The sequence below is a fragment of the Manis pentadactyla genome, chromosome 5 (genome assembly GCF_030020395.1).
Source record: "Manis pentadactyla isolate mManPen7 chromosome 5, mManPen7.hap1, whole genome shotgun sequence".
NCBI lineage: Eukaryota > Metazoa > Chordata > Mammalia > Pholidota > Manidae > Manis > Manis pentadactyla.
Window position 1 is genome coordinate 72,407,300 of NC_080023.1, and position 144,179 is coordinate 72,551,478.

Genomic DNA, 144,179 nt, shown 5'->3' on the forward strand with positions numbered 1-144,179 from the left:
CTCATTTGAAAGGATGTGGTAGGTTTAAGTCAAAACTGTCCCAGGGCTTTTCCTCCCCTTCTTCATAGGCATGAGCCACTCCACAGGTGTAAACCCTGACCCCAGAAGATCTGAGTACATAAAATAGATGAGATCTGAAGCACAAAAGCTAAGTTCTGAGTATAATGCACTTCCAGGGATTAAGTAAAAGCCACAGCTAGCCAGCGTCTGAGGATTATTAATAGTGGTAATGAGGAAAACATTTTGAACGTGGCATCAAAGTGCACTCAGTGTGCAAAACAGTGCAGGCACAACATGAATATAAATTTTAACAAGTTTTAGTTTGAAGCTTCCCATTAGCGACCCTTTTCCAAGTGTAATGTGCAGAGTGTACCACTAGAGAGCAACCATTTCCTGTAGGAAAAAAATGATGTTGATTTAACCCCATTGAGCTACCACTTTACACTCAGTACAATGTACTGGCATTTTATTTGATTACAGCTAGTGTTAGGATGAGGAGAAACCGGAAACCCCATACTGTGCTGATAGGAATATGATACAGTATAGCCACTGTGGATAACAGTTTGGGAACTTAAAAAGTTAAGAATCATTGCTACACAACCCTACAATTCCACTTGTATGAACCTGCGCAAGATAAATGAAAGCATGGTCACAAACATTTATGGCAGTGTTCCCTCATGGAGACCAGCCCTGAAAATCCCCTGGGCAAACGAGTTTGGTCATACAAACAAAGCTTCATTTAGCTTATTTAATTTGACCTGGTCATTTCTTGCTTATGCCTCTGAAAATCACGAGCAAACCTTGAACTGTCTCCCAAGGTCGGTAACAGGGTAACCACAAACCAAATCCCTATCATTTAAGAAAATTCTAATTACAACCAATCACTGTCAAGAATAAACTACTTTCTTGCTCTATAAGCTGCTTTAAAACAATGAACCCCTGAGACTTATTTGGTGTTTTAGTTGGAGTGCTCCCAGTTTACCAACTTGTTTTTTTTGGTATGTGCGTACACTCATTTTTACCAATTACTATTATTTGGTTTTACTTGTTATATTTGAACTTTTGACATTTCATGACATCAGGAGTGGGATCCAAAGAAACAAACCCGTAACACCTGAGGCCAGTCAAAACCCAGGCGCTGGCACCCACCAAGCCCACCGCTTTCTCACCAGTCCTGGGGCTTGAGTAAGTCTCTCTTGGATCCAAGCTCTGCTCTCTTTGCATTTTGAGCTCTCTTACTTCATTGTGCATACCTGTATTTTGCTTGTTGAAGCTTCTTGGTAAGTCACCTAATTCTGATTACCTGTGTCCTGAAATAGTTGTGGGAAAGCAGGCCCTTCATACTTAAGATGTTTGGGGGAATGTAAAGGCAAAGATGGGTTCCACCCGGTCTATGGACCAGGCACTCTTGTGCCTTTTATGAAAAGGGTGAACTTTTGGAATTGTAGTGGCCATCTTGGGGAACCTTAAACTCATGTAAGTCCATCTTCCAGGGTACCCTTAGAAGGATTCCAAAGCTCTCAGACAGTGGAGTACATTCTTTGGTATGCAGAAGCTTCTAAAAGACAAATGACTCCAAAATGACCTCTGAAAGGATCCTTATGGCATGTAAATAAAAAAATCTTTAGCAAAAAGCTTTTGGCCACCTGAGCAGGTAACCATAACTTTGCATCTGTCAGAAACAGTTTAGATCCAACTATTAGAGTTTTGTACCTGAGACATGGCTCAAGAATTTTAAAACAAAAGCTGTTAGGAACTATGTCTATGTTTCTATTTATGTATTCATGTTACAGATGACTTTTTTTTTCTTGATGGCATTGCCAAAATTGACTTGTAAAGAGCTCTATTTAATTGGCTTAAAGTTAAGCATTTATATACATCAAGTATACTCAGAAATATAAATCCAAGTATTTTTCAATTTTACATAAATTGTGATCTTCAGTAAAAACTAATTTGTTGGTTCAATAAAAGCAGACATGTCTTTAAAATGTCAACAAGTAAAAGATTGTTAGCTGTCTAATCAAGCATAATTGTCTAAAGCAAGTAATTACAAATACATAAAAGTTTATACTAAGTTGAATGAAATGGATATTCATTGAATATCTAGATCATTTCTAAATAAGATAAACTGGCATTTTACCTACTTTTGGCTTTTTAACTTAACAGAGAGACAAAAGATATTTGGGTCTATTAATAAACATGTTTTGTGCCACACTGAATTTTACTATAAGGATGTATTTCTAGAAATTATGAAATGTATTTACATATTTGTCAGTCCACAAACTTCTAGTTTTCCCCAGGAAATAAGGACTCTAGAGGTTAAGAATTCTACTTAATATATGTAATTGAGACTACTAGATAACAAGGGTGAAAGACAATACATATGAAAAGCAGGTACAAAAAACCGAATGGATAAGGAAAAGTATGAAGGACCGGGGGTGGGGGGGTGGGGGGGGTGGTTTCTTGTTTTTTTTTGCTAAGGGAAAAAAATAGTTTTGTCCTAAAGTAAAATGATTATTCCAGAACAAGGAAAAAGATAAGACAAAACCTGATCAGAAGCAAAGTTGCAGCAGGTTCTGGAAAAGGAATTTTATATGTTCTCAAACCAAGACTGGAATGGATTTATATTTAAGTTTAAAGAAGAATTCTGGTATCAAAAATACATTGATGGAAAATTAGAATTTGGTTACAAGGACAAAATTTTTTCTACCTTTAATGTAATCTGCCTAGGAAATAAAGATTCTGTGTCTTATGAACATGTTTCCTGGGCTCCACATTGTGTTTATCAAGTCTTTGAATACTAAGAAAAATAATGGAAACTTTCTGTATTTGCCTTTGAAATCTTTTGTCACTTTGGTTGAAGAGTTAACTAAGTATTATTTCACAGTGGCCTATGATCCTATTTGATCAAATGTTTTGACAAACTTCCCCAAAGCAAATTCTGAATGAAGTAAAAACAGAATGTGAATTAGGTTTATTTTATATATTAAATTGCACAGGCAACATTGTAAAAAAAATAGTATAACTGTATCATTTATACCTAGGAAGGTTATACAAACCAGAAACTACATGTATAATGTTACTAGTCATAATTAATTCCACCTATTAATTTAAAATAATCTTTGTCAGTTGCATAATTTTGGGGGTATATATATATGAACTCTTATCTGATCTTTGTAAATGACAAAAGACTTAAAAATAGCTATAGTTATTGTTTCATTCTGATGCTTTTACAAAAATGCTTCATCTTCAAAGACCCTGACAAGCATTCGAAAATTCAGGTTTCTGATAACTTTCAGATCCTAACATTGGCCTGAGTAAGAATTTCTAAACTTCTATTGGAAAATTTTTTGATGCATCAAGCAGTTTTCCAACTGAAGATGAAGCAAATCAAAAATCAGTTACATAAGACAGAATAAACAATGAAGATAATTTTTGTGACTTCATTTAAAACACTGTTTAATGTTTTATTTTCCAGATATAAAGGACCCCCTGCTTTTCTCTTTTAAACTAGCTATAACTTCATGTGGTAAAGTTTGCCTGCAACAAAGGTTGAAATACTTATCTCTTTCTCCCTACTTGATCCTTCCAGAATTTGGTAACTCTTACTTTTCATGACAATATATGTATGTGTGTAAGTTCAGTAAGAGTCTGTTCTCCTTGTAACGGAATACAGTTGGACAAGTCCTTGGCCTGGTTTCTTAGCCTCAAGAAGCTTTTAAAAGTCCAGTCTGAACCTCAAGAAAACTTGGGAGCAAAACAGATTTAAAAGAACCAATATAGCCAAGTCACTATTCTTGCTGCACTTACGTAAATAATCAGGCCCAATGTAGTGAAACTAGATTTAATTGCAGACAAAGAAATGGGGATGCTTTCTATAGAGAGAAAAAAATCATTTCAGTGACACACCTTCGTGGATATCACATTCTAGCACTGTTGTCTTTGTGAGGTTTTGTTTTCTATCTATTGACTAGATACTGAGTTCTTGTTTCCTCCAGTAATTGGTGAGAACTCCACAAATCAACAGTCCCAATTTTCTCCCACTTGCTTGACTTGGAATCACTATGAAACTGAAACTGGTCAAGCTGATAAGAGAGAGCTGCTGTGATGACTTCTTCGAATTTTCTATCTTGTACTTGTTGCGATGTGACCATTCAGGATCCCCAGAGGCATTCACACTGCAAACCAGGAAAATGTCAGGTCGCCCCTGCTTGCCCTCACTCCATCTGGAGATGATCTGAACTCGACATCTAGAAATCTCAACTGGTTGTTCCCCAAACTCACAAATTGAGTTTTTAATTTGCTGGAACTCAACCTCTGTGTTTCCATAGGAATGGCTTACTAAATTACCTGATTGCCCACATATGGTGAGCTAAGTTAGAGGAAAAGTTCACCTATAACAACCCTCTTCATCTTCACTGTCCTAAGCAAGCACGGGCCTGTGTAAGTGCGTGTTCGTAAAGACTGAAACGCATTTGGTTAATTTGTTAAATCTTAGCCTCTGGGGACCTTGACTATTCTTACAACTGTGTTATTGACCCTCATAGTGTGTTGTGTACTCTCGAGGGTTTTAAATGTCTGTCTGTAGTTATTCATATGAGGAGACAAGTGGATGAAATGAACAACTACATAAATCAAAAACAGACCACCCTTGAAAATTCCCAAAGTCAGTTTAGTCATACAAAGCTTGATTTAGTTTATTCTGTACATACAACTAACTTGACTCCGGCTATTTCTTGTAACTATGAAAACCAAAAGCAAAACTTGAACTCATCTCCCAAGGTTGATAAGGGGTGACCACAAACCAATTCCCTATCATTAAAAAAATTCTATTATAAACAATTGCTGTGAAGAAGAAACAGTCACTGCTTTCTCACTGTGTAAGCTGCTTTATAACAATGTACTCCTGAGCCTCACTGAATGTTTTGGTTTTACTGCTCACACACTGTCTTTTTGGTGTGTGCACAAATTTCTACTGTGATTTCTGAACTTCTGACAGCAGCATTATGCATAATGGCAAACAGTCCAAATGACTACCTGCTGAATAAACAAAAGGTGGTATTTGCATAAGATGGAATACTACTCAGCAATAAAAATACTAGACTATGGATGAGATGAATCTTAAAAACATCATGCTAAATGACAGAAGGGAAACACTATATACAATATATAATTTTAGTTATACGAAATACCCAGAAAAGGCAACTTTATCATCAGTGGTTGCCTAGGGCAAGTGGAGACTGACTGCAAGAAGAGCTCATGAGAATCTGTGGGGGCGGGCTGGGGGTGGGGTGATGAAAATGTTTAAATGCAGTTATGGTGAATTTCATCTAAGTTTTAACCCAATAAAGCTGATTCCCAAAACACCACACTGATTAGCACTGTATTAGAATAGGTTTCAACAAATGAAACAAGAGGAAAACTAGAGCCCTCTGTGTTAGAATAAAATACAAACAGCCACTGTGTCATTTAGTTTTGAGCTCTGGTTTCCAGATAGGAACAAAGATCATTGTTTGCAGAGGAATAGGGGGAAACCAGGGAATTTATGGTTCAGGTATAAATGTTAATTACTTTTGGCTAAAGGCCAAAAGAAACACTTCCTGAAAGTTTCAGGCAGAATAGAGTTATTTTTGTGGAATTTACATCAGCACTTTGGAGTCTGGGATTTATAACTCATTAATGCTTAGAGGGTCTGGTGTATATAAAAAGTAATAGGCATCTCTATGCCAAGTAATCTTATATTTTATGAATTTTCCTTTTATAAACTAGTTTAAACTCAAAATTTTTACTTGAATGGGACTGAAAAAGCTCAGTCTGTTAAGGTCTCAGCTCTTTCAACAAATTTTACAGGAGGGTCCAGTAGTTACCAAAACTATGCCCTTCCTATTAGCTGTGGAATGGTGGTGGCAACGCTCTCCAGGGGGTTATGAGAGACTGGCTCACCTGACGGGCGCTCTCACTACTAGACCTTGGCTACGTTATAAACAATATACTTTTAAATGCCTTATTGGGTTCTTAGGAAAGCAGCATCACGTCGAAGCCAAATGTATAAGCTGGACCCTGAGGAACCAATAAGGGGGCTAAGATGTCCCAAGGGCAGTTACTGGCCTAGAGATGCAAATGCAAAACCTTTCATGAGAGAAAATGCCCAATTTAGAACCTCTGGATTCTCACAGGCTCAGCTACATACATGTTTACATTTACAAAATGAAATCACCACAAGAATGGCACCATAAGGAAAAATTCCAGATACTAAGCCACAGGGCATAAAAGTCTATGCATAAAATGCACAAAAAGAAACAAAAGGAAAAGCAGCATTAAGACTTTTGGAAATGAAAAGAAGTACACAGAGCTGAAGTGAAAATTAGGAAGATTAGAAGTCCCAGAATAAGAGAAGTAATACCCAGAGTCCATGGCTGAGATTTTTAGAGCAGACAGACACCATAATCATAGTGTATACTGGCAGGATCATTACAAAGACCCACATCTAGACTCACTATAGTGAAGCTACAGAACGGATGAAAAGATCTTAAAAGGAGGTCCCATAGGAAGGAAAGAATAGCAGTTGACAAGCTAAACGAAACCTGATGACACTAGAATAACTTCAAATTTCTGGGAGAAAACTATCAAGTAGAAATGTAGTTAAATGATCGAGAGTATCAGTAAGTGTGGAATTGAAGTTAACTGAGAGTAGACCCTGATAGCTCCTCACCACAAACACACAAAGGAAAATGAGTGATGGATGTGATAATCATTTCACAAAGTATACATGTGTCAACTCATGTACTTTAAATATATAATTTTGTCGATTATACTTCAAAGCTTAAAAAGTAAATTTAAGAAAATATAAAAAGGATGGCAGTGAAATAATACATTTTCAGAGGAACAAAAATATTCCTTGAACAGAACTTCCCTAACTTCTAAAAATACATCTTTAGGGGGAAAAAATTTTTCTCAAAGGAATGTCTGAGATACACAAAAGTAAACCAAAGTGAACCCAAATATTTAATAATGTTTAAATATAGGTTGGTAAACTAAAATACCAGATAAAGGTGATGAATTTTATTGTTCTAAGGCCCTCATTGTTCAGGAAGGCATTTAACTATGTTAATAGGTTCTTAAATATGCACTGCAAATTTCAAGGTTAACCACTAAAAACTGGCAGGGGGTATGCAAACAAAAAACCTTCATTTAAGAAAAAAAGTTTCTTGGGAAATAGTGGAGGTGCTAGTAAAATTTATGACCACTTAATCCTATTCCAAATAAAACAGGTCAAGTTGGATCCAGCAAAATAAAAAAAAATCTATGTACAGCATTCTAGTCAAACAAGGTGTTTCAGGAGACCCAAAATTTGAACAGGTATATAAGACCAGTGCAGTATTAGCAATTGAGCAGGGGGAAAGCAACACAGCAACGCTTGCCTTCCCCAATAGCAAGAGGGAGTAAAAAGGGTGTAAGTATTCCTGGCCCCACAAACAAGTAACCAGTGAGAGCTCCCTTCCAGGACAAAATCAGATACATGTCTGAAAACACACGTTTGAAATGCTCAACTCTTTGAAATTAGCATACATCTAAACCAAAAACCTCAACATATCTCATTGTTGAAAACAATATGGAATGTTAGCCAAAAGAAAAAATGGCAATATATTCAAGATTGAACAGCCCAATTCCCTAGTTTGATATATTGTACAAAAAATTGCACCAAAATGAGTCAGGCTTTTCAATAATACATAAAATTTACCTTCATAATAGGCCATTGTAACAAGTCTCAGTACATTTCCATGAAGTGGAATCATACAGATCATGACCACTAACCAAATGAAACTTAATCTGGTAATTTAAAAATATTGGTATTCTAAAATATAAATTCATGAGTCAAACAACATTTAAAAAATATTTGGAAATGAGCATAAATGAAAATAGTACATATAAAATGTGAGATCCACCAAATGATGGTATTTTAAAATATGAGACTTAACAAAATTGACTTAAAAATCCTACTGAGGCAGGGCAGGGACATGGGACAAGCATTATGATTAACTTTTCCTGCCTATGATAAAAAATGCCAAGATGTAAACCATACAGTAAGAACAGGAGGGACTCCATCTTGAGGCTGAGATTCCATTTTTTAAAACCAGGGAGTTAGGAGGTAAGATTCCTAACATTATATGGTAATATGATAATGGACCCTATCTTAAGGCAGGGCAAATAGTCCTAAATGATATGTTCCCACTGCTTGAGGGTAACGACTAACTTGGAGAATAGGATCAAGAAATTTCTTGTGTGAAGTTTATCCTAACAGGATAGAAGACTATCGGTTGTGACATGTCTCTCCAGAGACCACATGACAAGCCTATGTCCTCCTCCACCCCCCTTTGCCCCTTTCTTGAAAGCCTTAAAAGATTTCCAAGCTCTTAACCACACCTCCTCTCTGAGGTTGCCCGCACTCCCCTTTCAACTGTGTACTTTTTGCCTTAAATCAAGACATCTCACTTTCAACTTAACTGCAGTTTGTTTCTGTGCTCTCCCAGTGGTGCCTTTGCTATTTTGCTATTTTATTCTATTTTCTAGACTTAAGCACAAGTCCTTACCCTGTCTCTGTTCTACTCTAGACAAGTAGGGAAGGGCTACTCAGATCACTGATTTGGCCTTGCAAGTCCCCATCAGCTGGGTGACCTGGACAAGAGTGCAGCTGTATGATCATGCTCTTTAGTAGCCTGCCTGAAAATCTTCTTTGCCTTTGGGAAGTTGTCAGAAAACACTCACTCCACCCAGTGCTCTGAGGCTCCCCCAAGTCCTGGGGTAGGAGGGGCTTAGTTCCCATGCCATGCAGACTCAGGCAGATACTGGACGCCAGGTGACCCTGGCTTCAGGAGTTGGCAAAGGATCTGCCCTATGTCGAGCAGGGGTTCAATGAGCTCCCCTTTCCTCCCTCTGCTCTTCCTTGCTCTTTGCTGCTTGCACAGCTGCTGCCATACACTGCCACTCTCACTTTAATGAATTCCTTCCTTACCTACACTTGTCTGATCTGTACTAGAATTCTTTCTCATTCAGAGTCAAGAACCCTCCCCCACCCAGGCTGAGGTTTCACCTGGTGTGCAGGGAGACACCTCCCCCTGCACAGCTGCCTGACAACACTATAACCAGTAAGATACTGAATTGGTAATTTTTCTGCAAAAGTGAACTGTAGACCAGGTGGTTTTACAAGTAAATTCTATCAAATGTGTTAAAAAAACTGGTGATTTCAGTGTTAAAATGTTAAATAATTCAGAAAATAGAAAAGAGAATACTCTGTAACTCCCTCTCTGATACCAAAAACTATGAAAACAGACAAGGTCACTAAAAGGAAAAACTACAGATCAAGCTCGCTTCTGAGCATAGATGGAAAAGTCCTAAGCAAAACATAAGCAATTAAAGATTGAAATTCTACCAACCAACTTTTCAGATCACAAAGGTATAAAAGTGGAAATAAATTGTACAAAGAAAGCAAAAAGGCTAACAAACACATGGAGGCTTAACAACATGCTCCTAAATAATCAATGGATAAACGAACAAATTAAAATAGAGATCAAGGAATATATGGAAACAAATGATAACAACAACACAAAGCCCCAACTTCTGTGGGACGCAGCGAAAGCAGTCTTAAGAGGAAAGTATATAGCAATCCAGGCATCTTAAAGAACAATCCCAAATGAATAGTCTAAAGTCAAAATAATCGAAATTGGAAAAAGAACAACAAATGAGGCCTAAAGTCAGCAGAAGGAGGGACATAATAAAGATCAGAGAAGAAATAAATAAAATTGAGAAGAATAAAACAATAGAAAAAATCAATGAAACCAAGAGCTGGTTCTTTGAGAAAATAAACAAAATAGATAAGCCTCTGGCCAGACTTCTTAAGAGAAAAAGAGAATCAACACACATCAACAGAATCAGAAACGAGAAAAGAAAAAATCATGACGGTCCCCACAGAAATACAAAGAATTGCTAGAGAATACTATGAAAACCTATATGCTAACAAGCTGGAAAACCTAGAAGAAATGGACAACTTCCTAGAAAAATACAAGCTTCCAAGACTGACCAAAGATGAAACAAAAAATCTAAACACACCAATTACCAGCAACAAAATTGAAGTGGTAATCAAAAAACTACCCAAGAACAAAACCCCCAGGTCAGATGGATTTACTTTGGTCAGACATACAGAGAAGACATAATACCCATTCTCCTTAAAGTTTTCCAAAAAAATAGAAGAGGAGGGAATACTCCCAAACTCATTCTATGAAGCCAACATCACCCTAATACCAAAACCAGGCAAAGACCCCACTAAAAAAGAAAATTACAGACCAATATCCCTGATGAACATAGATGCAAAAATACTCAACAAAATTTTAGCAAACCGAATTCAAAAATACATCAAAAGGATCATACACCATGACCAAGGGGGGATTCATCCCAGGGATGCAAGGATAGTACAACATTAGGAAATCCATCATGATCCACCACACTAACAAAAAGAAGGACAAAAACCACATGATCATCTCCATAGATGCTGAAAAAGCATTCAACAAAATTCAACATCCATTCATGATAAAAACTCTAAACAAAATGGGTATAGAGGGCAAGTACCTCAACATAATAAAGGCCATATATGATAAACTCACAGCCAACATCATACTGAACAGCGAGAAGCTGAAAGCTTTTCCTCTGAGGTAGGAAACAAGACAGAGATGCCCACTCTCCCCACTGTTATTCAACATAGTACTGGAGGTCCTAGCCACGGCAGTTAGACAAAACAAAGAAATACAAGGAATCCAGATTGATAAAGAAGAAGTTAACTGTCACTATTTGCAGATGACATGATATTGTACATAAAAAACCCTAAAGATTCCACTCCAAAACTACTAGAACTAATATCGGAGTTCAGCAAAGTTGCCGGATACAAAATCATTACACAGAAATCTGTGGCTTTCCTGTACACTAACAATGAACTAATAGAAAGAGAAATCAGGAAAACAATTCCATTCACAATGGCATCAAAAAGAATAAAATACCTAGGAGTAAACCTAACCAAAGAAGTGAAAGACCTATACCCTGAAAACTACAGGACACTCTTAAGAGAAATTAAAGAGGACACTAACAAATGGAAACTCATCCCATGCTCTTGGCTAGGAAGAATTAATATAGTCAAAATGGCCATCCTGCCCAAAGCAATCTACAGATTCAATGCAATCCCTATCAAATTACCAACAGCATTCTTCAACAAACTGGAACAAATAGTTCAAAAATTCATATGGAAACACCAAAGACCCCGAATAGCCAAAGCAATCCTGAGAAGGAAGAATAAAGTGGGGCGGGGGGCGGGTGTTGGGGTTCTCGCTCCCTATCTTCAAGCTCTACTACAAAGCCACAGTAATCATAACAATTTGGTACTGGCACAAGAACAGACCCTCAGACCAGTGGAACAGAATAGAGACTCCAGTCATTAACCCAAACATATATGGTCAATTAATATATGATAAAGGAGCCATGGACATACAATGGGGAAATGACAACCTCTTCAAAAGGTGGTGCTGGCAAAACTGGACAGCTACATGTAAGAGAATGAAACTGGATCATTTTCTAACCCCATACACAAAAGTAAATTCAAAATGGATCAAAGACCCTGAATGTAAGTCATAAAACCATGAAACTCTTAGAAAAAAACATAGGCAAAAATCTCTTGGACATAAACACGAGCGACTTCTTCATGAACATATCTCCCCGGGCAAGGGAAACAAAAGCAAAAATGAACAAGTGGGACTATATCAAGCTGAAAAGCTTCTGTACAGCAAAGGACACCATCAATAGAACAAAAAGGCATCCTACAGTATGGGAGAATATATTCGTAAATGACACATCCGATAAAGGGTTGACATCCAAAATATACAAAGAGCTCATGCACCTCAACAAACAAAAAGCAAATAATCCAATTAAAAAATGGACAGAGGAGCTGAACTGACAGTTCTCCAAAGAAGAAATTCAGATGGTCAACAGACACATGAAAAGATGCTCCACATCGCTTGTCATCAGAGAAATGCAAATTAAAACCACAATGAGATATCACCTCACACCAGTAAGGATGGCCACCATCCAAAAGACAAACAACAACAAATGTTGGCGAGGTTGTGGAGAAAGGGGAACCCTCCTACACTGCTGGTGGGAATGTAAATTCGTTCAACCATTGTGGAAAGCAATATGGAGGTTCCTCAAAGAACTCAAAATAGAAATACCATTTGGAATTCCACTTCTAGGAATTTACCCTAAGAATGCAGCAGCCCAGTTTGAAAAATAAAGATGCACCCCTATGTTTATCGCAGCACTATTTACAATAGCCAAGAAATGGAAGCAACCTAAGTGTCCATCAGTAGATGAATGGATAAAGAAGATGTGGTACATATACACAATGGAATATTATTCAGCCATAAGAAGAAAACAAATCCTACCATTTGCAACAACATGGATGGAGCTAGAGGATTATGCTCAGTGAAATAAGCCAGGCGTAGAAAGACAAGTACCAAATGATTTCACTCATTTGTGGAGTATAAGAACAAAGAAAAACTGAAGGAACAAAACAGCAGCAGAAGCACAGAACCCAAGAATGGACTAATAGTTACCAAAGGGAAAGGGACTGGGGAGGATGGGTGGGAAGGGAGGGATAAGGGCAGGAAAAAAGAAAGGGGGCATTACGATTAGCATGTATAGTGTGTGGGGGGCATGGGGAGGGCTGTGCAACACAGAGAAGACAAGTAGTAGTGATTTTACAGCATCTTACTACGCTGATGGACAGTGACTGTAATGGGGTTTGTGGGGGGGACTTGGTGAAGGGGGGAGCCTAGTAAATATAATGTTCTTCATGTAACTGTAGATTAATGGTACCAAAAAAAACCAAAAAACATAAGCAATTAAAGTTCAGAAGTATATTTTTAAAAATGAACATTAATGATCAAGTTGAGTTTATCCCAAGAATAAAGATAGCTCAATATTTTAAAAATATTTAAATGTAATTTATATTACCAGATTATAACCTTATAGTAAACACGTTTATGAGATGAAATAAGTTCCATAAAATTCAACCCCCCTAATAAAAGCTTAGCAAACTGGAAATAAAAGGAAATTTCCTTGCTCTGATAAAGAATAGCAAATCTAGGAAGAGTCAATATAATGGAATTAAAAAAAGAAGAAAACCTGGAGCCTTTTTCCTCCAACGAATTTGACAGATGAATTCTAATATTTAATGAAAGAGCAAAAGCTCAAGAACACTCCAAAATAAGGAGTGGAGACTTGCTCTATAAGGTATTAAGATTTTTAATCAAGTTATAGTGATTAAAACAATGTGCCATTTAACCTTGATTAGACAGACCAAGGGAATAGAAAGAAAGTTCCAAAATAGATGGTTACTTACATGAAAATTGGCCATGTAATAAAGTCCCTGAGAAAAGGATGAATTAGTCAATAAACAATATGAAAAAAATTGGTTATTCACATAGTACAACAATGAAATTACTTCATTCACACATACACAAATTCCAGGTGGACTAAATACTTAGACTTTCTGATTTTTACAAAAGACTGTTAAGAAATAATCTTAAAACACAAAAAGAACATTTAAATATGTTAAAATGAAGTTTACCAAGAAAAATAGTGAAAAGATAAGCCAGAAACTGGGAGAAGATATGTGCAATTAAAAAAATATTAGTATTCTATTAAGAACTCTAGTAAAAATAGAAAAATGGACATGACATCAAAAAGTGTTTCACAGAACACTAAGACTAATAATCATGGAAACATGTTCAACTCATTAACAATCAGAAAAAATGCAAACTTAAGCCACAATAAAGTGCCATTTTACAACCATATTGGCAAGGATTAGGTCTTAAAATATCAAGTACCAATAAAAAGAAAAAAAAATTCACTATGAAAAAAAAATCAAGTAAATGATAAACCATACTGTAAGCTGGCATAACCATTCTTGGAAAGTAACTCCATTATTTTATAAAACTTAAAAAGCTGTTATGGCACATACAACCAACTCCGCTTCTAGATACATGCTCTAAAGAAACTCTCACATATATACCGAGAAACTACATGAATGTTCATTTTACCACTGTAAAATTAAAAACTATACCCACCATAAGTTCTGAAAATGAACCTGTTGAATGAAAAGACTAAATTATGTAAGACTACATACAGTACAATACTACTATATAAAATGTGGGATATATATACATAAAATCCAAAGGAAAAAACACAAAGGAATGATTGATCCAGGAAGTAGTTACCTCTGGAGAGGGTTATGCTGCCTATTGGAATTCACAAGGAACACAATGGTAGAATCAACACTACCAAGTTCTTAATTAGGGAGTGGGTACATAGGTGTTTTATGAGTTTAATAAACTTCCACGTTGCATATACCTTTATGTATGTATCAAGTATTGCTAAAGAATATAGTGACTAAGTGGGTGTGTGCAAAATGGGTGATGGTGGTTTAAAGGTAAAAATTTATTTATAAAATGTCCTGGAATGCAATGTATAGCACAGTGATTATAGTTAATGATAAGTGTTTATTTGAAAGTTGCTGAAAGCTGAAAAGTTCTCATCACAAGAAAAAGATCTGTAACCGTGTGGTATGGGTGTTAAGCAGACTTATTGTGATCATTTTATAATATATACATACTATCAAATCATGCACACTGAGAATGTTATATGTTGATTATATCTCAATAAAAAAGGAAAGAAATGACCCCTTCCTCCATACCCGATAAAGAAATAGGGACCAGAAATATTTTTATAATGCCAAGAGACTATGAAAAATAAATGGTCTTTCTTTAAATGTATTTCTACTGTCTTGTGAAAGCAGAGTATATAGCTGGTTAAGTGGAACAGTGGAAAAGGAAACAAAATTCTCAAGTTTACCATTTTTAAGAACAGCTTATCTCCTATCAAGGCATGTTTACCATTATATGTTTAAAATTCACTTGGGAATTAAGAGAATAAACAATACCTCTTACAGGGTATATACAAAGTTTATTCAAACATTTAAAATAATCAATTAGTTACACAGAATACAGTGAAATTTGTCAAAAACAATATTAAGCAATTTGTTTTTAAAGTGGTAGTACAGTACAGGAAAGTAGTGGCTTTAATGATACAAAAGCACCTAGAAATATTTCTTGAAGAAATACTATGCAAATTCTCACATTTTTTTTTCCACTTACAATTTCAACATTTAGCTCTATATTGTATCACTTTTTGGTATTCCTATTAACATCTGAGAGTAAAGTGACAGGCCTCACAATTAAGTAAGCAACCATCTTTGATTATTTCATCTTTATTCCTATGAATATCTGTCATCTTTCAATTGCCTGATTCCCATTTCATATCTCAAAGAATGTGTTTTTAATAGAGACTGTGCATATTGATTCCACTATTTATCTTTTCATACCACTGCCAGGTCCTTCAAGGCTATGCTGACTATCCATACAAAATATAACAGCCAAGTGTTCCCTTTACCTCACTTTACTTCCCTCTTGAGTAGTTCTATTTTACAGGTAAGCAGGGTACCAACTTAGTATGTTAGATGACTATTGTATAGTAAAAAACAGAAATGGAAATACCTTGATACTCCTTAACTCTCTACATACAACAAAGGCAGTAATAAGTTAAAGAAAAAACATTTAAATAATCTTAGACCTGAGATCACATCCACTCCCTGACAAAAATAAATACAACAAACATACTGGCAGTCATAGCCGGACAAGCATTATAATACAAGAACTCCATTAGCCATGAGAAATAAACAGTTCATGCCAGGTTCTGAGACTTATTTTCCATATGAAGCCAGTTGTTTACAGTCAGTCCAGTGGATGCTGCAGTTAAATGCTTTGGGGATTGACTGAAATATAAAGTTACACCAGAGAACACGGATTCAGGTTCAGCAGTGACTTACAAACTTGCCCATAAGCTGACAGTAACAAATGGCATAATTAAGATACTTTTAAGTCTGCTTCATGAAAGACCTTTATCTGCTGGCCTGGACCCCCTTACACAATTTTTTCCTCTTCTTTTGGTCTGCTATACCAATAGACACCAGCATCTGTAATGTGGCTTTTGCCCTATTGTACTGACAAGCCAGGTTGACTTGAATGAGGACCATCAGAGGTTTTTAGGCAATGGACTTCCGGGCTGGGTGGCAGGGGGCAGTGTGAACCAGATGACTGACCAGCAAGGAGCACTAAATTCTAAAGCATGACTAAAGGAACATGTAGGAAGGCCTACAAGAGAAGTACCAAACTGCATTCCAAATACAAAACAGAGTATTTTAATACTCTTCATAAATGTTTATAAAAATATTTACATATAATGAATTGGCCATTTTATAATGCTGGTTAAAACCATGAAGAACTGTGAAATCAGTAGGTGTATCATTATCATGGCTCCAAATGAACGTGTAGAAATAGTTTCAGTTAAAGTCAATGAACATACTGGAGAGCACTAACTATAAGAGGAAAAACAGTCATTTCAATCTTCTTGGTGTTTTTTTTTACCAACAGTATCTTTTACTGGTAACGACGGGCTTGAACTAATCAGTAAAGTATATAAAGGATTTTTGTAAATGGATTCATTTTCTGAAAATAAATAAACCCATATTCTGTACAGTTAGAAAAACCAGGATGGTGGCAAACAGCAAAATAAAAAGATAATAAATCTTGGGTTCAAAATCAAATAATTAAAGAAGAGAAACATCTTTTCAGACTCCTCTCAATAGGGAGTCATGTAATCACCGTTGCTTCTCAAGGGCACTCAACTGGGCGCTAGAATAACATCAGTTCTAAAGCCTTCTCTTCTAATATTTCCTCTGGTTCAGTTTTTGCTTATTATGAAACAAATCCATTTTTACATGAGATGAAAGAATAAAGGTATAGATTTATTCAGATGGAATTAGTTCAGCTAGATCTTTTGGCATCCTAACAATTCAAATTGACACTAAGGGCTGCTTCCAGCACTCCTATAAGCTTCCAGAAATGCAGCCAAGTGGCTCTCAGAAAGATAAAGCAGTTTTCTACTTCCGTAAATATCCAAGAAATTGAAAAATCAACCCCTAGATAAAAAAGCAAGGCATAAATTCATCAGCACCAAGTAGAAACCATATTCAAAAGGAGCAGCTCTCTCATGTGTCCTGATATCCCTGTGTTGATGAATGGATTCTAATCTCTAGAAAAAACCTACCACCCAGGGTTAACACCTTTAGGCAAAAAAAAGGTAAAAGCTCAGCAAAGAACTCCATTTTACATTTTGATTCATTCAAATTTTCTTAAAAGGGGGATTTCATGGTTTTGGCACTACCTTAAACATTTTTTGGAGAAGGTATGGTTTCAGGTCAGACTGTTTTCCTTCCCTAGTCCATTATTTGCTGAAGTAGGAAGTATAATTAACTTTATTACTAATAATTTTTTACCTATCATTCCAGTGTTGCACTTAGTCACAATACAACAGTTTATATTTAAGACTCTAGTAGTAGTTAAACTCTTCATAAGTGATCTTAGGAAATTCTGTTTGTCTTTCTTGCCCATCACATACAACTAAATTGTTGGTGGTTGGCTGGAACTCAGGTCACATACAGTCAACTACATTACTGGATCCATGACCTACATCTCGAATTTGGCTAGTTAAACAGGCACATACAGCTACTCCTGCTCCAGCTCTGCAGTGAGACACAGATCCAACAAGCTCCCACCTGGAAAGAGAGGTAAGGAAGTATGTTACCTTAATACAGGCATGGCTTACTTTACTCAAAGTACCAACCAAAGACAAAAACTTCCCATCACGGGAAAACAGCAAGCTTCCTGATGGATAAATATATCCTAATGTTTTATATTAACTGCATCTAGCAGTATTTTAGCATTAGCCCTCTGGAGTAACCCGTTACTGGAAAATCCCTTAAAGCATAGAGAAAACATGAAAATTACCTATTCAGCACTGGATCAAATGCTTCTACTGTATTTAAATATGCATTGCCGTTATGACCACCAACTGCAAAGATCTTGCCCATGACTGCTGCGATCCCCACTCCACCCCGGGGAGTGGTAAGTGCTGCCACATAATCCCATTTGTTGCTTCGAGGGTCATATCGCTCAACTGAACTCAGAGGAGAATTATCATCAAAACCACCTATATTTAGAAAGATTTTTAAAGTCGCATTATATTTTACAGAAATCATGTACTAAATCTCAATTCAAAAGCTACAACTCAATCTTTTAAACACATTTTAGAAAAAGAGAAAATCAGGAAAAAAATTGGCCCTAATAACCTATTTATTACCACTACCAACTCCTATTATACATTTTCTATGATTCAAGATAATTTGAGTATTTTACCTCAATACTGGGATTAAAAACCTAAAAGTGGAAAAAACTGGAGTCTCATATTTAAGAAGCTAATTTAAGGGAAAACAGAAAACAAAAAAACCCACACAAACATTCTTAATTTGTCATTAGCCTTCTAGGGGTAAGCGAGATCACACTGAGATTTCTTCTCTGTGGAGACTGCATACTTTAAACAGTAGGAGGGCTTGAGAAATGAATAAACTACACTAAAGCATTTGACTCATTTATATATGGTAAAGTTTTGTTTCCCTTAATATGGTAACTGCCCATTACAGAGATGGTAGACTATGAATTCCCACCAATTTTTTGCTAAAACTGCATCTTCATGTTACATATTCTAGATGATGACGGTCTTCTTTACAGATCATTCTAACACTGTACATTCCTGAGGGTTAAAATATATAGACAGTTATTTTAACAGTGCTCTTTCCTTTAAAAATAAATGTGTCTCTTCTTAGGCTTCATAGCTTTCTTTCATGACTAAGCCAAGTTTCCTGAGGACAGAAAATGCTGATAACTACCATCATTTTAGAAACAAGATCAGTAAGAAAAAAAACTGACAGTCAACTTCTCCAATAGGTTTAAATTTATTAAGTCAACTTAACTGAGATAAAATTCACCAATTTCATGTGCATAATCGATTAATTTTGAGAAATGTATACAGTAGTGTCATTTCCACAACAAAGATAAAAAACATTTTCTCACTATAATAAAGGGTTTAGTTTGAATTACTGCTCATGCTAATGTAGAAGATTAATTTTTTAACAGTTATATTTTTCATAGCCTTCTTTCTTACTGGCTTCCTATCATTTCCCTATACATTTATAATAAAGAATTCAAAGCAGAGGAATAGAAAAGGCAGGATGCAATTAGCTACATATAGTTACCTTCAAAGTTTTCTTATTCAAATCAGTTGTATCTTCTTAAAGTAGGACTTGAATGACCTAGAGATGTTTTTTTTTTAATGTTCAACAAAAGTCCATTTTGTTTTCACCATTTGTTCTAACTATAAGGGCCTAGAAGATTTAACAAGGAACAGCAACAATGATACTCCTATTCATATATAATACATGTCAATTCCTATGCTATGTAGGTAGCTGCAAGAGGTGGCAGTGATGTAAGACCTTTGGTTCTCACAGACCCAAGTTCAAATTCCAGCTGTATCACTTGTAGGCATGTGGCAATTAGTATATTATTCACTGTGAGTCTCTACCTCACAGAGCTGTGAAAATCAGGCAAGATCTAAAGGTAAATGATGTTAGTTTCTTCTTTAATACACATAAGCAGTGGAGGATTCAGCACTGCTTCTATTTCTCGCAAATATTTAAATGCTAACAAGGCAACATTCAATCCCACTCTCTTATCAAGAACTAAGTTATATAACACCAGACAACTTACATCAACGGAAGTGTGACATGCTAGTGTCCACCTCTCTGAACTTATTTCCTCCTCTGTAAAGGATTGCTAATCACAATATACTGACCTATCTTTGGGGTAACTACAAAGTAGTGGATTAAGTTTGAGATTCTTAATGTATAGTATCTCTAATCTTAAAACAATTCTAAAAAATAAGCATTATTATTTCCATTTCATAGTCCTTTAAAGCCTTACTACTGGAAGTGTGTTGAGAGGACATGAAGTAGCATCCATTATCACCTGGAAGCCATAGAAATACAAAATCTAGGTCCCTCCCTTGAAGTTTAACAATGTTTCCAGATTATTCATATGAATATTAAAGTTTTCAGAAAGCATTACCCTGTGGTTCCTTCCAAGTCTGCAATTCATTAAGTCAAAAGCAATATACAGATGCCAATGGCCATTATGCCTATGAAATATATACACATTTGTTTAACATAGTCAACATTTCCCTTGAAATAAAGATGAAAAAACATGTCTTAGATCTTTAAAGATTTATTTTATTGTACCAAAACACATTCAAATTGTGTGCTTATATTTAAAATATACATATCTTATTTAAATGTGATCCCCTTATATATACCCAATTGCATAAATTGGGCCTCCTGGTAAACTTGCTACTACTAGTAAAATTATGGAGGTAGAAGTTTTAAACATGAAAGATGAAGAAGTAAACAAAAAAGCATGAATATGAACCTTAAGAATTCAAAGCAAATTTTAGGACTCATTCCAGTTGAGCCTAAATGCAATATAATTTGTATAATTATACTGTTTTATTACAATGTCATTGTATATCCTGTAATAAATTAGAGAAATACTATCCACTCACCAACAACATATAAGCAACCATGGAGCTCACTAACTCCATTGCCTGCTCTTCGTTGACCCATTTCTTTAACTTCTATCCACTTATCCAGATGTGGATCATACCTCTCCACACTAGATAAAGAAGCTACTCCATCATTGCCACCTACTGCATAAACATGGTTCTAGATAAAGAAAAAATAAAAACATGGCATTAGATTTTGAATTGATTTATATGCTGTTCTAAGAGTAGACCAGAATGTACAACAAACCAGTCATTAACTGCATATTAGTGATATGAATATACCAGACTTTATTTGGTTAGGGATATGATGTAATGCAATCCAATGAACAAGGTGCCACATAAACTTACCGCTAGGGCCACAGAGCCAACTCCTCCACGGGGAGTATTCATTGGTGCCACTGTACTCCACTGATCAGATTCTATGTCATATCTCTCCACATCATTGAAGCAAGTGTTGTCATCTAACCCTCCAATTGCATAAATTGGGCCTCCTAAGGAGGCCAAGGCAATTCCTCGCCTGCAAAGACAACAGAACACACTTTAACATCTAGGTCTGTTTCCAGAAAAAAGGTTGCAAAACAATTGTGCCAGACTAAGTCATTCATCATATTAAACTTTAATGTGGTCTTGATCCCATTATTTTTATATTTATCAAAGCTTCTGAATAGAGGGCTACAGGTTTGCCAAACTGCAACTCCACATGATCGATCAGTGGCCTCTGGAGTTTTATAATGCACAGCTTAATCTCTTTGAAAATAAATCAATGACTTACAAAATACTGCAATTATAAAAATTTTGAGTGTGTACTCTCTAAAACATAAAGGTGTTATTTCACTGCAGGAGTAAATGTGCCTAGTATTTCTCCCTCCCCTCCACATTCCAAACAGAGGTTACTCTAAACTCAAATGAAATAAAGTAAAACCCAATAAAATACTATTAATGGAGTCTAAAAGTTCAATTAGTAGAATATACATTCCATAACTGAGAGATTAATGAATTGACAGAGATGGTTTGCTACAGAGGGCAGAAGTCAATCTCATTTCTGAAGTCATATAATTGCAGAGCACATTTTGATGCAGGGTTTCATTTTACCACACAAAGGAACATAAATTTTTATATTACAAGCTTTACATTACATTGCTTTACTACTGAATGGCATTTATTTCTCTTTATGAAAAGGAGACTTAGCCCATGTTAAAAGCTAATTAACTCACTATAATGGTGACAATAAAAAATGTCTATCAGTACCTTAAAAAACATTGCGAGCAATCAAAAGTTGAACTATTTTAAAACTATTATGTCACTGACTTGGTATGTACTCTGAATAAAGTGTATTTTATAAACCTACTTCCTTGCTTCTTCATCTGTAACTCATTTGAGAAAGTACATATAGCTGATATATTAATGAGTTAACACAGGCAAAGCATTTAGAACAGTGACTAGCGCATATTTAATGCTATGTATTAGCTATTGCTATTATGGAGAGAGCAGCTGCTTTACTCAGATTCTTACTATAAGTCTACCAAAGAGTATCCTAGGAAAGAATTCTTAAGGGTAATGTCATTCATTTTCAGTCCCCTTAATCTCTTTTGAGAATAAAGCAATGACTTACAAAATACTATGGTTATAAAAATATTGAGTGTGCATTTGTGGAGTATAATGAAGCAAAACTGAGGGAACAAAACAACAGCAGACTCACAAACTCCAAGAAGGGACTAGTAGTTACAAAAGGGTAGGGTAGGTGAGGAGGGAGAAGGGGATTGAGGGGTATTATGATTAATACACATGGTATGGGGGGGATCATGGGGAAGACAGTGTAGCACAGAGAAGACAAGTAGTGATGCTGTGGCATCTTACTACACTGATGGGCAGTGACTGCAATGGGGTATGAGGGGGACTTGATAATATGGGGAAATGTAGTAACCACATTGTTTTTCATGAGAAACCTTCATAAGAGTGTATATCAATGATTCCTTAATAAAAAATAAAAATAAAAAATACTGAGCATGAAAAAGAGCCTCAGTAAATTCAGAAAGATTGAAATTTTATCAATCAGCTTCTCAGACCACAAAGATATGAAACCAGAAGTGAATTATGCAAAGAAAACAAAAAAAGCCCACAAATGCATGGAGGCCCATGGTCCTAAATAATCAATGGATCAAATAAAAAAGATGGACCAAATAAAAATAATCAATGGACCAAATAAAAAAGAGATCAAGCAATAAATAGAGATGAATGAAAACAACAACTCAACACCCCAACTTCTGTGAGTAACAGTGAAGGCAATTCTAAGAGATAAGTATATAGCAATACAGGCTTATCTCAAGAAAGAACAATCCCAAATCAATTCTATCAATAACCTAAATGACCTTGGAAACAGATTCTTCCCCAGAGCCTCAAGGTAAGAAACTAGCCCAGCCTGCACCTTGATTTTGGCCTTGTGAGACCACAGTGCAAACCCCAGTCAAACCTATTCAACTTCTGATCAACAGACTAGAGAAAATAATTCTAAAATTCATATGGAACCACCAAAGACCCCGAATAGCCAAAGCAATCCTAAGAAGGAAGAATAAAGCTGGGGGGATTATGTTCCCCAACTTCAAGCTCTACTACAAAGCCACAGTAATCAAGACAATTGGTACTGGCACAAGAACAGACACATAGACCAATGGAACAGACTAGAGAGCCCTGATATAAACCCAAGTATATATGGTCAATTAATATACGATAAAGGAGCCATGAACATATAATGGGGAAATGACAGTCTCTTCAACAGATAGTGCTGGCAAAACTGGACAGCTACAAAAAAAAAAAAAAAAGTACACACTTCCAATGGTAAAATAAATAAGTAACCAGGATGTAATGTATAGCATAAGGAATATAGTCAAGATATTTAACAGCTTGGTATGGTGATAGCTGGTACCTAGAATTGTCATGTATATAAATGTTGAATCACTATGTTGTACACCTGAAACTAATGTAATGTAATACTGTGTGTCAACTACCCTTCAATAAAAAATAATTATCTACAAAAAAAACCACAAAAAAACTGGACAGCTACATGTAAGAGAATGAAACTGGATCACTGTCTAACCCCATACACAAAAGTAAATTCAATATGGATCAAAGACCGGAATGTAAGTCATGAAACCATAAAACTCTTAGAAGATGACATAGGCACAAATCTCCTGAATATAAACATGAGCAACTTCTTCAGAATGCATCTCCATGAGCAGGGGAAAACAAAAGCAAAAATGAACACAAGGGACTACATCAAACTTAAAAGCTTCTGTACAGCAAAGGACACCATCAACAGAACAAAAAGGCATCCTACAGTATGGGAGAATATATTTGTAAACGACATATCCAATAAGGGGTTGACATCCAAAATATATAAAGAACTCACACACCTCAACAACCAAAAAGCAAATAATCTGATTAAAAAATGGGCAGAGGATGTGAACAGACAATTCTCCAAAGAAGAAATTCAGATGGCCAACAGACACATGAAAAGATGCCCCACATCACTAATTATCAGGGAAATGAAAATAAAAACCACAATGAGATATCATCTCACACCAGTACACTAGTTAGGATGGCCAGTATCAAAAAGAGTAAAAACAACAAATGCTGGTGAGGATGTGGAGAAAGGGGAACCCTCCTACACTGTTGGTGGGAATGTAAGCTAATTCAACCATTGTGGAAAGCAATATGGAGGTTCCTCAAAAAACTAAAAATAGAAATACCATTTGACCCAGGAATTCTACTCCTAGGAATTTACCCAAACAATATAATTTCTCAGATTCAATAAAGACATATGCATCCCTATGTTTATTGCAGCACTATTTACAATAGCTAAGATATGGAAGCAACCTAATTGTCCATCAGTAGATGAATGGATAAAGAAAATGGGGTACATATACACAATGGAATACTACTCAGCCATAAGAAAGAAACAAATTCTGCAGTTTGCAACAACATGGATGGAGCTGGAGGATATTATGCCTAGTGAAATAAGCCAGGCAGAGAAACACAAGTACCAGATGATTTCCCTCATTGTGGAGTATAACAATGAAGCAAAACTGAAGAAACAAAACAGCAGCAGACTCACAGACTCCAAGAAGGGACTAGCGGTTACCAAAGAGGAGGAGTGGAAGAGGGCAGGTGGGGAGGGAGGGAGAAGGGAATTCAGGGGTATTATGAGTGGCACACATGGTGTGGGGGGGGATCAGGGGGAAGACACTGTAGCACAGGGAAGGCAAATAGTGACTCTATGGCATCTTACTACACTGATGGGCAGTGACTGCAATGGGGTATGGGGGGACACGATAACAGGGATGAATGTAGTAACCACATCGTTTTTTCATGTGAAACCTTCATAAGAGTGTATATCAATACCTTAATCAAATAAATAAAATAAATAAATAAATAAATAAAATACATATGCTTTAGTCCTAAAGCCAGTATCTTATTTGGTAAGGAAACTCCAGAGACATTTCCACTAAGATCAAGAAACAAGACAAAAAACACCTATTATATCTGCTAGTATTCACATCATAGATTAATATATTAATATATAATTATATTAATATAATAATCTAACAATATTATAATCCAATACAATTATTAGCTAATTAGGTTAGATTATCTGCCAACACACTTAAACAAGAAAAACCAATTAGAAGCATAAGAGATGTGTGGTAAAATGGGTAAAAGTTGAATAAGGCCTACAGATTAAGAGTATTGTATAAATGTCAGTTTCCTGGTTTCAGTAACTGTACTGTGGTGGTGTACAATGTCAACATTCTGGGAGCTGAGAGAAGGGTAAACAGCAGGACTTATCTCAGCACTATTGACCTTTGGGGTCAGAGAATTCTTTGCTGTGGAGGCCTTTCTTGGGTCTTACAGGATCTTTACCAGAATCTTTGGCCTCTCCCAACTAGATGTCAACAACTCTCACAACCTTCCTGCCCTAAACTGTGACAACCAAAAATGTCTCCAGATATCACCAAGTGTTCCACACAGGGAACAAAATCATTTTCAGTTGAAAACTACTGGCACACAGGAACTCTATTTTTGCAACTTAGTTGAAAAAAAAAAAGCAGTTCTTAAGGTGTAATTGAAATCTGACAGTCATACAACCATCATATTGTCAAGTATGATCCATTTTTCTCAGGAAAATATGAAAAGTTATAATAAAGCATCACATTGGCCACTTTGACAAGATGTGTTTAAAAAGGTATTTAAATTTCTAAAAAATTTTAAAAATAAAAAATTAGCCCTTTCAATTATAGGAAGCTTTATTTTCCTCCAAGTCAAAAATTTCCATGCTGATTTACCTCTTTGTGTTCATTGATGCCTTCATCATCCATTTATTAGTGAGAGGATCAAACATCTCCATGCTACCTAAATGTTCATTTCCATCATGTCCACCCACCGCATACACTTTGCCTGCCAAAAGATAAGTATTTTCATTTGATTCCAAATAAGTTAATAATGTTATTTATATATAATCAACATATTAATAAGAATAGCATGAAAAATTAATTTTTGACTATTCTTCTGTTCAACATATGATCAATCTCATTTCAGTAGCCAAATGAAAAAAAATATAAGCTTGTATTTAATAAAATGCTTGGAATATGCTGTTCTACATTGTTATTTAAATGCGTCAATATTATCCCTCCCTTAAGGCTTCCCAACTTTTTATTACTTAGTAGATGAAATCACTAATCATGCTTTTAAAGAATGTTTAATAAAGAAAATATAAAAGTTTCTGTGATGACTGCCCTTGTACTGTTCACTATGTAACATTCATTATGTAAGAATTTGTTCTCCATGTAAGAACTTGTTTGTTATGCCTCAGAAGATTGGAGACTGACAAAAATTAGGCTTGGGGTGGAATAATGATTGTGCATTGAGCATTGACTCCCCTATACAGAATTTTATTGTCGTTAACAACCATTTGATCAATAAATATGAGAGATGCCCTCACAAAAAAAAAAAAAAAAAAAAGGACAGACTTCCAATGGTAAAATAAATTAGTAACCGGGATGTAAGGTATAGCATAAGGAATATAGTCAAGATATTGTAACAGCCTGGTAGGGTGATAGCTGGAACCTAGAATTATGTATATAAATGTTCTACCACTGTGTTGTACACTTGAAACTCATGTAATGTAATACTGTGTGTCAACTACCCTTCAATAAAAAATAATTATTAAAAAAAAAAAAAAAAAAAAAAAAAGAAAATATAAAACTCAATACAATATGAAATAAATGAAGCAAAACTTTAAAAAAATTAAATGAATAAAAATACACACAGAATTACCAGAAAGATTACATACCAAAATGTTAAGTGTGACTATTTCTGGGTGTTTGGGCTACAGATGATTTTTATTTGTTATTAAAATGTTTTCACATTTTCCTAAAAAAAATTTACATTTTTATAATCAGAAAAAAGAAAGTGATTTTTTACAAGTCTCCTCACAGTTTACCCATGGTTCTGCAATTAATTATTTTCAGTCACCTGTACAAAAAATCTCATTTCAATAATTAGGTACAGAAAAAAATTGATATATATATTTGGGTTCAATAAACATTTTTCTTAAGCTTGATTCATTTGCAAATATAACCCAGAATAGTTTTACTCTTAAACTCTCTTCTCCCCGATACTCATCTTCTATTAAGCACCTATATAGGAGAGATTGTACACTGAACATCTATGGGCATTAAGCAAATAATAATCACAACCCAAATATTTTACTGATATACTTAAATATCTTATAATTTAGCAATTAACAAAAGAAATTTTCAAAGTTCAAATATTTAAAAAGAATATTATCATTACAGGATATGATTTAAGAAAATAATGAACCCACCTTCCACTGAGATTACACCCACATGTCGCCTTCGACTATTCATTTCTGGTCCAAAAAACCAACTGTTTTTGTTGATGGAATAGCATTCAATACTGCGAAAGGGGTCACCAGATCCACCTCGACCACCTACACAAAACAGCACACCTAAAGGTAAAGCCACAAAACAGAGATCAAAATCACAACTTCCTGGTTTTTGCTTTTTTAGTGTGTAACAAATCTTTAGAATATCAAAATTTTGATTAACAAGTAAAAATATGAGTTATTTGGATAGAACTCAATGTCATTATGTTATAAGAAATCTAATTTTCACCCCTTCACTGAATTTCTTCTAAGACCAGGGTACATCAGCTGCCTCTGCGAACATCCTACAGCATTGCTTAGATCTTCACCCACTCTGTAAAAGCGCTCTTGTTAAGATCGTAACAAATGCAATAAACTCAAGTTTATTTCTTATTGAACACAAGGGCAACATTTGATACACTGACCACCCTGTTTTTTTGTGAAATTCCTTACTCTCCTGATTTCCATAATATCAAAAGTTTCCTTTTGTCTTCAATCACTTCTCTATGTTTTCCATGTTTCACCCTTAGCCTACTTCTCACATACTTCATGCTCACACATAAGTTCATTTCTTGATTTTAAGTTCCATATGTATGTTTTCTAATCTATATCTCGAAGCCACATTTCCACTTGATGTCCCAAAGGCACCTCAAACCCAAGATGTTCAAAAGGATCTCCCTTCCTCACATACCTAAATACCTCTTCCTTCCCTGAGGTGTCCTTTCTCTCCCTCCCTATTCCAACTATCACTGCCTTTAGGTCAGGCCCTCAACCAGTTACCCAAGTACTGCAGAATCCTGTCTTATCAGTCTTTCTGCTTTCAGCATGTCAACAGAGTAATCTAATAAAAAGTCTCATTCAACAGTTTTCCATTTTCTACATCAGTTCTTAAAATCTTCAGTAAGTGCCAATAAATCACACATTTAAAAATGGTTAAAATGGCACTTCTTATGTTATATATATTTTATTACAACTTCTAAAAAATCAAAAGCTAGTGGAAGGCATAAAACAGATTGATGGGCCTGATCCCCAGAGTTTCTGATTCAGTAGGTCTGGGGTAGGTCCAAGACTGTATTTCTAACAAGTTCCCAAGTGGGTGCTGATGCTGCTTGTCCAGGGGCCACCACTCCCTCACACCCTGAGAACCACTGCCCTACAAGATAAAGCCCTAGCACAGCACAAAGGCCTTACAATGCCCAATCTGATTTTCTCCCTCTTTTTTTAAACTTCATGCTCCTGCAATAGTGTGTAGTGCTCATCTTCAAAGTTCCAATAGCAACTTTCAGTAACTATCATTCAACTCAGAGTACTGAAATGATTTACTATGCTGATAAACGTCACCAGAGTCTGAGATAGGTTAAGACTGTGTGCTAAGTAATTATGCACTAATAAGGGATGGCACAGTGCTTGGCATGTACTAGGCATTCAATACATGTAAAATGAACTGACTACTCCTTTCCCTAATTGATATCAAGAAAAACATCTGTTTATTATTCAAAACTAAGACTGGGGTTTAATTTCTCTGTAAAAATCTTTTCTGACCCTTCCAAGGTAAAAATAGCCATTCTTTCTTTGTGCTTCCCACTACACCTTCATTCACATGTCTATTCACCTAGATGAGATTGCAAGTTCTCTCAAAATAGGACTGGCTATATTCTATTTGTGTTTGCATTTCTAATGCCTAACCCAGAATCTAGCTAGTGGTCAGCACTTAACAGCTGCTGAGTGACTGCATAAATGAGTGGCCAGATTCCTTGTGCTCTTTTCCAACTAATCCAGTATCTTAAGGCAGAGAAACTTAAAGTTGGACGAGACTTTACAGATGATGCAGTCCAAATCACACCTAAGTAAACTGAGAGAGACCTTCAGAAATTAATAAATCTACCCCAAATTACACATTTAATGGCATAGCTGGAATTATAATCCCAGAATCTAATCCCAATCATTGATTAGGTTTTAAGTGGACACTAGTAACTTGGCTATATACAGGTTACTTAGGAACACGGCATGGAAGAAAAAACAACTAAAAATGAAAAAAAAAGATCAGGATGCAAATCCTGTTTTCTCTGTGTGGCCTCAGGTATACTTTTAACCCTGTGATTCTCAGCTCCTGATCCATAAAATGGAGTAACACCATCTATTTCATAACAAGGATTAATCCCTCACTAAAACCCACTTCATAAACTTCCTGAAATCATGTTAAGAGATCATGTATATGAGCGTACAGTATATGTCTGGCATATAATCTAGGTGACCAAGATGTTGTTCGAATTTAAATCTGAATTTGAAGAAGAATTTCATTAAATACCTTGACTTCCTGAAACAGGATTCACAACTAAAAAAACTACACTTCAAAAAATGTAATTCTTGACATCAACCTATAAAAGAAGAAGAATAAATAAGCAGCCCTTTTCACATTAAACTATTTAGAAGAACTACTTCATAGGCAGATCTATGATATCCAAACTTTCTTCATACTACCTAAAGAACATCCTGCTATTCATAATGAAGCATTGCCTTTTGTTGTTGTTTTTAGGCTATTCCACTGATATCTCTTTCTTTGATAACTGTATCCTTTATTTGATAACTAACCCATTAGGTAGCGAGCAGCACATGCAGAGGAAGTCTGCTGCCTCAGAGTTGAGAGTACTGCTACTTCAATTCCTGGATCTTTTTTATTTTCCTTCATCCCTCAAATCTATTCTTTGTATTTATGAAGAGTAATATTAAGTGGACATTAATTATTTTCCTGAAAAAATGTAAAGTCTTGAAAATTGTGGCAAAGGTGAAATGGCATGCCTCCTCAAACACAAGACCTTTAGATTCTCAAAGCCTAGTAAAATGGTCTGTTACACAAATGTTAGATATATTTAGTGCCTTTCTTTTGATTTAATAAAATGCAAAACAAGTATTTCAACATGTAACATGTCAAACTCCATACTTGGTACTAGCGATACAAATCTAAATGAGATACTTACAGGTTTTCTGAAGAGCTCAAAACATGTCAAATAAAATTCAGTACCACATAGTAAAATAAAACAAGTTCAAACAAAGTGCTCTAAAAGCATAAATAAGAGAGGAACTAATTCTGCTTAGAGGAATTAGGAAGACCTCAAAAAAGTGACATTTCAGCAGGCTCTTCAGAGTGTATAGCACTCATTATGGCTTTTTGAAAAAATTGGCTTATTGGTAAAACTGTGAATCAAGGTACAGTAAGAATTCATATATAACCTTTTATATTTTTTTGCCAATTACTACTTTAAGATAATCAGAAACAAGTTATTTTACACTTAAGTTTAGGCATTCATAACTAAGCCTCAAATAGGAAAAAGATCCTTCTAACAGAGTTGATAAAATGAGTAATTTAATTACCAGCAGTATGCTTCCTTGGGGTAGTCCGAATGGAGTATTCAAAGTCAGGTACTGCTCTGCTACTCAAGTGAAGGTGGTAATTTCTTGCTTCATCCAATAAATCTCTACATTTTAGATTTTGCTTGACAATTTGTTCTTTTGCCACAACACCCATAAGAAAATCAACTGGCAACAGCGGCAAGCGGACCTAAGGTCATAAATAGTTACAGATGCAGAATTTAAGTTGTGATTGGGCAGCTCATTCTCTGCTTTCACTGCAGGATGCCCTCTTTTTGAAACTCACTCACTTCATAAAGCCTTTCTAACATGTGAATAATGTTCAATGAGCCAAGTTCTAAAGCAATTTCAGAAATGTCTCTTTAAATTATTGGTCTGCACTGATGAAGTCAGATCATATGTTAAACATATTCTCCTCTTTGAAACACAAGATTTAAGTAGACTGGATAAAATAATTCAATTGTCTTTTATTCAAGTTACTTACTTCCAAAAATGGTTTTGTCATCATTACAAGGCCCCTTGCAGCTAAGAAAAAGGCACATTCAAAACAAAATTGCCATCCTTTGTTCTTTTGCCTTTTAAAGCTAAGACTGAACATGTGGAAACGTGATTTATTTCATAAACATTCATATTTGAAACAAGCAGTAAAACCTTCCGAAGTAACAGATCTGAAGAAACCACCACCTAACTCAGGAAGCACCCCCTCTTACGTATAGGGGTGCACCATTCTTCTCTTAAGGACACACTAATTTTCTAGTAGATTAGGGGAATGATCAAACCACGTAATACAATTTTTAGTTTAAAGCACACAAACATACACAAAAATAAGATACAGCTGTAAGATAATAAAACTTTATTTTTGTTGATGAACTTATTTTCAAAGTAATTATAAGATCTATTTATTATCTCCATATCCAAGTCCCTGTTAACCATACAAAATAAATATTTTACAAAGAGACATTTCTGAGGTTACAAAAGTAAAACTGTGGTGAGGCAAGAAAATGGGAAGTGATGTCTTATAGTTCTTTCCAAAATAAATCTACATGTATTAATAAATGTACTTTCATTAGCAAAATAATTCACTAAAATTTAGAAACTTCATTATAAAACAAGTTATAAATTAATTTGGAGCTGTTTCCTCAGAACCATTTTCTATTAACATAGACAAAAACATTGTTACTACTATCTCAAATTTTAAACATTAAGGTTCAATCACAGAGAATGGTATTTCTAATTCAAATGTAACAATTCAGACTTATTCTCAAATAGTATAGTGAGTAAACAGGAAAGTAAGAGTCAAAACCATTTTCACATTGTATTACATCAATGATTACTACATTTCTTTGGATAATCTATACCTCTCATGATAAATGAAACATGCTGATTGCTTCTGTATCATTTCATGCCATCTATTTCTGCCCCTACCTGTGCAAGTGTTTCATCCAACCACTTGGAATGATGCTGAGGATTGGCAAGAAGCCACTTGATGGCTGCACTATAGACCTGCTTTTCATTCTCAATATTTAGATCACTGGAGGACAAAAGCTTATGGAGATGCTGGGGTGACACACTTACAAAGTCTTCACACTCCACTACTTCAGTAAAATGCTCACAGGCATACTGATCTGCCATGTCCATTAGATCTATTCGATTGTGACTTTCAGCAAACGCTCTTACTGCCAGGCAATTGGATGGATGAAAATGTAACTTCATGTATTCACAGCAAGCCTTAGCCACCAGTTCAACCTGTAGGATACAGGCTGCATACAAGAGAGGCTGGACATTGTCAATAGTCAAAGTGAGCCGTGAAGAATAGACAAACTTTACCAAATCTTCTATTGCATCCCCATCAAAATCTCTGATCTCAATCAGTGTTTGCTTGGCTTCAGCCATTTCAGAGAGAAACATGGCTTTGAAGTAGGGAATAACACAAGCCAAAACAAGTTTGTGACAAGGGATTAGCTTTGAGCCAACCTGTTCAAAACAAACAAACAAAAGGAGACAGTTTAGTATCAAAGTCACTTTTAGATCAGTATAGGGCTTGTGTTGTAGCAGGGACAAAAACTCCAGACAAATGTAGAATATTTGTTTTAAGAATGTAATCCTTTGGCCATTTACTTTCAACCTAGGCAAGTTTCTTAAAGTCAGGCAATTTTCTTCCAAATTAGTTGTTTATCTTTTATATACGTATCTATGATGTATATACAGCAAACTATGATTTCTTTCACTATCTCATACTTCAGGAATATTTTCTGTTTTAATGAGAATAACAGCAAACATTGTCTAGCACTGTATGTCAGGAACTTAATTTTTTTGGTCTAAGAGTCTCATAAAATTTTCTTCCCCATTTTATTGACACAATTGATATATAACATTGTATGAATTTAATGTATACAACAACGACTTGATATATGTGTATATAGTTGACCCTTGAACAACATGGGGGTTAGCGACACAACTGTTTACTGTAAGCCTTACCAATGACATATGGTTGATTAACACATATTTTGTAGTTATATGTGTTGTACACTGTATTTTAAAGTAAGCTAGAGAAAAGAAAATGTTTTTTAAAAAAAGCATTTTGTCATAAATCTCAAAAATAAAGCACAGACTAAATAAATCTATATTTAGTAGTATCTACTTCGAAGGAGATACTAGTAGATTGCTTTCAACAGCTTACCGTTAAAACCACCACAGTAGTGAACTTCACTGTATCTTTGTTCACTTTTTATAAATTCTTAAAAACAGAAATGCTGCTTCAAAAGATAAGTTAAATTTGGATATATTGCTGAGTTATCCATTTCTGATCTACCTACAATGTTTGTGCCATATTCTGAGTGTTAAGAAGTATCTGTCAACTGAAAATACCTGTTTCAGTTCATCTTTCACTAATATGGTTGAATCATTCATAAATCTTGGGCTGTTTATATTCTTTTATGATTTTTTCTGACTTTTCTCATATTTATTTGTAAGAGCTCAGGCATTTAGAATATTAGTCATTTATCATATATATTTCAAGCCTTTTTATAGTGTGTTTTAAGTTTTATTCATCCCCTGTAGGTTTTTATATAATCAAATCAATCTTTTACTTTATTTCTGCCTTAGGTGTTAAGCATAAAATGCAAATCATTTCCATCTGGAAGTTTTGGGTTCTGAGCAGATTATCTTCCTTTTAACATGGTACACTTACCCAGTTTTCCCAGAATTTTATTTTACATAGTCAGTGACTACAATAGGAGTGTTTTAACAATTTTCCTGTGTTCATGCAGCATTTGACTATATAATACACTTATGACTGTGTCTCATTATTTGGGAACTAATTTTAAAATGAGAACTTATAAAAAAAAAAGGCCTGAGGAGTAATGGTCTTGCTTATAAATGCATCTCACCCAACTTTTTCACTAATGTGGAACAATGAGTATCACTTACTTCAACAAGCACAAGATGATCATTTCTGTCAGTTATACTATATTTAATTTTTTAAAAGAATTTACAAGGCAGGATTTAAATTTTATTGAGACTCAAACGATAACCTAGACTAAAGTGGAAAATTTGGCATGTTTTCAAATTCACTTTAGCCCTAAAATAGGATGTGATATCTAATAGTAAAAATTTTTTCAAGACCCTAAAAACATCCTTTTTTTGGATTGTATGTGCATGCCACAGCTGAGATTTAGTTTCTATGCAAATATTATTAAATCTCATATGACATACACCTGCTCAAACTTGCAAACACTCTATTACATAACAATGCTCTAAAATAGTGCTACAACTTCCAAATAAACATTTTAACACTGCTTTTTCATCCAAGCTGTACAAATTAATGGCCTGCAAATTACTTTCATGTTGCTTATAAGGCTCTTTCCCTCTGTAACTCTATTTCAATTTCTTGATTCAAATAAACTAAAATGTGGATATTTAATACACACAATCACACCCCTATGTGCCCTTTTACATTAAATACCCATCTTAACTTTAAAAAGATCTTTGAACCATGTGTATTAATTAAATAGGAACATTGAAAAATTTGGCTTTTTATACATTAATTATCCTCTGACACTATACAGTCTCATTATATTCTTGAAAGTTTATTTCTACATTTTCTTTTCTAGTGCATAAAAATAATTTTCAGATGGCGGTGTGAGTAGAGCAGCGGAAATCTCCTCCCAAAACAACATATATCTATGAAAATATAACAAAGACAACCCTTCCTAGAATAAAGACCAGAGGACACAAGAAAATATCCAGACCACATCCGCACCTGAGAGAACGCAGCGCCTTGCGAAGGGGGTAAGATACAAGACCCCGCCCGGCGAGAGCCGAGCGCCCCTCCCCCCAGCTCCCGGCGGGAGAAGAATAGGCAGAGCGGGAGGGAGACGGAGCCCAGGACTGCTGAACACCCAGCCCCAGCCATCCTGGCCAGAGCGCAGACACAGTACTTGCCCAGGGGGCCCTGGATGCTAGGGAAACAGGGCAGCAAGAACAGTGAGCAGAGGCCTGAGGCTGGCACCGGAGAATAAAGAAAAACGAGCAACCACCTTTTTTTTTTTTAATTAAAAAAAAAATTTTTTTTTTTCTTGGTGGTCGTTGTTTTGCTTTGGCGGGTGCTTTTTAGAAGTCTTAAAGGGGCAGGGCAGGACACTTAATCTACAGGTAGGGAATCCAGGGATCTCTGGGCACCCTAACCCCTGGGCTGCAGGGAGCAGGGAGGCCCCTTATGGAGATAAATAGCCTCCCAGCCGCTCCTGCTCCAACGGGACTCCACCATTTTGAAGTAGCTGCCCGAGCCAGGCCACGCCCACAGCAACAGCGGAGATTAACTCCATAGCAGCCGGGCAGGAAGCAGAAACCCTGTCTGCGTGCAGCTGCGCAGCACAAGCCACTAGAGGTCGCTGTTCTCCCAGGAGAGGAGGGCCACAAACCAACAAGAAAGGAAGTCCTTCCAGCCGTCACTCGTCCCAGCTCTGCAAACTATTCCTATCACCATGAAAAGGCAAAGCTACAGGCAGACAAAGATCACAGAGACAACACCAGAGAAGGAGACAGACCTAACCAGTCTTCCTGAAAAAGAATTCAAAATAAGAATCATAAACATGCTGACAGAGATGCAGAGAAATACGCAAGAGAAATGGGATGAAGTCCGGAGGGAGATCACAGATGCCAGAAAGGAGATCGCAGAAATGAAACAAACTCTGGGAGGGTTTATAAGCAGAATGGATAGGATGCAAGAGGCCATTGATGGAACTGAAACCAGAGAACAGGAACGCATAGAAGCTGACATAGAGAGAGACAAAAGGATCTCCAGGAATGAAACAATATTAAGAGAACTGTGCAACCAATCCAAAAGGAACAATATCTGTATTATAGGGGTCCCAGAAGAAGAAGAGAGAGGAAAAGAGATGGAAAGTATCTTAGAAGAAATAATTGCTGAAAACTTCCCCAAACTGGGGGAGGAAATAATCGAACAGACCACGGAAATACACAGAACCCCCAACACAAAGGATCCAAAAAGGAAAACACCAAGACACATAATAATTAAAATGGCAAAGATCAAGGACAAGGAAAGAGTGTTAAAGGCAGCTAGAGAGAAAAAGGTCACCTATAAAGGGAAACCCATCAGGCTAACGTCAGATTTCTCAACAGAAACCCTACAGGCCAGAAGAGAATGGCATGATATATTTAATACAATGAAACAGAAGGGCCTTGAACCAAGGATACTGTATCCAGCACGACTATCATTCAAATATGACGGTGGGATTAAACAATTCCCAGACAAACAAAAGCTGAGGGAATTTGCTTCCCACAAACCACCTCTACAGAACATCTTACAGGGACTGCTCTAGATGGGAGCACTCCTAGAAAGAGCACAGCACAAAACATCCAACATATGAAGAATCGAGGAGGAGGAACAAGAAGGGAGAGAAGAAAAGAATCTCCAGACAGTGTATATAACAGCTCAATAAGCGAGCTAAGTTAGGCAGTAAGATACTAAAGAGGCTAACCTTGAACCTTTGGTAACCACGAATTTAAAGCCTGCAATGGCAATAAGTACATACCTTTCAATAATCACCCTAAATGTTAATGGGTTGAATGCACCAATCAAAAGACACAGAGTAACAGAATGGATAAAAAAGCAAGACCCATCTATATGCTGCTTACAAGAAACTCACCTCAAACCCAAAGACATGTACAGACTAAAAGTCAAGGGATGGAAAAACATATTTCAAGCAAACAACAGCGAGAAGAAAGCAGGGGTTGCAGTACTAATATCAGACAAAATAGACTTCAAAACAAAGAAAGTAACAAGAGATAAAGAAGGACACTACATAATGATAAAGGGCTCAGTCCAACAAGAGGATATAACCATTCTAAATATATATGCACCCAACACAGGAGCACCAGCATATGTGAAACAAATACTAACAGAACTAAAGGGGGATATAGACTGCAATGCATTCATTCTAGGAGACCTCAACACACCACTCACCCCAAAGGATAGATCCACTGGGCAGAAAATAAGTAAGGACACGGAAGCACTGAACAACACAGTAGAGCAGATGGACCTAATAGACATCTATAGAACTCTACATCCAAAAGCAACAGGATATACATTCTTCTCAAGTGCACATGGAACATTCTCCAGAATAGACCACATACTAGGCCACAAAAAGAGCCTCAGAAAATTCCAAAAGACTGAAATCCTACCAACCAACTTTTCAGACCACAAAGGCACAAAACTAGAAATAAACTGTACAAATAAAGCAAAGAGGCTCACAAACTCATGGAGGCTTAACAACACGCTCCTAAATAATCAATGGATCAATGACCAAAACAAAATGGAGATCCAGCAATATATGGAAACAAATGACAACAACAACACAAAGCCCCAACTGCTGTGGGACGCAGCAAAAGCAGTCTTAAGAGGACAGCATACAGCAATCCAAGCATATTTAAAAAAGGAAGAACAATCCTAAATGAATGATCTAATGTCACAATTATCGAAATTGGACAAAGAAGAACAAATGAGGCCTAAGGTCAGCAGAAGGAGTGACATAATAAAGATCAGAGAAGAAATAAATTAAACTGAGAAGAATAAAACAATAACAAACATCAATGAAACCAAGAGCTGGTTCTTCGAGAAAATAAACAAAATAGGTAAGCCTCTAGCCAGACTTATTAAGAAGAAAAGAGAGTCAACACAAATCAACAGTATCAGAAACGAGAAAGGAAAAATCACAACGGACCCCACAGAAATACAAAGAATTATTAGAGAATACTATGAAAACCTATATGCTAACAAACTGCGAAACCTAGGAGAAATGGACAACTTCCTAGAAAAATACAACCTTCCAAGACTGACCCAGAAAGAAACAGAAAATCTAAACAGACCAATTACCAGCAACGAAATTGAAGCGGTAATCCAAAAACTACCAAAGAACAAAACCCCCGGGCCAGATGGATTTACCTCGGAATTTTATCAGACATACAGGGAAGACATAATACCCATTCTCCTTAGAGTTTTCCAAAAAATAGAGGAGGAGGGGATACTCCCAAACTCATTCTATGAAGCTAACATCACCCTAATACCAAAACCAGGCAAAGACCCCACCAAAAAAGAAAACTACAGACCAAATATCCCTGATGAACGTAGATGCAAAAATACTCAACAAAATATTAGCAAACCGAATTCAAAAATACATCAAAAGGATCATACACCATGACCAAGAGGGATTCATCCCAGGGATGCAAGGATGGTACAACATTCGAAAGTCCATCAACATCATCCACCACATCAACAAAAAGAAAGACAAAAACTACACGATCATCTCCATAGATACTGAAAAAGCATTTGACAAAGTTAAACATTCATTCATGATAAAAACTCTCAGCAAAATGGGAATAGAGGGCAAGTACCTCAACATAATAAAGGCCATCTATGATAAACACACAGCCAACATTATATTCAACAGCGAGAAGCTGAAAGCATTTCCTCTGAGATCGGGAACTAGACAGGGATGCCCACTCTCTCCACTGTTATTTAACATAGTACTGGAGGTCCTAGCCACGGCAATCAGACAAAACAAAAAATACAAGGAATCTAGATTGGTAAAGAAGAAGTTAAACTGTCACTATCTGCAGATGACATGATACTGTACATAAAAAACCCTAAAGACTCCACCCCAAAACTACTAGAACTGATATCGAAATACAGCAAAGTTGCAGGATACAAAATCAACACACAGAAATCTGTGGCTTTCCTATACACTAACAATGAACCAACAGAAAGAGAAATCAGGAAAACAACTCCATTCACAATTGCATCAAAAACAATAAAGTACCTACAAATAAACCTAACCAAGGAAGTGAAAGACTTATACTCTGATAACTACAAGTCACTCTTAAGAGAAATTAAAGGGGACACTAACAGATGGAAACTCATCCCATGCTCGTGGCTAGGAAGAATTAATATCGTCAAAATGGCCATCCTGCCCAAAGCAATATACAGATTTGATGCAATCCCTATGAAACTACCAGCAACATTCTTCAACGAACTGGAACAAATAATTCAAAAATTCATATGGAAACACCAAAGACCCCGAATAGCCAAAGCAATCCTGAGAAAGAAGAATAAAGTAGGGGGGATCTTACTCCCCAACTTCAAGCTCTACTATAAAACCATAGTAATCAAGACAATTTGGTACTGGCACAATAGCGGAGTCACAGACCAATGGAACAGAATAGAGAATCCAGACATTAACCCAGACATATATGGTCAATTAATATTTGATAAAGGAGCCATGGACATACAATGGGGAAATGACAGTCTCTTCAACAGATGGTGCTGGCAAAACTGGACAGCTACATGTAGGAGAATGAAACTGGACCATTGTCTAACCCCATATACAAAAGTAAACTCAAAATGGATCAAAGACCTGAATGTAAGTCATGAAACCATTAAACTCTTGGAAGAAAACATAGGCACAAACCTCTTAGACATAAACATGAGTGACTTCTTCTTGAACATATCTCCCTGGGCAAGGAAAACAACAGCAAAAATGAGTAAGTGGGACTATATTAAGCTGAAAAGCTTCTGTACAGCAAAAGACACCATCAATAGAACAAGAAGGATCCCTACAGTATGGGAGAATATATTTGAAAATGACACATCCGATAAAGGCTTGACGTCCAGAATATATAAAGAGCTCACATGCCTCAACAAACAAAAAACAAATAACCCAATTAAAAAATGGGCAGAGGAACTGAACAGACAGTTCTCCAAAAAAGAAATACAGATGGCCAACAGACACATGAAAAGATGCTCCACATCGCTAATTATCAGAGAAATGCAAATTAAAACTACAATGAGGTATCACCTCACACCAGTGAGGATGGCTGCCATCCAAAAGACAGACACCAAGAAATGTTGGCAAGGCTGTGGAGAAAGGGGAACCCTCCTACACTGCTGGTGGTAATGTAAGTTAGTTCAACCATTGTGGAAAGCAGTATGGAGGTACCTCAAAATGCTCAAAACAGACCTAGCATTTGACCCAGGAATTGCACTCCTAGGAATTTACCCTAAGAATGCAGCAATCAAGTATGAGAAAGATCAGTGCACCCCTATGTTTATCGCAGCACTATTTACAAAAGCCAAGAACTGGAAGCAACCTAAATGTCCATCGATAGATGAATGGATAAAGAAGATGTGGTACATATACACAATGGAATACTACTCAGCCATAAGAAAAGGGCAAATCCAACCATTTGCAGCAACATGGATGGAGCTGGAGGGTATTATGCTCAGTGAAACAAGCCAAGCGGAGAAAGAGAAATACCAAAGGATTTCACTCATCTGTGGAGTATAAGAACAAAGGAAAAACTGAAGGAACAAAACAGCACCAGAATCACAGAACTCAAGAATGGACTAACAGGTACCAAAGGGAAAGGGACTGGGGAGGATGGGTGGGTAGGGAGGGATAAGGAGGGGGGAGAAGTAGGGGGGTATTAAGATTAGCATGCATGGGGGGGTAGGAGAAAAGGGAGGGCTGTACAACACAGAGAAGGCAAGTAGTGATTCTACAACATTTTGCTATGCTGATGGACAGTGACTGTAAAGGGGTTTATAGGGGAGACCTGATATAGGGGAGAGCCTAGTAAACATAATATTCATCATGTAAGTGTAGATTAGTGATACCAAAAACAAAACAAAACAAAACAAACAAAAAAAAAAGGACTGTTCCTGTGTGGTAACCTCCAATGAGTTCTACACAAGGGTATAAAGGGCATATACAAGTGTAGGCAAAGGGTTTGTTTCTGTTTGTACAGAAAGCAAAGCCTAATTGGGCTACCCTGAAAATGAACTAAGATACGATATGAAAGAGAACTTCCAACATCAGCACTCTCTGGAAGACTCATGCCAGAAGATGGTCATCAAGAAATCCCAACAAAGATCAACGCATTGCTACAGCTGTAGATGCACTCATCCCACCAGCTCCTGGACTTGCCATGGGAATGAAGGAGCTATTTAAGCTGACCTGTGCATACAGTGAAACAACAAATTTGACTGGATCTATACTGTTGGAACTCAACAAAGAATTAGGAGAAGTGCAAATTGTGGCGCTCCAAAATCTTACAACTACAGACTATTTACTGTTAAAAGAACATAAGGGATGTGAACATTCCCCAGGAATGGGTTGTTTTAATTTGTCTGAGTTCTCTCAGACTGTTCAAGTTCAGTTGGACAATATCCACCATATCATAGATAAGTTTTCACAAATGCCTAAGGTGCCTAACTGGTTTTCTTGGTTTCACTGGAGATGGCTGGTAATTACAGATATGCTTTGGTTATGTAACTATACTCTTATTATGTTAATGTGTGTGCGCAATTTAAGTAGTAGCTTAAAACCTATACATGCTGAAGTTACTCTACAAGAAGATATGTCAAAGAAATAATCAATCTTCCCAGGTTTTCTCCCACCTGCTACTTCTATAGCTTTTCTTCTTCCTTCCTAATTACAACCCTTAAATAGAATTCGTGCCTCATATCAAATTAACCGAGTATCATAATTCTTCCAAGTGCTAAAGATACCTCAAGACAAATGCTGGGCATAGAAGCTACAGGGCATAAATATGCAAAGAAATAAAAAGCTAACTATTTCAAACAATAAGGCTTCTCTCTCACTTACCAACTTTACATTTCCCTGTATGGCCCCGGAAGATGACTGGTTAGCCAGAGATGGGTAAGATTCCTCAAGGGAGGAACAACCTAAGACAGGCACAGTCACAGAGGGGTCATCAGGTGAGAAATTGGGGATCAACAGAGGTGAGGCTTAGAACCTCACCCCCCCGTTCTGAGAGAAATCTTCTGCATACATGGATGTTTTATTGCCCTGGTCTAGCTTGGATTAACACATAGTCTACAGGCACACACCTGATCATATACATTTGCTCTCTTACAACACTAAACTATGTTTTCTACCTTTATCTTGTATCTACCTACCACTTCAGCATTTTATTAAAAATAATAATAATAGAGAAATGTGGTATCCACATATAAATCAAGTATAAAAACCAAATGAGTATTCATATTTGAACTGACTGTTTAGAGTTCATAATGCATGAGCAAAACCGAAAGTTTCTGTGATGACTGCCCTTGTACTGTTCACTATGTAACTTATTCACTATGTAAGAATTTGTTCTCCATGTAAGAACTTGTTTGTTATGCCTCAGAAGATTGGAGACTAACGAAAATTAGGCTTGGGGTGGATTAATGATTGTGCATTGAGCATTGACTCTCCTATACAGAATTTTATTGTCGTTATCAACCATTTGATCAATAAATATGAGAGATGCCCTCACAAAAAAAAAAAAAAGAAAAAAAAAAAAGTACAGACTTCCAATGGTAAAATAAATAAGTAACCGGGATGTAATGTATAGCATAAGGAATATAGTCAAGATATTGTAACAGCTTGGTAGGGTGATAGCTGGAACCTAGAATTATGTATATAAATGTTTTATCACTGTGTTGTACACTTGAAACTAATGTAATGTAATACTGTGCGTTAACCACCCTTCAATAAAAAATAATTATCTAAAAAAAAAAATAATAATAATAATAATAAAGAGAGAAATGTGGTATCCACATATAAATCAAGTATAAAAATCAAATGAGTATTCATATTTGAACTGTTTATAGTTCATAATGCATGAGCAAAACCGAAAGTTTCTGTGATGACTGCCCTTGTACTGTTCACTATGTAACTTATTCACTATGTAAGAATTTGTTCTACATGTAAGAACTTGTTTGTTATGCCTCAGAAGATTGGAGACTGACGAAAATTAGGCTTGGGGTGGATTAATGATTGTGCATTGAGCATCGACTCCCCTATACAGAATTTTATTGTTTTTAACAACCATTTGATCAATAAATATGAGAAATGCCCTCACAAAAGAAAAAAAAAAAAGTACAGACTTCCAATGGTAAAATAAATAAGTAACCGGGATGTAATGTATAGCATAAGGAATATAGTCAAGATATTGTAACAGCTTGGTATGGTGATAGCTGGTACCTAGAATTGTCATGTATATAAATGTTGAATCACTATGTTGTACACCTGAAACTAATGTAATGTAATACTGTGTGTCAACTACCCTTCAATTAAAAATAATTATCTACAAAAAAAAAAAAATACATGTCAAAATTTGTGGGATGTAGCTAACAAAAGTAGTATTCAGATGGAAATTTGCAGCATTAAATACTAATACTAGGAAATAAAAAAAAAGAAGCTTCCCCAATATAAAATTTTAGAGTTACTACAGGAGGTACTATTTAAAAGTATTTTCACTAATAAATATAATAATATAAAACAAGTTTTACCTCTCTCTGGAATGACCTCAAGATAACATAATCTTCTATGTAAAGCCTTTATGATCACCTCTCAGACATAATGAATAGATCCTCTAGTATGCTACCATAAGAACACCTCAAAAATGGCAACTACTGAACTGTATTATAGTTAGCTATGTATGTGTCTATCTCTGGCTAAATTTCAAACACCATCAAGACAAGGAAAGAATACATTATTCTAATTTATTTATACTTTCCATGTACTAGAGTAAAACCTAGGAAATATTTCATAAGTGGATATATTTGTTGTTTTTAATATAGGTAGTCACCTTGGAATTTAAAAATGGGCTAATGACTTTTTATATATACAATAAAACAAATTTTGATAACTGCCTTTCTAAAATGTTTATCCTAACAGCAATAACAATGAAATGAATCAAACTAATAAAATACAGAAGAGATGAATTTACATAGAATAATCATGGATATATGAATATAAAAAGCAATTTTGTGTTGAACAGAGCATTTTAAATTATAATCCTACTTGGTTTAGTCGTTCTATGATAATTAAATTCTGAAAGTTAAAGAAACATTGAATTGGAATAAAGAAACAAATCTGATAACTGACTTGCTAACAGATTAAGTTGCAATACTTTCTAGTGATCAGGAATAGAATATACCACAGCAGAACTGTCTGATACCTTTAGAACAACAACAGAACATACATATAATAATCCTAACAACCGATACTCATTATTATTTACCATGCACATATGTAAGGACTTTAAATGTTATCAGTTCATTTATTCCTCACAAAAGCCAAATCATCATCCCAATTTTACAGTTGAGAAAATAAAAGTGATAGCCACTTTAAATTAGTGAAGTGTTTCTCATTCCTAAATGATCTGTCACTACTTCAAACACAGTATTCTTAGTCTTCCACCACTGACTCTTCCCAAGTTTTTATTTCAACTTATTGCTGAAGTTATACAATAAATGAACAAAAATTATGAGTTATCACTTGCCATATATCCTTAATTTTTGCTTTAAGTTTATACACAGTAACTTGTAAAAATTATTCTAAAATATAACTATAACACAAATAATGTTCTATTTAATTGTTTTCCATTTATATACTGATACACTGAGTTGAGAATTGGTTAAGTTCAAATACTTTGTTTTACATTATTTATTTTTGCCAATATTTATGTAGAACAATTGTGTGAAACTAAACATAATATACTGTATGGATCAAAGAGCTTAAGTGTTCCTTTGTTAAAATATATACATGGCTAAATTTCACACAGAGCTAGCAGAATTATACAATGGTTTTCTTTTCAATATCTTATGACCTAGAAATATGTGAGGACACTAAGAGTTTAAGGAAAGAGAATACAGGTCACTTATTCACAATGTAACACTATACTCCTGGACATTCTGGGACTGAAACTCAAAGCTTATGCATTCAGTTTATGGACTTTTGCTACATGTCACCTGATCTGATTCTCCAAGTATGCCCTCAATTCCCATGACCCTGAGCTCTAAGAACTTGTCCAATCAGGAGCAGAAAGCAAAATCTAAGGGACCCCAAAGCAGCAAACATGTGGAAAATGCAGCACGGATGCATTTGAACCACTAGAAAATATGTAGTATTACATGGAGACATAAGAATAGTAAGAAAGTTCTTTAAATGACTAGAGAGAAACACAGGATCTTCCACACTGTTTTATCACTTTTCCAATTTTATTAAAACTGTCTTTTGTAGAACAACATAATCCTTTAGACCACAGACTTAAGGTTTACTAAAGACTTTTTAATCCAAGCCTAAATAGCCCACCTTACTGTCAGGTACAGATAATTTCACCTAACAGGCAATAGTACTGAAGTAGAGATTAAATTATCAGACTAGGAACATACAGTAAAGCACTACTGCAACTAAGTAAACAATGAAGAATTCCTGGTTTCTAAACTTTATCAAGAAAAAGTGAATACATCAGGATTTTTAATATTCATAAGTAAGAAGCTTCTCTGGTCAACAGCAATTTACTAATTAACTAATGGTAACTACTTGTCATTTTAATGTTCCAAAACTCTCAGAAGTTAAATTAAGAAATGATGAATATTGCCATTTAATTGGAAACATAATTCATTTTAATTTAACCTCTTTACTTATCCTCCCTTCTATCCCTTCCTCTTCAATAAAAAGGACTAACATCATTTTTACTATACCAAAAAAGTACAGCACCAAATATTTGCCTTGTGTGTTGTAGAAACCCTCATTTTTCATAATACACTGAGGAGCTTGAGAAAAGTAAGAAAAAAAGAGAGTCTCACCTTTAGTGTGATATCACAGAGCTCTCCATTTTCATAAAACTGAAGAAGAGAACCATGAAAATCTTTCCAGGCTTCATTTGCTTCAAAGATAAAGGAGTCTTCTCCATTACCATCACAAACTGGAGATCTGGACTTTGCTTGCTGGTACTGAAGCCTTTTCCCCTTTGTGAAGTGATTCCTAGCTTGTTTTGCATTCATAGGTTCTGAAGCCATTTGCAACACTCTTCTTTCAGTATAGCTCTCTTTCAAACATTCCCTTTACTCTTTTTTAAGGGTGGTGAGAAGGCAGATGGTAGACGCAGACCACTAAATTTCAGGCATTTTTCAAAACCCACTCAACTGCCATTGTCTGGTTTGTTGAGACTGAAAAATTAACAACATACACATAAAAACAAACCAAAAGAAAAAAATTATTAATAGTTTTATTTAACTGCTTTTAGCTATGTAGAATGACCACATAAATCATTATTGAAGGAGATAGGATTAAAGACGGTAAGTGTGAGAGGTGAGACAGAGACTTCCTCATAAAACTGCATGGAATATGAAAATATAATTAATACAACTAATCCTGAAAGAGCAACAGGAAAGAGGACTGCACCAAACTGCATACACCTGGAGACAAGAATAAACCTCACAGAATACAGTAACATACCAAAGCCGTGGCCCGGGGGGGACCCATGCCCTTCCCCCACCCCAGCTCACAAGCAGGAGGAAGAGAAATGGAGTGAGGAGGGAGTGGAGGCCTGGGACTGATGAATACCTAACTCTGGAGATCTGCTCTGGGAGCACAAACCTACATTTCATGGTACCCTCATGATTAGGGGGTTGGAAAGCTAAGACAGGCAGAATACCTGGAGAGACTGAGATTCTAGCCGCTTGTGGAAAGCAGGGATCCACATCCAGCAGCTCTGGGACAAAAGAAAGGCAGGCAGTTTGAGAGACTTCCTAACAGCAAGAGGGCTGCTAAAGGGGCAAGGACTGCACAGAGCTTACTGCTCAGGAGAAAGGACAGGTAGACAAAATTGTCTGGGTGCACTCTGCCCAGTAGTTTGGAAGCTTTCACGATCTTCAGGCACTCCAGCTCCCTGGCTGGCTACACAGCTCGAAGGACCCCCTCCATGATACACAGCCTACTGTGTCTTTCTCCATGCCAGCCCCACCTGACTCGCAAACTTGCAAACCCTACCCCGTGTTAGGACAGCCAGAGGGAAGCAACGTCAACAGGAACTACAAACACAAAGTATAGAGGCGTATACCTGTGCGCTCAGCTCACTGGTTCTGGCAGTGGAGACAGGCAGAGCAGCCAGGAAGCAGGAAACAGCTCTTTCCTCCCCTCAGGCACCAATACAGCTCCTCTGGGGACTGAGCAGCTCCAGAGAGTAGGGCTTCTGGGCACTAGAGGGTGACATATACAAATATGAAAAGCCAAAGGAACCTGGTTCAAAGTAAAATTATGAATACAACACCTGAGAAAGGCTCAAATGAAATTGACCTCATGAATCTGCCTGAAAGGGATTTCCAAATAAAAATCATTAACATGCTCATGGACATACAGAAAAATATTCAAGAATTCAGGAATGAATTCTGGTCAGAGATCCAATCATTATGGAAAACAGTACTAGAAATGAAACATAAATGCAAAGTCTTAAAAGCAGATTAGATATGGTGGAGGAGACAATAAATAAAACAGAAATTAGAGAAGAGGAATACAAAGAACCTGAGGCACAGAGAGATAAAAGATCTCTAAGAATGAAAGAACATTGAGAGAACTGTGACCAATCCAAATGGAACAATATTCACATTATAGGGGTACCAGAAGAAGAAGAAGAGAGAAAAAAGGATAGAAAGTGTCTTTCAGGAGGTAATTGCTGAAAACTCTCCCAATCTGGGGAAGAAGATAGTCTCTCAGGTCATGGAGGTACACAGATCTCCCAACACAAGGGACCCAAGGAAGACAACACCAAGACAAAGTAATTAAAATGGCAAAGATCAAGGATAAGGACAGACTATTAAAAGAAGCCAGAGAAAGAAATAAGATCACATACAAAGGAAAGCACATCAGGCTAACATCAGACTTCTCAGCAGAAACCTTACAGGCCATAAGGGAGTGGCACGATGTATTTAATACAATGAAGCAGAAGGGCTTCGAGCGAAGAATACTTTATCTGGCAAGATTACCATTTAAATTTGAAGACGGGATTAAACAATTTTCAGATAAGCAAAAGCTGAGAGAATTTACCTCCCACAAACCATCACTACAGTGTATTTTGGAGGGACTGCTATAAATGGAACTGTTGCGAAGGTTAAATAGTTGTCACCAGAGTAAATAAAACCACAGTAAAGAAAGTGGAACAGCTAATTATGAAGCAAATGTAAAATAATATCAAGTATCTCCAAAGTCAATCAAGGGATAGGCAAAGAGTACAGAATATGATACCTAATATATAAAGAATGGAGGAGGAAGAAAAAGGAGGAGAAAAAAGAACCTTTAGATTGTGTTTGTAATAGCATATTAAGTGAGTTAAGTTAGACTCTTAGATACTAAGGAAGTTAACCTTGAACCTTTGGTAACCACGAATCTAAAGCCTGCAATGGCAATAAGTACATACCTATCAATAATCACCCTAAATGTAAATGGCCTGAATACACCAATCAAAAGACCCAGAGTCACTGAATGGATAAAAAACAAGACCCATCTATATGTGGCCTACAAGAGACTAACTTTAAACTCAAAGACATACAGCGACTAAAACTGAAGGGATGGAAAAAGATATTTCATGCAACTAACAGGGAGAAAAAAGCAGGAGTTGCAGTACTTCTATCAGACAAAACAGACCTCAAAACAAAGTCACAAGAGACAAAGGACATTACATAATGATAAAGGGGTCAATCCAAAAAGAAGATATAACTATTATAAATATCTATGCACCCAAGACAGGAGCACCTATATATGTGAAATAAATACTAACAGAATTAAAAGGGGAAATAGAATGCAATACATTCATTCTAGGAGACCTCAACACTCCACTCACTCCAAAGGACAGATCAACCAGACAGAAAATAAGTATGGAGACAGAGGCACTGAACAACACATTAGAACAGATGGACCTAACAGACATCTACAGAACTCTACACCCCAAAGCAGCAGAATACACATTCTTGTCCAGTGCACACGGAACATTTTGAAGAATAGAGTATATACTAGGTCACAAAAAGAGCCTCAACAAATTCAAAAAGATTGAAATTGTACCGACTTTCTCAGTCCACAAGATATGGAACTAGAAATAAATTATGCAAAGAAAATGAAAAATCCCACAAACACATGGAGGCTTCACAACATGCTTCTAAATAATCAATGGATCAATGACCAAATGAAAACAGAGAACAAGCAATATATGGAAACAATAATTCAACACCATAAAATCTATGGGGTGCAGCCAAGGCCGTGCTAAGAGGAAAGTGTATTGCAATACAGGCCTACCTCAAGAAAGAAGAACAATCCCATATGGAAAGTCTAAACTCACAATTGATGAAACAGGAAAAAGAAGAACAAATGAGGCCCAAAGTCAGTAGAAGGAGGGACATAATAAAGACTAGAGCAGAAATAAATAAAATCGAGAAGAATAAAACAACAGAAAGAATCAATGAAAACAAGACCTGGTTCTTCTAGAAAATAAACAAAATAGATAAACCCCTAGGCAGACATATAAGAAAAAACGAGAGTCTACACACATAAATAGAATCAGAAATGAGAAAGGAAAAATCAGTATGGACACCACAAAAATAGAAAGAATTATGAGAGAATACTATGAAAAATTATACGCTAACAAACTGAATAACCTAGAAGAAATGGACAACTTCCTAGAAAAATACAACCTTCCAAGACTAACACAGAAAGAAACAGAAAATCGGAACAGACCAATTACCTGCAACAAAATTGAATTGGTAATCAAAAAACTACCTAAGAACAAAACCCCTGCACCAGATGGCTTCACCACTGAATTTTATCAAACATTTAGTGAAGACCTAATATACATCCTCCTTAAAGTTTAACGAAGAGTAGAAGAAGAGGGAGTATTTCCAAACTCGTTTTATGAGGCCAGCACAACTCTAATACCAAAATCAGGCAAAGACACCATGAAAAATGAAAATTAGAGACCAATATCCCTGTTGAACATAGATATGAAAATACTCAACAAAATATTAGCAAACCAAATTCAAAAATACATCAAAAAGATACACCATCATGAACAAGTAGGGTTTATTCCAGGGGTGCAAGGATGGTACAACATTCAAAAATCCATCAACATCATCCACCACATCAAAAAAAAAGGACAAAAACCACATGATCATCTCCATAGATGCTGAAAAAGCATTTGACAGAACTCAACATCCATTCATGATAAAAACTCTCAACAAAATAGGTATAGAGGGCAAGTACCTCAACATAACAAAGGCCATATATGACAAACCCAAGTCAACATTATACTTAACAGTGAGAAGCTGAAAGCTTTTCCTTTAAGAGCAGGAACAAGAAAAGGATGCCCACTCTCCCCACCTCTATTCGACATAGTACTGGAGGTCCTAACCACAGCAATCAGACAACACAAAGAAATAAAAGGCATCCAGATTGGTAAGGAAGAAGTCAAACTGTCCCTGTTTGCAGATGTCACGATATTGTACATAAAAAACCCTAAAGAATCCACTCCAAAACTACTAGATCTAATATCTGAATTCAGGAAAGTTGAAGGATACAAAATTAATATGCACAAATCTGTGGCATTTCTATATACTAACAACGACAAGCAGAAAGAGAAATCAGAAAAACAATTGCATTCACAGTTGCATTAAAAAGAATAAAATACCTAGGAATAAACCTAACCAAGGAAGTGAAAGACCTACACTCTGAAAACTACAACACACTCATGAGAGAAATTAAAGAAGATACCAATAAATGGAAACACATCCCATGCTTGTGGATAGGAAGAATTAATACTGTCAAAATGGCCATCCTGCCTAAAGCAATCTACAGATTCAATGCAATTCCCATCAAAATACCAATAGCATTCTTCAGTGAACTAGAGCAAATCATTCTAATGGAACCAGAAAAGAGGCCAAATAGCCAAAGCAATCCTGAGAACAAAGAATAAAGCTGGGGTGATTACGCTACCCAATGTCAAGCTCTACTACAAAGCTACAGTAATAAGACAATTTGGTACTGGCACAAGAACAGACCCACAGACCAGTGGAACAGACTAGAAAGCCCTGATATAAACCCAAGCATATATAGTTAATTAATATACGATAAAGGAGCCATGGACATACAATGGGGAAATGACAGCCTCTTCAACAGCTGGTGATGGCAAAACTGGACAGCTACATGCAAGAGAATGAAACTGAATTCTTGTCTATCCTCATACACAAAAGTACACTCAAACTGTATCAAAGACCTGAATGTAAGTCATGAAACCATAAAACACTTAGAAGATAACATAGGTGCAAATCTCCTGAATATAAACATGAGCAACTTTTTTCTGAATGCATCTCCCTGAGCAAGGTAAACAAAAGCAAAAATGAACACATGGGACTACATCAAACTTAAAAGCTCCTATACAGCAAAAGACACCATCAACAGAACAAAAAGGCATCCTACAATATGAGAGAATATATTTGTAAACGACACCTCCAACAAGGGGTTAAAATCCAAAATATATAAGAACCCGCACTCAACACCCAAAAAGCAAATAACCAAAAAAATGGGCAGAGGATATGAACAGACAATTCTCCAAAGAAGAAATTCAGATGTCCAACAGGCACATGAAAAGATGCTCCACATCACTAATTATCAGGGAAATGCAAATAAAAGCCACAATGAGATATTACCAGTAAGGATGGCCATCATGGAAAAGACTAACAACTAATGCTGGCAAGGATGCAGAGAAAGGGGAACCCTCTTACACTATCAGTGGGAATGTGAACTAATTCAACCATTGTGGAAAGCAATATGAAGGTTCCTCAAAAAACTAAACACAGAAATACCATTTGACCCAGGAATTCCACTCCTAGGAATTTACCCAAAGAATATAATTTCTCAGAGTCAAAGACATATGCATCCCTATGTTTATTACAGCACTATTTACAATAGTTAAGATATGGAAGCAACCTAAATGCTCATCAGTAGATGAATGGATAGAGAAGATGTGGTACATATATACAATGGAATACTACTCAGCCATAAGAAAGAAACAATTCTGCAATTTGCAGCAACTTGGATGCAGCTGGAGGATATTAGGCTCAGTGAAATTAGCCAGGTGAAGAAAGACAAGTACCAAATGATATCCCTCATTTGTGGAGTATAACACTGAAGCAAAACTGAAGGAACAAAACAGCAGCAGACTCAGACTCCAAGAAGGGGCTAGTGGTTACAAAGGGGGAGGGTGTGTGTGGAGGGAAGGAGAAGGGGATTCAGGGGTATTATGATTGGCACACATGGTGTGGGGGGTATCACAGTAAAGAGTATAGCACAGAGAAGGCAAATAGTGACTCTGTGGCATCTCACTATACTGATGGGCAGTGACTGCAGTGGGGTATGGGGGGGCATGATAAAAGGGATGAATGTAGTAACCACATTGTTTTTACATGTGAAACTTTCATAAAGTGTATATCAATAATACCTTAATAAAAATAAGTTAATTAAAACATGAAAATAAAAAAATATAAAGGACCTATGGGACACTAACAAACAGACCAACATAAGCATTGTGGGGGACATAAAGGGGCAAAAAAATATTTGAGGAAATGACTGAAAATCCCCAAATTTGATGAAAAACATGAACATAAACATCCAAGAAGCTCCAAGAAAGATGAATTCAGAGACCCAGAATGAGACAAATTATAATCAAACATTCAAAAGCCAAAGATAAAGAGAATCTTGAAAACAATGGGAAGGAAGTGAATCATTAAATCCAACCTTAATAAGATCATTGGCAGATTTTTTTCCATCAGAAACTTTGGAGGACAGAAGAGTGGTCAGATATGTTCTAAGTACTAAAAGACAAAAACTCGATCAAGAATTCTGTAACAGGCAGAACTCTCCTTCATAACTGAGGGAGAAATTAAGATATTCCCAGATAAACAAAAGCTGAGGGAGTTGTGATCACCAGACCTGGCCCACAAGAAATACCTGAGATTCTGACAGGGTGAAATGAAAAACACCAGACAGTAACTCAAAGCCACATGGAGAAATAAAGATCTCAATAAAAGTAAATACATGAGTGATTACAAAAGCTAGTATTATTGGAACAACGCACATTTTGTTTTCTACATGATTTAAGAGATTAATACATTAAAAAAATCATTAACATAGAAACTAGTATTTCAGTAACTTTGGGTTTCAAAACCAAGTTTTGTTTCCTACAAATTATTTCCTAACAAGATAATTTAAAATAACTAGAAATAGTAAGTAAAAAAATAAATATTTAATTTAAAAAATGAAATAATTTGAATAATTTAAAAAATACTTATTTTGGGGAGCACAAAATGTATAAAGGTGCAGTTTGATGACATCAACAACTGAAAGCGGTAGAAATGGAGCTGTAAAAGAGAATTTTATGTTTTGTAAAGGAGTTTGTTCACTGTTGAAGAATACATTCAAATTAGAATGTTATAACTTTAGGATATTAAATGTAATCCCCATTATAACAGACAAAATAAATCTACAGAAAAGGAAATAAGAAAGGAAATTCAAGATTTCACTATAAAAAATTAAAGATTTCACTATAAAAAAATCAACTAATCACAAAAGAAACTAATGCAGGAAATGAGGATGAAAAAAGCTCTAAGGCATATAGAAAATAGCACAATGATATAAGTTCTCCTTATCAGTAATTACTTTAAAAGTGGATTAAACTCTCCAATCAAAACATAGAGATTGGTAAAATGAATAAAAACATATGATCCAACTATATGCTGTCCAAAAGTGACTCACTTGAGATCCAAAGACACAAACAGGTTTGGAACAGGAACAGAAAGAATAGAGGAAAAACAGAAATAGAAATAGAGAAAACTATTCCAAACAAAAAGAGAGCAGAGATGGCTACAACAATATCACACAAAATAGACTTTAAGTCAAAAAATGTTACAAGAAACAACGGGATTGATTATATATTAATAGAAGGTTCAATATACCAACAAGATGTAGCAATCACAATTATTTATGCATATAATGACAGATCATAAAAATATATAAAGCAAAGACAAATAGAATTGAAAGGGGAAATAAAAGAGTACTTAAACACTACCATAAGTCAACGAGATCTAACAGACATATACAGAACACTATACATTCTTTCTAAGAGCACATGGGACATTTTCCAGGATAGACTGTATGTTAAGCCACAAATTAAATCTTAACAGATTTAAAAAGATACATCACACCAAATTCTCTAACCACAACAAGATGGAAGTTAGAAATCAGTAACATAAGGAAAACTGAAAATTGCAAAATGCAAATTAATACATTTTTAAACTAGCAGTGGATCAAAGAAGAAATCACTAGAGAAATTAGAAAATAAGTAAAGACAAATGAAAACAAATACACAACATACCAAAACTTTAGGACATAGCAAAAGCAATGCTAATAGGAAAGATAGCTATAAACACATTTTCAAAAAGATATCTCAAATCAACAACCTAACTACAACTTAAGGAATTATAAAAAGAAAAATGAAATACAAAGCTGGCAGAAGGTAGGAAATAATAAAGATCAGAGCAGAGATAATCCAAATGGAACACAGAAGAACAACAGAGGAAAAGCAATCAAACCAGCAGTTGGTTCTTCAAAAAAGCCAACAGAATCGACAAACATTGAGCTAGACGGACTAAGAAAAAAAGAAGGGGGGAGGGGCGGAAGATGGCGGCGTGAGTAGAGCAGCGGAAATCTCCTCCCAAAACAACATATATCTATGAAAATATAACAAAGACAACCCTTCCCAGAATAAAGACCAGAGGACACAGGACAATATCCAGACCACATCCGCACCTGAGAGAACCCAGCGCCTCGCGAAGGGGGTAAGATACAAGCCCCGGCCCCGCGGGAGCCGAGCGCCCCTCCGCCCAGCTACCGGCGGGAGAAGAGCAGGCAGAGCGGGAGGGAGACGGAGCCCAGGACTGCCGAACACCCAGCCCCCGACATCCGGGCCAGAGTGCAGGGCGCTCGATACTAGGAAAACAGGGCAGCAAGACAGTGAGCAGGCACTGGAGGCTGGGCGACAGAGGACATAAGAAAAGCGCGCGACCATTTTTTTTTTTTTTTGCTTTTTTGCTGTTTTGTTTTGGCGAGCGCTTTTTGGAAGTCTTAAAGGGATAGGGACCCCAATACTAGGAAACAGGGCAGAAAGACCGGTGAGCAGAGGCCTGAGGCTGGCACCGGAGAATAAAGAAAAACGAATGACCACCTTTTTTTTTTTTTTAATTAAAAACTTTTTTTTTCTTTTTTTTTTTTTTTTTGGTGGGCGTTGTTTTGTTTTGGCGTGTGCTTTTTGGAAGTCTTAAAGGGGCAGGGCGGGTCACTTAATCCAGAGGTAGGGAATCTGGGATCTCTGGGCACCCTAACCCCTGGGCTGCAGGGAGCAGGGAGGCCCCTTACGGAGATAAATAGCCTCCCAGCAGCTCCTGCTCCAACGCGACTCCACCATTTTGGAGTAGCGGCCCGAGCTAGGCCACGCCCACAGCAACAGCGGAGATTAACTCCATAGCAGCCGGGAAGGAAGCAGAAACCCTGTCTGTGCGCAGCTGCACAGCACAAGCCACTAAAGATCGCTGTTCTACAAGGAGAGGAGGGCCACAAACCAACAAGAAGGGAAGTTCTTCCAGCAATCACTCGTCCCAGTTCTGCAGACTATTCCTGTCACCATGAAAAGGCAAAGCTACAGACAGACAAAGATCACAGAGACAACACCAGAGAAGGAGACAGACCTAACCAGTCTCCCTGAAAAAGAATTCAAAATAAGAATCATAAACATGCTGACAGAGATGCAGAGAAATACGCAAGAGAAATGGGATGAAGTCCGGAAGGAGATCACAGATGCCAGAAAGGAGATCGCAGAAATGAAACAAACTCTGGAAGGGTTTATAAGCAGAATGGATAGAATGCAAGAGGCCATTGATGGAATTGAAATCAGAGAACAGGAACGCATAGAAGCTGACATAGAGAGAGACAAAAGGATCTCCAGGAATGAAACAATATTAAGAGAACTGTGTGACCAATCCAAAAGGAACAATATCCATATTATAGGGGTCTCAGAAGAAGAAGAGAGAGGCAAAGAGATGGAAAGTATCTTAGAAGAAATAATTGCTGAAAACTTCCCCAAACTGGGGGAGGAAGTAATCGAACAGACCACGGAAATACACAGAACCCCCAACAGAAAGGATCCAAGAAGGGAAACACCAAGACACATAATAATTAAAATGGCAAAGATCAAGGACAAGGAAAGAGTGTTAAAGGCAGCTAGAGAGAAAAAGGTCACCTATAAACAGAAACCCAACAGGCTAACGTCAGATTTCTCAACAGAAACCCTACAGGCCAGAAGAGAATGGCATGATATATTTAATACAATGAAACAGAAGGGCCTTGAACCAAGGATACTGTATCCAGCACGACTATCATTCAAATATGACGGTGGGATTAAACAATTCCCAGACAAACAAAAGCTGAGGGAATTTGCTTTCCACAAACCACCTCTACAGAACATCTTACATGGACTGCTCTAGATGGGAGCACTCCTAGAAAGAGCACAGCACAAAACACCCAACATATGAAGAATCGAGGAGGAGGAACAAGAAGGGAGAGAAGAAAAGAATCTCCAGATAGTGTATATAACAGCTCAATAAGCGAGCTAAGTTAGGCAGTAAGATACTAAAGAGGCTAACCTTGAACCTTTGGTAACCACGAATTTAAAGCCTGCAATGGCAATAAGTACATATCTTTCAATAGTCACCCTAAATGTTAATGGGTTGAATGCACCAATCAAAAGACACAGAGTAACAGAATGGATAAAAAAGCAAGACCCATCTATATGCTGCTTACAAGAAACTCACCTCAAACCCAAAGACATGTACAGACTAAAAGTCAAGGGATGGAAAAACATATTTCAAGCAAACAACAGCGAGAAGAAAGCAGGGGTTGCAGTACTAATATCAGACAAAATAGACTTCAAAACAAAGAAAGTAACAAGAGATAAAGAAGGACACTACATAATGATAAAGGGCTCAGTCCAACAAGAGGATATAACCATTCTAAATATATATGCACCCAACACAGGAGCACCAGCATATGTGAAACAAATACTAACAGAACTACAGGGGGATATAGACTGCAATGCATTCATTCTAGGAGACTTCAACACACCACTCACCCCAAAGGATAGATCCACCAGGCAGAAAATAAGTAAGGACAAGGAAGCACTGAACAACTCAGTAGAGCAGATGGACCTATTAGACATCTATAGAACTCTACATCCAAAAGCAGCGGGATATACACTCTTCTCAAGTGCACATAGAACATTCTCCAGAACAGACCACATACTAGGCCACAAAAAGAGCCTCAGAAAATTCAAAAAGATTGAAATCCTACCAACCAACTTTTCAGACCACAAAGGCATAAAACTAGAAATAAACTGTACAAAGAAAGCAAAGAGGCTCACAAACTCATGGACGCTTAACAACACGCTCCTAAATAATCAATGGATCAATGACCAAATCAAAATGGAGATCCAGCAATATATGGAAACAAATGACAACAACAACACTAAGCCCCAACTTCTGTGGGACACAGCAAAAGCAGTCTTAAGAGGAAAGTATATAGCAATCCAAGCATATTTAAAAAAGGAAGAGCAATCCCAAATGAATGGTCTAATGTCACAATTATCGAAATTGGAAAAAGAAGAACAGATGAGGCCTAAGGTCAGCAGAAGGAGGGACATAATAAAGATCAGAGAAGAAATAAATAAAATTGAGAAGAATTAAACAATAGCAAAAATCAATGAAACCAAGAGCTGGTTCTTCGAGAAAATAAACAAAATAGATAAGCCTCTAGCCAGACTTATTAAGAAGAAAAGAGAGTCAACACAAATCAACAGGATCAGAAACGAGAAAGGAAAAATCACGACGGACCCCACGGAAATGCAAAGAATTATTGGAGAATACTATGAAAACGTATATGTTAACAAGCTGGGAAACCTAGGAGAAATGGACAACTTCCTAGAAAAATATAACCTTCCAAGATTGACCCAGGAAGAAACAGAAAATGTAAACAGACCAATTACAAGCAACGAAATTGAAGCGGTAATCAAAAAACTACCAAAGAACAAAACCCCCGGGCCAGATGGATTTACCTCGGAATTTTATCAGACATACAGGGAAGACGTAATACCCAATCTCCTTAAAGTTTTCCAAAAAATAGAGGAGGAGGGGATACTCCCAAACTCATTCTATGAAGCTAACATCACCCTAATACCAAAACCAGGCAAAGACCCCACCAAAAAAGAAAACTACAGACCAAATATCCCTGATGAACGTAGATGCAAAAATACTCAACAAAATATTAGCAAACCGAATTCAAAAATACATCAAAAGGATCATACACCATGACCCAGTGGGATTCATCCCAGGGATGCAAGGATGGTACAACATTCGAAAGTCCATCAACATCATCCACCACATCAACAAAAAGAAAGACAAAAACCACACGATCATCTCCATAGATGCTGAAAAAGCATTTGACAAAGTTCAACATCCATTCATGATAAAAACTCTCAGCAAAATGGGAATAGAGGGCAAGTACCTCAACATAATAAAGGCCATCTATGATAAACCCACAGCCAACATTATATTGAACAGCGAGAAGCTGAAAGCATTTCCTCTGAGATCGGGAACTAGACAGGGATGCCCACTCTCTCCACTGTTATTTAACATAGTACTGGAGGTCCTAGCCACGGCAATCAGACAAAATAAAGAAATACAAGGAATCCAGATTGGTAAAGAAGAAGTTAAACTGTCACTATTTGCAGATGACATGATACTGTACATAAAAAACCCTAAAGACTCCACCCCAAAACTACTAGAACTGATATCGGAATACAGCAAAGTTGCAGGATACAAAATCAACACACAGAAATCTATGGCTTTCCTATATACTAACAATGAACCAACAGAAAGAGAAATCAGGAAAACAACTCCATTCACAATTGCATCAAAAAAAATAAAATACCTAGGAATAAACCTAACCAAAGAAGTGAAAGACTTATACTCTGAAAACTACAAGTCACTCTTAAGAGAAATTAAAGGGGACACTAACAGATGGAAACTCGTCCCATGCTCGTGGCTAGGAAGAATTAATATCGTTAAAATGGCCATCCTGCCCAAAGCAATATACAGATTTGATGCAATCCCTATGAAACTACCAGCAACATTCTTCAATGAACTGGAACAAATAATTCAAAAATTCATATGGAAACACAAAAGACCCCGAATAGCCAAAGGAATCCGGAGAAAGAAGAACAAAGTAGGGGGGATCTCACTCCCCAACTTCAAGCTCTACTATAAAGCCATAGTAATCAAGACAATTTGGTACTGGCACAAGAGCAGAGCCACAGACCAATGGAACAGACTAGAGAATCCAGACATTAACCCAGACATATATGGTCAATTAATATTTGATAAAGGAGCCATGGACATACAATGGCGAAATGACAGTCTCTTCAACAGGTGGTGCTGGCAAAACTGGACAGCTACATATAGGAGAATGAAACTGGACCATTGTCTAACCCCATATACAAAAGTAAACTCAAAATGGATCAAAGATCTGAATGTAAGCCATGAAACCATTAAACTCTTGGAAGAAAACATAGGCAAAAACCTCTTAGACATAAACATGAGTGACCTCTTCTTGAACATATCTCCCCAGGCAAGGAAAACAACAGCAAAAATGAGTAAGTGGGACTATATTAAGCTGAAAAGCTTCTGTACAGCAAAAGACACCATCAATAGAACAAGAAGGATCCCTACAGTATGGGAGAATATATTTGAAAATGACACATCCGATAAAGGCTTGACGTCCAGAATATATAAGGAGCTCACACGCCTCAACAAACAAAAAACAAATAACCCAATTAAAAAATGGGCAGAGGAACTGAACAGACAGTTCTCCAAAAAAGAAATACAGATGGCCAACAGACACATGAAAAGATGCTCCACATCGCTAATTATCAGAGAAATGCAAATTAAAACTACAATGAGGTATCACCTCACACCAGCAAGGATGGCTGCCATCCAAAAGACAAACAACAACAAATGTTGGCGAGGCTGTGGAGAAAGGGGAACCCTCCTACACTGCTGGTGGGAATGTAAGTTAGTTCAACCATTGTGGAAAGCAGTATGGAGGTACATCAAAATGCTCAAAACAGACTTACCATTTGACCCAGGAATTCCACTCCTAGGAATTTACCCTAAGAACGCAGCAATCAAGTTTGAGAAAGACAGATGCACTCCTATGTTTATCGCAGCACTATTTACAATAGCCAAGAATTGGAAGCAACCTAAATGTCCATCAATAGATGAATGGATAAAGAAGATGTGGTACATATACACAATGGAATACTACTCAGCCATAAGAAAAGGGCAAATCCAATCATTTGCAGCAACATGGATGGAGCTGGAGGGTATTATGCTCAGTGAAACAAGCCAAGCGGAGAAAGAGAAATACCAAATGATTTCACTTATCTGTGGAATATAAGAACAAAGGAAAAACTGAAGGAACAAAACAGCACCAGAATCACAGAACTCAACAATGGACTAACAGGTACCAAAGGGAAAGGGACTGGGGAGGATGGGTGGGTAGGGAGGGATAAGGGGGGGAGAAGTCGGGGGGGTATTAAGATTAACATGCATGGGGTGGTAGGAGAAAAGGGAGGGTTGTACAACACAGAGAAGGCAAGTAGTGATTCTACAACATTTTGCTATGCTGATGGACAGTGACTGTAAAGGGGTTTATAGGGGAGACCTGGTATAGGGGAGAGCCTAGTAAACATAATATTCGTCATGTAAGTGTAGATTAGTGATATCAAAAACAAAGCAAAAAAAAAAAAAAAAAGGGCAGTTCCTGTGTGGTAACCTCCAATGAGTTCTACACAAGGGTTTAAAGGGCATATAAAAGTGTAGGCACAATGATATAAAGGACATATAAAAGTGTAGGCAAAGGGTCTGTTTGTGTTTATACAGAGGATCAAAGCCTAATTTGGCTACCCCGAAAATGAACTAAGAAACGATATGAAAGAGAACTTCCAACATCAGCACTCTCGGGAAGACTCATGCCAGAAGATGATCATCAAAAAACCCCAACAAAGATCCACGCACTGCTACAGCTGTAGATGCACTCATCCCACCAGCTCCTGGACTTGCCATGGGAATGAAGGAGATATCTAAGCTGGCCTGTGCATACAGTAAAACAACAAATTTGACTGGATCTATACTGTTGGAACTCAACCAAGAATTAGGAGAAGTGCAAATTGTAGCGCTCCAAAATCTTACAACTACAGACTATTTACTGTTAAAAGAACATATGGGATGTGAACAGTGCCCAGGAATGGGTTGTTTTAATTTGTCTGATTTTTCTCAAACTATTCAAATTCAGTTAGATAATAACCATCATATCATTGATAAGTTTTCACAAATGCCTAGGGTGCCTAACTGGTTTTCTTGGTTTCACTGGAGATGGCTGGTAATTACAGGTATGCTTTGGTTATGTAACTATACTCCTATTATGTTAATGTGTGTGCGCAATTTAAGTAGTAGCTTAAAATCTATACATGCTGAAGTTACTCTACAAGAAGATATGTCAAAGAAATAATCAATCTTCCCATGTTTTCTCCCGCCTGCTACTTCTATAGCTTTTCTTCTTCCTTCCTAATTACAACGAATTCTTAAATAGAATTCGTGCCTCATATCAAATTTACCGAGTATCATAACTCCTCCAAGTGGTAAAGATACCTCAAGACAAAAGCTGGGCATAGAAGCCACAGGGCATAAATATGCAAAGAAATAAAAAGCTAACCATTTCAAACAATAAGGCTTCTCTCTCACTTACCAACTTAACATTTCCCTGTATGGCCCCGGAAGATGACTGGTTAGCCAGAGACGGGTAAGATTCCTCAAGGGAGGAACAACCTAAGACAGGCACAGTCGCAGGGGGGTCATCAGGTGAGAAATTGGGGATCAACAGAGGTGAGGCTTAGAACCTCACCCCCCCTGTTCTGAGAGAAATCTTCTGCATATGTGGATGTTTTATTGCCCTTGTCTAGCTTGGATTAACACATAGTCTACAGGCACACACCTGATCATCTACATTTGCTCTCTTACAACACTAAACTATGTTTTCTACCTTTATGTTGTATCTACCTACCACTTCAGCATCTTATTAAAAATAATAAAGAGAGAAATGTGGTATCCACATATAAATCAAGTATAAAAATCAAATGTGTATTCATATTTGAACTGACTGTTTATAGTTCATAATGCATGAGCAAAACCAAAAGTTTCTGTGATGACTGCCCTTGTACTGTTCACCATGTAACTTATTCACTATGTAAGAATTTGTTCTCCATGTAAGAACTTGTTCGTTATGCTTCAGAAGATTGGAGACTGACGAAAATTAGGCTTGGGGTGGATTAATGATTGTGCATTGAGCATTGACTCCCCTATACAGAATTTTATTGTTGTTAACAACCATTTGATCAATAAATATGAGAGATGCCCTAACAACAACAACCAAGAAAAAGTACACACTTCCAATTGTAAAATAAATAAGCAACCGGGATGTAATGTATAGCATAAGGAATATAGTCAAAATATTGTAACAACTTGGTATGGTGATAGCTGGTACTTAGAATTATCATGTATATAAATGTTGAATCACTGTGTTGTACACCTGAAACTAATGTAATGTAATACTGTGTGTCAACTACCCTTCAATAAAAAATAATTATCTAAAAAAAAAAAAGTATTTAGACTTAAAAAAAAAAAAAAAAAAAAAAGCGTAGGCAAAGGGTCTGTTTGTGTTTATACAGAGGATCAAAGCCTAATTGGGCTACCCCGAAAATGAACTAAGATACGATATGAAAAAGAACTTCCAACATCAGCACTCTCTGGAAGACTCATGCCAGAAGATGATCATCAAAAAACCCCAACAAAGATCCACGCACTGCTACAGCTGTAGATGCACTCATCCCACCAGTTCCTGGACTTGCCATGGGAATGAGGAAGGAGATATCTAAGCTGGCCTGTGCATACAGTAAAACAACAAATTTGACTGGATCTATACTGTTGGAACTCAACCAAGAATTTGGAGAAGTGTAAATTGTAGCGCTCCAAAGTCTTACAACTACAGACTATTTACTGTTAAAAGAACATATGGCATGTGAACAGTCCCCAGGAATGGGTTGTTTTAATTTGTCTGATTTCTCTCAGACTGTTCAAGTTCAGTTGGACAATATCCACCATATCATAGATAAGTTTTCACAAATGCCTAAGGTGCCTAACTGGTTTTCTTGGTTTCACTGGAGATGGCTGGTAAATACAGATATGCTTTGGTTATGTAACTATACTCCTATTATGTTAATGTGTGTGCGCAATTTAAGTAGTAGCTTAAAACCTATACATGCTGAAGTTACTCTACAAGAAGATATGTCAAAGAAATAATCAATCTTCCCATGTTTTCTTCCGCCTGCTACTTCTATAGCTTTTCTTCTTCCTTCCTAATTACAACCCTTAAATAGAATTCGTGCCTCATATCAAATTTACCGAGTATCATAATTCTTCCAAGTGCTAAAGATACCTCAAGACAAATGCTGGGCATAGAAGCCACAGGGCATAAATATGCAAAGAAGTAAAAAGCTAACCTTTTCAAACAATAAGGCTTCCCTCTCACTTACCAACTTCACATTTCCCTGTATGGCCCCAGAAGATGACTGGTTAGCCAGAGACGGGTAAGATTCCTCAAGGGAGGAACAACCTAAGACAGGCACAGTCACAGGGGGGCCATCAGGTGAGAAATTGGGGATCAACAGAGGTGAGGCTTAGAACCTCACCCCCCCGTTCTGAGAGAAATCTTCTGTATACGTGGATGTTTTATTGCCCTGGTCTAGCTTGGATTAACACATAGTCTACAGGCACACACCTGATCATATACATTTGCTCTCTTACAACACTAAACTATGTTTTCTACCTTTATCTTGTATCTACCTACCACTTCAGCATTTTATTAAAAATAGTAATAATAAAGAGAGAAATGTGGTATCCACATATAAATCAAGTATAAAAACCAAATGAGTATTCATATTTGAACTGACTGTTTAGAGTTCATAATGCATGAGCAAAACCGAAAGTTTCTGTGATGACTGCCCTTGTACTGTTCACTATGTAACTTATTCATTATGTAAGAATTTGTTCTCCATGTAAGAACTTGTTTGTTATGCCTCAGAAGATTGGAGACTGACGAAAATTAGGCTTGGGGTGGATTAATGATTGTGCATTGAGCATTGACTCCCCTATACAGAATTTTATTGTCGTTAACAACCATTTGATCAATAAATATGAGAGATGCCCTCACAAAAAAAAAAAAAAAAAAAGGACTTCCAATGGTAAAATAAATAAGTAACCGGGATGTAATGTATAGCATAAGGAATATAGTCAAGATATTGTAACAGCTTGGTAGGGTGATAGCTGGAACCTAGAATTATGTATATAAATGTTCTACCACTGTGTTGTACACTTGAAACTAATGTAATGTAATACTGTGCGTCAACTACCCTTCAATAAAAAATAATTATTTAAAAAAAAAAAAGAAAAAAAGAAGGAAGACTCAAATTACTAAAATCAGAAATTAAATTAAGGACATTACAATAGTTCTACAAAAATAAAAGAACACTATGAACAATTTGTATACCAGTAAATTGGATAACCTAGATGAAATGAACAAATCCAAAAAACGAAAAACTTATCAATAATAAATTATAAAGACATAAAAAATCTGAATAGACCTACAACTAATAAGGAGATTGAATCAGTAATCAAAAATCTCCAAACAAATAAAACTCCTGGTCCTGACAGCTTCACTGGTAAATTTTACCATACATTGAAAGAACTAATACCATTCCTTCTTCAAACTTTTCCCAAAAAACTGAAAAAAAGGGAACTCTTCCTAACTCATATGATGCCAGCATTACCCTGATACCAAAGCCAGATAAACACAACATAACTATATTCCTTATGAATGCTCATGCAAAAATCCACAACAAAATACTAGCAAAATCTTCTAGTTAAAAGAATTATATACCATGACCAAGTGGTATTTATTTCGGGAATGAAAGGATAGCTCAAGAAACAAAAAAGAACCAATACAATACACGACTTCACAGAATGGAGGACAATGATGCATGATCATCTTAACTGATGCAGAAAAAGAATTTCACAAAATTCAATATTCTTTCATGATAAAAACACTCAACAAACTAGGAATAAAAGAAAACTACCTCAACTTAAGAAAAGCTATCTGTGAAAAATTCACAATGAACATCATACTTAATAGTGAAAGACTGAAATCATTTTCATTAAGATTAAGAATAAAGCAAAGATACCCTTTCACCACTTCCATTCAACATAGTACTAGAAGTCCTAGCCAAAGTAGTTAGGTGAGAAAAATAAAAGACATCCCAATTGGAAAAGTAAAATTCTAATGTAATCTTTTATGTAGAAAACCCCAAAGATTACACACACACACACACACACACACACACACACACACACACACACAAAGAAAAAAACCCTGTCAAATAAGTGAATTCAGTGAAGTAGCAGAACACAAAGACAATACCCAGAGATCAGCTGCATTTCTATACATAAACAATGAACAATCTAAAAAGGAAATGACAAAAACCCCATTTATAATAGCATCAAAAAGAATACAATACTTAGGAACTAATCAAGGAAATGAAAGATTTTTATAGTAAACACTACAAAACACACTGCTGGAAGGAATTAAAAAAACAAATGGAAACATACTTTATGTTCATGGACTAGAACACAGTATTATCAAAATGGCAATATTAGCCAAAGCAATCTACAGATTCAAAGCAATACCTATCAAAAATCCTGACACTGGGAGGAGGAGCCAAGATGGCGACGTCAGTAGTTCAGTGGAAGTCTCCTCCCAAAAACATACATTTTTTAAAAATACAACTATTCCTAAAAGAGAGACCAGTGGATACAGTACAACAGCCAGGCTACATCTACATCTGCGAGAACTCAACAGCACACGAAGGGGTTAAGATACAAGCCACAGCCTGGCATGACCCAAGTGTCCCCCGCAACCCACATCCCTGGCGGGAAGAAAGGAGTCGGAGGGGCGAGGGAGTGAAAGCCCAGGACTGCTAAATAACCAGCTCTAGTAAGCCTCACTGGGAGCACAGACACACAGTACACAGTGTGCTGGGTATTAGACAAACGGAAAAGCAAAACCTGGGAGCGGATGGGCTCCCCTAGGACAAAAGAAAAGTGAGTGCTCTTTGAAAGTCTTAAAGGGACAGGGACCTCATAGCTGGACGAAAGCATCCCGGCACACTCAGCCCAGCAGCTGGGAATCCCGTGGCAGTGCAGCTCTGAATCCGTTCATGGCAATAAGCAGCCTGCCAGTTGTTCCTCCAGCCGGCATGAACCCCGATACACCGGCCCAGTAGTGGGAGAGCAGCCAGGCATGCCAGCAGCGGGGAGTGGCCACATGCACCAGCAGTGGCGGCACCAGAGGGGCCTGGGAGTAGCCTGCGTGAGCTAGTGGCGGCGGCGCCAGAGGGACATGGGAGTGGCCTGTGTGAGCTGGCAGCGGCAGCAGCACCAGAGGGACCTGGGGGTGGCCCGCATGAGCCGGCAGCAATGCAGGCCAGGTGGCCCAGGAGTGGCCCGCATGAGCCCGTGGCAGAGGAGCGGCCTGGGAGCAGCCATACCCCTAGAAGCCGCACAGAATCTCTGGCTTGTGCACAGCGACCCAGGCCAGACCCAAAGATCTGTGTGCAAGAGAGCACACCCAGTGTGCCTGCCACTCCCCACAGGGCTCTGGGCTACCCTGACGGAGGCCCCGCCCACAGCAGCTGAGGGGATTAACCCAGTGGCTGCTCCAGGAGTGCGGGTAACTGACAGAGGCAGCGGAGAAGGGCAAGGCGACCAGCAAGCAGGAAAGGACTTTGTTCTCCCAGCTGACACATGCACTACCTGCCTACAGCTACCTCTATCACCATGAAAAGGCAAAAGAATTTGGTCCAGTCCAGAATTACCCAGACAACCCCCAAGAGAGGCCCTGGGGTGATAGACATAACCAATCTCCCAGAAAAAGAATTCAAACTAAAGGTCATAACCATGCTGATGGAACTGCAGAGAAATATACAAGAGTTAAAGGACAAAGTTGGGAGGGAGAATACAGAAATAAAACAATCTCTGGAAGGACTTAAGAGCAGACTGGATAAGGTGCAAGAGGCCATTAATGGAATAAAAATCAGGGAACGGGAACACAGAGAAGCTGAGGCAGAGAGACATAAAAGGATCTCCAGGAATGAAAGAATATTACGAGAACTGTGTGACCAATCCAAACGGAACAATATTCGCATTATAGGGGTACCAGAAGAAGAAGAGAGAAAAAAGGATAGAAAGTGTATTTGAAGAAATAATTGGAGAAAACTTCCCCAAACTGGGGGAGGAAATAGTCTCTCAGACCATTGAGGCCCATAGAACACCCAACACAAGGGACCCAAGGAGGACAACACCAAGACATATAATAATTAAAATGGCAAAGATCAAAGACAAGGACAGAGTATTAAAGGCAGCCAGGGAGAGAAAAAAGGTCACCCACCCCATTAGGCTATTATCAGACTTCTCAACAGAAACCTTACAGGCCAGAAGAGAATGGCATGATATATTTAATGCAATGAATCAGAAGGGCCTTGAACCAAGGATGCTGTATCCAGCATGATTATCATTTAAATATGGAGGGATTAAACAATTCCCAGACAAGCAAAAGTTAAGGGAATTTGCCTCCCACAAACCACCTCTACAGGGTATTTTAGAGGGACTGCTCTAGAAGGAAGCACTCCTAAGGCTAAACAGATGTCACCAGACAAAATAAAATCACAGTAAAGAAAGCAGATCAACCCAATACTAACTAAAGGCAAAAAATAAAATCAACTACTCACAAAAGCCGTCAAAGGCAACACAAAAGAACACAGAATAAAACACCTAACATATAAAGAATGGAGGAGGAGGAATAAGGAAGAGAAATAAAGAATCATCACACTTTGCTTATAATAGCTTAATAAGCGAATTAAATTAGACAGTTAGATAGTAAAGAAGCTAACCTTGAAACTTTGGTAATCACAAATCTAAAGCCTGCAATGGCAATAAGTACATATCTTTCAATAATCACCCTAAATGTAAATGGACTGAATGCACCAGTCAAAAGACACAGAGTAACAGAATGGATAAAAAAAGCAAGACCCATCTATATGCTGCTTACAAGAGACTCACCTCAAACCCAAAGACATACACAGACTAAAAGTCAAGGGATGGAAAAAGATATTTCATGCAAACAACAAGGAGAAAAAAGCAGGTGTAGCAGTACTGGTATCAGACAAAGTAGAGTTCAAAACAAAGAAAGTCACAAGAGATAAAGAAGGACATTACATAATGATAAAGGGGTCAGCCCAACAAGAGGATATAACCATTATAAATATATGTGCACCCAATACACGAGCACCAACATATGTAAAACAAATACTAACAGATTTAAAGGAGGAAATAGAATGCAATGCATTCGTTCTAGGAGACTTCAACACACCACTCCCTCCAAAGGACAGATCCACCAGACAGAAAATAAGTAAGGACATAGAGGCACTGAACAACACGCTAGAACAGATGGACTTAACAGACATCTACAGAACTCTACACCCAAAAGCAGCAGGATACACATTCTTCTCAAGTGCACATGGAACATTCTCCAGAATCGATCACATATTAGGCCACAAAAAGAGCCTCAGTAAATTCAAAAAGATAGAAATTCTACCAACCAACTTTTCAGACAACAAAGGCATAAAACTAGAAATAAATTGTACAAAGAAAACAAAAAGGCTCACAAACACATGGAGGCTTAACAACATGCTTCTAAATAATCAATGCATCAATGACCAAATTAAAACAGAGATCAAGCAATATATGGAGACAAATGACACCGAGAGCATAAAGCCTCAACTTCTGTGGGATGCGGTGAAGGTAGTTCTAAGAGGAAAGTATATAGCAGTCCAGGCCTATCTAAAGAAGGAAGAACATATCCAAATGAATAGTCAAATGTCACAATTATTGAAACTTGGAAAAGAAGAACAATTGAGGCCCAAAGTCAGTAGAAAGAGCGACATAATAAAGATCAGAGAAGAAATAAATAAAATTGAGAACAATAAAATGATAGAAAAAAAATCAATGAAACCAAGAGCTGGTTCTTTGAAAAAATAAACAAAATAGATAAGCCCCTAGCCAGACTTATTAAGAGAAAAAGAGAATCTACACACATCAACAGAATCAGAAATGAGAAAGGAAAAATCATGACGGACCCCAAAGAAATATAAAAAATTATTATATAAAATCCATCTACATCATCCACCACATCAACAAAAAGGACAAAAACCACATGATCATTTCCAAAGATGCTGAAAAAGCATTCGACAAAATTCAAAATCCATTCATGATAAAAACTCTCAACAAAATGGGTATGCAGGGCAAGCACCTCAACATAATAAAGACCATATACGACAAACCCACAGCCAACATCATACTTAACAGCGAGAAGCTGAAAGCTTTTCCTCTAAGATCTGGAACAAGACAGGGATGCCCACTCTCCCCACTGTTATTCAATACAGTACTGGAGGTCCTAGCCACAGCAATCAGACAAAACAAAGAAATACAAGGAATCCAGATTGGTAAAGAGGGAGTCAAACTGTCACTATTTGCAGATGAGATAATATTGTACATGAGAAACTTTAAAGATTCCATTTCAAAACTACTAGTACTAATATCTGAATTCAGCAAAGTTGCAGGGTAAAAAATTAATACACAGAAATCTGTTGCTTTCCTATACACTAACAATGAATTAACAGAAAGAGAAACCAGGAAAACAATTCCATTCACAATTGCATCTAAAAGAATAAAATACCTAGGAATAAACCTAACCAAGGAAGTGAAAGACCTATACCCTGAAAACCACAAGACACTCTCAAGAGAAATTAAAGAGGACACTAACAAATGGAAAGTCTTCCCATGCTCTTGGCTAGGAAGAATTAATATTGTCAAGATGGCCATCCTGCCTAAAGCAATCTACAGATTCAATGCAATGCCTATCAAAATACCAACAACATTCTTCAACAACCTGCAACAAATTGTTTTAAAATTCATATGGAACACAAAAGACCCCAAATAGCCAAAGCAATCCTGAGAACAAAGAATAAAGCAGGGGGTATCTCGCTTCCAAACTTCAAGCTGTACTACAAAGCCACAGTAATCAAGACAATTTGGTACTGGCACAAGAACAGACCCACAGACCAATGGAACAGGATAGAGACTCCAGACATTAACCCGAACATATGTGGCCAATTAATATATGATAAAGGAGCCATGGACATACAATGGGGAAATGACAGCCTCTTCAACAGCTGGTGTTGGCAAAACTAGAGAGCTACATGTAAGAGAATGAAACTGGATCGTTGTCTAACCCCATACACAAAAGTAAATTCAAAATGGATCAAAGACCTGAATGTAAGTCATGAAACCACAAAACTCTTAGAGGATGACATAGGCACAAATCTGAATATAAACATGAGTGACTTCTTCATGAACATATCCCCCTGGGCAAGGGAAACAAAAGCAAAAATGAACAAGTGGGACTATATCAAGCTGAAAAGCTTCTGTACAGCAAAGGACACCACCAAGAGAACAAACAGGCATCCTACAGTATGGGAGAATATAGTCATAAATGACAGATCCAATAAGAGATTGACATCCAAAATATATAAAGAGTTCATGCACCTCAACAAACAAAAAGCAAATAATCCAATTAAAAAATGGGCAGAGAAGCTGAACTGACAGTTCTCCAAAGATGAAATTCAGATGGCCAACAGACATATGAAAAGATGCTCCACATCACTAGTCATCAGAGAAATGCAAATTAAAACCACAATGAGATATCACCTCACACCAGTAAGGATCATCACCATCCAAAAGATAAACAACAACAAATGTTGGCAAGGATGTGGAGAAATGGGAACCCTCCTACACTGCCGGTGGGACTATAAACTAGTTCAGCCATTGTGGAAAGCAGTGTGGAAGTTCCAAAAAGCTCAAAATAGAAATACCATTTGACCCAGGAATTCCACTTCTGGGAATTTACCCTAAGAATGCAGAAGCCCAGTTTGAAAAAGACATATGCACCCCTATGTTTATTGTTTATTACTGCACTATTTACAATAGCCAAGAAATGGAAGCAAGTGTCCATCGGTAGATGAATGGATAAAGAAGACATGGTACATATATACACAATGGAATACTATTCAGCCATGAGAAGAAAACAAATCCTACCATTTGCAACAACATGGATGGAGCTAAAGCGTATTATGGTCAGTGAAATTAGTCAGGCAGAGAAAGACAAATATCAAATGATTTCCCTCATTTGTGGAGTATAAAAATGAAACAAAACTTAAGGAACCAAAGCAGCAGACTCAAACTTTTCCTAAAATCTGAAAAAAAAGGGAACTCCTTCTAACTCATATGGTGCCAGCATTACCCTGATACCAAAGCCAGATAAAGACTAGCTTTTACCAAAGGGGGGACTAGCAGTTACCGAAGGGGAGGGAGGGAGAAGGGGATTGAGGGGTATTATGATTGGTACACATGGTGTGTGGGGGGGAGTCACAGGGAAGACAGTGTAGCACAGAGAAGACAAATAGTGAATCTGTGGCATCTTACTACACTGACGGACAGTGACTTCAATGGGGTATGGAGGGGACTTGATAATATGGGTGAACGTAGTAACCACATTGTTTTTCATGTGAAACCTTCATAAGAGTGTATATCAATGATACCTTAATGAAAAAAAAAATGGATCAAGGACCTAAATCTAAGACCTAAAATTCTTGGAAGAAAACATAAGACAAAGCTTCACAACACTGGATTTGGCAGTGACTTCTTGGATATGACACCAAAGGCATAGGTAACAAATGAAAAAAATGGAGACTTCATGAAAACTTTAACATTTTGTGCATCAAAATACACTATCAACAGAGTAAAAAGGCAGTCCACAGAATGTGAAGAAATATTTGCAAATCATTTATCTGATAAGGAATTAATATTCAGAATATATAGAGAACTCCTAAAACTCAACAACAACAAAACCTAACAACTCAATTCAAAATGGGCAAAGTATTTGAATAGCCATTTCGCCAAAGAAGATATACAAATGGCCAATAAGCATATGAAATGATGCTCAACATCACTAATCATTAGGGGAATCCAAATCAAAACTATAATGAGATACTACCTCAAACTATTATAGCTACTATAAAAAAAAACAACAGGTGTTGGAAGGGATGTGGAGAAATTGGAACACTTGTGCACTGTTGATGGGAATGTAAAATTGTATAGCCACTGTGGAAAACAGTATGGTGGTGCCTTAAGAAATTTAAAATAGAATTAGCATATGATGTGACAGTTACACTTCTGGGTATATACCCCAAAGAACTGAAAACTGGTTCTTAAAGAGATATTTATACACTCATGTTCACAGTAGCACTCTTCACACTAGCTAAAACATGGAAGCAGCCCAAGTATCCATTGACAGACTGAATGGATAAGCAAAATGTGGCATATACTTACAATGGAATATTAACCAGCCTTAAGGAAGGAAATTCTGCAATATGGTACAATATGGATGAACTTGAGAACATTATGCCAAGTGAAAAAAGGCACAAAAAGATAAATACTGTATAACTTATATGAGGTATGAATAGTTAAAATTATAAAGATTTTATAAAGTTATATAAACATAAAGATTATATAAAATTATAAAGTTACAAGGATGGATGGTGATGATGGCTGCATAACAATTTGAATGTATTTAATACCAGTGACCTGTGTGTGCACTTAACAATAGTTAAGATGATAAATTTGATATTATGTGAATTTTACCACAATTAAAAAATCTAATTTGAGAACAATTCAATAGACATTACTTATTAAATTTGGAATGCACTATCTCCAAAAAAGAGATTATAAACTAAAAATTTTGTTTAGAGACTTTATCCAATGATGCAAGCCAAAAATAGGTTATTTTGATTGAATTAGGTTCATCCTAGATTTTGAAGTCAGATTATGATTCCACCATTTACCACTGAATAATCTTGGTAAATGACAATCTACTTAAGCCTCAGTTATCTCTGTCAAACAGAGAGCTTATCTTACAGAAATATTTTAAAGATTAAAGATACTGTAGGCAGACATAGGCACTGTGCATTGTTATAAAAATCTCATTTTATTTTTATTTTCACATAAAGTTTTTTAGTATTTACATACAAAATCAAACTTCATTATCAAAGCATATTTGAAGCACCATCAATAGTTCTATGCTTCAATTCTAATTTAGTGACAGGAACAAAGGATTTTAAGTTAAAATACCTGATTCCACCACACACTGACTGTGATTTTTTTTTTAAGGTGTTACAAAATCTCAGTTTCTTCATCTGTAAATAGGTGTACCTATCTTTTTCGTAAGATGATTCAGAATTAGGATTTACAAGTGCTTATGAAAGTATAAACTATGTCACAAATATCATTACTATTGGAGTAGAAGCTTTGCCTATTATGTAGTTTCAGAAAATGATGAGTACCTTAACTAGATTTTAGCTATATTAATTTCTTTATTGTTAATCTCATCAACTGTTTCCAGCTTTTGACAGGAACCAAAATGACCAGTGTGAGATTATACATTATAGTTATTAATAATATCTTCTTAAAGTTACTAGGGTGGGCACATGATGGTAACTCCCAATGAGTCATGCCTTCACATAATCCTCCTGAGTGTGAGAAGAACCTGTGACTTGCTTTTAACTAATAGAATAAAAGGTAACAAGGTATCACTCTCTTATGTTACATTGTATAGAATTGTGTGAACAGACTAGAGAAATTCTTCTGCAGTCCTTGAAGAAGTAAACTTCCATGGAGAATACTATGTAGCAGGGAGCTACAGACAATCCCTAGGATGTGAATGAGGTTTCCACCTGAAAGTCAGTAAAAAGGTAGGGCCCTCTGTCATACACCTGCAAAGAAATGAATTTCCCCAATCACCTGACTTGAGTTTGGGAGTGGATTTTTTCCATAGTTAAAAGACTCCACATGAGAACACAGTTTGGCTAACCCTAGATTGCAGCCTTGTGAGATCCTGAGCAGAGGACCCAGCTAAACTACACCTAGACTCCTGATACACAAAAACTGTAAGACAATAAATGTGTGTTGTTTTAAGTCACTAAATTTATGGTAATGTGTTATACAGCAATAGAAAATTAATATAGACACCTTCTCTCAGGTCTAAAATTTTATCTGACTGAAGCATTTTTAGGTGTTCTAATAAGCACCAACCACCCTAACATCTCTTTTAAGCTCACGTTCTTTACAAAATCAACCAAGAATAAATGAGACAAATAGAAAACAAACAGCCCGGGCAGGGGTTGAACATCTTTTCTGTAAAGGGTTAAGTAGCAAATATTTTAGGCTTTTAGGCCACAAGGTCCCTATCACACCTACTTAACTTTGCCATTGCAGCTCAAAAGCAATCATAGACAACAGTAAATGAATGCGTACAGCTGTATTCCAAAGAAACTTAATTTATAAAAACACCTGATGGGTATGATTTGGCCCCTAGGCCATAGTTTACCAAAATCTGAGAAGGATGGTTGATTTAAACCCAACTATATCAATGACCATGTTAAAAATAAATTATCTAAACATCCCCAACTAAAAGGCAGAGACTCTGGAATACTACTCAGCAATAAAAAAGAATGAGCCTTGAAACATGTAACATGATGAAAAAAGACAATCTCAAAAGATTACATACTATATGATTCCATTTATATAACATCCTTGAAATGGCAAAATTATAGAGATGGAGAACAGATCAGTGGTTGCCAGGGAGTGAGTAAGGATGAGAGAAGAGGAGTGGCTGGGGCTGTAAGTGGGTATCATTAAAGATATTTGCGATGGAACCACATTGTATCTTGATTGTAGTCATGGTCATAGGAATCTACACATGTGATAACATTTAGATCTACAAGAGAGTACATGTAAAACAGGAGAAATCTGAACAAATAGAATGTATCAATGTCAATTTCTGGTTGTGATTCTGCACTAAAGTATGCAAGGTATTGCCATTGAGGGGAAACTGGATGAAGAGTATACAAGGTTAATTATTTCTTACAAGTGCAAGTGACTATACAATGATTTCAAATAAAAGCTTTAAAAAAAAAAGACAACCTATCACACTGGATAAGAAGAGTTTGCCCCAACTACTAAGTTGCCAAGAAAAAATCCATTTTAAGTATAAAGATACAAAAAGATTAAAATAAAAGGATAGAAACAGATATACTATTCTAACAGCAATCAAAAGAAAACAAGTGGCTATATTATCAAACAACACAGACTTCAGAGCACAGCCAAGTTACTACTAGTGATAAAAAGACACAAGCATCTAATATGAAGAAATTTAGGAACACCTTTACTAATCTCTGTAGTATTTTCCTTTTTAAAAATGTATGCACAAGAGTAATCTTTAAAAAGGTTATATAAAATAGCCCACCAAAAAAAGATGAATAAGACATGACATAATGCCTGTCGTTAACAGGCTTGAATCATCTATCTAGATGGGAAATAAACATAATAATGTGGTAAAGGCAACAGTAGAAATACACTGGATTTTAAGGGAGTACCCCAACTAGCCTGGGTGATCAAGAACACTCCCCATTGAATATGACAGCTCACATGTCTTCAAAGTTCCCATTTCACACCAGCCAACTAGAACCAAGTTTCATACGTTCCACTTCCTAAATTTCTCTCATACTGTTGGCCTTGCTTCTCCAGCCACACCACTTTAGTCACAGGCCCCATTACACCTATTATTACAGCCTCCTAATAGACCCTTCTATCATCAACATACCCTTCTTACTGCTGTCAGTTATCACTCTCAAATTCAAATATGATCACATCACCTGAATGCTTAAAAGACTCTGTGGATAATGTAACGGTATGTAGAAAAAAACAAGGTAAAACTGTATGGTCTTTATTTTGTAAATATAAATATGTTATAGGTTTCCATCTGCAAGCCAGGTCCCAACTGCAATTGCTGTTCTGGAATCAATTAATGAAATACTTCCCAAAACTCTATTTATAATAGAGATGTTTCTTCAGGAAAATAAGGAAAGTGGGCCACAGAACCTTAAGGCAAGGGGCATACAAAGTATATTCCCAAAGCTCTTCAATTCTAAGAAGAAAAGAGAAATGACTAAGTGCTTATAGTTATTACAGCTAGCTTGTCTGTTTTAATTTGGCTAAATATTTTAATGTTGTAAACATTTTAAATGCTTGAAAGTCCTTTATATAACAATTATATGGTACATTTGATTTTATAGGACTAAAAAGAGGTAGCATGGTATAGCAGAAACAACAGTGAGTTAGGTGTCAGAATTGGATTTTAACTAGCCATATTATTGGGAAGTTACCTAATCTCTCTAAGTCTCAGTTTCTTCACTTACAAAGAAATCAGGATTGACCTAGGTCAGGGGTCAGCAATCTTTTTCAGTAAACAGCCAAATAGTAAACATTTCAGGCTTTGTGGGCCCTACAGTCTCTGTCACGACTACTGAACTATGCCATTGTAGGAGAAAGCAGCCACAGACAATAAAAGAACGAGTGTGGCTGTGTTCCAATAAAACTTTATTTACAAAACCGGTTTTATTTACAAAACCGGCAGCAAGCTGGCTTTGTTCAAAAGTTTTAAGTAATCCCTGTTTAATTCTAGTTCTAAACTTTTTTCCTGCTTAAAATTACTTAAGCTGTTGCTTTTTAGAGAAATCTGTTAGCCATTCCTAACACAAGGCCCACAAACTAGTCGTTAATAGCAAACTTCAGAGGCAGTTTTCAGAGTCCCTATTAACTATAGCCTTAGGCTAGTCATTTAAAGTCACTCAGAGCCTCAGCTTTCTTGTAAGGTTGTTAAGGTTAAATGAAGCAATACATGTAAATCATTTAGCCCTGTAAGTACATGGTAGGCATTCAATAAATGGACATAATTACTTTTATAAAATGAGACTCTGAGTCCTTGGTCAGGAATACAATCCTCCAATCAACATTTTTTTCAGCAAAGAAATAAATTATGCTTTATAGTGATTTACATTTGGATGCATTTTTCACTACAGCAAAAGACTGGCTTTATTACCCTAAGTCTTCCTGTTGTTTTGTTCTGTTTCAAAGACAACAGTCAGCAGCTGAGTGCTTACTACCTATTTACTAGCTGTATGACCTTGTTACATAACCCTTCATTAGCCTCAGTTTCTTCACTTGTAAAAATGAGGACCGTAACAGTGCCAACTTTATAGGATTGTTAAAAGGATTAAATAAGTTAATTGGCATATAAATTATTTTATAATATACAAAATTATATACACAAAATAAGTAATTGCTATTATTTGAGTTTGATACTTCACATTTACTTACTCCAATCCTTAGGACAACCCAAAGAAGTATTATTCCTATATTTACAGTTGTGGATAAGGAGGCTCAGAAAAACTAGGAAACTTACCCAAGGTCACACAGCTACAAAGTGGCAATCCCCAGAATTCAATACACTTGCCTGACTACAAAAGCAAAACTTACCAGTAGGCCAAAGACAGCATTAACTCTCTTTCATGGTATAAATATATGACTTTATGAGAATTAAAGTAGATGTTTTTGAATTTTTTTAAATTCAAGAGTAAGAGAATTCACATAGAATCACTGATTTTCTTAAAAAGATAATATTCCCATAAGTAAAATTTTGCTGAAAATATTCCACTTTTTAAAATCTAATTTAACTCAAACTTTCATTATTAAAGCAATAAGCAATCCTCTGTATTAAAATAAAGATGCGACATAGTGACTTATCTTTTATACATAAAGCACTATGCAAAGACTGCCATTCATCTAATTGGTCTTTGAGATCTATATAGAACTCTCAGACTATTTTTATAAGGAGCATATTTAGAAAACCAAACAGTTCTGTTATTTTATTCTATAATCCCCAATGTTGCTTTAGAACTTGAACTCTGTAAAACATGCAGATTCCAAGCTAAAATACCGACCAGTATCAAATGGAAAAAGAAAAAAAGATCTCAAGTTAAAAGACAGAACATTACTCTGATGGACATGCTCATTCATAAGTCTGTACAGCATCATTTGATCCATTTCATACCCTTCAGGCCTTGTGAATGCTACTGATAACTGACCCAGAAACAGAAGTTGGCTTGACACTGTATGGCCTTATATCCCAGCAACCTATCACTAACAAGAAAAATAGAACAGTGATATAGCTTACGTCCAAACTCTTTTATAAAAAAAAAAAGAACTCAATCCTAGAACTCTAACCTATGAAATTCCCAAAATATAAATAAGATTAATTTTAAATGTTACAAATTAAAACTAAATCATAACCCAATCTACATGAGCAGATTGTAAATTTTTTGAAAAATACACATCCATATTCTTTACAAACTAGCAATATTGAAAGTCAAAAAAATCAGCAATCTACATAAAGAATATAACTTTACACTCTATGCTGTTCAAGAAGAAATTATACAACAAATATACCATGTATATATCATCATCTAGTTTAGAAGATGAGACACTTAGTTTTTAGCATTTGGTGCTTTGTTGAGAAAAGAAAAACATCAAAATTTTAGCATAAACAAATTACCTTCTAGAATTTCAAAATAATGTTCTGACATGCTGTGCCATGTATTTACCATGTAATCTACTACCCAACAAGGCTGGTAGGGAGGGGAGAAGTGGACAGCACCTGCCAAACAACTGTGAGTCAATCAGTGTTGTCATCTCCAGGTATGAGAAGTGCACTACTATTTTTATGAACCACATCATAAATACCAACCTCTAGCTCTGGAAGAAAAAACTGGCACTCATTGTGTTTCAAAAATTCCCCATTCAGTTCCTTTCCCCCAAAGAAAGAATTGTTTAAATAATCTGTAAAGCTTCTAGTAAATAAACCTGCCTAGGTAACTGAAGTGAATGGTTCTTAGAACCTTTGGCAGAAGGATGGTCATGAACCACTTTTGAGTATCTGTTGAAAGCTGTGGATCTTCTTCCCAGAAAGTAGAGATAATTGTAGGGGCCGGCCTACGGCCGAGGCTGAGTCCCACTATGGCTGAACACCGCCCTTCCACTGTAGCTGACCAACGCCCTAAGATGGCGCCCGCTTCCTGGGCGCCACCCTTCCTGGTTTGGTGGCATTAGCATAAGGAAGTTGCTCCTATAGGCTTGCCCCATGCTTCCGCGCTCGTGCTCAACTCATGCAGAAGGCATGCTACCAATCAGCTTAAAGGTCACGCATGATCTTGATCACCATAGGCCAGCTTCCTTTATATAAGGCATAAGCAGGAAAGAGAAGCTCTCTCTTTCCCCTCTCACTCGCTCCCTCCGGCTGTTGCTTCTTCTCACTCACCTCCTGACCTTCCGAGCAACAATAAAGAACTGAAGTTAATAAGGTCTGTGTACGTATCGCTGTCGTCACCGCCACAAGGAGCGAACGCCATAGATAATAAGAGTTCACAGACTCTTAGAAGACCATTTATGGGCATGCCCATAGATCCAGGTTGAGAAACTGAGAGATGAAGCAGAAATCTTCCCAAGGTCGCTTTAACTCTCCTTCATAATTTTACCTCTGATTCGAAGAACCAACTAAATTATTCATAACAAAACAAACTCTCATGTAGAGCCACTTCTTGAAAAAAAAGTTTGACAGTGTTTACATAAGCAGTATTCACCAGAAAATAAATTATACTGGCAGCATTTTAAAATATAGCATGTAACTAGTGAATCAATGAATATAGTGCACTATAGTTTATACAATGATTTCACATATAACAGTATTACTCCCCTTTTACAGCTAAGGAAACAGAAGTTCAGAAAATAACTTGCCATCGGATACTAATCCAGACTTGTCTAGTTCCAGAACTGAGTTTAGAATATGAGTATATTGTGATGCTTCCACAAAAGCTTCTTAGAAAAAAGATTTAAAAAAAAAAAAAAAAGCCTAATTGGCCACATTTTATTGTAGATACAGCTTGACATGAGTGAAGAGAAATATACCTAAAATGTTCGATTTCCTCTTGCTTCTTTCCTTAACATAAAACATGCTTTTCAGAAAAGTGAAGAAATGGTTAAAGTAATGAATTTTAGGACTGAAAAACATTGTTATTCCATGAAGCATTTCTCCTCCCTCATCTCTTTAATTTTAATAAACAAAAATTGATGACTTTGTTGAAAATTCAAATATAAGAAAAAGTAGTTTAAATATCAACTTTTTAAAACACAAAAACTATTTGAAATTACTTTTTAGGATGCTCAAAATACCCCCTTTTTAAAACTACAATACCCATTTCCATTCCTTTCAACTCTTAAAAGTATTTGTTTTTTTAAAAAAGGATCACTTGTCTAAACCCACAGAATGTACACCACCAAGAGTGAACCGTAAGGTGAACTATGTACTTCGAGTAATAATAAGTCCCACTGTACATTCACCCAGTGTTAACAACTGTACCATTCAGGTGCAGGGATTCTGAGTATGGGAGGCTGTGCATATGTGAGTCAGGGAAGGGGGCTTGGAGGAAGCCCCTAGTTGATAAATCTCTGTACCTTCCACTCAATTTTTCTATGAACCTAAAACTGCCCTAAATATAAACTCTATTTTGGGAAAGTGGGGAGGAGGGGAGGGCAAAATTTACTTCCCTTTGTTAACAAATGAGGAAATAATTGTTTTTTTAAAAATTATCCTGTGAATTGGATTTCCTGCCAGGATACAGAACATGCAAATATTACAGAATATACTGTATTATCTTAAAAAATAATAATCTAATCAAAGGTTAAAATAATTAGCAGCTTTAAATGTTAATATGATGAAACTAAGGGCATATAGTTGACTACAGTTATCTTGAGATTTCTTTTTATATTTATGTTCATATTGTTTGGTATTTTCAAGGAAATACATACAGTGACTAAGTTTGAAGTGCGTCATGGGTTGACTGACAAACTAAACGGGGAGCCAATAGGAAGGAGGAGGAAAAGCGGGAGCCAATGAAAAAGGTTAGCGCCAAGCAGAGGTCTTCTGTTTACCAAGCCTACCCTCTGACGGGGCCAGGAAGCGAGGGAGATGGAGGAAGAGCAATTCCTCACTGGGCGAGAAAAATGAACTCTAAGAGTCGAGCAATTACCAACTTACACAGAAAAACAACACCAAGAGAGAAAACGCGCAACCAGCAGATAAAATGCTTGTGTCAACGCAGGTTCTTTCAAAAAACTTTTCCCAAAATATCTTCCCAAAATAGTTACATTAGCATTAGATAAAAGGCCAAGAATATTTACGTTATTAAAACAGATTAAAGGATTACTGAGAGAAGTTCAATTTCTAACAAGTCACCTGATTAAACACTGCCAGTGGGAAAATATACAAAAAGCTTTTCAAACTCAGGCGTCCAAACGTTAGGACTGTGCAAATCAGTAGAGGAGGCACCCCTGGCTAGATAGAAAACACCAGCTACGCAGGCAAATCACCCTCCCTTAAGAAGCAAGTCAGCCTTGCGCTAAACTTAAGAGGAGGGGAGGAGCTGGCATCCGCGGCAATACAACAACTCCATTGAGCGGCTACGTGTTTAGGAAAGGGCTGCGGTTTCTAATGTCACACCAAGAGGCAACCTCCCATACGGTCTCCACTGCGCGGAAGTACACCCGGTGTGAGCAGTAAGGCCCCGGTACCAGCCAGTGGGCCCGGCAGCGATTCCCTCGGGGGGCAAGCCCTGACAGACAGCGAGCCCCTTAGGTGCGTAAGGCTCAGGGGGGCCGCTAAAGCCCAGCACGTAAAGTTCCAGACAAGCAACAAGCCCCTGCGTGAGCAAGTACGGGACGCGACTGACCCTCGGCGGGCTGCGAGTCCCGGGTCGGGGGCATCCCACCTGCCGCGCCCCGACAGGCCGCGGTTCGGGGTGGGGGCTGTCTACCGCCCTCCCGGGCCCAGAACCGAGCCGGCTAATTCTCTGGACCCAGCAAAGCACCTGCCTGTCCCTCTCTGCTTCGAAAGACCGCGAAGAGAGAGCCCAGGGGCAGCCGGCCAGGCTGACAGTCGGATGCTGGGGTTCCCCTCGGGGAACGCGAACCCGTTCCTCCGCCAACGGGGGCGAAAGACACGGTGCAGGGCTTAATGGGCCCCCAAACCCTCTCAGCTGTGGAGTTTTGGCTACTGCTCGAGGGGCCGGAGTTACCCGGCGCCAGAGGAGCCCAGGCGGCTTTCGGACGTGGAGCTGGGCTGGGGGAGCTCGGCGTGAGCGCACAGCACCGCACAAAGGGAATGGGGGGAGGGGAAATGGGCATCCGGTTACCTCGGTCCTCGGCTCGGCCCTCCGCTCGGCCCCTCCCGGCTTGGCTGCAACGGCGCAACCAGGCTCCCGCAGCCGCGAGCAGCGCCGCATGAATCCTGCGCGGCCCCGCCGGGCGCCTTCTGGCCCCAGTCCCCGAGAGCCGCGGCCTCGGGCAGCCGCGGAGAGCGCGCAGGATCTGCGCACAGCACTCTGGGAGGTGTGGTTTACGGTTCCCGCCCGCACGTGCTCGCCCGCCAGGCTAGGTCCTAGCGGCCGTGCTCAGAACAGTTTTAGGTAGGTCGCCGCACACGTACCTCCGAAATGATCAATTTCTTCACTTCTGTGGCTGTACAAAATTTAGTTTACTTTTATATCCACCGAATCCCTTACCGCGCGTTTAGTGTTCTTAGGGTTTGTATGTCTTTTTAAGACAGATGGTGGGGTGTTTTTATTCCTATGTCGCTTTCTTACAAGCTCTACAAAGGGTATACAAAACAACTTGTGTTTATTACTACCTACCCACAGCTTATAGACCTAAGGAAGCAGTTACTTGACCTAAGCGGTCACTACTAAAAACCATTGCCAAGTATAAAAGATGTTGAAATAAAACAATTTTTCAATAAAGACTGGAATATAGGGGAGTGGAGATTAAGAGAGAGCCAAGAAAAAATTTTGAAGGATAGTCCCCTAAATGTGTCTTCTGTTAGAGCAACCTTAAGTTTTCACAAATTCAACCCGATACATGTATGAATTTTAATACATAATTTGTAGATTTTGTTAGATAGCTTTTCTACATTAGCATATTATATAAGAACTCCAAAATGACTATTTGAATTTGAAACTTCATTTCTAGACAAAAAATGTCCTTTCTTTACATAGCAGACATACAAATAAAGAATTCTTAATATTTCAGAATATTTCTCTTCAGAGCATTATATTTTGCAAATTTAATGCCAATACCCTTAGAAAAAGGGAGCAAAACCAGTTTTAAAGTGTGCATCAAAAAAGAATTGTAAAATTTGTCTGGAAATATGATGTAATATAACACATATCTAATAAGACCATGTTCTATAGAGTTGTTTTGTAATCTGGACTTTTCTTTTTAATTAGGTGTGCAAAGTCTCCTAAAAAATCCTAATAGAGCAAAATTGCCTTTTTTTCCCCAGCTAATTGACATATACAAAACTATAGACTACTTGTAGTTACTAACTACATGAAAGAAATATACACTAAATTTCCATATTACTATCATTTATTCAATATTGAGCACCTATTATATGCTACACACTCAACTAGGAACTGGGAAATACAAGTGAACAAATAGTCCCTGTTCTCCTGGAGACTGAAGATCTAGCGCAAGAGATAGAGAACTAAACAAATAATGAGAAATAAAAAAAAATATGCATAGGGTGGTAAAGGGAGTGGGCAGCATATAAGGGCACAAATCTACAGGATTTTTATTGGGAAAGAAGAATCAAGCAAAAATTCAGAAACTTAAAATTCTCAAACCAAATGACATTACACTAGGGAAAAAACTCCTTCCCTAAAAAAATAATAGACCCACAATGCTCTCAAATAATTATTGTAATACATATATATATGTGTAATACATATATATATATGTATTATATATACATATATATATGTATTATATATACATATAATTATTTTAATATATACATATATATCACAAAACAAGATATACCCTGATGGGGTTCAGGACATGCTATCCAAAAGTATGGCACCTTGGCATATTGAATATCTTAAGCTGAAGGAATTTCAGAACACAGAAGCAGGAAGGTTACTCTACACCCATCCCAACTCTCCCGTCCTCCCCAAAACAGGTTATAAAAGTCCCATGTAAAAGGTTCCCTCTGTACCAGAAGGAAAGAACACATTCTTATCACCAGAAATGGATTTTAGCGCCGTAGGTAAAATTGGAATATTTCCAGAATCTCTCCCCTGGCTTTAGTGCATCTCCATATCAACAGGCATTTCCAAGGGGTGGAGAAAAGTAGTTCATCACCATATCAATGGGTAATTACCTGGCTTACCTTGACTGGAGTGGTTGGGGAGAATCTTCACTTGCTTCTGACCCAGCAGGAAAGAGAGTGAGACACCGGATGGCTATTTGTAAGCAATGAACAGGTTTTAAGCTTTATTTCTCCCTTTAACTGATTTCAGTTTCAGCTAGGTATTTTGCCCCGGGATTGCCCCTCCCTGGATTTACATCTGGCGGTAGTCAGTAGGACCTCTGAACCCAGAATCTGTCTACATGGGTATGTATGTCTGTCTACATGGTTGAGACCTTTGGGCAGGCTGCCCCTATAGGTGGTGGGGAGATGGCTGGAACCTCCACCACGGATAGTTGGGAAGCCCCAGTGGATGCCGGGGCAGAGGGTGCAGATAGGGGGCTAAGCCCCCCTAATGGGGAATTGGTCTAGGGTAAAGCAACTCCTAGAGGGGTGGGGCCTTTCCCAGAACTGGGGAAGGGTGGAGACACTAGAAAATCTGCAGAATTAGCCCTCCATGAGATAGAAGACTGCCTGCAGGGCATCTGTGAATTGTCCAGAGAATAACAGGGTTTCTTCCAACTTGTTTTGTCTGAAGAAAAAGGTAGATAAATCAATCTGGGCAACAAAAGCCACACTGTAAAGGGGGAATTACGATTAGCATGTATAGTGTGGGGGGGGGGGCACGGGGAGGGTTGTGCTACACAGAGAAGACAAGTAGTGATTTTACAGCATCTTACTATGTTGATGGACAGTGACTGTGAACGGGGATGTGGGGGGGACTTGGTGAAGGGGGGAGCCTAGTAAACATAATGTCCTTCATGTAATTGTAGATTAATGATACCAAAAAAAAAAAAAAAGCCACACTGTATATCCGAACATGTAAAACTCATTCGTGAAGGCTGAGCAGGACTCGAGAAAAAACAACATCTTGGTATTCATGGCTGTTTCTTTGCTTTCCTTAGAAAATAACAAAACTCTGTCTCTCTGTCTCTCTCTCTCTCTCTCCTCTCATTCTTCCTCTCACTCGCTCCCTCCGGCTGTTGCTTCTTCTCACTCACCTTCTCCCGACCTTCCGAGCAACAATAAAGAACTGAAGTGAAAAAAAAAAAAAAGAAAATAACAAAACTTCTTTTCAAACTTTCTCTCTTATTCTTTAAATACACGGCACCTGTCCCAGGAAAATTCCCCCATCACCCCTCTGGAAATCACTGACCCTTCAGTTTCTTCAGAAAAATTGGACTTTTTAATTAAAACTTATTTTCAAATTTGTGTATTAAACTATCACACATTTCCGGGGTATACAGTTCTATGAACTGCAGCACATGGACAGGTTCACATAGCCATCATCAAAACCAAGACAGGACAGTTGTATCATTTCCCAAACCTCCCTCCTGCTGTTTGTTTATAGGCACAGCCAGCCCCCATCTCTAAGCTCTGGCATTCAGGCATCTGTTTGCCATCACCAGTTTTATCTTTTCAAGAATGTAATGTAAATGAAAAATATTTATATGATATTGTTAAAAAGAATATAATCTTCTGAGAGTGTAAATTTTAAAGATTCTTAAAAACTAACAACTAAAACTCATTATGAAGTTCCCTACAACTGAATATAATATTCTATTTAATCTTAATATGACAAAAGTAATTAGACTAGGGATCAATGAGAAATGTGAAAACATTTCTAAGATACCTGAACTCTTCTACTACTATACTACTTTCTTCAATACTTAACAATTTGGCAGTAAGTTTAAGGCCTTCACAGATGAAGTGTAATGAGAAAGGAGATTGGAAAAGGGGGGATAGAATGTGGAAGGGAACACTGGGGTCAGAGCAGTAGGACCTCACATGCCACATTAAGCAGTCTGTGTTTTAGTTCACACCCAGTATTAAGTGCTTAAAGGGTAATGAAGGAGGGGAATAACAAGATCCTATTTACAACTTTAAAAGACCACCCTAGTAGTTAATGTGGAAAGTGGATTAAGGAGGACAAAGCGGACCTGAGGAGACCAGTCAGAAGGCAGTTGCTCTAGTCACCTATGAGAAGACTGAGGCTTGGAGAAGAATATCAGTTCTGGGTGAACTGAGAAGTCAAAAATAAATAATAATGAACAGCAAAGCCTTCTCAGTGCAGGAACTGTGTAAGTGAGTTTATTACAGATGAGCAGAAGGTCCCAGGCAAAGGAGATATTTAATGTTCCAAAAATGTTCCCACCAAGCACCACTATTGTGTGTTTGGAAGAGGTCTACAAAGTACCCAAATTGTCTTAAGGAACATTCTGCCTTTCCACAGATTTTCCACAGATTATAGTCCATTTCTCTCTGAGTTCACTCAGCATGTCATCCAGTTTCAGGTTGTCATCAGTCAGGGAGGTTTTCTCCTTCAGAGAACATCCAGTTCTGTTGGTGGTGTCATAGACAGACTGCTTGGCTCCCAGTGATTTCTGAAACTCCTACACATTTAACAAGAAAACAATGTGTGTTTCTACTTGGGACTAATAAATTAACAGGTAAGAGACATTAAAAGAGTCATTCCGTAATAAATGGAGTCTAAACCTTACTGGAAGACATCAGCAAATAATCAAGTCAGAGTATACTGCTATACTCTAGAACACACCAGGGGAGAAAAGAAACTTCAGATTTGCAAATCGAAGGATTTATTTTCCTCAGAAGCCAGGTGTCTCTAAGAGCACCTACTTTTGTCAGAAAATATTTCCAAGTAAAACAAATCTCGAATTTTTTGTGGTTATAAACCAGAAACAGCATACTAGTTCTGATAAAATGTAATTGCTAATAAACTATGGAACAACCCAAGGGTTTGGAGAGGAAAATTAGTTAATACTCTGTGAGTAACTATAGGTCCAGTGTGGACAGAGAGTGACTCAATAGTGCATACATTTACTACAGGGCTTTTTTTGGCCAAACAGATTTATTTTCACACGTTTTGGATATTCACAACAATGTTACATGTAATTTTATCTGTGAGCCAGGAGGAGGGACACATAAGAACCGTATCTGTGGATTCCTGTGTTTGGACCTATTGCTCTTTCTATTCACACTACTTGGGGAGCTGATATCCCTCCTCCCTAAGGCTTTAATGCCCAACCAGAGTCTCAAAAAGATCCACAGATTATTTTTCCAGGACTGAACAACTACATTGTTAACATGGCATCTACACTTTGCTGCTTCTTAACATTGTTAACCATGTTTGTGTTTGTATGTACGTGCATGGGGGGTGAATTATCTTCCTTCTACCTAACTCAGTTACAGGTTTTTCTTGAGCAGAGAGCTATTATCTCTGTAAGCCTCTCATTACCATCTTGTATATTGGGTTTGTTCGTAAGTACATAATAGAAAGAATGAGACAACCACTACTGAATATTTAATCTCAGGGATGAGAAGAAGGAAAGGTCAACCTTAAGGGCAGTTTTTGAGCTCATGAAATATCATGGAAACATTAATACAATGATTCTCAACTCTGATAGCATCCTAGAGTCATCCCAGATAGTGAAATGTTATGCAAATGATAACTTTCCATAATAACCTTGGTTATACTTACCTAATTAAGTTTTTATTGCCTTTAAAATCTAGACATTTTATGACTAAAATACTTATTTTATCTTGTAATAGGTGGCAGCTACATCTGGGAATTCTTAGCAATAAATACCATTCTAATATCACACTATTTTTGCAGTTTATCTTCTATAATTTTTATTTTTTCATGTTATTTTAAAGAGAATGTTAGTATTAGAATCATGGTATTGACAGATTTTCTTCACACAAAAGACACCTAATAACTGTAATAGCTGAATACAGGATAGATTAAAACTTTTTAAGATCAGAAAATACCCAAATGATGACTAGAAAAGACTTCTTTTAAAATTGGCTGTATGTGTCTTGCACATTTCAGAGAAATGGTTGACTTGAGTAACAGGTCACACTAGGTGGGGCTCTTCACATATTCTTATTTCTAGGATTCTCCAACTTAAATATGCAATATACATTCATAAGACTACATGACACCACCTCTTCAAGTTCAAGTTCAAATCTGCCATTCGATTTTCAGAAAGAGGCTCTCAGCTCTCCATCAGAGGGAAAGGAAGGTGCTGCTCGCTATCATTGTGCTGCCAATATTGTGTGTGACAGCTCCCGGGCAGAGGGTACCAGCACAACAAGCCATTCGTAAGCCCCCACCTAGCCAAAGAATGGACCCTCAATGCTTCCTTCCATCCTTCTAGGATCATGATCCCTTGAGGTCAATTAGAACCAAAGATGGGAGCAACCAACCTGCATGAAGGTGACGGCCAGAATTTCCCAATGATGATGAACCTTACATTGCCCCAAGATTTTCCAGCTTTTTAAATATTACGTTTCAAGCGATGACTTACATGCAAAAGCCTAAAACTGTAAAAGCATTTGCAGGAGCCACTCTCCTTTTACCCACTTCCTCACCCTGAGGGTGATACACAAACAAATTCAAAAGAGTTGAGGAAGACAGGAGGAATGCCCTTTGCATGCCATGTAACAGAAAATATAAAATACAACATTTCCACATCTTCTAGTCTGCACAAGGGAGCTACTGACCATGTGTCTTTGAGAGTAAGAGTGGAATTTCATATACCTGCATATACATATACACAACAAAATACCAATCTTCCCCTCTGCATTGTTTAAAAGAATCTACATGGCAAAATATATATTAAATTTTACTATAGAATTATTTTCTACATGGCATGTGGTCTATGAAAGAAATTACCAGACAAGATAGTGGTGAAAACTTGGAATGCCCTACAAATCCTTTATATGATTTATATTGTGGAAGGTTCCAGTTTTACTGCTGAATGTTTTCTCTTACCAGTTGTTCACCCTGGAATCATAATGGAACAGCCAGAGTAAAGATACTACTGCTACTTAGCTAGTGTGAAGGGCAACTGGTTTACATGTAATGTAGGTACACACTGGACAGCCTTTTTTCTCCAGGGCTGAATACATACACAGTTATGTGACAGTTTAAAAGTAATCTTGAGATATATGATGACACAATAGGCTTTTCTTAAGTGTAGACCCACCTTGTGCTGTGCAAGTTGTGTTTTTATTTTGTCTGGATCATTGGCGATCTCCAGTTCAGAATCCAAAGAGTTTTCTGACTCTTCCAGCCACTCCATAAGTTTACTCCAAGCTTAGTGGAACTGTAAAAGAGATTCATGTCTCTGTGAAGGAAACTTTCTGGTATACTTACCATATTGAAAATCGAGTCCATTTTTCAAATAGAAAATTAATATTTGTGGAAATGTTAAGTTATTAAGTCAAAACTTCCCCTGAAGAAGAAAATAATAATAGTTTCATCAGCAGATTGTGCAATGTCTAGTTAATGCTTGGCTTTTGTGGCCATGCCCCAGGGTCACTTCACTGTAATGTATTCAAACACATAAACTTAACAGAAATAGGAATGAGCCCAGAAACAGTTAGGGAGCACTAGGGAGAACTTGCCCTCCTTTCCTTTTGCTTAATAATTAATGTAAACTCTCAGAGAATTTTATTTGTCCAGAGATGTCTCTTGAGCTTACTCCTAATGTGTTTAATTCCTATGTTAAGAAAAAGGAACAAAAGGAAGAGAGGGAAGGATAAAGTTTATAAATTGGTTTTGAAAAGTAACAGGAACAAAAAGAGGCCATTACAACTCTATTTAATACAAAGGTAGTCTGACATCTTTATTGCTGCCATCAAAATCCTCTAGTGAGTGCCTGTGCCTCACATATATATAGGTTTTATGATATGTAAGAGCACCCACAACCCTTGAATTCTAACAATATAATTCTTTTTGGTATCTTGAAATATTCTGGTGCTATGCATATTGGATTTCAACCAGTCTCTTTCCTGTTTATCACAGAGAACTAGTGTTCTCTGTGTACTCTTTTTGGATGCCAAATTGTGAAACTGTCTATAAATTTTTTCTCATAATAAACTTAAGTGAATGTACACATAACAAAACTATGTAATCAAGACCTGTTTTATATCAAAGCACATTAATGATGAAATAACAAAGGACATTTAACAACTACTTAGTGAAGTTATGCTTTCATCCTTTTCTTTTCATGAAGCATTACTCAGAAATACACCAGGGAGTCTCAAGACATCGAGACATTCTTTTATGGCATGTCCTCATCAAATCCTGTACTACAGCCTTCCAGGAGCACACCAACAGCTTCATTCAAGTCTCCCTCATACAGTAAAAGCCTTTGCCCTGTGTTTGCATCCATATAGTTATTTATCATCAAATAAGACAGGAACAATAGTTTAGTTTGTTCTGAGCTCTGAGTTGCCACTGGCTCTTCTCCATCAGAAACATCCTCTTCTTGACTGTAATCATGGACTGTAAATTGAAAGAATTTACAAAAAAAGAGCCATCCTCTGGCATTTTTACAAGCTTCTAAATCTCTCAACTCTGGCATTTTATCAGGCAGGATTATACTTTTTAAAATCGATGCTGTGTTATCTATAATTCCAAGCTGCTTAGCAACATCCAAATCAATGACTTGAGAAGTTTCTGGAATATAAAGGGCAGCTATCTTCTGCCTGCCATTCAGAATTTTGTACGCCAATTCATTTGTAATCAATTCTTGCTGCAAGATAAAAGATGTGGGAAGCATTTCACCGGAGTGTGGCCAAATGAGTCTGACATAGCCTTGCTGAGCCTCCAGCACCAGCAGAGCCCTGCTAGAAGTTATTAAATCACAGTGGACTGCTGCATCTACAGTTAAACGTTTGGCAGGGTTGGAGTGGATGATTCCACCCATTTGAACTTGATACATGAGAATTCTATGAGCAGTGTGTCTGTCAATCACCCCTTCTGCCATAGCTTCTTTGACAGTCATTCTCTAACCAGAGTTGTAGGTGATCAGACCTCCAGAGAAAAGCTGTGCACCTAATAACCTAAACATAGTTTCAAGGTCTATGAGACCTTCATGAAAGGCCCTTCAAATGCTTATTTTTCTTCCACATTTTAATGTTATTCTGCCTCCTTCTTGTGGTCTCACAGGTAGAAGCTGCAGCCCAGTGTTCTCTTGTAAGATACTTCTTTGTAGAATGTCTACTAAAGACACCTTCTCAGAGGTGCAGGGGTCAATAAGATCTTTACACATATTTCGCCTTTCCAGGACTTTAGAAAATAATGCTGAGGACAGCCAGTACCATCAGCAGGCCTTCTGCAGGGTCAGCTGCTCTCCTGTAGCTGGCACAACTAGAAAGTCTGTGGAAACCAGAATCTCAAGTACCTGGATGGCCATGGGTTCTGATAGCCTGCCTTGAACCAGAGCATCTAGCACTGCAATGGTGGGGGATGACACAGCAGAAATAATCTCCTTTGCTTGGTTTAATTCTTTGAGTTGGCACAGAAATTGCTCATTGATAAGGCCATGGCGTTTAGCTTCTTTGAGGTCAAAGCATTTTCTTAATTCTGGTGAAATTAGACCAGAAATCATTAGCTGTGTCTCAAGCAACCTGATTCCTGTGTTAAAGCCTTTTAAAACTGCCTGAAAGACTGAAAGGACTTCTCCAGTTTTCTGATCAGTGGTGTCTGCAATCACTTTATCCAGCTGAAAGGAAAATACAAAATTCCCAGGTCAGTCTGTGACACAAGGGTGGGCAGTTTCATGAAAGTAGTTTACACTTTTTAATATGGAATACTCTTCAACATAGAAATCCTCTACTTACCAAGGTGCAGCAATGCTGTGAATATTAGGTAGCTTAAATGCACAAGTGATCTATGTCAGTGATCTATTCAACAGTATAGGATATGATAAAAGCTTTGAAAACAAAATGCATGAAACATCAGAGTAGATGTTTCATGTTTACAGCATACAGACCACTTCACAGTTAAAAACTAATAGGCCAGAAAAGTTGTTGCATACCCCCAAAATGCGACAAATTGTGTGCCAAGTATCCCAGGGAGTAAGAGAATTGAATACATAAAGATAACTTTTTCATATTGAACGTTGTGTTGAATATTATGAGTTTGTATGGTCAGGTTTTAAAGCTTAAGGACAGGCTGAACTTTCAATAATTTCTGCTCTATTTTAAGAAGATGCTGGGGCATCCTCACTGTAACATAGGGCGCAGTATTACTCAAATCTCACGGCTAGCTCTGAAAATCAAATAAATTCTGTAACGCTCCATTGCCACCTTTAGAGATGATTAAAACATCACATATGGTGAAATACTAATAGAGCAGCAGAATGGCTTTTAAAGAGAAGAGTTAGAAAAATTAATGATTCTTTTATTTCACCATGCAAGGCAGAGATTAAGATGTCATAGAAGCTGATGACAGCAAGTGTAAGATTGCATTTAATAAACAACACTGAAATCTCTACATAAACACACTCCGTCCAACTTCAGTGCAAGATCACTTTATCATTGACATATATTTCTACAATCATGCAGTAAAACTAAGAATCTTGAAGCAGCTTCATGTTTTAAATAAATAATATTACCTTCTTCTCTACCTTTATATCTCTTAAGGTTTGTGATCCTTGTAGTTGTTTCAGAGATTCACTAAAGAACAAATTATAACTTTCTTGAAGAGTTTTCAATTGTTTTTTCAGTTCAGTCCTTTCTTCATCTGTCATTCTAAAATAACCAGAAAGTATGAAAAGAGGAATGCAAGTCTTCAAATGATAAAGCTGATACTATGCTCAATGATTCTGCTACATAGAATACTTTTCTAAAAAGCACATGGTCATAAAATAAAATATAACCTCATATACAGATCTCTCAAGTCTCAGAGTGACTGTATATGAAAATTAAGGATGTCCCTAATCATCTAAGAATCCTTCTCTTGCTTGAGAAAGAGGTTGAAGGAAAGGGTATAAACTAATACATCAGCATTCCGTAGCATATACAAATTTCTAAAATAGCAAGGTGCTGTTATCTGACAGAAGGAAAAATCCCACTGTTAGTCCCAACATGGAAAAGTGACGGAAAGGTACCATTACTCAAGATGAAACTTGTTCAAGCTGCAGGTGGAATGAAGAGGAAACTCACAAGGAAATTAACCTGACTCTCTAAGGCACAATACAAAGTCATTTTGGAATAATCCTAAAGGAGAAACTAAAAACAGTTTAAGAAAAGATTAAATTCCTTCCCAACCTGAAGCATTAGTTGAAATATGTATTTGCCTTGTTGCAAAAACTAGGACCAAAATATGAGAAATCAGGTTGCCACAGGTCTTCACTAAGAACATGAAGAACGTATTTTCCAACAGGTAAATCTCAGAGATTATTACTAAGAGTTAAGACTTGGCTTGGAGCTTCTACCAATCACTAGCTAATAATCCTTACCCTCTCTGAGCCTGTTGTCTTATCAGTAATATATGGGGATAATAGGTACATTTCAGAGTTTTGGTAAAGACTAAAAGTAACAAATGATGTTCATGGATTTTCAAATGTTGTACCATCCTTGCATCCCTGAGATGAATCCCACTTGGTCATGTTGTATGATCCTCTTGATGTATTTTTGAATTCGCTTTGCTAATATTTTGTTGAGTATTTTTGCATCTATGTTCATCAGGGATATTGGTCTGTAATTTTCTTTTTTGGTGTGGTCTTTGCCTGGTTTTGGTGTTAGGGTGAGTTAGAATGAGTTTGGGAGTATTCCCTCCTCTTCTGTTTTTTGGAAAACTTTAAGGAGAATGGGTATTATGTCTTCTCTGTATGTCTGATAGAATTCCGCGGTAAATTCATCTGGCCCGGGGGTTTTGCTTTTGGGCAGTTTTTTTATTACCACTTCAATTTCATTGCTGGTAATTGGTCTGTTTAGATTTTCTGTTTCTTCCTTGGTCAGTCTTGGAAGGTTGTATTTTTCTAGGAAGTTGTCCATTTCTTCTAGGTTTTCCAGCTTGTTAGCATATAGGTTTTCATAGTATTCTCTAATAATTCTTTGTGTTTCTGTGGGGTCCATCTTGATTTTTCCTTTCTTGTTTCTGATTCTGTTGATGTGTATTGATTCTCTTTTTCTCTTAATAAGTCTGGCTAGAGGCTTATCTATTTTGTTTATTTTCTCAAAGAACCAGCTCTTGGTTTCATTGATTTTTCTATTGTTTTATTCTTCTCAATTTTATTTATTTCTTCTCTGATCTTTATTATGTCCCTCCTTCTGCTGACTTTAGGCCTGAAGTGACTGCCTGACTCCACCTGGGATGGGGTCCCTGTATTGTGTCTGCTTCCTTCACTCAGTTATGCTAAGTGTCCTCAAAGGGCCTGCACAAAGTCTGCTGCTCCCAGAGGTCCCTCATGTGGCCTCAGTGAGGACAAGGACTGGGCCCAGGCACAGGGAATTGCTAGCCTCCATTCCAAAGGCTGCTTTCCATGTGCTTTTCCAAATTGAGTCCAGTGACAGGTGAGGCCAAAGGCTTTTCATCAGGCACAGAGAAGTAATAGTCCCAAAGTGGTCCAGTATGGCTGGCAGTCCCCTATGCAGCACCAAGTGCCAGGGGAGCCCCTCTAAGGCTCCTCCCGTGTTCCCCATGGGCACCCTAACAGGCTGATCACCAGCCACCCTGCCTGTCAGAGGAGCATACTGTGGCTCAGACACATGTGGGCATACTCAAGACACACAGCAGGCTGTGGGCAGAGGCCCGACTGTGGCGAGGAGGGAGTGGGTGCTCACCAGGGGAGCTGCTGCCCCATGGTCAGCTGGTCAGCATCCTTGGGAGGGAGTGTGGACTTGGGAGTGCTCTGGCTGATGTTTGGAGCTGGTACACTCCTGCCGTGTGCTTTCTCCACTTCCTCCTCATGCCTGTCCGGGGAGCCCTGTGCTTGGGGACCTCAGTCCCATGGACAGTTGGCTCAGGTTCATGCTGAGGGGGCAGCAGGGATATAGTCAGCAGGAAACCCAGGAACCACCAGGACAAGGGAGGTTTGCAGCTCACCCAAGAGCCCCCAGCCCCCTGGGATGCGAGCAAGGAGAGGCACGGGGTGCCCCCAGGAATGAGGTTCCAGGTCCTCTGGAGTGGGACTGTCAGCCACTCTCGTGGTGAAGGCCTGGGAGGGCTCTGGCAGGTTGTCAGGTTTGGAATGGGGTCCTGGGGTGTAGACAGCCTGCTCCAGGTCCAGGGAGATAGAGTAGGTGAATCCATCCACCAGCTCCTCCACGCTCCCCAGGGTGGAGCTCTGCAAAGCCGGCACCTGGTAGCTGGGGAGGAGGCACCCGGGCCTGCATGGACCTCCCCGCAGGGGGCAATGTGGGCCCCAAACCCTGCCCCCGAGATCAGGCCCACAGGGCCATCTGCATAGACATCCAGTCCCTCAGGGAAGGAGAGGACACCCCCGCCCCCCGGCTCAGGATTAACATGTGGGTGGAAGTACCTGGTCCCAACACTCACCTCCACATCCTGAATGATGAGACCAGAGCTGTGACACTGACTGCCCCCCTCCTCCCCAACCTTCAGTCCCACCCATGCCCCATGCCCACTGCACACACACACACACACACACACACACCACACACAGACACAGAGAGGGCCGGCAGGAAGGTCAACCTGGGATGGGTCACACTTGTGGCCTGGCCCTGGAGTGGCCTGCTCTGGGCTGCTGTGTGTTACCTCGGGGCTCCTCAGGAGACACAGAGGCATTGGAGGAGGTCTCTGAGCCAACACCCAGAGTGAGCAGGAACACTGTCCCTCTCGGCTTCCCTGACTCCCACGCCTTCAGAAGGCTCTGCACAGCAAGACCGCATGTTGCTCTGTTGAGCGTCTCCAGTCAAGTGAGCAGGACTGGGTTCTATGTCCAAGAACTGGGTTCCGTCCAGGTCACAATTCAGGTTCTATTGGGCATGTCATCATGACATCACTTCCTGAAGGGTCCATTTCATTGGCCCCTCCCTGTATTCAGACACATCCACTGCCCCTCTGGGCTGCTGACTGCCCACCCTCCTGGCCCCCTTGCCATGCGTGACTACACAAATCCCCACCAAAGCCCTCCCCTTGCTCTTTGGCAATATCACCAGGTCCCAGCTCTGAAGAGCCAAGAGCTGAGCTCAGGCATCTTTTTCTCAACAGTTCCCTGTCCTGCTGAGGCCACGGCACCTCCCAGGAGCTGCCCAATGTCCCAACCCACACAGGCAGGGTCATGTCAGACATTTCTCCCTAGGGACATCCTCAGGCATACATGGACGACACCTCCAGCTCCTGGGGGCTTATGTCATGTGTGTCTGATGCACAGACTCAAAGATGGAAGAATGCCAACCAGGCTTGGCATGGAGCGTGGAAGACCACACAACTCAGGCCTAGGTTAGGGCCTTGTGATCTAGGGCAAGTCACACCCCCTCTAGACCATTTTCAGGTGTGCCCCTTGAAGGAGCGGCAATGAGAGGAGATCCAGGTGGTGTCATCTACTGGCATTCACCTTCCAAAGGTCCAGGCTGCTCTCAAACTAGGTGCTTTTCAGACCAATCAGTGAATGGGTCAGAGTAGCACACTGGGAATGAAGTCTATGCTGCCTCTGAAATCCGAGGTGGTCCACCAGGCTGCTATGCTCTTTCATGTGTGTGTGTGAGGAGGGGCCAGATACAGCACTTATTCTTCACCTTCGAAGGGAGAGTTCGCATGCCCACACGATAGACCTCTAAAAACTTCTCTAAGATGAAAGGCCCCTGAATTTTTGTTGGATTTATTTTCCACCTTCTGACACGTGACTGTGCTATCAATATGTCTAGACAAGTTGTACTTCCTGATCACTGGGTCCTATCAGCATAATACCATCAATGAGATAGGCCAGTGTGATGGCTTCTGGAAGGAATAGGAGATGAAGGTTCCTTCTGACTAAATGACAACCTAAGTCTGGAGATTTGATATACCTCTGAGATAGTTTTCTCTCCTTGCCGGCTGAAAGCTAACTGTCCTGCTGGTCTTTACTCACAGAAAGAGAACAGAACATTTTCCTGATCAATAGTTACACACTGGGTGCTTGGGGATCAAGTGATGAAGCCCCATGTGCAGCAGTAACTGCAATTTGAGACACTGATTACATTGACAGTCATGCACTGTCATCTTCAAGGTTCAAGCGTTTTCTGAGTAGGCCAAATGAGTGACTTCAATAAGGGTATGTGGAAATCACCACCTCTTTCAAATCCTTGGTGGTGACACCGGTTTCTGTAACCTCTCCTGGAAGGCATTACTGCTTTCACTATATACTTTAGAGGGCGTTCTAGAGGCTTTTACTTGACCTGCCACACAGCATGAATTCCTTGCCAGTACAGTCCCCTGTGGCTAGCAAGGAGGAAGCTGGGAGCTCTGCATCCCTGACAACTCAGCCGTGTGGGCTCTGACACTGGGCACTGCGGGCACTTGGTTGGGGTGTGGGGTGCTGCTCCTGATACCAAACCAGGTCCTCCTCCCTGAGGTCAAATCACAAAACACAATGACAAGGTTTTGGGGGAAGGAAAGAGTAGTTTATTGACTTGTTAGCAAACAAGGGAGTGAAAGGCTCCTTCCTGCCTTAAAGAACCACCGTCCTCCTGACACACAAGCAGTCAGGACTTTTTGAGTGGAAATGGGAGAAAGGCTTGGGTGCAGACATATCTAAAACAGCAGTGACAATCAAAACCACTACTTTATTTAAAATGTGATAATCCACTTTTATTTTCCAAGACCCATCCTCCAGAAATAATTGATAACCAAAGAGGATGTGAAAAGAATATTTGTATTTTCAGTTTAAAATTTTAGAGGGCTGAATGAATTTCCTTGAACTTTCCCAAAGTTGTGGTACTGTTTTTAATTGATTGATTAAAAACTAATATTTGGGCACCGTGTGCCAGATGTTACAATAAAGCTCTGTAAAACATATGGCAATGCTACAAAATATATGTTGTAATATCAAAGTACAGGTATAGAAATGAAAGTTCAAAATGATTAAGATATTTGTGTAAGGTCATAAAGTATGTAAGTGATAGAACTGATTTTAACCTGTGTTTTCTGATCCCAGAGGTTGTGTTCTTACTACTCCTGTTTTAGGAAGTGAAGACATGTTTGTAGGAGTTTCCATTTGAACTTTCTCATAATCTTACCTATTTGGTCAAGTGACAATAAGAGAATTCTTACAATTACAGAGCATATTTATTCCTCAACTGCAAATTGGTGAAAGAATAATGGATTTTTACAGTCAAAGGAGGTGGATTACATTCAAGCTTTTACTTGTTCCTTAGTGTTTTAGTTACTTCTCTATGATTAAGAAAACAAGAGCATGTTTTAGTCTCTAGATTAATGAACATTTGGAGTCACTGTTGACAAATACTTAAAAGATCTAAGTGTTTCATTTTCTGATTGGTTATTCCTTTGGAAGGCTAGAAAAATTCTGAGAATGTATCTTATTACTGTAGTCTTTTTGAGTCTGTGAACTAAATTAATGCAGGAATGAATTCAACAATTATGACCCTCTTATTTCAAATCAAGCCTCTATTTCATAAACCTAATTTTATTTTATTGTTTAATTTATCAAGAAGTTGAATATTAACAGGTTGTCAGTCATGTGATCTTAGCTGCTGCTGAAGACTCCTGGATGTGAGATACTTTGGATTACTACTTGGGCCTGCTTTTTACAGTACTCACTTCACCCCTGATCATTTTGTCACTCACAGGATCCTGACAGGCCCACTAGAATCAACAAGCTATTTTCAATTCAATTGAATTTCAAGAGTATCATCATATTAAGGGATTTATGGCATATGTACTTATCATTGGCCACTTTTGAAATTCAGTCCCAGACAATCAAACAAGCAAACAATTGATGATAGTTTTTTCTGATGATTGACCAGAAATCAACAAGAGGGACAGTAATCTCCAAGGACAGTGCAGGGAGATGGAGAAGTTAGAGTAGGTTCATAATTAGCAAATCACTCATTTTGCATCTGTATTCCTTTGTAGGATGCTTAACACATCTGCTTTACCAAAGCCTTGAGAAACTCATTAATCAGTAATATGACAGCATCTATGAAAACTATTTTAATAGTTTTGGAAAACATTTACTTTCATATGGCAAAGAAGGCAGTATAATGTATTGACAAACTGAACTCTAATGAACTATTTGCTACTCACCACCTATTAGTTTAGCAAATTGTGTAAACATTAAATGACTCCTAATCTTCACTTGTTAAATAAAGATGGCACTTATAATGAATTTAAAGAATTGCTATTAATATTACCTAATAGAGAAATCCCCCACCTTCTGCAATTTGAAAACCTTACTTGATTTCCTAAAGCCTGGCTATCAGTGACTTCCAGTCACTGCTAATCAAAGTGCTTGAATAGTTCCTGCTTTGGGGATTTCACCACTACTGCTGGTTTCAAAATGTCTGAGTCATTTCATTTTGTTTCTGATTTTGTGTGCCTTGGCCCCATGGCTCTGCTCTAAATGCCATTATAGCAGATTAAGCAAATACCAAGTTTTTCTTGTCTTGTACACTGAGAAGTGAGATCTGTACCCAACTAAGGCTTGAGGTTTCATCAGATAACCTTTAGAAAGATTAAATAATTGGAAAATAAGAAAATGATACACAGCAGCTTTAAAGGTAGCTCATAACAACTAACTGTAGCACTAGAGTAAGCTTCTGATTATACTTTATCTCCTCTGGTTCATCAACTGACAGAAAGGTAATTTGTTAGTCAACTCAAAATATTTCAATCCAGGAGGCAACTCAAGATTATGAAATTTGCTACTGTGACTTGAACCAAAATTGAAAACTTGTGAACTGTGGTAAATGTCAGTGGAAGTACCTTTATAGCAAGATGTTTTTCAGGGTTTTTTCCCCTTTGGTATCCATTTACACTCAAAAGGTACTGATGTCTCAATGTGCCCTGGGATCCAGTAGTTATCTGTAGCTGTTTATAAGCAGGGCAGACATGAGCAAAATGCAGAACAGCAAATGCCAAGTAATAACATAATAAATTCATATTAGCAAAATGCTGTGAATTATTTATATTACGCTAGCCTTATGAAGCAAAAGAGTTTTGGGATTTTATAGCCTGGGAGTGATTCACTTTTAGTTTTAATACTGTAGATATTTATTTATTTATTTATTTATTTTTTATTTTTTTTAAATAATTATTTTTTATTGAAGGGTAGTTGATGCACAGTATTACATTACATTAGTTTCAAGTGTACAACACAGTGGTAGAACATTTATATACATAATTCTAGGTTCCAGCTATCACCCTACCAAGCTGTTACAATATCTTGACTATATTCCTTATGCTATACATTACATCCCGGTTACTTATTTATTTTACCATTGGAAGTCTGTCTTTTTTTTTTTTTTTTTTTTGTGAGGGCATCTCTCATATTTATTGATCAAATGGTTGTTAACGACAATAAAATTCTGTATAGGGGAGTCAGTGCTCAATGCACAGTCATTAATCCACCCCAAGCCTAATTTTCGTCAGTCTCCAATCTTCTGAGGCATAACAAACAAGTTCTTACATGTAGAACAAATTCTTTTTTTTTTAAATAATTATTTTTTATTGAAGGGTAGTGTGCACAGTATTACATTACATGAGTTTCAAGTGTACAACACAGTGGTAGAACATTTATATACATAATTCTAGGTTCCAGCTATCACCCTACCAGGCTGTTATAATATCTTGACTATATTCCTTATGCTATACATTACATCCCGGTTACTAATTTATTTTACCATTGGAAGTCTGTCCTTTTTTTTTTTTTTTTTTTGTGAGGGCATCTCTCATATTTATTGATCAAATGGTTGTTAACGACAATAAAATTCTGTATAGGGGAGTCAATGCTCAATGCACAATCATTAATCCACCCCAAGCCTAATTTTCGTCAGTCTCCAATCTTCTGAGGCATAACAAACAAGTTCTTACATGTAGAACAAATTCTTACATAATGAATAAGTTACATAGTGAACAGGACAAGGGCAGTCATCACAGAAACTTTCGGTTTTGCTCATGCATTATGAACTCTAAACAGTCAGTTCAAATATGAATACTCATTTGGTTTTTATACTTGATTTATATGTGGATACCACATTTCTCTCTTTATTATTATTATTTTTATTAAAATGCTGAAGTGGTAGGTAGATACAAGATAAAGGTAGAAAACATAGTTTAGTGTTGTAAGAGAGCAAATGTAGATGATCAGGTGTGTGCCTGTAGACTATGTGTTAATCCAAGCTAGACACGGGCAATAAAACATCCACATATGCAGAAGATTTCTCTCAGAACAGGGGGGTGAGGTTCTAAGCCTCAACTCTGTTGATCCCCAATTTCTCACCTGATGGCCCCCCTGCGACTGTGCCTGTCTTAGGTTGTTCCTCCCTTGAGGAATCTTACCCGTCTCTGGCTAACCAGTCATCTTCCGGGGCCATACAGGGAAATGTGAAGTTGGTAAGTGAGAGGGAAGCCTTATTGTTTGAAAAGGTAAGCTTTTTATTTCTTTGCATATTTATGCCCTGTGGCTTCTATGCCCAGCATTTGTCTTGAGGTATCTTTACCACTTGGAGGAGTTATGATACTTGGTAAATTTGATATGAGGCACGAATTCTATTTAAGGGTTGTAATTAGGAAGGAAGAAGAAAAGCTATAGAAGTAGCAGGCGGAAGAAAACATGGGAAGATTGATTATTTCTTTGACATATCTTCTTGTAGAGTAACTTCAGCATATATAGGTTTTAAGCTACTACTTAAATTGCGCACACACATTAACATAATAGGAGTATAGTTACATAACCAAAGCATATCTGTAATTACCAGCCATCTCCAGTGAAACCAAGAAAACCATTAAGGCACCTTAGGCATTTGTGAAAACTTATCTATGATGTGGTGGATATTGTCCAACTGAACTTGAACAGTCTGAGAGAAATCAGACAAATTAAAACAACCCATTCCTGGGGACTGTTCACATGCCATATGTTCTTTTAACAGTAAATAGTCTGTAGTTGTAAGAGTTTGGAGCGCTACAATTTGCACTTCTCCAAATTCTTGGTTGAGTTCCAACAGTATAGATCCAGTCAAATTTGTTGTTTTACTGTATGCACAGGCCAGCTTAGATATCTCCTTCCTCATTCCCATGGCAAGTCCAGGAACTGGTGGGATGAGTGCATCTACAGCTGTAGCAGTGCGTGGATCTTTGTTGGGGTTTTTTGATGATCATCTTCTGGCATGAGTCTTCCAGAGAGTGCAGATGTTGGAAGTTCTTTTTCATATCGTATCTTAGTTCATTTTCGGGGTAGCCCAATTAGGCTTTGATCCTCTGTATAAACACAAACAGACCCTTTGCCTACACTTTTATATGCCCTTTATACCCTTGTGTAGAACTTGTTGGAGGTTACCACACAGGAACTGCACTTTTTTTTTTTTTTTTGCTTTGTTTTTGGTATCACTAATCTACACTTACATGATGAATATTATGTTTACTAGGCTCTCCCCTATACCAGGTCTCCCCTATAAACCCCTTTACAGTCACTGTCCATCAGCATAGCAAAATGTTGTAGAATCACTACTTGCCTTCTCTGTGTTGTACAGCCCTCCCTTTTCTCCTACCCCCCCATGCATGTTAATCTTAATACCCCCCTACTTCTCCCCCCTTATCCCTCCCTACCCACCCATCCTCCCCAGTCCCTTTCCCTTTGGTACCTGTTAGTCCATTGTTGAGTTCTGTGATTCTGGTGCTGTTTTGTTCCTTCAGTTTTTCCTTTGTTCTTATATTCCACAGATAAGTGAAATCATTTGGTATTTCTCTTTCTCCTCTTGGCTTGTTTCACTGAGCATAATACCCTCCAGCTCCATCCATGTTGCTGCAAATGATTGGATTTGCCCTTTTCTTATGGCTGAGTAGTATTCCATTGTGTATATGTACCACATCTTTATCCATTCATCTATTGATGGACATTTAGGTTGCTTCCAATTCTTGGCTATTGTAAATAGTGCTGCAATAAACATAGGGGTGCATCTGTCTTTCTCAAACTTGATTGCTGCGTTCTTAGGGTAAATTCCTAGGAGTGGAATTCCTGGGTCAAATGGTAAGTCTGTTTTGAGCATTTTGATGTACCTCCTTACTGCTTTCCACAATGGTTGAACTAACTTACATTCCCACCAGCAGTGTAGGAGGGTTCCCCTTTCTCCACAGCCTCGCCAACATTTGTTGTTGTTTGTCTTTTGGATGGCAGCCATCCTTACTGGTGTGAGGTGATACCTCATTGTAGTTTTAATTTGCATTTCTCTGATAATTAGCGATGTGGAGCATCTTTTCATGTGTCTGTTGGCCATCTGTATTTCTTTTTTGGAGAACTGTCTGTTCAGTTCCTCTGCCCATTTTTTAATTGGGTTATTTGTTTTTTGTTTGTTGAGGCGTGTGAGCTCCTTATATATTCTGGACGTCAGGCCTTTATCGGATGTGTCATTTTCAAATATATTCTCCCATTCTGTAGGGATCCTTCTTGTTCTATTGATGGTGTCTTTTGCTGTACAGAAGCTTTTCAGCTTAATATAGTCCCACTTACTCATTTTTGCTGTTGTTTTCCTTGCCCGGGGAGATATGTTCAAGAAGAGGTCACTCATGTTTATGTCTAAGAGGTTTTCGCCTATGTTTTCTTCCAAGAGTTTAATGGTTTCATGGCTTACATTCAGGTCTTTGATCCATTTTGAGTTTACTTTTGTATATGGGGTTAGACAATGGTCCAGTTTCATTCTCCTACATGTAGCTGTCCAGTTTTGCCAGCACCATCTGTTGAAGAGACTGTCATTTCCCCATTGTATGTCCATGGCTCCTTTATCAAATATTAATTGACCATATATGTCTGGGCTAATGTCTGGATTCTCTAGTCTGTTCCATTGGTCTGTGGCTCTGCTCTTGTGCCAGTACCAAATTGTCTTGATTACTATGGCTTTATAGTAGAGCTTGAAGTTGGGGAGTGAGATCCCCCCTACTTTATTCTTCTTTCTCAGGATTGCTTTGGCTATTCGGCGTCTTTGGTGTTTCCATATGAATTTTTGAATTATTTGTTCCAGTTCATTGAAGAATGTTGCTGGTAGTTTCATAGGGATTGCATCAAATCTGTATATTGCTTTGGGCAGGATGGCCATTTTAACGATATTAATTCTTCCTAGCCACGAGCATGGGATGAGTTTCCATCTGTTAGTGTCCCCTTTAATTTCTCTTAAGAGTGACTTATAGTTTTCAGAGTATAAGTCTTTCACTTCTTTGGTTAGGTTTATTCCTAGGTATTTTATTTTTTTTGATGCAATTGTGAATGGAGTTGTTTTCCTGATTTCTCTTTCTGTTGGTTCATTGTTAGTATATAGGAAAGCCACAGATTTCTGTGTGTTGATTTTGTATCCTGCAACTTTGCTGTATTCCGATATCAGTTCTAGTAGTTTTGGGGTGGAGTCTTTAGGGTTTTTTATGTACAGTATCATGTCATCTGCAAATAGTGACAGTTTAACTTCTTCTTTACCAATCTGGATTCCTTGTATTTCTTTGTTTTGTCTGATTGCCGTGGCTAGGACCTCCAGTACTATGTTAAATAACAGTGGAGAGAGTGGGCATCCCTGTCTAGTTCCCGATCTCAGCGGAAATGCTTTCAGCTTCTTGCTGTTCAATATAATGTTGGCTGTGGGTTTATCATAGATGGCCTTTATTATGTTGAGGTACTTGCCCTCTATTCCCATTTTGCTGAGAGTTTTTATCATGAATGGATGTTGAACTTTGTCAAATGCTTTTTCAGCATCTATGGAGATGATCATGTGGTTTTTGTCTTTCTTTTTGTTGATGTGGTGGATGATGTTGATGGACTTTCGAATGTTGTACCATCCTTGCATCCCTGGGATGAATCCCACTTGGTCATGGTGTATGATCCTTTTGATGTATTTTAGAATTCGGTTTGCTAATATTTTGTTGAGTATTTTTGCATCTACGTTCATCAGGGATATTGGTCTGTAGTTTTCTTTTTTGGTGGTGTCTTTGCCTGGTTTTGGTATTAGGGTGATGTTAGCTTCATAGAATGAGTTTGGGAGTATCCCCTCCTCCTCTATTTTTTGGAAAACTTTAAGGAGATTGGGTATTACGTCTTCCCTGTATGTCTGATAAAATTCCGAGGTAAATCCATCTGGCCCGGAGGTTTTGTTCTTTGGTAGTTTTTTGATTACCGCTTCAATTTCGTTGCTGGTAATTGGTCTGTTTACATTTTCTGTTTCTTCCTGGGTCAATCTTGGAAGGTTATATTTTTCTAGGAAGTTGTCCATTTCTCCTAGGTTTCCCAGCTTGTTAGCATATAGGTTTTCATAGTATTCTCCAATAATTCTTTGCATTTCCGTGGGGTCCGTCGTGATTTTTCCTTTCTCGTTTCTGATACTGTTGATTTGTGTTGACTCTCTTTTCTTCTTAATAAGTCTGGCTAGAGGCTTATCTACTTTGTTTATTTTCTCGAAGAACCAGCTCTTGGTTTCATTGATTTTTGCTATTGTTTTATTCTTCTCAATTTTATTTATTTCTTCTCTGATCTTTATTATGTCCCTCCTTCTGCTGACCTTAGGCCTCATCTGTTCTTCTTTTTCCAATTTCGATAATTGTGACATTAGACCATTCATTTGGGATTGCTCTTCCTTTTTTAAATATGCTTGGATTGCTATATACTTTCCTCTTAAGACTGCTTTTGCTGTGTCCCACAGAAGTTGGGGCTTAGTGTTGTTGTTGTCATTTGTTTCCATATATTGCTGGATCTCCATTTTGATTTGGTCATTGATCCATTGATTATTTAGGAGCGTGTTGTTAAGCCTCCATGTGTTTGTGAGCCTCTTTGCTTTCTTTGTACAGTTTATTTCTAGTTTTATGCCTTTGTGGTCTGAAAAGTTGGTTGGTAGGATTTCAATCTTTTTGAATTTTCTGAGGCTCTTTTTGTGGCCTAGTATGTGGTCTATTCTGGAGAATGTTCCATGTGCACTTGAGAAGAGTGTATATCCCGCTGCTTTTGGATGTAGAGTTCTATAGATGTCTATTAGGTCCATCTGCTCTACTGTGTTGTTCAGTGCTTCCGTGTCCTTACTTATTTTCTGCCCAGTGGATCTATCCTTTGGGGTGAGTGGTGTGTTGAGGTCTCCTAGAATGAATGCATTGCAGTCTATATCCCCCTTTAGTTCTGTTAGTATTTGTTTCACATATGCTGGTGCTCCTGTGTTGGGTGCATATATATTTAGAATGGTTATATCCTCTTGTTTAACTGAGCCCTTTATCATTATGTAGTGTCCTTCTTTATCTCTTGTTACTTTCTTTGTTTTGAAATCTATTTTGTCTGATATTAGTACTGCAACCCCTGCTTTCTTCTCACTGTTGTTTGCTTGAAATATGTTTTTCCATCCCTTGACTTTTAGTCTGTACATGTCTTTGGGTTTGAGGTGAGTTTCTTGTAAGCAGCATATAGATGGGTCTTGCTTTTTTATCCATTCTGTTACTCTGTGTCTTTTGATTGGTGCATTCAACCCATTAACATTTAGGGTGACTATTGAAAGATATGTACTTATTGCCATTGCAGGCTTTAAATTCGTGGTTACCAAAGGTTCAAGGTTAGCCTCTTTAGTATCTTACTGCCTAACTTAGCTCGCTTATTTAGCTGTTATACACACTGTCTGGAGATTCTTTTCTTCTCTCCCTTCTTGTTCCTCCTCCTCGATTCTTCATATGTTGGGTGTTTTGTGCTGTGCTCTTTCTAGGAGTGCTCCCATCTAGAGCAGTCCCTGTAAGATGTTCTGTAGAGGTGGTTTGTGGAAAGCAAATTCCCTCAGCTTTTGTTTGTCTTTGAATTGTTTAATCCCACCGTCATATTTGAATGATAGTCGTGCTGGATACAGTATCCTTGGTTCAAGGCCCTTCTGTTTCATTGTATTAAATATATCATGCCATTCTCTTCTGGCCTGTAGGGTTTCTGTTGAGAAATCTGACGTTAGCCTGATGGGTTTCCCTTTACAGGTGACCTTTTTCTCTCTAGCTGCCTTTAGCACTCTTTCCTTGTCCTTGATCTTTGCCATTTTAATTATTATGTGTCTTGGTGTTTTCCTTTTTGGATCCTTTCTGTTGGGGGTTCTGTGTATTTCCGTGGTCTGTTCGATTACTTCCTCCCCCAGTGTGGGGAATTTTTAGCAATTATTTCTTCTAAGATACTTTCCATCTCTTTTCCTCTCTCTTCTTCTTCTGGGACCCCTATAATACGGATATTGTTCCTTTTGGATTGGTCACACAGTTCTCTTAATATTGTTTCATTCCTGGAGATCCTTTTGTCTCTCTCTATGTCAGCTTCTATGCGTTCCTGTTCTCTGATTTCAATTCCATCAATGGCCTCTTGCATTCTATCCATTCTGCTTATAAACCCTTCCAGAGTTTGTTTCATTTCTGCGATCTCCTTTCTGGCATCTGTGATCTCCTTCCGGACTTCATCCCATTTCTCTTGCGTATTTCTCTGCATCTCTGTCAGCATGTTTATGATTCTTATTTTGAATTCTTTTTCAGGGAGATTGGTTAGGTCTATCTCCTTCTCTGGTGTTGTCTCTGTGATCTTTGTCTGCCTGTAGCTTTGCCTTTTCATGGTGATAGGAATAGTCTGCAGAACTGGGACGAGTGACGGCTGGAAAGTCTTCCTTTCTTTTTGGTTTGTGGCCCTCCTCTCCTGGGAGAACAGCGACCTCTAGTGGCTTGTGCTGCGCAGCTGCGCGCAGACAGGGTTTCTGCTTCCTGCCCGGCTGCTATGGAGTTAATCTCCGCTGTTGCTGTGGGCGTGGCCTGGCTCGGGCAGCTACTCCAAAGTGGTGGAGTCGCGTTGGAGCAGGAGCTGCTGGGAGGCTATTTATCTCCGTAAGGGGCCTCCCTACTCCCTGCAGCCCAGGGGTTAGGGTGCCCAGAGATCCCGGATTCCCTACCTCTGGATTAAGTGACCCGCCCTGCCCCTTTAAGACTTCCAAAAAGCACCCACCAAAACAAAACAACGCCCACCAAAAAAAAAAAGAAAAAAAAATTTTTTTAATTAAAAAAAAAAAAAAAGTTTTTAATTAAAAAAAAAGGTGGTCGTTCGTTTTTCTTTATTCTCCGGTGCCAGCCTCAGGCCTCTGCTCAACGGTCAGTCTTTCTGCCCTGTTTCCCTAGTATTGGGGTCCCTATCCCTTTAAGACTTCCAAAAAGCGCTCGCCAAAACAAAACAGCAAAAAAGCAAAAAAAAATGGTCGTGCGCTTTTCTTATGTCCTCTGTCGCCCAGCCTCCAGTGCCTGCTCACTGTTCTTGCTGCCCTGTTTTCCTAGTATCGAGCGCCCTGCACTCTGGCCCGGATGTCGGGGGCTGGGTGTTCGGCAGTCCTGGGCTCCGTCTCCCTCCCGCTCTGCCTATTCTTCTCCCGCCGGGAGCTGGGGGGAGGGGCGCTCGGCTCCCGCGGGGCCGGGGCTTGTATCTTACCCCCTTCGCGAGGCGCTGGGTTCTCTCAGGTGCGGATGTGGTCTGGAAATTGTCCTGTGTCCTCTGGTCTTTATTCTAGGAAGGGTTGTCTTTGTTATATTTTCATAGATAGATGTTGTTTTGGGAGGAGATTTCCGCTGCTCTACTCACGCCGCCATCTTCCGCCCCTCCTGTAGATATTTATTTTGAAGCCAAATTTCAAAGTTTAAATTAGTTGCCTAGATGTATTTTCACATATGCATTGTCATGTAATAGTCCTTTGGAAGTTGTTACATTCAAATTTGAAGATATTTAGTCACAATGTAAAAAAAGACCTTAGAGATTTATATATTTTAATTAAAGAATAGTTTTGTGTAGAAAATAACTATCTCCCAATTTATTTGATCACTAAATTGGGGTTTTGTAATTTCTAAAAAAGAATCACATCCTCTCTTTATTTGGCATTTGTTCTTATCCCACCATACAGCTAATTGCAAAAACCATCTGTGATGCATAGATAAATCTTCTATCCAGAACAGAGCAGTTACCTGACATTTTCATTTTAATTCTCCACTCATTCCAATCCATGCTCCACACAGTAGCAAAATTAAGCTTTCAAAATATAAATCAGAACACATTATTTCTATTCAAGCATTTTTCCACTGAAATTAGAATTGAATCCCAATGTTTTGCTATGACCCACAAGTCCCTAATAATTTTCCCCCTTTCTAGCTCCCCATAACTACCTTGTGCCATTCTCCCCATTTTTTGAAACACACATTTCAAATTATTCTTTTAGTTTTTACTTTCATTAAACATTATATATTTTGAACATCTTTGTAAATGTCATTCCCTTTACCTAGGAGGAACAAAACCACAAATGATTTTTCTGAATTTTGTACATCCTGCCTATCTTGATTTTAAGCTCTGTGAGAGCTTATAACGCTGTGCTCATAATTTTATGCTGAGTATTAAGTAAGTTGCCTGGTGCATACAGATATTATATCACTTATTGAATGCATGGAGTGAATGAATGAATGGAGAAATGAGGACTCATGATTAAACCCTCATATATATATGTGTGGATGAATATATATACACATATATGTATCAGTATTAGTCTTATTTTAGTTGTTTGATTATAAATAACTATATCTAGATACTTCACAAATGTGTTGAATCATAGACTGAATCAGCATTTTCAGTGATTTTACAGCTCTCCAAGAGAATGAGCTATTTGAAGAATTGTAATGTTATTTCTTCAATAGCAGCTGTATATCTAAAATTTATATTAATGTGTATGTATATAAATATATAATGATATATATGGAGGGTTAGAGAATCAGAGACACAGGCATAGACACAGAGAAAGAAAAATTGAAATTAGGTTCACAGAGGATGAGATATTTTGCATGTATTCACGGGTAGTGCCTAGAGCTGGGGGTGGAGGGAAAGGAAAAGCAGTCATTGCTGCTCAGTGCATATAGTTTCAGTTATTCAAATTATGTAATCTACTATTACAACATTGTAATCCTACTATAACAGCAACAATCTTCTATAAAAATGCAATGTTGTTTTAAGAAGAAATTCTTAAAATTTCTCAAGATGTTGGATCTCATATAAGTATTCTTATCATAAATAAATAAATAAATAAATGAGGGGGTAGTCACATTAAAAATGTGAAAGGGATTAGGCTGAGCAGTTTGTGTAAAGAACAAAGATGAGGAAAGGCAAACATGTTGAGATAAACACCAGATTGTTGGGCAGCATCCTAGTTAGTTGTAATTGTTCATGTATGAATCAACACTAAACTTCTTTTTGGTTGTACTTTAAAAATATACCATTCAAATCATAATCATTGCAGTGATGTTTCTTAAACTTTCCCCTATTCTATCACATTTTTCATGTTCCACAACATAAAAAGTTAAGTGAATTAGATTATTACTTCTAGTTTACACATAAACAAAATTAACAATAAACCTCTGACAGTTTGGCTAACAACTCAAACAACATCCTCTACTACTGTTTTTTATTAAAGTATAATTGATAAACAGTCTTATGAAGGTTTCACATGAACAATATTGTGGTTTCAACATTCACCCATATTATCAAGTCCTCACCACCTCCATTGCAGTCACTGTCTATCAGCAAAATGAGATGCTATAGTGTCATCACTTGTCTTCTGCATGCTCTACTGCTTTCCCTGCAACCTGCTTACATTATGAGTGTTAATTATAGTGCCCCTCAATATCCACTTCTCCCTCCCTCCCCACCCATCCTCTCCAACCCCTTCCCTTTGGAAACCACTAGTCCTTTCTTAGAGTCTGAGGCTGCTGCTATTTTGTTTCTTCAGTTTTGCTTTGTTTTTATACTCCACAAATGAGAGAACTCATTTAGTCTTCTCCACCTGGCTTATTTCACTGAGCATAGTACACCCTAGCTCCATTCATGCTGTTGCAAATGGTAGGATTTATTTTCTTTTTATGGCTGAATAATATTCCATTGTGTATATGTACCACCTTCTCTTATGCATTCATCTTTTCATGGACACTTAGGTTGGTTCCATATCTTGGCTACTGCAAATAGTGCTGCAGTAAACATAGGGGTGTATATATCTTTTTGAATCTGAGAAGTTGTTTTCTTTTGGTAAATTCCTAGGTGTGGAATTCCCCGGGTCAAATGGTATTTCTATTTTTAGTTTTTGAGGAACCTCCATATTGCTTCAATTGTTGCCATATTGAACTAACTAATTTACATTCCCACCAACAGTGTAGGAGGGTTCCGTTTCTCTGCATACTCACTAGCATTTGTAATTTCTTCTTTGCTGGATATTGGCCATCCTAACTGGTGTGAGGTGATATCTCATTGTGGTTTTAATTTGCATTTTCCTGATGATTAGTAATGTGGAGCATCTCTTCATGTGTCTGTTGGCCATCTGAATTTCTTCTTTGGAGAAGTGTCTGTTCAGATTCTCTGTCCAATTTTTAATCATGTTATTTGTTTTTTGGGTGTTGAGGAGTATGACTTTTTAAATATATTTTGGTTGTTAATCCCTTATCAGATAATTCCTTTATGAATATTTTCTCCTAGGCAGTAGTATCCCTTTTTGTTCTGCTGGTAGTGTATATTGCTGTACAGAAGATTTTTTGTCTAATGTAGTCCCACTTGTTCATTTTTTATTTAGTTTGCCTTGATCAAGGATATGTGCTCAAGAAAATGTTTTCAGAATATAGGTCTTTCATCTCCTTGGCTAGGTTTATTCCTAGGTATTTTAATCTTTTTGATGCAATTGTAAATTAAGTTGTTTTCCTGATTTCTCTTTCTGCTAATTCATTGTTAGTATATAGGAATGCAACATACTAATTTTGTTTCCTGAAACTTTTCTGAATTCTGTTATTAGTTCTACTAGTTTTTTTAGTAGATTCCTTAGGGTTTTCTATGTACAATATCATGTCATCTGCAAACAGTGACAGTTTAACTTCTTCCTTACCAATCTGGATGCCTTTTAGTTCTTTGTGTTGTCTGATTGCCCTGGCTAGGACCTCCAGTACTATGTTGAATAGAAGTGGGGAGAGTGGGCATCCTTGTCTTCTTCCCAATCTTAGAGGAAAAGCTTTCAGCTTATGCTGTTAAGGATGGTTTTGGCTGTGGGTTTGTCATATATGGCCTTTATTATGTTGAGGCACTGACCCTCTATATCCATTTTGTTGGGAGTTTTTATGATGAATGGATGTTGAATTTTGTTGAATGCTTTTTCAGCATCTATGGAGATGATCATGTGATTTTTGTCCTCTTTGTTGAGGTAGAGGACAGTGTTGATGGATTTTTGAATAGTGCACCATTCTTGCATCCCTGGAGTAAATCCCACTTGGTCATGATGGGTGATCTTCTTGATGTATTTTTTAATTTGGTGTGCTAATATTTTGTTGAGGATTTTTGCATCTATATTCATCTGGGATATTGGTCTGTAATTTTCTTTTTCTGTTGTGTCTTTGTCTGGTTTTGATATTAGAGTGATGCTGGCCTCATAGAATGACTTTGGAAGTATTCCATCATCTTCTACTTTTGGGAGTACTTTACGGAGGATGGGTATTAGCTCTTTTTAAATGTTTGATAAATTCAGTGATGAAGCCATCTGGACCAGGACTTTTGTTCTTAGGTAGTGTTTTGATTACCAACTCAATTTCACTGCTGGTAATTGGTCTGTTCAGATTTTGTTTCTTCCTGGGTCAGCCTTGGAAGGTTGTATTTTTCTAGAAAATTTTCCGTTTCTTTTAGGTTATCCAATTTTTTGGCTTATAATTTTTCATGGTATTCTCTAATAATTCTTGGTATTTCCATGGTGTCTGTTGGGATTTTTCCTTTCTTATTTCTGATTCTGTTCATGGATGTAGACTCTTTTTTTTCTTGATAAGTGTGACTAGGGGTTTATCTATTTTGTTTATTTTCTCAAAGAATCAGCTTCTGGTCTCATTGATTCCTTCTATTGTTTTATTCTTCTTAGTTTTATTTATTTCTGCTCTGATCTTTAGTATGTTCCTCCTTCTACTGACTTTGGACCTCATTTGTTCTTCTTTTCCTAGTTTCATTAATTGTGAGTTTAGACTGTTCATTTGGGATTGTTCTTTTTGTTGAGGTAGGCCGGTGTTGCAATACACTTTCCTCTCAGAACCATCTTCACTGCAGCCCACAGGTTTTGGGCTGTTGAGTTGTTGTTTTCATTTGTCTCCATATATTTCTTGATCTCTGTTTTAATTTGGGTGCTGATCCATTGATTATTTAGGAGCATGTTGTTAACCCTCCATGTGTTTGTGAGCTTTTCTGTTTCCTTTGCATAATTTATTTCTAGTTTCTTCCCTTTGTGGTCTGAGAAGCTGGTTTGCACAATTTCAATCTTTTTGAATTTACTGAGACTCTTTTTATGGCCTAGTATGTGATGTATTCTGAAAAATGTTCCATGTACACTCAAGAAGAATGTGTATCCTGCTGTTTTTAGGTGGAGCATTCTGTAGATGTCTGTCAGGTCCATCTGTTCTAATGTATGTTGAATTTTGTCGAATGCTTTTTTTCAGCATCTATGGAGATGTCCTTACTTATTTTCTGTCTGTTTGATCTGTTTTTTGGTTGTGAGTGGTGTGTTGAAGTCCCTAAAATGAATGCGTTGCAGTCTTTTCCTCTCTTTAATTCTGTTAGTATTTATTTCCCATATTTAGGTGCTCCTATATTGGGTGCATAGATATTTATAATGATTTTATCCTCTTGTTGGACTGACCTCTTTATCATTATGTGATGTCCTTCTTTGTTTCTTGTTACTTTCTTTATTTTGAAGTCTATTTTGTCTGATACAAGTACTGCAACTCCTGCTTTTTCTCCCTATTAGTTGCATGAGATATCTTTTTCCATCCCTTCACTTTTAGTCTGTGTATGTCTTTGGGTTTGAAGTGAGTCTCTTGTAGGCAGCAAATAGATGGGTCTTGTTTTTTTAATCCATTATGTAACTCTATGTCTTTTGAATAGTACTGGTATTCAGTCCATTTCCATTTAGGGTGGTTATCAATAGATATGTGCTTATTGCCATTGCAGGCTTTAAAATTGTGGTTACCAAAGGTTCAAGGATTGCTTCCTTACTATATAACAGTCTATCTTAAATTGCTTATTACTATTTAAATTGCTAAACTACCTTAAATTGCTATTTTAAGTACAACATAAAGGTTCTGTTTTTCTCCTTCTTCTTCTTCCTCTTCTGCTTTTTATATATTATGTACCATATTCTGTATTCTTTGTGAATCCCTTGACTAATGTTGTGAGTAGTTGTTTATTTTTGTGTTTGCTTAGTGTTTAATTGGTCTACTTCCTTTACTGAGGTTTTATTTTCCATGGTGACAGCTATTTTGCCTTAGGAGCACTTCCTTCTAGAGCAGTCCCTTTGAGGTACACTGTAGAGACAGTTTGGTGGTGCTGAATTCCCTCAACTTTTGCTTATCTGGAAAATTTTAAATCCCTGCTTCAAATTTAAATGATAATCCTTCTGGGTAGAGTATTCTTGGTTGGAGGTCCTTCTGTTTCATTTCCTTACCTATATCATGGCACTCCCTTCTGACCTGTAAGGTTTCTGCTGAGAAGTCTGCTGATAGCCTGGTTGGGTTTTCTTCATAAGTAATCTTTTTTCTCTCTCTGGCTGCTTCCAATACTCTCCTTGACCTTGATATTTCCATTTTAATTACTGTATGTCTTGGTGTTGTTTTTCTATTGTTCTTTATGTGGTGAGATCTGTGCACCTCCATGGCTTGAGTGACTATTTCCTTCACCAGATTGGAGAAGTTTTCAACAACTATTTCCTCAAAGAGATTTTCTTTCCCTTTTCTTCTCTCTTCCTCTTCTGATACCTCTATAATGTGAACATTGTTCCTTTTGGATTTTTCACACAACTCTCATTATTCTTTCATTCCTAGAGTTCCCTTTTTCTCTCTGTGCCTGTTTCTTTGTTTTCCTGTTCTCCAATTTTTATTTCATTTACTGTCTTCTCTACCTCAATGAATCTACTTTTAAATCCCTCTATTGTATGTTTCATTTCAGATACTATCTTTTTAAAAGTTTCTATCTCTTTGTTGAAGTCCTTCCTGGTTTTCTTTTTCTTTCTGTATCTCCAGAGCATGTTTATGACTTATTTTGAAAAACTTATCAGGAAGATTGGTGATTTGTTTCACTAAGCCCTCTGTCTGGTGTTTTTCTTGAATTTTTGTTTGGACCAAATTCCTCTGTCTCTTCTTTTTTTTGTTTTTTAGTGTTTCCCATAGGATAATAGTTATGTAGGAAGCACCGTCTAGGGCCCTGGAAGTCAATTTCCTGTGCAGAAGCACCAGCTCTTGGCATGCCATGGGTTTGCCTTGCTCATGGTGTTCTGATTTCATGTAGTCTGTGTGGGCTATCAGGTTATCATGAGAGTGGTAGACTACTCTCTGGAACTGCCATAGACCTGTTGCAATGGTAGGGGTGCAGGTGAACAAGCCAGCAGATTTCACTTCCTGTGTAGTTATATACTGTAATATAAAGCAAAGTAGACAAACTCAAAAATAATTTAGACCTTATAATGAAGTGCTCGTAATGATGAGTAATGTTCTGTATTTTTATACCATTTGATGAGAACCATACATTAGCTTCTTTTATATGTTTTACAACATATAATGTTTTGGTAGGTCCTAGTCACTATTATATTGATATCAGAAACTCCATCTAGTTGTTCATTAAGACAGGCATTACAACTGTTGTATGGAGGTTACAGGAAATTTTAAGTACATTTCTCATTGTCCAAATGACAGCAAATATTATTGGTAGTTCCTTGAAGTCAGGGGTGTTCTGTGGCCTACCAATGCATTTGACAGCAAAATGAGTTCTGCATTAAATACCAATAATTTCCCATTTGACAGACATTGTGAAAGGAAGAGAAGAAGACTTTCACTTAATACACATTTTTTAAATGACACTCTGGGAATTTAAAGAAAGGTTTTAATTATCAGGCTGTCTATGAAATTTGCTTTCTGTTCTTTAATAAACTAGTTTAGTACCACTAAAGAAAGTAAAATACTAATTTGTGAAATTAGATTCTTAAACTAGATTTTAAAGGCAACCTTAATTTCTACAAATGAGTATATCTTTAATTTACCGGCACTTTAAATTCAGTGTATTCTGTTCAATTAGTACCACTCCATATAAAATTATTGCATTACCATCAGTTATGTATGCCAAAGAATACCAATTACAAAACTAATGCATTATACATTCTTTTTTCAAAGCTATGATACAAAAGAAGATAAAATGATTTGTACCAAAGCATACAAAGTGACAGGTTATGTGTATATTTAAATCTTAGCACCAACAGAATTTGCTGGTAGACTGGATGTGGAGTGCTAGAGAAAAGAATGATTCAGACCAAGTAAAAATGTTGAATTAAAGTAAATGGAGGAATACAGGAGAACAAATAATTTGGGGAGAAGGGAAGTCAATTTTGGGGGAAACAAATTAATTAGATACCCATGTGGAGGGAATTGTTAAGGAGACAGTTAAATTTTAAGGGGCTAAATTTGAAGGAGATTCTGAGACTGGAAATAAAAAATGTAGGCATCTTCAGCTTTCATACTTAAAGCCAGTGAGCTAGATGAAATGATTGGGGGTTACATATAAACATAGAATAAAATAAAACCCAGGAGAAAAACAGAGAAAGGTATTCTAAGGCCACATGAGGACACCTAATCCATCCCAAGCCTCTGGTATGTAAGTAATAAGACAATAAACCATGTCAAGAATGTTCTCAGGGAACCAAAAGTTTTAATCAAGGCAAAGAGGAGAATGGAATATTCAGAGAAAACATAGAAGTAGGAGATTTGGTTAATAACTGAGCATTCAGGGTAGCATAAAGGTAGCACAGTGGGTTGATATGTGATTGGATTAGAATAAGGAATCACAGGGCCATATGGGAAGGAGAAATCAGGCAATAAAAGTGACAGCTGAGTCTCGTGCTTCTTATGATGACTAGATGCAAACAGAAATGTATGTTGGGGATATTCTTGATGATCTCATTCGCAAAGTTCTGAGCTTTCTGTGGAGTGGTGAAGAAGGAGAGGATATCTTATCACTCAGAGAGAGTGGGGCTCCTCAGTTCCATCAATGAGAGTAACACAAGACTACATAAGGCTTTGTAGATAAATGATGTTTTGTTTACCAAAATGAATTAAGTGAAGTATATAGAATTCAATAATGTTATAAGTGCTTACTATTATATGTAAGTGTAATTTAAGGTTTAAAACTCAAGTTATGGTTTATATCCAATATATATGAAATAGTGACATGCTGCTAATTAATCTTTCAAGCACTCATAGACTTTTGAACACTCGTAAGCTATCTCAAGATAGCATAACACAACTAAGCAAATTAAATTACTAATGTGTGGTACTACATCAACAATGATAAAGTTTGGGGGTGCATATGTGAAGATAAGTGAAGATCCATTGCTGATAATAATTTAAAAACCTAATAAAGTCATTGTATTACATTCATAATTAAAACCCAACAGAATTAAAGCAATAATAATCACTGAAAATTTTATTTGTCTCACATAGAAAAATAATCGCTTAGAGGCCCTGAGTGGCCATGTAGCAGCTGGCATTACAGGGTCTCTTTTCCTCAAGATAGTGGAAAATATTATGGAGAAGAGAGAGAGGGTTATACAGGAGAGAGAGGGCTATGGAGGAGAAAGAGAGGGTTTTGAGAGAGTTATCGAGGAGAAAGAGGGACTTTGTCAGGAAAGAGACTCACTTCGGCATCATTTGGAGGACCTGGGTGATGACCTATGAGATGCCCTTAAGGAAGAGGGACAGTTATTGAGAAAATGGATCAAGCTCCTGGAAGATTTCTTAGCAGCAGTGAGGGTGGAGGTGACAGGAGAAACTGTGTTGCAGGAGGCCATCAGGGAGGGGGAGGAAAGAGCGGTGCCTTCAACCCAGAGATGGTAGAGGAGGTGTTGGGAGAGGATGAGGGGGCAGGGCCAAAGGCCAATCTGCTGCCCAGGTCACCGCCCAAGGCACCAGCCTCTCCTGTATTAAAGGCCTGCCTGGCTGTCATTAAAAAAGTAAAAACGAAACAACTGTGGGCTCCTCTGGGGGAGGAGCTGCTCCCTCCCCAGGTTGTGGAGCGCTTGGTGCTCTGCCCCTATACCCAGGATGAGTTGGTGGACATGAGCATCCAGTATAGGCAGAAGCCATCGGAATCTCTGCCTACATGGCTTTTACATCTCTGGGATATGGGGGTGGAAAACATTGTTGTGTCGGGTACTGAGATGAATAGAATGGCTTCCTTGATGACTCACCCTACCCTCCGGCAGCGGTTGCAAAATTCCCGTCACGCCTCAGGGAATCAGACATTTCTGGATTGGCTGATAGGTGCCATCAGGGTAGTTTGGCCTAATCAAGGTGATTTACCATATTTACCCACTAGCTTGAAAACGTTTATAGAGCTCCAGCAAATATTGTGGGAATTGGGCATGAAAAATATCATCTATAATATGGACCCCCAGGGCCCTGATGAGGAAGTGTTCACTATAGGAATGAGAAACCTGGTGCTGCATATAGCTCCCATGTCTCTCTTTGGGTCCCTAGTGACTATTCTTGCCCTCCACCTAGGGCAACCCATAAGTGAGAGTACTCATACTTTAGTGGTAGTCAGTAAGACCTCTGAACCCAAAATCTGTCTACATGGATGCAACCTTTGGGCAGATCTTGGGGAGGTTGAAACAATAAGAGCACGGAAGTAAGTATGGGCTACTACTGAAAGGAGAGGTGCAAAAGGCCCCATGAAGGTCTCTAGGACCCGGATGAGGGTTAATTTGATAAAGGCCAGGAAAGTGAAAGAAAAACTTGATGGGCAGCTGTATAGAATCTTGTTAAAACTGTGGCACTAATTAAAACCAGAGAAGCAGTTCCAGCCACTGAGGTCCAGGACACAGAAGCCAGAGTCAAGGCCTCATGCCCTGCCTGTGTCCCTGCAAAACTTCTTGGGAGACAGTACTCGGATTTTGCCTGAGCCCTCACCCCCACAGGAGGATGATTGGGCATCAAGGTTCAACTGAGAGGGGGGCTGAACCATCTTGGGGAACATCGTGGGGACCAGAGGCCACATATAGAATTAGCAATTCATTGGTCCCCTGTGAATGTATAATGTGTCCTGGCACTGGTGGACACAGGAGCTGAGTGTTCTCTGATTTATAGCAACCCTGAGCATTTTCCCAGAACCCCTACTGTAATAGATGGCTATGGGGGTAAGGCAATTAGAGTGAAGAAAGTCCAGATCTCATTGGAGATAGGATGTTTACCCCCAAAGGTGTATGCATTTATACTGTGTACATTTCTCCCATCCCTGAATATATCTTGTGGGTAGATATCCTGCAGGGCCTAGGGTTACAGACCACTGCAGGTGAGTTCAGACTGAGGGTATGTGTGGTAAAGACAGTACTGAGGGGACATGCTAAGCACCCACCTGTAGCTCTGCCTGTACCTTGGTGGGTGACAAATACTAAGCAGTACAAATTGCCTGGGGGACACAAGGATATTGGAGAAACTCTACAGGAATTGGAGAAGGTGGGAATCATAAAGCCCAATCATAGTCCTTTTAATCCTGCATGTGGCCAGTGAAAAAGCCAGATGGTTCCTGGCATATGACTGTGGACTACAGGGAATTGAATAAAGTCATACCCCCTTTGCATTGCTGCTGTCCCCTCTATAGCAGCCATTCTGGACACCCTCAGCCATGAACTGTGAATGTATTATTATGTTGTGAACTTTGCTAATGCTTTCTTCTCTATTGACATAGCACGAGAAAGTCAGGAAAGTTTGCCTTCACATGGGAAGGCTGGCAGTGGACATTCACTGTCCTGCCACAGGGATACCTCCACAGCCCCACCATCTGCCATGGACTTGTAGCCCAGGACTTGGCCACATGGAAGAAACTGCAAACGGTGTGGTTGTATCACTACAATGATAATATTATGCTCATGTCTGATTCTCTTGCAGATTTAGAAGGGGCAGTTCCTAGACTGCTGCAACATCTACAAGAGAAAGGATGGGCTGTGAACAGCACCAACATCTGGGACCTGGTTTGTTTGTTAAATTCTGGGGGTTGTCTGGTCAGCTAAAACTAAAGTTATTTCTGAAGCAGTATAGACAAGGTCCAGGCTTTCCCTACCCCTACCACTGTGGCAGTTTTACAAGTGTTTTGGGGTCTTTTGGGCTACTGGAGAGTGTATATCCCACACTTGGCACAAATTCTGAAGCCCTTATACCAGTTGGTACAAAAGGGCATCAGGTGGGACTGGGATGAGACATGTGCAGCTGCTTTTACTGCTGTCAAGCGGGCAGTCAAGGCCGTGCAGGCCTTGAGTGTAATGAACTCATCAAGGTCCTGTGAGCTAGATGTTCATGTAACTGAAGATGGTTATGGGTGGGGTCTTTGGCAGCAGCTTGAACGGACATGCCAACCTTTTGGATTCTGGTCACAACTATGAAAAGGAGCAGAGGTCCAGTACACCTTGATAGAGAGGCGACTGGCTGCTGTGTACCATGCCTTGCTGGCTACAGAGCCCATTGCTGGAACAGCTCCAGCCAAGGTAATAACCACCTATCCCATACTAGGGTGGGTGCAAGACTGAACCCAAAGGCCGTGGAGTGGCATGGCAAAGATGCCTACACTGACCAAATGGGGCACATACTTACAGCAGTGCAGTGCCCTCTCTACTAGCCCCTTAAGTGGAGAACTCCAACGTTAATTGAAACCAGTGACCTATACCAGTGGAAAGCAGGAAGAACTTGCTTTTGAGCCATTGGTAGCCAAGAGTCCTTATCAGGAGGGAAAGGAGGTTTTCAGATCAGCAAAACACCAAGAGGGGCCTGGAGCATCTCTTTGTAGCCTATGGCTGGGGAAGTTTTGTTTTATCTTAATCGCCAGTGCATGTACCTCCCACAGTTCTACATATTGGCCCATCTGTAACTCCCACAGGAAGGAGAGTGAAAGTCTGGTACACTAGACCAGGACGAGATCCCATTCCTGCCACTGTTCTACGACAGGACCACACTCCTGCATGCATCCTACCTGGTGGTCAAGATCTGCCTATGCTGGTGTCATTAAAACATATTATCTAATCACACTTAAGGTTATTTTCTTCTACAGTCCTTGTGGCCTGGATGCGCCCCCTGGCTGCAGCTGCTGTGTGGTGATTGCTACTGCCTGCCTGTGGAATGGGCAAGCTATGGAGTTAAGCCGCATAGGACTTTGAACCTAGCTGAATCCTCCGGCTTGAGGATTATCATGATTTTTTTGCTGTTGCTATTGTATGTCATTAGTCTGGTTACAATGTTCCAGTTTTCTCACCCAGGAACCATTGTGGAAGATGAGGAAGGAGTAGATTGTCAGATGAGATTTCTGGAGGGGTGGCCTGTGGGTAAAATTGCAGTATTTCCAGAATCTCTTGCCTGGCTTTAGTGCATCTCCATATCAACAGGCATTTCCAAGGGGTGTAGAGTAGTAGTTCATCTCCCTATCAATGGGTAATCACCTGGGTAAGCAAGGGCCTATCTTGACCAGAGAGATAGAGGGGAAACGTCACTCACTTCTGCCACAGCAGGAGAGAGAGAGAGAGAGATAGACGGGTGTTTGTAAGCAATAAATGGGTTTTAAGCTTTATGTCTCCCTTTGACGGATTTCAGTTTCAGCTAGATATTTTGCCCCTGGATTTCCCCTTCCTGGATTTACAAGGGCCAAGCTGTATAAACAAACTTTTTAAAACTTAACTCTTATCTTCCTAGTTACTTCTTGAGCATTTACTTACCCTTAGCCCAAACCCATTTGTCTTGTCAATTCATTACAAATGAATTGCTTCTCTAAAAGTCTCCTGCTCTGGTCCCTTCTTTGGGACTTTTTAGCCTTGTGAAGGTTCCCATGTATATGTAAAAATTAAATGAAACATATACGTCTTCATCCTGTTAATGTACTTTTGTTAGTTTAATTTTCAGGCCCAGCCAAGGATTCTAGGAGGGTCAAGGGAAAGTTTTCCCTCCTTTAAAACTTCAACTGAAAGAAAAGATCACACATTTCCTAAATCTGACAAAGAGTATCTTCTTAGCTTGCATTCATTACTGCCTAGCTCTATTTGAGAAAAATTGGACCAGCCCTTAATAAGTAAGGATCTTTTGTTAGAGACTCCTTCACTTCCCTAAAGTCCCATAAATTAAAACTGGAAAAGATTTGGTATCTGTTGGCTTATTGTCTGTTGTATTTTGGTCTGAATAAATTGCAGTGTTTTAACCTCAATTGATATTTGTATTTTAAACTAAAACAGAAGGCATCTTTATCTCTAATCATGAAATAAAAGGTTTTATAATCTCCAAAAGATGTGGCCTTCAGAAGGATTTGGAAAGATTAATGTGAAAAGGACAGTTTTTATCTTCATTTGCAGTGGAGGCCAAGTTTACAGCCAGAAGGCAATTCCCCAGAGGGCGGCTTGTCTATTAAAACTTCCTTAAAGAGCCTGAACACCACCAGTAAAGACCCAACCTCCCTGTCCAGGTCAGAGTCACTTGCTTGCAGTGACCTTTCTTTGCATTCCTCATTTCCTCAGTCTCATCACCTTCATCCACAGCCAGTCCTTACTGTGGTGCTTCAGCTGCCCTTCAAAGCGGTCACTTCCTGCCTTCTACCCACAACAAAATGGCTGCATTTTCTGGCAATGGCCCAGTGGCCCAGCTTATGTTATTTACTTTAGGGCAGCTCCTCCATCCATTAACCTTGACATCAATCTGACCTAGGTATCTCTAAATCTTTGCTGGCCTTTTTCACTTCATCTCTGACATACTTGAATTTCCCTAATTTCTCCCTGGGCTTTATAATTGCTCTGCCGGTTCCCTTTTTGGTTTGCTGACTCATACTCATCATCCAATGTCAGCTCAGCTCCTGTTTTCACCAGGATGTCTTTCCTCATTACAGTCTGTCTCCTCAATTCTGGTTAGTGCCTACTATATATGCTCACACTGCAACCTGTTTTTGCCCCCAAAGTAGCACTTACCAGTAGCATTTTAATTACTTATCTACTTCTTTCATCTGTCTGAAAGCTTCTTAAAAAGAAAGCACAGTAATTGGTATATAGTAGCTGCTTAATAAATACTTAGGCAATAAATGAATGCATGCCAACTTTGTGCAATAAAGAAGGACTCACCAAATATTTTCTGTAAAGGGCCAGATAGTAAATATTTAAGGCTTACAGACTGTAAGTTCTCTGTCATAAACAACTATTCAACTCTGCTTCCTAAAGGACAGTGGCTAGTTCTCACTAGTGGTTACCAAACATCTATACAAGGCAGAATTTGAGTTAAAAATTTGAATGGAAGAAACGGGGTTTGGCTCTGGGTTGGAGGACATTATCTGAGATATATTTACAGAGCAGATACATTGCTCTTGTTTCGAGTGATTGTTTTGGGTAGGTGGGGGTTGGGTTGGTGGATGGATCCTTGGTATGATCACTGCTAGTTCAGTTTGTGCACTAAATTTTTCTTTTGAAATTACTTGTTTTGGTGAGTTTTTAAAACATAATTTAAGCCAGGGTTTTTCTCCCAGTGTGTAACATTTCCCTTTTCCTACTCAACCTTGCCCAGGTCAATCATTTTCCATTTCCCATAACCTGCCTAGACATGGCTGAGCTTTCAGGCTTTATATGTGAGGAGCTGTGGATTTCTCTCTAAATTAATATGTGAAGTGACAGAATGAGCAATTTGCCTCCATCCTTACCACACTTCAGAAGTATTTTTGTGACTTTAGTTATCAGAAAAACACATTTAGAGAAACCTTGTTTTCCAATATCTGTTTGAAATATGTGCAATACACTTCTGAGCAAAATTGTATCCATATGTATGGTGGAAACTGGCACAGTGAAACAAATGTAACTGTTTCAATTCCAATATATATTCAAAATGTATGATCTCTGTGAAAAATATTTGTTTCATTAAGAGGTAGATCTATATTACTTTAGCTTTCTGATATCATCTTCATATTCTCACAATGAAATCTCTCTCTGAAAAGTTTATTTTTTGAAGTAAAAAAGAAATGAAAATAAATGCAGCATGGCAAATACTGTTAGCTGCTTAAATAATATCTTCTTGCCTTCTTTGTTACGAGGGAACCCTAGTTGTTTTGGAGGGATGACTATGTACCCAGCTAGCAGATTATTTTTCAGCCTCTCTGACAAAGTTCTTTCTATCCATGAGATACAAGTGTTGTATGGGATTTGGGGAAGGAAATTGTGTAAAGGAAATTGATTCATCTGGGAGTTACCCCTCATATCCTTTCTCCCTGGAAGAAATGGCTTAACGTTCAGCAGTCATTTTGGACTGTAAGGTTATCTGGGGATGGAAGTCATGTCTGGGACAGTGGAAGAAGGAGCCTGGGTCCCTGTGGACCACTGACCCACCAAAACAGTCTCAGGGCAGGCCTCGAGGGGTTGGAAGGTCCACTTGCAAGAGAATAATATTTGTATCTGATAAACAAAATGTGGTTGTCATCAAATTTCCATAGTGGTCGGTCCAGACTTGTAGGCTTTCTTTACCTATTAACGAGCAATTTAGGATTGCTCTTTCAGTGGGTCAGTGGAAAAAGTAGGTACCACAGTTAGAAGCCATGAAAAGATCATCAGATGAAAACCACTGATTGAAAGAGATAAACCAGGGTTGAACAATCACAGGGGCATATGAATTTATTTCACTAGGCCTTGACCATTTCATATAGATACTTTAAGACAATACTTTGAGGTTATCATGTTGCAACCTTTTTGTAGGATTGCAACCTTTTTGTTGCAATCCTTTCCCCTAAACTGTGCCGGCTATCACGTAGCCACAGTCTAGAACTCATGCATCCATAACCTTTGTACAGCTGGTGCAAAAAAGAAGTTCAACTTTTCAGGTCCTCTTTTAAGTGATTCTCTGTGGAAGTCTATAAATCAACATTAAACAAGAGAAATCATTATATTTGCACTTGTTTTGCCAGGAAGCAGAACCAGAAGAAAAACTTTCAGCCAGTTTCCTCAGAGGCCAAGCTGGATAGAACAGCCAGTTGCTCAGCCTGTGTGGAAGGTTTCAGTTGCTACTTTTGTCATCAGCTGGGACTTGAATCATAGAAACCCAAAGGGTAATTGGATATGTGCTTCCCTGGGGTAGGTACTGTCAAAAGTGTTTTCCTTTACCCTCAGGACTGTTGAGTCGAAAACAGATGAGGCACCTTGCTGCACGCACCTTGCTGCATGCATGATGGCAAGCAGCCATTCATATGTCAGTTAGGCATTTTAAAACTTCACTCAGAATATTTCCCTCAAATCTGAAGTACCACTTTTCTTTAGAAAAAAATGAAAATGAAATGTCCACCTTACATGCCTCTGCATCGTAAAACAAGTCTTAAGCTCTGCCAAATGTTTCACTCTTTTCTCTGAGCCCATCCTAGCCTCTCAGTCAGGCTGCTGGCAGAACACTAATGGTACATCTGAGAAGCAATTTGAGGAGAATTTAGTAAAGTTGTGGACAGGTTCTAGGCAGAGCTACAAGGAACAGTGCAGTACGCCTGAGCTTGTAAGAGGGCAGTTACCAGAGCCTGGAGAGGGGAGAGAGCTGTGTCTGGGGCCTCACAACTTGATAAAGGAAAGCAGCTAAATTGTAGTAATCCTGCAAAAAGGAAACTGGGATGGAAATACCCAAGCTCCCTCTCCTTCTTTTCTTTTACCTCAAGTGACACCCCCTGCCAAAGGGAGCTGCTAAGAGACAGAGAATGAGGAGGCCTGTTAGTTTTGTCCATGTCAGCTTTTCTGGCATGAAGCAGGATAACGCAGGGTTAAGTGGGGTCTAGAGACACAGCTGGAAGGTATTCAGCACTCCTATTACATTTATGCTCATGCTGGGTTTATCACCTAGAATGTCCTCATCTTCAACTGACATATAATCCTCTAGTCTGTCTAGGCTTCAGTGTATGACCTACTTTTACAGAAAATGCCTCTCAGCATTTATTTGTATCACTTACATTGATACTTAACTATATATAAGTCCTTTATTAACACTTAAATGTGTAATGTCTATATAAGTATCCTATTATAGTGTAAGCTCTTTGGACCAGAATTTATGATTTATACTTCTCTCTTTCCATGGCACCTAACACAGTGTTCAACACAGATCAACTGAAACAAATTGAAACCTTAATTCCCTCCCTCTTTTAATTCCTACCCATTACCTGCCCCAGAGGAGGCTTATACCTTCATGGTATTATGTGGGCACTCAAGGGGAAAAAGTCATTTAAATCAGTATTAGAAAGCACAAGAAGTCTAGATGTTAGGATTTATACTCCGTGGTGTCATTAGTGGTGAAGTTGGGCAGTGGGTGGACCATGCAGGTGGAACTTAGAGTAGAGAAAATGGAAGATCCTATGGCCAGGATTCTCACCTGACCCTGGTCAGCTGGCCCACTGCACACATGTGAGCAGTACATTAATATAAAGAGCTCACCCAGTGCTCTGGGCTGCACAGCTGCAGGAGAGCAGAGGCTGGAGTGGTAGCAGTGCCAAGGACAGAGGGCCAGTTTTGCTTCTGCTGTAGCAGGAAAGAGAGAAGGCCCCGGACTGCAGTTTGTAAGCAATAAATGGGTTTTAAACTTTATTTCTCCCTTTGACTGATTTAGGCTTTTAGAGGTATTTTGCCCTGGGATTTCCTCTCCCCAGACTTACATCTGGCGCAGTCAGTAGGATTTCTCTGAACCCGAAATATGTCATAATGGGTGCAGCCTTTGGGAGGGCTGCCCCTAGAAATGATGGGGAGAAGAGTGGCTCTCGCCAAGGGACGTGTCTACACTCATGTGGTCATGGAGGTGCCACCACTGCTTCTGGCCGCACAGACCCCAGCCTGAGCCTGAGGCTACTGCTTCTGCCACTGCTGCTGCTCCTGCTGCCAGCCGGAGCCTGGTCACAACCATGGGAAGGAGCAGAGGTTCAGTACATCTTGATAGAGAAGCAACTGGCTGCTGTGTACTGCGCCTTGCTGGCTATGGAGCCTATCTCCAGAAAAGCTCCGACCAAGGTAATAACCACCTATCCCATTGCGGGGTGGGTGAGAGACTGGACTCAAAGGTCACAGAGTGGTGTGGCACAGACACCTACTGCATGTCATGTGACTGGCCATTTGCCTTGGCATCCCCAGGGAATGGTGAAGCAGACTCATTGACCCAGGTGTGCTGGCTAGAAGGAAAGCCTGCCTCTGATGTGGCCCAGTGGCTACATCAGTGTTTGGTGCATGTGGCACAAAAGACAATGTGAGCTGTAGCCCATTGGTGGGGCTTGTCATTGACCTTCGAAGAAGTCAGCTGATCCTGGAAGGGGTGCCCTGCACGTTGTGCAGATCAGCAAACCACCAAGAAGGGCATAGAGCATATCTTTGTAGCCTATGGCCAGTAGCCAGTGATTGAGAGTGATCAAGGCACCCACTTTATTGGACATGCATTGCAAGAATGGGTGCAGCAATTAGGAATAAAATGGATGTGGCCCTGGACATTTCAACACATGGATCGGCAATGGTTGGCTCTTCTGGCACCTTGAGGAAAAGGCCTGGAAGCTCGTCTCCTGTGTATTCCTGGAATAACAGCAAAGTGGCCCCCCAAAAAATCACAGTTATTTGCTTCTACAGTTCTTGTGTCCTGGATGCGTCCCCTGGCTGCAGCTGCCATGTGATGCCTGGAATGGATGAGCTTTGGACTTAATCTGCATGGGACTTTGAACCTAACTGAATCCTGTGGTTTGAGAATTTGATTGTGTTGCTGTTGTCAAAAAAAAAAGCTTAAAGAGAGGCTTGACTTTGTCTAATGTTTGGTAAAAGTTTTGTGAGTAATCTAGCATGGTTGTTACGAATGAGTAAACAAGTGTAGAAACACATTTTGTGCTTAGTGAGATTGTGCTGTAAAGTACATTTACTTAATCTGCATAGACTGAATCCTCTGGCTTGAGGATTATCATGATTTTATTGCTGTTGCTATTGTATGTCATTAGTTTGGTTGTAAGAGGGGGAATGAGTAAATTGTAAGGTGAGATTTCTGGACGGGTGGCCTGTAGGTAAAATTGTAATATTTCCAGAATATCTCACCTGGCTTTAGTACATCTGCATATCAACAGGCGCTCAAGGGTGGAGAGGAGTACTGCTTTAGTGCATTTGCATCATTCCTCAGGTGTGGAGAGAAGTTCATCTCCATATCAAAGGGTAATTACCTGGGCAAAGGAGGGCTTATCTGTACCTGAGAGGTGAGGGGGAGGGCTGGTTTTGCTTCTGCTGGAGCAGGAAAGAGTGACAGCCCGGGACTGCAGTTTGAAGCAATAAATGGGTTTTAAACTTTATTTCTCCCTTTGACTGATTTTAGCTTTTAGAGATATTTTGCCCCAGGATTTCCTCTCCCTGGACTTACATCCTGATATTTTCCTCTTTCTTTGCTTTCATGATATCTAAACATATTTTTGCTACACCTGAGAAAAATTACAAAAACATGTTTTAAAACTAAATGTTAGTGTTGTTTTATCTTATTATAAAAGCAACATATGCTTATTGTATTAGTAGATAAATTAATATATAAAAATATTCTAAAATAGTAACTGTTAATATCTTGTTGTGTATCTCTTTGGACCATTTAATATACATGAATTCATACTTTTCTTTTTAGTTGCATTTTCCCCCTTAAGAATATATGCTGAATAACTTGCCAAATCAGAAAATATTTGTATCTAACAACATTTAAAAAATTATTACAGAGTGTTCACTATATGGACTTACTACTACTAGTCCTTTAATCAAGCTTTCATTTTTAGTTGAGTTTTTCAGTTCTTAAAAAAAAAAATGACTGTTTGACTGTTATTTAACTTATAGCTAAGTCACCAAAGCATTTCCCTAAAAGTAAAACTGCTACATCAGAGGGCACGTTAATTCAAACATTTCTGATATTTTACCTAAGTGACCCCTAGGAAATTTTATATCCCTACCAACAATGTTTGAGGTTGTTTATTACCTGATGACTATCAACTCTAGATTAGATTCTATTTTTTACTATTTAGTTGTATTTATTTGATTAATTATAAGGAGGAATGTTTTTATATTCCCATTGGTCATTCTTATCTTTTTGTTTAAATGAACTTCCTTGTTTCTGTTCAAGGACAGTTGCAGGAAGATGAGCTTTTGGAATAGTAGCTGAAGATCGTGCTGCTATTCTATTTGTCACTTAGTTATTTATTCTTCCTTCAAGAGCAGACCTGGCTGATAGATGCCATTCATATATCCTTGCTTCAAGTAGCTAATTCACACTTAGTTGAACCTTGACACCTTTGCTTGTGGCCTCTCACCTCAGCCTTTCTAGTAACCTGGTTCTCTCCTTCGGCTATCCTATCAATACTGAATTTCAGCCTGTTGAGACCTGACTTCTGTTCAGTTAACCATTCCCGACTTCCTCAGTGCCACCCAAAATTCTCTTGACCTCCAAAATTTGAAAGAGTGAAAATTCTTCATAATCTTTTTGTGTGTGTGTGTCTAAATCCAATCAAACTTAATTATGCAGTTTCTTTGTTCATGCTATCTCACTGATTTTCTCCTAACACTATCTCTGTAACCATGACTCTAATTTAAACCTATCACATTCTTTCAGAATGACTTCTCCCAATTCAGAGCTAACAGAGCTTTAAAGATAAGATTTTTAATATTTTTAAACAGTTAAATTTATCTGGCACTTAATGGTATATGTGTTTTATAGAATGTTGAAAGGATAATTAAATAAAACTGTGTACTTATTGCTGTGAGTTTCTTTCCAAACTCATCCCTCTAATGCGCTCATGGAGGGAAACACTATCCTGAATGTAATGTTTATCATCCCATATATCTTTTTTAGTTTTACCCTCTTTGCATTTATTTTGCATGTTTTTGAATTTTAAACAAATGGTGTGATATGTGTTTTTCTGCAACTTGTTTTTCTTGCTCAGCATTGTATTTGTGAGATTTGTCTTTGTTGATGTACTTGGCTGTGGTTTGTTCATTTTATATTGCTGTGTAGTATTGTATGGATACATATCCATAATTTATTCATGTCCTGTTGATGAGTACTGAGTTGCTTCTAGTTTTTTACTAGTACAGACAACACTGCTATGAATGCTGTTACATGTACAAGATTACATAAGTAGAAGAGTTTCTCTATAATTGGAATTGCTGATTTCATAATATTCATGACTTTGATGTCACCAGATAATGTCAAATTGTCTTGCAATACAGTTTTATCAATTTATACTTCTAAGAAAAGTTTCTGGGGATTCCAGTTGTCCCCATTCTGGCCAACCCTTAGTTTTGCCAGACTTGTTAATTTTTGCCTGTTTAGTAGATATAAAATAGTATCACCTAGTTTTAATTTATATTTATCTAGTTACAAAAGAGGTTTAATATTTCATATTTTAATTTCCTTTTCTGAAAAATTCCTGTTTAATTGTTTTCCTCTTCTTCCTATTGGGATTTTTTTCTTTTGATTATTTTTTTAGGAGTAATTTTTTATATTCTAAGAAATCCTCTGTTCATTATATGCATGTTAAATATCTTCTACTTTATGGCTTATCTGCTTACTTTTTAATGGTCTTTTAATAATTAGAAGTTCTTCATTAGAATGTTATAAAATTTATCAATCTTTACCTAATGGGTTCAGCTTTTCGTATCTTTAAGAAATGCTTTCCAGTTCCTGAACATAAAAATATTTTCTCCTCTGACTTTGAGTTTTATACTTTATATTTAAATTCTTAGTCTGCCTTGAGTTATTTTTAGAAATGAAAATTTTGGCATGTTACTATTTATGTCCACACCATAGAAAGCCTGTAGAAGATACTCAATATTTGTCCACCTCTATTATCATTCCATGATATATTATTTTAAATAAGCATTTTAAAGAATACTTATTTCAAGCTGAATGTATCTTTTAGAATCACTCCACACACAGTCTTTGTCAGTGTTTAGACGTTGCACAAGCTGCCAAAACCACAGGCAAACCAGCCATTTGCCACAATCAGTACTCAGTTCTGGGATGGATGGGTAGATTCAGACGGGGATGAGTTCTGTGTCCCTATTATAGAGATATTTTTAAGTATTTGACCTTGTAAGTGAAGAAAGCAAAATATCCTCATGTCATCCTTTGAGATGAATTGGACAAGCTACACATCTGGGGGTAAGAAGCAAGGTTCTTATTATCTCAGTCATCATCTATCACTATCTCAATAACAAATCAAGCATTAAAAATTATGTTCTATGCTTCATATTGTACATTTAAATACTTTACTGCAATTTGAAGATGTATGATAAAATAGTCTCTCTTTCTTCAGGTTGTTCAAACCCTAGCAGCTTCTAATGTACCCCCTAGGGAAAGCCATTCAATGACTTGGCATCAGAATTAGGCCAAAACGTGTCTTTGGGATTGGTAAAGTGGGAGAAAACGGAGGCTGGGTAGCAATAGTTGTGAGATACTTGGGGCTCCCCTCACTTGGGGCTCCCTCTGCTGGAATATATTGGTAAAGGAGCAGTTGTGAAGGAAGGGGAAACGAAAGGAAACAATTGGCTGTCGCTAAAATGTTAGCTTTGACGTTAGATTAAAGGGAAAATTTTAAATGACAGTAGTCTTATAGGGTTTTATGTAAAATTTGTCACTCCTCCTCCTTCTTTAGGAATATCTGCCTTATACTAGGAAAAAGCATGAACTTGATTTAATGGACACCTTATAGGAGGCAGCCTCAGGGAAGGGCATAAACATCACTTTAGCAAGCTGATGATTGAAAATTTATTTCTAGCTTAGACTTCTATTCATTGTGTAACTTTTGGAAAGTCATTTAACTTCTCTGTACTGTGTCTCTCTAATTTTAAAGTGAAAATGAAAGTAATAATTCCAAATTCTTTGATAATGGGAAGGTAAACAGAAAAGACAACAGATATGAAATAAACTTCCAAAGTGCCCCATATCCTCCTGGCTAAAACCCCAGAACTGGCCAGTAGCTGTGTTCCCAGATGAACCTACTATTGAGTCCTAGGTACTGTGTCAAGCCTTGGTGACACCATGAGGAATAAAACATGCTCCTCACAGTCTAACTGTGGGTCTATAATAACACAGGGGAAGACGCTATAATAACATAAATTATAACAATAAAACATGGTAAATTCTATAAAAAAAAGATTGTATCAGAAGATTATGGGAACACATAATTTTCTGGATGATCAGAAAAGGCTCCTAAGAAAAATTGTATTTGAACTAGGACTAGCCAGTACATATTTCTTTCTTTTTTTCAATTGAAATATTGTTGAAATAAAATCTTATATTTTTAAACATACAGCACAGTGGTTCAACAGTTACCCATATTATTAAATCCTCACTCCCACTAGTGCAGTTATTACCTGTCAACATAGGAAGATGTTACAGAATCATTGACTATATTCTCCATGCTAAGTAAATATTCCATTCTTAAAATTGTTTATTTAGCTGTTCTCAGTTGAAACTGTCTTCCAAAAATGATTTTTTTAAAAGCATCATTAGAAGAATAGAAAGTTATCTTAGTTCTGGTTTATTTCATTGGAAGGCTTAACAAACAGGATACAGATGCAAACATTGGTTAAATAAACAAGCCATTAGACTGAGATAGATATAGCAGCATGGACATTAGGAAAATATTGGCTTATCTACAGGGTGAAATTCATGGAAGGATAGATTATAAATTATATATCACATATCCTATTTCTGAAAATATTGTTAGGCTTGATAGCTTTTAGTTGGTACGTGGAAGATAACACATATCAAATATTCATAATTAGTTCTATTTTTGCTTCCCTTGCTGAAAAACAAATCTGTGTCCTGTTAAGACCTTTTAGGTCCTTGGATACTAAGTATTATATCTCATAATCCATGCATTTAGCCCTGGATGATTTTTAACAAACATATTCTTAAGGCAGTAAAGAACAGCTACAACAGCCTATATTAGGAAAAAGAGCTTAAATCAATAACCTAATTGTATACCTTAAGGAACTAGGAAATGAAGAGAAAACTAAACTGAAAGCAAGCAGAGGGAAAAATAATAAATGAGTGGAATTATATGACCTAGAGAATATAATAACACAAGAGAAAATTCAAAGAAACCAAAAGTTGTTTTGTGAATATCAACAAAATGACAACACTTTAGCAGTTCAACATATGATAATGAATTTAATATGCTATATTAGAGAATGAATAGGAAAAAGCCACATGATCATCTCAATAGATGCAGAAAAAGCACTTGACAAAATCCAACTCCATTTCATGATTAAAAAAACACACAGCAAACTAGGAATAGAAGATAACTCCCTCATCCCAACAAAGGATTATCTGTGAAAAAACCACAGCTAACATCATACTCAATAGTGAAAGACTAATAGCTTCCCCACAAAATCAGGAACAAGACAAGGATATTCCTTCTTGTCACTCTAATTCAAAATTGTACTAGAGGTCTACCCAGGGCAATTTGCCAAGAAAAAGAAATAAGAGGCATCCAAATTCGAAAGGAGGTAGAAGTTACTTTATTCATAGATGACATGATTTTGTATATAGGAAATCCTAAGGACTCTACACATAAACACATACACACACACACATGCACACAACAATTAGAGGTAATAAATGAGTTCAGGAAGTTTGCAGGGAACAAGACCAATATGCAAAAATCAGTTGTATCTCTGTACACTAACAATGAACAATCTGAAAATTAAATTAAGAAAATAATTCCATTTACAACAGCATCAAAAGAAATAAGAGATTTGCATATCAAAAACTCAAAAACATTATTGAAAGAAACAAAAGATAACCTAAATAAATGGAGAAACATCTCATGGTCATATATTAGAAAACTTAATATCATTAAGGTAACAATACCTTCCAAATTGATTTAGAGATTCAACATAATCTCAGCTATGTACTAGAGGTCTACCAGGGCAATTAGCCAAGAAAAAGAAATAAGAGGCACCCAAATTAGAAAGGAGGTAGAAGTTACTTTATTCATAGACTATATTCTCCATGCTTTCTTTGTAGAAATTGACAAGCTGACTCAAAGATTCATATGGAAATGCAAGGCACACAGAGTAGCCAAAATATTCTTAAAAAGAAGAACAAAGTTGGAGGATTCACACTTCCCAATTTCAAAACTTACTACAAAGTTACAGTAATTAAGACAGGGTGCTGGTACTGGTAGAAGGAGAAGCATATTGGATATTAGCGTGCAAAAGAATGAATTTGGATCCCTGTCTCATACCATACACAAAAATGAATTCAAAATGTGTCAGAGACTGTAATGCTCTTAGAAGAAAAGTTAGGCATAAATATTTGTGACTTTAGATTAGGCAATGCTTCCTACATAGGACACCAAAAGCACAAGAAATACAAAATTGTGCTTCCTCAATGATAAAAAGTCTTGTGCCTCAAAGGATATTAAGTGGAAAGACAACAGAATTCCAAAGGAATGGGTAAACAGAAAATAGCTTTGTAAAAGACAATTCATGATGACAAAATGATTATGCCTCCTAGAGGATATTGGAAAATTTAGTCTTTTAAAACGAAGTATAAAACAGTTTATTATTAATTATCCTGGGTTAGGAAAGGCTCATTCTTGGCACTTACGTTTCAGAAATTATTGGCAGCATGAAAACCCAAAAGCTTCCATGTTAATTCTCTTTGAAAGACGTTCATTAAATCTTTGAGTATTAGAAATATTCACTTTCTTTTGAATTGCAAGCTGGTAAAAACATGATGGGGCATTTAGCTCAATAATTAACAAGGGCCAAGTTTCTTTTAATGCTGCCAACTCCAGCAGATTCAAGGAGGCTTGTGCGGCAAGCTGCTGTTAACAGGGGAACTCAGTTCATACTGGCGAGTCTGGCCAAGGTCCGCTTTGTTTCTGCACAGAGGGGAGCACTTCAGAGCAAGTGAGGACTTATTCTCTGCCATGCCAAGATTAATCTGCTGTATGTTCACTCATGTTCATTACCAAGAATCCGGAGAAGAAGGTTGTCTCTTGTCCCAAAGACAGCTATTTGGTATGTAATGTCTACACCCAATGTAGTTATTGATTATCTTGAAAACCAGGAAAACCTTCATGTGAAGACATCACTGAACGATATAAGATTAAGTGCAGGGCCTGACTGCTGGAGATGGCAATGATTGCCTCTTCCCTCTCTTGCCCACTTTACTCCGCTGTCCACACAGAAGCTGGAATTAGAATGAGGCTAGAAAAAATTGAGATTGCAATATTTTCCTTTCCTAATGTTTTTCCATTGACCTTAAAACCCAACGTTCTTACAATGGCCTATAAAGTTCTACAAAATCTAGCCCCGGCTGCATAACTGCGTCTGTCCCCCGTTTCTAGTTTCTTCAACAACAATCGCAGAGAAAGAGTTGGAGGGAAAACTAAAAGTCCGAAGAAACTGAAAAGACCTATAAACTGCATGCAACATGTGAATTCTGGTTGGATTTGAATTGAACAGAACAACTGTAAAGAACTATTGTTAACTTTTCAAGTGATTGGTATTGTTAACTTTTCAAGTAATGGTATTGTGATTATATATGTATTTTTAAAGGTCCTTACCTTTTAGAGAGACATACTAAAATCCAGATGAATTAAAATAATACCTGGAATTTGCTTCAGAGTAATCTAATGAGTTGGGGAGGAGTGTGGAGGTATAAATAAAACAAGATTGGCTATGAGGAGATAATTATTGAAGATGGATGATGAGTACATGGGAGGTTATTATACTACTCTTAGATATCTCTGTAGCTCTGAGAAGGGGTACAAACACACTTTATAAGATTTGAAAACAGGAGACAGCATGACATCTTGGAAAGAGTGTAATCTTTGAAGTAAGACATCTGGAATCCTAAACTCTATCTTTTACTAACAGCATCAGCTTGAGAAACCTCTCTATTTGTTTTCTATTCTATAAAACCAGGGATTGTGAAATGTACTTTGAAGCAAGTTTTGAGAACTAAATGAAATCATGTATATGTAACTCTACTACAGCGTCTAGTACATAGAAGATGTTTAATAAATGACATCTTTTACTATTTATCAAGAGCCAGTAATAGAAGTATAGCTGTTAACTCCTGTTATGACTCACTTAGTTCTTATTTCTCTGTCCAGTTATTTAACTTTTCCTATCTGTATTTTTTCTTGCAGACCAGAACTTAAATTGCTTAAGGAAGTTTCAGGTTTGTTTTTTTTTACATTGTTTTATTATGCCTAGAACAGTGATGGGCATAATAAATGATTACTGACTGAACAAATCAAAACAAGGTGTTTGGCTTCTTGAATTTGGGCATCAAGAACTAATACTGAATCACGAACATTAGCAATGTCTGTGGAGCACCGTGTGTATGGTTTTTTAACTAGAGTTATTAAACACATATTTGTCGAGTGCCCAGAATGCACCAAGCAAAAGAAAGTAGTTCTAAACACAAGAGATTCTGTTCTAATTCTGTTGTAAGTAAGAAAGAGAACTGAAAGTTGGAAAGGAGAAAATTTTAAAGTCCTGGTAAACACTACGAGATTAATTGTATACAGATTTTCTCTACCTATATTTTTTTGTCAATGTAAGTAGTAGCACTTTCATTCCTTTGCTGCAGTTCTGTCATGTTTTGTATCAAGACCAATTCACTTGACATTGTATGTGCTTGGCATTAAAAACAGGAAAAGAATTCTGTTTTCAAAAGGGGCATAGTTAACTGTTAGTCTCGGCCAAAACCATGTTCCCCTCGCTTTCTTTCACCTCCCAAGGAGACAGTTGGTACATTCTGAGCAGATGCTTGCTCAAACAGCGGGCAGCAAACCCTGGGCAGCCTGCATGTTTAATTTTAAGCAAGATCTTTGTGTGTTTTATTATATTAATTAGTGTACTGGCAAGGTCCAATGGGATTTTTAGACCAGTGAGGGTTTTGCTGATCCCTTAATCTGCAGTTTGTGATGGCTTTTTTGTTTTTGTTTTTGTTTTATTCTTCCACTTATTAAACACTTCAGTCTAGCTTTAACTGTAACTCCCTGTAATGCTAGAATCTTAGAGAGTGATGTATGCAGATGGATGGTGGCTGTGGTGAGGAGGGCAAAGTGCACTTTCTCTTTGGTTTGAAAGTGGACTGCTCCCCTTATTTTATGCACGTAGGCATTTCCCTATACAAAGGAGCTCTGAGAAAGATGATGCCATGCTGTATGTGCTTTTTAGGGACGTGTAGAAAATTTTCCAACCTTCCATTCGAGATTGTGCAAGTAAAATTCACTTGATTTAGACATCCCGGGCCCTTGAAGAGAGGACTAGAGGAAATGCATCAGGTAGGGATGTTTTTGAGCATTTGTGTAATTGCATGCTGGGGGAGATTTTCCTGTTGCCCTTTAATTAGTTACTTGTCTTCTCACCACTGTTGAGGGCAAAGATGCTCCATGTGTTATCTCATCTAATCTTTACCCTATCCATCTTCGTTAATAAAAATTAAGTCCAGTCCAGTTTAATGCTTTATTCACAAATTCTACGCTAGTCTTACATTTTTCTTTACGCCCAGTGCAGGCTTGACCCTCCCTTGGCTTTGAGGGGAAAACTACAGGGTCAGCTCTTACACCCCTCTCTCTAGCACCTTATAAGATGCAGAAAATTATTTATTACTTAAAAATATGTTTTGTTGAGTATTCCAAAATTTTTAAATGGGGACTTCATGGGGATGGGGGTAGGGGATAAATGCAAAGGAGTTCTTGCTGAGGAAAACGTGAGAATTAAGGAGTGATGAATTAGTAAATAGAGGCCTTATGGTTGAGCTGGCAGTTTAATAAAACATCCCATTTTAAAACAAGTTTCTTTTATATTTTCTTAAATTTCCAATGGAGCAGGTAATACTCATGTAGAAAGATCATAACTGAACAAGTTCTTCCAAAATGAGCAAAACTTTTACTTTCCAAAAGTTACTGCTCTCTTTTTTCTTTTTGGATCCTTTTGTTACTGCTGAGAAAAGAACAAAATGAAATGCCAGTCTTATCCTTTTCCCCTGCCATGGGACCATGGGAATTGCTTGGGAGCTGCTGGGATCCTGAAAAAAAATTCTTTAGAAAAAGAAAGATCTGAATATGGAGAGTCATTATTTAAATCAATTATAAGAAAATAGCCAAGTAATAAGCAAACATGTAGAATGGCCTCCAAATCATAGTTAATCCATCTTGAAAAAAAATCAGGCATTGTGTCTAAAAGTAATTTAATATACACTGTTTCTTTTTGCTCTTTTTCTTTTTCAAAGAAAATGATGCTCAAAAGGGTACAGCATGTTTTTTCAGGTGTCTTCTCATTCACTGATACAGATAAATAGTAGAAGGAAACACAGATAATGAGGCATGTGTGGTACTGAAAACTGACTGAGACTATTAAACATTTTGAAGGCCATCTAGGTTCTGAAAAGCATGATTATTTTGGAAAAGTCAGTAACATAAAGTGTTTTGAGGAAGAGTCATGTAAGGTGTTTGTAAAGGGTCCGAATATGTATTTTTCTAAAAAACACCCTAAAAATATAAGAGATATTAATGACAGTTATACCTCAGTAGGGATATTTGCATTGTAGTTTGGTTTTAAAACTTTCACTTAAATTTCACTGTGTGGTATTTATTCTGGTTGGGCGTCTGTAAATGCCTTGTTGATTATAAAGTTTCATCACTGGGCATCCTTGTAGTTTATCAACTTTCAAAAGAATTTTATCTGTAAAGCAGTGTGTGGCTTCTGCTGTACCCCAAACTCTTCCTTTGAATATCCTCGTAAGGAAATAACGCATCTTGGAAAGATTATATAGACACAGACATGGAATAGACATAAAATAGCAGAACTCTGGACAAAGCAATGATCTTTGGAGTCATAAACGGCTTTGAGTCCGGGCTCTACAACCTCCTGGTTGTGCCACTTTGAACAAGTTACTTAACCTCTTTTAACCTCATTTTTCTAACCTATCAAATGGGAATTCTAATGGTACTTACTTCTTAGAGTTGTATGGAGCATAGGAAAAAGTGCACATAAAAGCGCTTAGCACATTGCCTGGTACATAGTAACACCAGAAGTAGGTAACAGTCATTATTTCTTCAAAGACTGTCACTTCATAAAATAAGCCTTGCTCTCTTCCAGAAACAAAGGCACATTTCTGCTCTATGCAGAATGTTTTCTCACTGGAAGTTCAAAGCTCATTAAGCTGAATGAAAATCATAGATTAGAAATCAGATACCAAGTTCTTATAAGTAGGTAAAGAAGATAAGGCTTTCCAAGTTTCAGTGGGCGGTATCTGAAAAGGAAAATAAGAACACAGCCAACTACATACTGCTAGGTGGAAAACATTGACAACATGTCACAGTACAGTGAAAAAACACAAACTCTGTCACCCATCTGCCTGCGTTCAAATTCCAGGTTTACTGCTTATTAGTTATGTGATGTTGGGCAAATTCATTCACTTCACAGTGTCTTCATCTATAAAGTGGGGTAAATAAGAATACCTGAACAAGTTGTTGAGATGAGCCCCTAAGTGCATATTCATAAAGGGCTGAGAACAGTGACTGGCATATAGTAAATTCTGTATAGGTATTTGTTCAATAAATAGATGCAATAGTTTTCTTGTTGTCTTAAAACAAGTCCATATTTAGAGTGCTAAGGCAATTTAGTATGAAGAGAGTCTCAGAAGAAATACCTGTGAAATATACAAGGCCCAATTTTGCTCTAACTCCCATTTTCTTCTTTTTCTGTAAGCTGTATTTATTTGGCTCCATTTCATTGTGGGGGAGAACTATGATTCACTCATTTGTCTTTTTTGAAGTTTTGGTGTGTGAACTTGGCTTATCAGACACTTAATTTGGCGCTCAGCCAAAGCTCAGCTTTAAGCTTTCACCAGCATTTTTGGTCTAGAACATAAGGGTATAGGAAAATAGAAGAAGAATTGGCCTTTGGGGTGTTTTTATTTATTCCTCCAGCTCAGATGACCAGAGAGGCCAATATAAACAGAGTATCTGGTTCCAAGATTGGTAATGAGCCCCACCCCCAAAAGTACTGGCATGCTTCTGACACTGGAAGCTTTTCACTTTTGATGAGGCTGTAACAGATTTTTATTTTCAAGGCAAAAGCTTTTATTCTTGGTAAAGATCTGCTTGCTGCTCATTATGCATCATTATCCCTGGCTCTGATGTAACAGGGAAAAGCATATCCCCAGTTTTCCTCTGGGAGCAGTTTACTAGGTCCTAACACAGTTGAATATATATATATATATATGTATATATATATATATATATATATATATTTTTTTTTTTTAGGTGATGGGATTAGTTCTAATTACAAAAAAACCGAACTCTTTTACTTTTAAAACCCAACTTTTTTTCCCTAACATCAAATTTAAAAATATTAGTTACAGAGTTACTGCAGCCCCCCAAAATTTCAAGCCTACTAACTATACAAACAATCTCTTTGAGTGATAAAGAAGTTTCTTGTGCAGCCAGTCCTCTCTTTGCACACTATTCTGGGGCCATAAAAATGATATGTTGTATACTTGAAACCAGTATAATATTGTATATCAACTGTACTTCAATAAAACATAATTTAAGAAATGACTGTGCCAACCCAAACCAATCAAAGAAATGTTAATAAGCAATAGGAAGTATTACAATTGTTCTGCGACTTTTTGTCAAAATATTAGAAACTATCTTACTGTTGATTATGAATGTACAAGGAAGTGAAAAACTAGTTGAACCACTTATTTAATATGCTGTAATTTAGAACATTAGACACACTGAGAATGAAAATATTTATTTGTAAGAAATGCATCACCAGTACGACAAATAGTGCTCACCTTCTCATCGGATAACTGATGTGATGGAGACAGCATCTTTTCTATGCCTTGCCTATTTCTCATATCTGTTTCTAAGTTTGGATCAGTTTCCAACATTTTATCCTTTGTCCCTTCACTGTTTTAAAGTATTTCTGAGAGTTGCTTTAATGCAAAGTTTTTGCTGTTGTTATTTCCCCTGGGACATTTTATCCTTTCCATTACAACTACTTTTCCCACTGTATATTGATAAGCTTGCCTTTGCTAAGGCCCGCTGTCTGCCCATGTAAAGTCCACAGTCCCCTGGTCAGCTGTGTGTAACTCAATATACGTTTGATTATGTAATTTCTCTGCTAAAGATCCTTGAGTGACTTATTGTATAAAATTTGTGAAATGTCGACAATCCTTTACTCCTTCCTATACCTAAGCCCTTTTCAATGTTACCTTTTAAATCCTCCCATCAAGATGTGAAGTCTTTTCCCCTCCTCCTTGAATCTTAGTTGGCCTGTGACTTGCTTTGGCCGATAGGATGCAGTGACAGTGTGCCAGGCTGTGCCCATTCCTCTCACTCCTCTGGGACCCTCCTCTCTGCTGTGGGAAGCCAGCCTTCTTCAGGGTGAATGTCACAGCAGACGCTGTGCCCAGCTGATCCAGTGGTTGACTGTACACACGTGAATAAACCCAGTCAAGAGTGGAGAATTGTCCAGCTAAACTTACCCAAAGTGCTGATCCTCAGAATCATGAGCTAGGTAAATAGTTTTGCTTTGAGCCATAAACTCTGGAGTGATTTGTTATGTAGCAATATCTAACTGATCTACTTCCCAGTGCTTTAGGGCCAATTCTGACCAAGAGGCCTTCCAGCCATGGCTTGGACACTCCTAACAATAGGGAACTCCCACCCGTAATAGCGGCCTCCTCCACTTTTGTGTAATGTGATTTTAAAAACAAAACAAAACCCAAAAAAGGTGGCTCTGATAATTATAGCTTTCAAATCATTGAATAACACTGAATATTTTTGAAAGTTATTTTTTTAGTAATAACTGAAACCTATTACCTTGAAGTTCCTATTCACTGGACCTAGTTTTACTTCCTACAAATAATGAAAATATCTAAATCTCTCCTCCACACGATGCTTTTCAAATACTTGAAGATGGCAATTGTGTGCTTCACAGTCCTTGCTTCTTCATGTTAAATATTTCCACTTCTAACTGACAAATAACTTTTTACCAAGATTCTTGTCATTTCCACTTCAACAACAAATTCCTTCCCATTGGTCAGAGTTTGCCACAGAGTAGCAATTCCCATAGTCACTTCCTTTCCATGACAAAGCTGTCAGGGAAGTCAGGAAATTTCCAAGTCACTGCTTTTCAGCTGATTCAAGCATAGTAATTTGTCATCTGCATTATGAAGGCAGCTCCCCTTTTCTCTCTTTCTCCATCTGGCCTGCCATAGCAGGGACCCTTTGGAAATGATCCTGAAAGTGTTTCAAGGACAGAAAAAAATTAGAAGCAGCTAGGATTTAAGTACAGTTGACGCTTAAACAATGTGAGGGTTAGGGGCACCAGCACCCTTGTGCAGTTGAAAATCCAAGCGTAATGTTTGACTCCCCAGAAACTTAACTACTAATAGGCAGCTGTTGACCGGAAGCCTACTATAACATGAACAGTCAATTAACACATATTTTGCATGTTATATGTATTATATAATGTATTAGGATAAAGTAAGCTAGAGAAAAGAAAATATTATTAAGAAAGTCATAAGGAAAGTACACTTACTATCTATACTGTTTTTATTGAAATTAAAATAGAATTTTAAGTAAAAATAGAACCATGTAGTTCAAAACTGTGTTGTACAAGGGTCAACTGTAATTATACTTGCTGGGCACAAGTTGGGACTATTCTAGAATCTTTTATACCAGTGTTTTTGTTTTAGTTGTATTCCTTGGATTTTCATCCTTTCAAGCTTTGGAACCTTGGAGAAAGACTTATCATACCTTGCATACTTTTTTATGTTTATTTAATGTTGTTCTTTGGGCCTCTAAGGCCATAAATATTGATTTTCACTTGGATGCCCTCTCTTGACCTCTTGTGTCCAAGAGCACGGGTGTGGAGTGCTCACCTTAGGTAACAGGAGCTGCTTATGCCAGAGAGCTGTGTAAAGTAAACAGTGTCCTGGTGCTGGGCCGGAGTGGCAGAGTCGAGGCCACAAGTAAGCCCCACAGTTTGCTGACTGTGTAGAGACACCTGAGAATCAAATTTGGGAAGATGTGGGGTTTCTTAGGTGAATGCCTTGTGTATCGGAACACCATTTATTAGTTAGAAAGAATATAACACATGGTGTGTAAATCAGCTGTTAGGGTCCAAGG

The 144,179-nt window shown here is 37.8% G+C and overlaps 2 protein-coding genes across 6 annotated transcripts; both read right to left on the minus strand.

Moving 5' to 3' along the window:
* Positions 1-15,040: 15,040 nt before the first annotated feature.
* On the minus strand, positions 15,041-83,129 carry KLHL8 (kelch like family member 8). 4 transcript variants are annotated; one of them, XM_036896017.2, is made up of 11 exons: positions 82,967-83,129; positions 47,408-47,546; positions 46,152-46,514; positions 32,801-32,947; positions 30,977-31,163; positions 27,545-27,688; positions 26,004-26,115; positions 21,013-21,181; positions 20,665-20,824; positions 18,003-18,204; positions 15,041-17,770 (listed from the first exon to the last, which is right to left on the minus strand). In XM_036896017.2, the coding sequence occupies exons 3-11, from the start codon at positions 46,362-46,364 to the stop codon at positions 17,647-17,649; spliced, it is 1,458 nt and encodes a 485-aa protein (XP_036751912.1). In that variant the 5' UTR covers positions 46,365-46,514; positions 47,408-47,546; positions 82,967-83,129; the 3' UTR covers positions 15,041-17,646. The 4 variants fall into 4 exon arrangements, with proteins under 4 accessions (XP_036751912.1, XP_036751911.1, XP_036751909.1 ...); XM_036896016.2 differs by having other exon boundaries at positions 32,549-32,947; XM_036896014.2 differs by having other exon boundaries at positions 27,545-27,670; positions 32,399-32,947.
* Positions 83,130-87,108: 3,979 nt separating this feature from the next.
* LOC130683938 (dystonin-like) lies at positions 87,109-90,141 on the minus strand. 2 transcript variants are annotated; one of them, XR_008998072.1, is made up of 2 exons: positions 89,245-89,573; positions 87,109-87,410 (listed from the first exon to the last, which is right to left on the minus strand). XR_008998072.1 is itself a non-coding variant. In XM_057503232.1 (2 exons), exons 1-2 carry the CDS (start codon positions 90,120-90,122, stop codon positions 87,225-87,227), a joined length of 282 nt encoding a protein of 93 aa, XP_057359215.1. In that variant the 5' UTR covers positions 90,123-90,141; the 3' UTR covers positions 87,109-87,224. The 2 variants fall into 2 exon arrangements, 1 of the variants encoding a protein (XP_057359215.1); XM_057503232.1 differs by lacking the exon at positions 89,245-89,573 and adding an exon at positions 90,027-90,141.
* Between the last annotated feature and the right edge of the window lie 54,038 nt (positions 90,142-144,179).

Bases quoted from the DNA above. Each gene is read 5' to 3' on its own strand.
- KLHL8 (XM_036896013.2), bottom strand. From the start codon at position 46,364: ATGGCTTCAGAACCTATGAATGCAAAACAAGCTAGGAATCACTTCACA. The intron at 31,164-32,398 runs GTAGGGGCAGAA...TTATGACCTTAG, and splicing joins TGGATGAAACACTTGCACAG to GTCCGCTTGCCGCTGTTGCC. The intron at 27,689-30,976 runs GTAATTAAATTA...CTTTACCTTTAG, and splicing joins CCCAAGGAAGCATACTGCTG to GTGTGCTGTTTTGTGTAGGT.
- LOC130683938 (XM_057503232.1), bottom strand. From the start codon at position 90,122: ATGGAGTGGCTGGAAGAGTCAGAAAACTCTTTGGATTCTGAACTGGAG. The intron at 87,411-90,026 runs GTGGGTCTACAC...TTAAATGTGTAG, and splicing joins CACAACTTGCACAGCACAAG to GAGTTTCAGAAATCACTGGG.